The sequence below is a fragment of the Cetorhinus maximus genome, chromosome 24 (assembly GCF_964194155.1).
Source record: "Cetorhinus maximus chromosome 24, sCetMax3.hap1.1, whole genome shotgun sequence".
In the NCBI taxonomy this organism is placed as follows: Eukaryota; Metazoa; Chordata; class Chondrichthyes; order Lamniformes; family Cetorhinidae; genus Cetorhinus; species Cetorhinus maximus.
In genome coordinates, this window is record NC_135902.1 from 38,077,713 (window position 1) to 38,190,978 (window position 113,266).

The 113,266-nt window shown below is 43.4% G+C and overlaps 1 protein-coding gene across 2 annotated transcripts; it reads left to right on the forward strand.

Moving 5' to 3' along the window:
* The first annotated feature begins 40,978 nt into the window (after window positions 1-40,978).
* LOC144699793 (pseudokinase FAM20A-like) lies at window positions 40,979-106,723 on the forward strand. 2 transcript variants are annotated; one of them, XM_078571032.1, is made up of 12 exons: window positions 44,562-44,586; window positions 46,128-46,199; window positions 68,054-68,229; window positions 70,831-70,881; window positions 73,184-73,262; window positions 82,419-82,511; window positions 86,826-86,941; window positions 93,305-93,485; window positions 95,437-95,546; window positions 99,677-99,758; window positions 102,928-102,987; window positions 103,780-106,723. In XM_078571032.1, exons 2-12 carry the CDS (start codon window positions 46,150-46,152, stop codon window positions 104,045-104,047), a joined length of 1,266 nt encoding a protein of 421 aa, XP_078427158.1. In that variant the 5' UTR covers window positions 44,562-44,586; window positions 46,128-46,149; the 3' UTR covers window positions 104,048-106,723. The 2 variants fall into 2 exon arrangements, with proteins under 2 accessions (XP_078427157.1, XP_078427158.1); XM_078571031.1 differs by lacking the exons at window positions 44,562-44,586; window positions 46,128-46,199 and adding an exon at window positions 40,979-41,425.
* Window positions 106,724-113,266: the final 6,543 nt, after the last annotated feature.

Genomic DNA, 113,266 nt, shown 5'->3' on the forward strand with positions numbered 1-113,266 from the left:
GGGATAGTGCAGGGAGATGACATTAAGGTAGGAAATCAGCCATGATCTAGTTAAATGGTGGAGTAGGCTTGATGCGCCGAATGGCCTATTTCTGCTCGTGTTTTCCTAAGGAAGTATGGGAAATTTCCTCTCCATCCCCCTCAAGCAATCAAAACCAGCCCAGGCAATCACACTGATCATGTGCATGTTAACTATTAAATCACTCACCTTCCATCTGATGCAATCTCTGCCTCAACCAAGAACCATGAAGGCATGCAGAGGATTTACACATGTTGCACAAACCAAAAACACATTCCAGAGGCTCACTACACTCTGGGACAGGAAGAGCCACCTAACATAATCTAACATAAGTCCAACTTTAGAATAACCTTAATTGGACCCCAGCAGCACATGAGTGAACAATTGAGAAGAAGCAGTTCTTGTTATTCCAAATTTAACATTAACTAAGGACCTGTAACTTTTCATAGACTTGTGGGCCTCAGCAATCTGGGCTGCATGCCTTTGGGGTAGATTCTAATCGAATAGCATTCTGACATATTAGATTTAGGACCTTTCACACATTTGCTTAGAGAAAATCTCTTGCAGAAGCTGGCGCATTAAAGCTGATTGGGAGATTTTTAGGATTTATTTTGGCATGCCTTTCACATCTAACAAGTTTCTAATTAATGCGTTGTAAGTAGTTATTAATTTTAACCTGCAGTTTTGTTGTGCTCTTTATACCTTTAAATGTAGAGGTTTGTCTGTACAATTCTACTTCTATGTAAGAACTTGATCACGGAATTATGGATAACATTTCTTTCCACATATGCAGTTTAAAGCCTTCATGGCAAATTTGAAAATAAATTTCAGAATGGGCTTAATTTGTAATTCGGAGGCCTAGACTCCAGAGAAAGTGAGTTCAAATCCCACCTCCCCAGTTTGAAAACTTGAATTCATCTTCAAAAGAAAATCTAGAAATATCATTGAGTCATGAAACTGGCTCATTAATGTCCCAAAGGGGAGGAAATTTGCCATGCTTACTCAGTTGGGCCAATACATGGCTTGAGTTTCTTGATTCTTTCATGGGATGTGGGCATGACTGGCAAGGCCAGCATTTGTTGCCCATCCTGAGTTGAATGCTCAGCCATTGCAGAGGGCAATGAAGAGTCAACCACATGGGCTGTGGGTGGAATTACATTTAGACCAGACCAGGTAAGGGTGGCAGATTTCCTTCTCTAAAGGAATTAGTGAGCCAGATTTTTTTTTTAAACAGCTATTAATGATAGTTGTCAAAGTCAATATTACTGAGAAGAGCTTTATATTCCAGATTTATTAATTGAATTTAAATTCCACTATGATGGGATTTGAACCCACATCCTCGGAACATTAGCCTAGGCCTTTGAGTTATTAGTCAAGTGACATTACCTTAACGCCACCATCTTCCCTTAACAGCCCATGCCAATGTGGTTAACCTTTAACTGCTCCCTGAAGAGACATTCAGTTGTATCAAGGAGTTTTCTCAGGGCAGCTAGGGGTGGACAATCAGTCCTGCCTTTTCCAGCAATGCCCACAACCCGAGAATGAATAACTATCGAAAATTTCCAAAAGACACGGCTGCACAAATATTCCGGTACCAATACATTGCGGCAAGGAGTAAGATTACAAGGAATTACATTACCCCAATCTTAATGAAATCATTAGAGAAGGTGTCAGGCAGAGGGAGGAAATACTTTGCAGCACGGGGAAAATTGCAAATAAGGCAACAAGATGATCTTGTACAAACCTGAACAGCTTGTTAATAATATGCCATGAGGGGCTGGGCAGTAGGTCACCTACTTAGTCTGGGGGGAGTACTGTTTTGTCTGGGCAAGGATGGACCTAAGGGGAAATAAAATAACTTAACAAATGGACTTTAAATTAAAAAAACGGGGAGTACATATGACCGGTGAGCAAGTGCTGTTGTATGCTGCTGCATGATAGATATTCTGAAAATTATGCTCTTTTAATCTTCCACTTTCCTTCAGAGATTGAAGAATACCAAAGACCCAATGCTCAACATTCTAATCATGTATTTTAGGAAAGATTGTATTTTATAATTGGTTATGTCTGCTGCATTCCTTTAATATATTCACCGTCAAAATCTAATTTAATTCAAAGGAAATGTATTTTTGTTAAGAGGTCAACTTCGCTTCTGCTTCACTCACCAAATTGTCAAAGCCATTAACTTAATATAGATTTTTTCTTATTCATTTACAAGATGTGGGCGCCGCTGGCTAGGCCAGCATTTATTGCCCATCCCTAATTGCCCTTGAGAAGGTGGTGGTGAGCTGCATTCTTCAACTGCTACAGTCCATGTGGTGTAGGTACACCCACAGTGCTGTTAGGGAGGGAGTTCCAGGATTTTGACTCGGCGACAGTGAAGGAATGGCGATATATTTCCAAGTCAGGATAGTGAGTGGCTTAGAGGGGAACTTGCAGGTGATGGTGTTCCCATCTGTCTGCTGCCTTTGTCCTTCTAGATGGTAGTGGTCGTGAGTTTGGAAGGTGCTGCCTATGAACCTTTGGTGAGATTCTGCACTGCACCTTGTCGATGGTACACAATGCTGCTACTGTTTGTTGGTGGTGGAGGGAGTGAATGTTTGTGGAAGGGGTGCCGATCAAATGGGCTGCTTTGTCCTGGATGGTGTCAAGTTTCTTGAGTGTTGTTTGAGCTGCACTCATCCAGGCAAGTGGTGAGTATTCCATCACACTCCTGACTTTTGCCTTGTAGATGGTTGACAGGCTTTGGGGAATTAGAAGGTGAGTTATTTGCCACAGGATTCCTCGCCTCTGACTTGCTCTTGTAGCCACAGTATTTATATGGCTTGCCCAATTAAATTTCTGGTCAACGGTAACCCCCAGGATGTTGACAGTGGGGAATTCAGCGATGATAATGCCATTAAATGTCAAGGGGCAATGGTTAAATTCTTTGTTGTTGGAGATGGTCATTGCCTGACACTTGTGTGACGTAAATGTTACTTGCCACTTGTCATCCCAAGCCTGGATATTGTCCAAGTCTTGCTGCGTTTGGACATGGACTACTTCAATATTTGAAGAGTTGCAAATGGTTCTGAACATTGTGCAATCACCAGCGAACATCCCCACTTCTGACCTTATGATGGAAGGAAAGTCATTGATGAAACAGCTGAAGATGGTTGGGCTGAGGACACTACCCTGAGGAACTCCTGCAGTGATGTCCTGGAACTGAGATGATTGACCTCCAACAACCACAACCATCTTCTTTTGTGCTAGGTATGACTCCAACCAGCAGAGAGTTTTCCCTGTGATTCCCAATGACTCCAGTTTTGCTACGGCTCCTTTATGCTACACTTGGTCAAATGTTGCCTTGATGTCAAGGACAGTCACTCTCACCTCACCAATGGATTTCAGCTCTTTTGTCCATGTTTGAGCCAAGGCTATAATGAGGTCAGAAACTGAGTGACCCTGGTGGAACCCAAACTGAGCATCAGTGAGCAGGTTATTGCTAAGCAAGTGCCGCCTGATAGAAATGTCGATGACCCCTTTGTTCACTTTACTGATGATGGAGAGTAGACTGATGGGGCGGTAATTAGCCGGGTTGGATCTGTCCTGCTTTTTGTGTACAGCACATACCTGGGCAATTGTCCACATTGTCAGGTATATGTCTGTGTTGTAGTTGCACTGGAACAGCTTGGCTAGGGGCACAGCAAGATCTGAAGCACAAGTCTTCAGTACAATTGCTGGAATATTGTCAGGGCCCATAGTCTTTTCAGTATCGAGTGCCTTCAACCATTTCTTGATGTCACGTGGAGTGTGTGGAATTGGTTGAAGACTGGCATCTATGATTCTGGGGACCTCTGGAGGAGGCCGAGATGGGTCATCCACTTGGCACTTCTGGCTGAGGATTGTTGCAAATGCTTCAGCCTTATCTTTTGCACTGATGTGCTGGGCTCCCCCATCATTGAGGATGGGGACATTTGTGAAGCCTCCTCCTCCAGCGAGTTGTTTAATTGTCCACCACCATTCAAGACTGGATGTGACAGGACTGCAGAGCTTAGATCTGATCCGTTGGTTGTGAGATCACTTAGCTCTGTCTATCACTTGCTGTTTATGCTGTTTGGCACGCAAGTAGACCTGTGTTGTGTCTTCACCAGGATGACACCTCATTTTTAGGTATGTGTGGTACTGATCCTGGCATGCCCTCCTGCATTCTTCATTGATCCAGGGTTGATCCCCTGGCTTGGTGGTAATGGTAGGGTGAGGGATATGCCAGGCCTTGAGGTTACATTTTGTAGTTAAGTACGATTCTGCTGCTGCTGATGGCCCACAGTGTGTCATGGTTGCCCAGTCTTGAGTTGCTAAATCTGTCCCATTAAGCACGGTAGTAGTGCCGTACAACAGGATGGAGGGTGTCCTTAACGTGAAGGCAGGACTTCGTCTCCACAAGGACTGTGCGGTGATCATTCCTGCTGATACTGTCATGGACAGATGCATCTGCAGCAGGCAGGTTGGTGAGGATGAGGTCAAGTATGATTTTCTCCCTTGTTGGTTCCCTCACCACCTGCCACAAACCCAGTCTAGCAGCTATGTCCTTTAGGACTCAGCCAGCTTGGTCAGTAATGGTGCTACCGAGCTACTCTTGGGCATTGAAGTCCCCCATCCAGAGTACATTTTGTGCCCTTTCCACCTTCAGTGCTTCCTCCAAGTGATGTTCAACATTCAACTGATTCATCAGCTGAGGTGAGGGTGGGGGTGGAGTACGTGGTAATCAGCAGGAGGTTTCCTTGCTCATGTTTGGCCTGATGCCATGAGGACCAGAGTCAATTTTGAGGACTCCCAGGGCAACTGCCTACCAACTGTATACCACTGTGCTGGCACCTCTGCCCTGCCAGTGGGACAGGAATACCCAGGGATGGTGATGATGGTGGTGGTGTCTGGGACATGATGTGAGTATGGCTATGTCAGGCTGTTGCTTGACCATGCTGTGAGACAGCTCTCCAATTTTGGCCTAGATGTTTTCCCCCAGATGTTAATAAGGAGGACTTTGCAGGGTCAACAGGGCTAGTTTGCCATTGTTGATTCTGGTGCTTAGGTCGATGCCAGGTGATCCATCCAGTTTCATTCCTTTTTACTGACTTTGAAGTGGTTTGATGCAATTGAGTGTCTTGCTCAGCCATTTCAATCACATTACTGTGGATCTGGAATCACATGTAGGCCAGACCAGGTGAAGACAGTAGATTTCCATTCCTAAAGGGGCATTAGTGAACCAGATGGGGTTTTACGCCCAGACTTTTACTTCCAGGTTTTTATTGGATTCTGCCATGGTGGGATTCAAACCTAGGTCCCCAGAGTATTACCCTGGGTCTCTGGATTACAAGTGAGAATACCAGTACGCCACCACCTCACCATACAGGTCCATTAATATTCAGAGTTTTTGGTCTGTAGGAATATGATACTGTAAAGTTTCTGGCGGGTCTTTGTGATCATGTTGCCTTCATTGCCCGATCTCATACAATTTGATACAACAGAAAGAATTAAAAATTCTTCGTTTCTCAATATTTTTGACCTATTTCTAAATTCATTGTTTCGCTTCCAGTTTAATTTTCGATTTTCTCAATTTTTTTAGCTTTCCAATTTTTTTCTCTCTCTTGTTCAGCCTCTCTGCTCTGACTGATCTAATTGGCTTCCCTACTCTCAGCCTGGACTTTACATCAACGTCGTAGCCATTCAGCATCTCTGTTTTCGCTGATCGAAGTCTCCTCCCTTCCCAACCAGCCTCACAATTAAATCCCAACTGGTTCATGCAACCTTTGCATACCGCTGCATGCCAAGTTGCCTAGCCTACTTATTGTCTGCCTTCTGTAATGTGACAGACACCTCTCCTCCCTCCAAACATGGGTCACTGAGCTGGGTTTAGAAAATCTGGACAAAAAATGAAGTCAGAAAGCAAACCAGAGGTGGAGTTATAGGAAAACAGTGGAAGTCAAAGAAAGTTCAGAAACAAGCTAAAAAGAGAAATGCAAAATTCGAAAGGTAAAAAATAAAAACAGAAAACAAGTGAAAGTTAAAGAAAGTATATTATGGCCTTACAGACTATGTGATTTACATAAAGGAAAAGATACCGAGATAAATAGCCATAATTTTATCTCAAGTGGGTAGTATTGAATCGTCCATTCGTTATATACTCTGTCTGATATTCAGTTCCATTTCAATCAATTGAATTCAGTTCTGATCTGATGAAAGGTCAGAGACCTGAAGGGTTAACTCTGTTCCTTTCTCCACAGATGCTGCCAGACCAGCTGACTATTTCCAGCATTTTCTGTTTTTATTTCAGATTTCCAGCATTCACAGTATTTTGCTTTTGACATGCAAATGGATGACGTGCAGAAAAGTGAAGAGGCTGAATGAAGTATAGACGTGCGTAAAGATTATGACACTGATTGAGATACAAATGACAGCAAAACAAAGTGTCCTCAGGAGCAAGACAGAGATAGAGGAGTGAAATAGAGATTGAGATAAATGGAAAGTCACATGGCGAGAGTAAGTTATACAAATGTCACTGGAGATCAAGCAGTAACTCTTAATTTTGTAAGCTTTATGAAAGAATAACCATTCTACTGATAACACATAGATGAATGCGTGAAAGATTATTTCACAGCTTGTAGTGATGCTGGACTGGAATCAGTTCGTAGGCTAGTTTTGTACTGGCCTAATAGCAATTGTATAAAACAACTCGCTGCATGCCAAACATTGTGTTGCTAAGTGACAGAGTGTTTGCATTTACCAAACAAAATGATACTGTCATCATAGTGATAGTGTGTGGGTAGATGTCATTCAGACCAGTAGCTTTGACGTATCTTTTATAGGTGATAAAAAGAAACACTGAGTGCCTTGGTTGGATAACTCTCAGCAACACTGAATAGATATGCTTTGTGCAAGTGGCATTGTCAATCCATCATTATAGGTGATGTGGAAGTCTAGCTGTACAGTTAAGTGAATCTTTCCAATTCACAGACCAAGTGCAGATCTATAGGAAAAGCTTCTTTGAAAAGCTTTCATGCAAAAGCAAAAAATTTTTTTGAATTAAACAGGGCAAATCTGACAATGTTGCTTTGCTACTCATCAAGCTCTTGCAATCATTTTCAAGCAAGGAAGGAAATCAGCATGAAGATCAATGAAATCTTTATAAAACACTGATACTTAATATCATTGCTTAAAATTTTCATCACACCCTTTGACAATTTGAAATGCAAAGAAAAACTACCTTGAGATTCAAAGTCAAAAAACCACAAAGAAGTTTAGTGTCTTCTCAGAGTTGGAGTAACAGCCTTTTTACGATTACTAGAGGGTGCAACTTAATGATATTTTAAAATTGTTGGTGGCACTTGGAGTGATTTCTGGTGCTGTGTGGTTGTGATCCCAGAGATGCTAATGTTTTCAGACCAGTCAGTGACTGAGATGTAACTTAAGGATTCACACTGCTTTTGGGTCAGAAGAATGGATTCAATTAACGCTGATTAATGCCCTCGAATGATGGCTTGTGGCACACTTCATCTTTTATCATTTATTGTGTTATCATTTATTGTGGAGGGGAATTGATTACAAAAGTAGGGAGGTTATGCTTCAGTTGTACAGGGGGTTGGTGGGACCACACCTGGAGTACTCTGTACAGTACTAAGTCTCCTTTCTTAAAGAAAGATGTAAATGTGTTAGAAGCAGTTCAGAGAAGGTTTACTAGACTAATACCAGGAATGGGCAGGTTGTCTTATGAGGAAAGGTCAGACAGGTTAGGCTTGTATTCCCTGGAATTTAGAAGAGTAAGAGGCAACTTAATTGAAACCTTTAAGATCCTGAGGGGTGTTGACAGGGTGGATGTGGAGAGGATGTTTCTTCTTTTGGGAGAATCTAGAACTAGTGATCACAGTTTAAAAATAAAGGGTTGCCCATTTAAGACAGAGATGAGGAGAATTTTTTTCTCTCGGGGGGGTGAAGAGTCTTTGGAACTCTCTTCCTCAAAAGGTGGTGGAAGCAGTCTTTGAATATTTTTAAGGCAGAGCTAGATAGATTCTTGATTAACAAGAGGGTGAAAGTTATTGGTGTTAGGCAGGAAGGTGGGGTTGAGGTTACATTTAGATCGGCCATGATCTTATTGAATGACGCAGCAGGCTTGAGGGGCCGAGTGGCCTACTCCTGCTCCTAATTTGTATGTTCGTATGTATCTTTCCTGGTTTCTTGAATAACCAGCCGTTACTTCCACCCAGTGATCATATATGAATATTCAATTGCTTTAGTAAGGTACCGGAACTAATGGGGCATGTGGATCTGACCCCACATAGTGTGGAGGGGAGGAGGAATTTAACAAAACACTCGATTTGACCCAATACTGAAAGGCTACTGTACTCAAGCATTGTTCAACCGAGTGGAATACAATGTGAACAGTTGTTACATTCGGCAAAGAATTTATTGTTCAAGCAATCTGTGAATAAGTCAGTGTGTACACGCTCAGGATGGTAACAATGATGAGTCACTCTACTCTGGTGCAAGCTGTTAGACAAGATACGGTTTAATACCCTCACCAATCAATTTTCTTGACCGTCCGATCAAGAATTGATGAACCCATATGACTCTGACTGACGCCCGGTGAGTAATGAGCAAACATGAAACTCAGACGGTAAAAGTCTGTGATCAGGAGATAACCGCTCACCTTGTTGTGTGACGGTTTTGGACATGAGCTGCCCTATGGCTGTGACTGAATAATTAATTATATATATGTAAATGAGCACATCCACAGATTCCTGGTATTAATGCCAGAAATCCGATGGGTAATCAGCCTGCCCATGTAACATTGCTGGCTGCTGATAAGAAGTCAGATTTTAAAGGGCAGCTTTTGTTGAGTCTTCACAAAAACAGTGCTTTTGCAGTGTTCGTTTTTTGCACTAACCTATTAACTTAAGGTCACCTATTTAGGGCTATTTTACACCAAGGGTGTTGCTGCTGCCATTTTCAGTTGGTGTATTTATGTCAGCGATGTAGCTTTCTCTAAGGGAATCCCTTCATATTTGTTATTTCGAGGAAATAGAAAGGATGTCAGGCAGGTGAAGTTACGCCACAATGACAGTCTGCAATCGCCTTTACTCCCAAATCTAGGAGCACAGGTACATGGACTCTTATCTGCACTTGTATCAGGAACTTGCCTTTCATAGATTACTATTCACTGGAGAAGATGCAACAAAGCTATGCCCTTAATTATTACAGACGACTTCAACCAAACATGTAGTAATATCAGATTACTGTGAATTATGGAGGTTAACCTATAAAATTGCCAATATAACTTGTATCAATGCCATGAGTAAATGATGTTGCCACACAGTCACTTCACATTTTTCTTTGTAAAAAATCCTACTTCCTGATTTGCACATTTTATTCAATTTCAGTTTAACATCTGTTGCTAATGTGGTTTTCTGCTACCTCAAGCAGATCTAAATGTACTTCACCAGACTGCTTAGTTCCAGCTGTGAATCCGCCCCTCCCACCCACCCACCCCCCACCAAAAAAAAACATCAATCCTGGAACTCCCTCCATAACAGCGCTGTGGGTGTACCTAAACCACATGGAATGCAACAGTTGAAGAAGAGGTCTCACCACCACCTTCGCAAGGGCCATTAGGAATGGACAACAAATGCTGGCTTTGTCAGTGACACTCAGGAAAGAATAAAAAAAAATTCAGATCAATTTGAAGAGAAGATACAGCTAAAACAAATTGAAGATGTGGTGTATTTGGTGATATATTTCTGGTTCTGATTGAGATGGATACACTTTTTCTGAAACATTTGCCACATTTTAATCTGAAAATCGAAAAGGCAAGAGCTTACCACTGAAGGTCCTCACATTAGAACATTCTCCAATGGATGGGAGTGTACGGGCTTCACTATAATGTAAATGCTGCACACACTGTGTAGTATAAGGATCTGGCACATACAGGGTTAATGCGATTCTGCATACTGTATCCCCCACAAAGTAATGTAAGAAGGCACATGAGTCAGACCCAGAGCTCAGTGTGGTGTTAAGCAGAGACATGTAAAGACCTAAGAATGGAGATAGCTCTTAGCCTGTTTCCTTTACTGGACATGTGTAAATAGTTCTACTTGTTAATAAAGACTTACAGTTAACCTACTGAAGACTACGAAGACTTCTTTAAGAGACACCATTCTGTAACTAACACCCACCCAACATGGTAGCAGCTGGGGATCAGCATTGGTTTTCAACCTCACTAAAATGCTGGAACAAGATGGGATGCTGGAAAACTAAGAAAAATCTTCAATGGTAATTCTGAGCTGAGAGAAGCTCCCAACAGAAGATGATGATGCAGGGAAAATTCATCAGAAAATGCTCCAGGGAAAAGGCCTGGAAGCTGATGGCAGAGATTTTTACTGCAGCAGAAGACTCCACTGAATCTTGCTTGGAAATCCAGCTTCAGAACACAGAATCCACAAAGCCTGCAAGGGTGAGCTAAATCTTTTAAAGATCCAGGTTGCAGCTAGTCCCGAGAACCCTTTCCCTAGTTCAGTGTCAGAGATGCTGTTGAAGGAAAGCCCATCGCCAAAACCTAATTCCCCAGTCAGAGCCCAAATACATAGCCTCCGACTCCATAAGTTAAGAAAAAATAATTAATTGTTTAAATCTCTCAGGAACATCATAACTGTCCAGCTTGGAAAACAGCAAGCCATAACTTTAAATTCAAACATGTGTAAATAGTTCTACTTGTTAATAAAGACTTGCAGTTGTTACAGACAGGAAGGGGTTAATTCAAACAGCACAAATTCCTCCTCTCTCAACCCTTCCATAAAAGAAAAGGTATTTTGATTTGCTTTATGAGCAGTGGCATATTTCCCAACACCTCAGTTTTGGTGTGATCCAATTTTCTATTAATAACCCCACAGCAAACTCGAGATAGGATGAACTCAAAGGGCAGAATTTTACGGCAATGGGATTTTACGTTCCTGCTGAAGTCAATGGAGTTTATAACGGCTCGGCGCATTTTACAGCCCCATCCCTGCTGAAACGGGGCCATAAAATTCTGCCCAAAGGGTTAGTTTATTTGCACACACTCAAATATAAGAAAGAGGAAGGGTGTAACGTTGCCTCCTTTGCTTTCATACAGTAAAAGAGGGATAGAGAAAAGAAAGATTTGCAGTGCAGAGACCACAGAGAAAAGAAATGTTGTTTCACGTGGGTCCAGAATCAAAGTCCAATGAGATACTCTTTCACGGAGGTCGGTGAGCTGAAAACCAATGTTGGTTAATTCACCTTTCTGGTGGCGTTGACTTCACACGATGAGATAAGCATGCAGAGATGAATCAGTCTTGTAGGCAGTGGTACAGGCATTCCAGTAGAAGCAGCATACTGTAGATGGGGCCAGGTGTCCATTCTGGGCCAGAGCTCCTTATTGGTGATGCTATTAGTTAGATGTAAAAAAGCAGATTGAGATTTTGGAGTACAGAAAGCCAATATTACTGGTTACTCAAGCTAGAGGTCCATGTCACATGACTCCTATCTCTCCACTCTGGCTTTGACAAGGGATGTGTATCCCTCATCTGGGTCCCTGAGATTGTGGAATGCCTCAACCATTAAGAAGGTTGCAGAATATATTTTATAAAAATATACATTGTGAAGTCTTAGTCCCCTTACACTGTTAACCAACTGAAGACTACGAAGACTTCTTTAAGAGATACCACTCAGTAGCCAACAGCACGCATCACACTTTGCCAGGCTTTCAAACTACACAAACATAAAACTCAGTTTTAAATCACAAAACTCCACAATTTATTCTTGATTTTAGGCTGATTTTATAAAGACTACATTTTTTTCTCTCTCCTGATGACATCGCCAACAGCTTATAACAGAAAAGTGAAAAAGCATAAAAGATTCCTGCCTCTAGAGAAAATTGAATTTGCTTTTAACTGTGAGAAGCCAGGAGAATTGTCCCAGAAAATATCTATGTGGGTGCTAATTTGTGTCTGCTACTATCCTGCAAAGCACCTGGAGACAAATTATTTCTTAACTTAAAAGTCATTGTTAGTCATTGTTTTAAGAAAAAAAGCACTTCTTTAAAAAAAAATGCTACCATGTTGAAGCTGATGGTATAGAAATGTAGAGTTTCTGTTTTGTGCACAATCAGGAAATTGTGCCCAAAACACGTGGGTATGTTACCCTTCAAGCTTCTGCTTTAATAAACTTGCATAATTAGTACATAAAATCTTCCATAAACCTGCCCAATCGTAATATAATGTAATTGTGCTTTTTTTGTCTTTGCATTGAAAAATATTCCATGATGTATTTAAGAGTGATAAACTGATGTAGTTTCATTATAGGCGAAAATAGGCTAATCACCAAAAGTAAGCATTTTTAATAAGTGTCCCTGGAATTCCACCTGTGAGAAACCTGATTCGAAATCACCGAAAATGACTTTAAAAAAAAACTATATTGAACCATTTAATAGTTTCATTGGTCCACGAGAGTCAGTTTCCTGGTAAATGAAATAACTCATGATAAAATCTTTTAAAACATGACACCTAATGCCTGGAGGCCTTGTGGTGCAGATGGTAGCATCCCTGCCTCTGAGCCGAAGCTCTGGATTCGGGTCCCACCCCAGGACTTGACGACCAAGGAAGGTGCATTCATAACGTGGCCAAACAGTTGAGTATCAGCTTGTAAATTCTTCCAACACACGCCAATGGCAGGCAGTAAGAGCGGGAGAGATTCCTGGTCAGCCATGTGATGGAAGAAACACTGGATCCTCTACCATCATTATCCATAGTGACAGGCTCCAAACGTGCATTAAAAAGTTGCTTGTTGTGAACTGTAACACTCCACCGCTAATGCCTTTGTGCTGAAGAAAGGTAGCACAACTTGAAGAACCTTCCCTAACCAGCATAATCAGTAGAACCTTATGGGTGGGGCCTGATTTAAGCTAATTGACTCATGGGCCAGGATTTTCCGGTCGTTGGGCGGGCTCGGTGGGGGTGAGCGGGAGTGGCCGCGAAACGGACTGCTGCCCGCCATCGGGCCCCAAATGTGATTTCACGCTGGCTGGCCAATTAACAGCCAACCAGCGTGAAACACGCGCTGCAGCGCACAGCGCTGCCGGGGTCAGGGCTGGAGGGGCGCGAGCGTGGAAGTTCACACATGCGCACATGTGACTCTGTCAGATGAGCAGGGACATGTCAGAGATGAATTTGAAAAGTTTTCAATTGTTTTTTAAACACTGGTTGAGACCTCATCCCGCCCGTCGATGAGGTTTCGCCAAAAATGCAAAGGGCTTTTCGCCCGCCCGCCAACCGAACGGTTGGACGGACAGTGAAAAATTTCAATCGATTAGTTCATCAAAAGCCTTAATAGGCCACTTAATTGTTGGGCAGGCGCACTGCTGACTCCCACGCACGCCCACCGACTGAAATGTGGCGCAAGTGCGCGATGAGGTCAGGACGCTCGCCCAACATCATCGCGCATCATTTTATGCTCATTTAGATCGGGCATGCGCCTGCCCGACGAGCCAAAAACTCTGCTCATGAAGCAGCGTAAATGATCATGAAAAACGCAAGCGCAAGTGGTGTTGGGTGTAATTCAGCCATATTGTAAACTTCCTGCTCTTTTGTGCTGGTTTGGTTAATTCTGCCCACATCGTACTGGAATCTGGGCACATATCAAGCAAAAAGCTGAAACTTCCCTCCCCACCCCCATTGCAGTGTATTCATTTAGAGAGTGTCCAATTCCAGACCAGTTCAGCTCCTGGACCTGAGCTGGTTCCAGCGGGACTGCTGGTAATGGAGTTCCAAAATCAAGCAGCAGGGGTCGCCATTCAAACATGGTCGCACAATCCACATTTTAAACTCCTTTTAGTTGTGTGACTTCTACTAAGTCTCAACCAGGCCAGTAATGATGGAAGCCCTACATCCAAGGGAGAGCTGAAGCGGTTAAATCATTTAAAACTTACTTTTGTGAGGGCTAAATAATTCCCAGTGCTTGGGGGGGAAAAATTAATCTAAATTTATATGCCACTATCTAAAGTTTGGCGATAGCAAGAACCTTATAGATGATATCTTAATAAGTTCACATAGCATCCACACTCAATTTATTTTAAAGGGAAAAAGCATACATTAAGATAATGTATCTTTGAAAATTAAGTTTTCCTTAAGGGAGAATAAGCTGATGGCATGAGGCTCTACTGCACTCTAACTTCCTCACTGGCTTTTAACTGATTTGTAAAGATTTCTTTTAGGCTTGATATGAAGCTTTTTTTGCTCAAGAAAGAACTGAGAAAGGACACTGTCCAATCAGGGATAAGATATCGCAGCAACTCAAAGAGTTGTGCTGGACTGTCCGCTGTAAAAGGCTGTGGAAGAATATAGAAAGTTTGGTTGTTTAAAACTGTGGCCTGTAGCCTGAAAAGCTTAATAAAATAGTCTGTCCTAAATCTGAAATAGCATTACTGTTGAAATTTGTTATGGGGATTTCCATAGTGTTTCATCCTTTTTAGCCTGTGTACTCTGATCCTCTTGTCTAGGGTGAGGAATGTCTTTGATCTGGAGGAGTTAGGTAGTGGGTGCAGCCAACAAAGATAACTGATGTTACATTTTAATTAAATCCCTAATTTAATCTGGTGCCAGTGAGTACATACAGTGAAATACCAGACGTATACTTTGGGATATAATTACAGACTAAACCATTGCCACATTTATTTCATCTTCAATATATTTGATGTCGTGTTTGGTAGCAGAGTTTTTCACGGCACTGAAGACCTCTGATGCCTGCAGTACAAGATATGATCATCTTATGCTCTAAAGAATTTCTTTAAAGTTCATTTAAATTCACCATGTTCGCAAAACATTTGGTGGCACTTAAAGATCATCGAGGAAAAAATAGTACAGCAGGGGAACCTGAATATTTTTCATGCTATGTAAACTCAGTGAAGTAATTGAGCACATTTAAGTGACTGATGAACTGTCAGCCTTGCCTCAGCACTCTTGTCTCTGAGTCAGAAGGTTGTGGGTTCAAGACCTATTCCAAAGACTTGAGCGCCTAATGTAATGTAGACTGACACTCCAGGGCAGTACTGAGGGAGTGCTGCGTTATTGAAGATGCCGCCATCCAGATGAGGTGCATGTTAAACCGAGGTCCTGCCTGCTCTTTCAAGTCAACATAAAAGATCCCATGAGACTATTTGAAGAAGGGCGGGGCTGTAATCATGATCAATGCGAGACTTTCCGTTTCTCTTTATATAAACCTTTCTTCAATTGTTTATAAAAAAATAAGGAAGAAAAGGTTTGCTGACAATGTTCCTCAAGACAGTTCTCCTTTAAAATTATATTTCATCAACAACAACAACTTGGATTTATACAACGCCTTTAATGTTGAAAAAAATACCTCAACATGCCTCACAGAGATGTAATCCAAAATTAGATGCTGAACCAACACAGGGGATATTAGGAAGGGTGTGCAAAAAAATTGGTGGGTTTGAAGGAGGGTCTTAAAGGGAAAGAGGGAGGCAGAGGGGTTCAGAAAAAGAATTCTAGACGACCACCAATGATGGGGTGATAATTGTCCTTCTTGGTTATGAAGTTAAAATCAGCTGGGGAGTGATTTTTTTTTAATATTTCATTTTATTTTTGCTAAACATCCCCCCCTAAGATCTGAAGTTCAGATGGCCTTCTTTAGACTGTGAGCTGCAGCACAACTGTGACATCTCCAGGTGCTGGGTTTAGACAGTCAGGCTGGCTATCATTTTAATTTGTCATCAACCCCGTAACACTCTATCTTTGGTGTCATTGGGAAGTGCAGCTTTTCAGTGATACTATAATGTTCATGTGCAGGCAACAAGGTTCGAAAAGAATATGTAGAGCATCTCACTGCAGGTGTCAACTGTATTTTGCAAGTGCAGAGCTCAACATTCCCAGTAGGACCTCACATTTATGGGAGCTGTCACACATTGCATGTTTTATACACTCCAAACTCCTGGAGACCGATGGGATATTTTTGAAGATTTCAGGCTTTAAGGTCCAAGCTTGAACAATATAAGAAACGTAAATATAAGGTAATGTTCTGAATGTACTAATCCCCCTCTGTCCTTGACTCATCGTAGTTCTTCTCTGGCACAGGTTAGCAGCACCTTCACTGACCATCACTATTCCTTCTTTTATTTTCAATATAGCTGGTCCCTGTGGCATTCGAACACGTGGCTATGAATGGAAGAACCTTGAATAAGAATAAGTGCTCTATGCCATATTCCTGCTTTCAACAAACTATTAAATACCACATAACTATAAAGATTGCTACACCCACACTAATATAGATTGTGCTTCCTTTGAATTTAACAAATATTAAGTGGCAATTTACTGTGACCTTGACTATTTCAGCCTTGAGCTTTCTGGACTGTTTTTTTGTTGTGTTTGAAAGCTCATTTTTCAGGAAAAAAAATCGTGAATGGTATTTCTGAAGCAAACTATTCCTGACCCCTTCAGGTACAAATTCTGCCCAGATGACATACTTTTACTACTCTGGACTTCCATTGAGATTCTGTGTAATGGCTAAATAATTAAGCGTTTAGACAATACAAAGAGAGCTTTAATGCAGGAGAGCAGCATAATAAGAAGTTGCTGATGTAGGCACTGATGCGTTGTATGGTTGAGTGAATCCTTGACTCATCTCAGCTTCACGCACATCTTTTATTCCCATCAAATGACGTTTTGTGGCCATGATAATCAAAGGCACAAGTTTCTCCATTTTACATTTCCTTTCATGCAATATTCATGAATGTGTATTCATTTATGTTTACAGCTCTGTTGAAAGAGTTTATGAATTAATTCTAAATACACCAGTTTGAATGTTATTTTAGGAATCAATGTGCCAGATAAGAGTAATAAAAACAGCAATTTAGCCAAAACAGCACATACATGAGCAATGGCCTGTCAGATCCAAAGCTGCAGCCAAGCATTAGGAAACAACAATATTTAATCTACAGTGGACAAGGCAGAACACAGGAAGTGCTGTGGGTTTCCTGCAAGAACAAAACAACTTTTCTTCATCAATATAGCTGCTTACAAAATAAGTTGTAAACCATCTTACTTTTCAGCTGTAAGCCTAAAATTGGAATTTCTCACATCTACAGGCTATCCCACATTTGACAAAATAGTCCATGGTTCTCTTAATAATTCTTCGGTCACAGAGCATTAGGGCTCTAGATGTTTCAGTTCCTATGTTTAGCTGCACATTAATCCCTTTGCATTATAATTTAATGTTCTTGGGCAGTCCTCAGCCCTTACTAATCCATCACTCTTTTGTCAGGAATTGGTGTTAAGTTTCCACTATTTTGAGATGCTGTTGACTGGTGCTTCTACCATGTGAGGTAGTGTTGAACATCCAGTTCCAAAAGCTCAAAAGATTGTTGTGAATTTACAAAGGGTGATACAAGGCTTGTAACAAAACCTCAATCGTCATAACCTGTAAAACTATAATGTGCAGTTTTGAAACTTGAGTTTGTAGAAGGGAGGAGTAAAAGGCTGAATACTGGAAACTGAGGGACTGGTCAATAAGATGTTAGTAATTTATAAGCCATGGTCCAGGATTTTTTCTTTTTATTCATTCAAGGGATGTGGACTTCGCTGGCTAGGCCAGCATTTATTGCCCATCCCTAATTGCCCTTGAGAAGGTGGTGGTGAGCTGCCTTCTTGAACTACTACAGTCCATGTGGTGTAGGCACACCCACAGTGCTGTTAGGAAGGGAGTTCCAGGATTTTGACCCAGCGACAGTGAAGGAATGGCGACATATTTCCAAGTCAGGATGGCGAGTGGCTTGGAGGAGAACTTCCAGGTGGTGGTGTTCCCATATGTCTGCTACCTTTGTCCTTCTAGATGGTAACGGTTGTGGGTTTGGAAGGCGCTGTAAAAGGAAGCTTGGTGATTTCCTGCAGTGCACCTTATAGATGATTCACACTGTTGCTACTGTGCGTTGGTGGTGGAGGGAGAGAATGTTTATGGATGGGGTGCACAGCTCAAATTGAAACACAGTGAGATGGAGAAAGTCATGATATTTGAACTAAAAGTGACATTCTCACTAACTGAAATGATGGGAAGGGTATTAGAATTGTTAACACGCTTACTGCTATATTAGCATACTTAATGCGTGGCAACACAATAGTTAATATATTTTCGCTGGCTACGGCAACCATTTTCATTTTTGCAAGAAAGTCAGCAATATATTTGCAGCACGATTGAGCTGCAACTTGCAGCACTCCTGGAACCACCGTGTACCAGCCAAATACCTCAGAAATGACAACACCAGGACTGCCTGAAACACTTCAAACTACACCAGCCAGACAACAAGAGAACAAGGGTAGAGCAATAGAAGATCAGCTTGGGCTTATTGGAGAAGCTTTCTTCATATTCTATGCTTCATTTCAGTGCTTGCTCAGTTCTAGCGGATGCGAGGAGGCATTGGTCAGTTAAATGTTGCGCAGCTCAGCTCGGATCCCAAAGCCTTTTCTGAATGTGAAATTCAAATCTCTCCAGTGGTTAGTCTCAGCAACGCTTGACAGCCAGATGGAACACCATGTTCAGGATAAGCCTAGGGAACTATTCTGCATGCTCGAGTGCATCCACTGACGTGGAATGACATTGATGAGAACTGCCAAAATCTTCATACTCAACAATTGAAATATTTAAAAGTTCTATTGGATTGAAACTTTTCAATGTTATTTTACAGTCATAGCCCCCCAACACTTTCATAAGTGTAGAGCCAGTCCCCATCCAATGCGGGGTGGTGATGGCTTAGTGGTGCTGTTGCTGGACTAGTAAATCCAGAGAACCAGGATAATGCTCTGGGGACCTGGGTTTGAATCCTGCCATAGCAGATGGAATTTGAAGTCAATAAAAATCTGGAATTAAAAGTCTAATGATGACCATGAAACCCATTGTCGATTGTTGGAAAAACTCATCTAGTTCACTAATGCCCTTTAGGGAAGGAAGTTGCCATCCTTACCTGGTCTGGCCTACATGTGACTCCAAACCCACAGCAATGTGGTTGACTCTTAAATGCCCTCTGAACCATAGCAACTAGGGATGGGGAAGAAATGCAGGCTTTTCCAGTGATGCCCACATCGCATGAACAAATAAAAGAAAAATTACATTTGATTACCTCTGCCCCCTGTAAGAGGCATCATGGTGGCAGAGCTCCTTTAAGAGGGAAAGGAATAATGTTACAAATTTGGTATTAAAAAGCAACTGGGATTAAAATAAACCTCAAAGGAAAACTGATGGTTTTCTGGAATTTTTGTGAGGCCTGCAGTTCTATTGTATTTATTTTTTGGTGTTTTTATTAAGTTTCGAAGCGAACGCATCCAAAAAGAGAAAGATATACTTTGATAGGAGGGATAAGCGTTGAGGCAGGAAGGGGTTGCCAGTTGGGAATTTGAACGTTATGAACATTATTCACCTCGCTTTATGCCCAGACTTATCATTTTTAATCTCACAGTGAAGCTCATATCTGAATTTACATTCTGTTTAGCCTTTTTGATGTCTCATGTTGGGGGAATGGGTTTTTCCAACAGTCTTCAACAGTCGGGAAATGTGGATATTCATTAAGTCAATGCCAAGCTGCTGCTTGAATAAAATGCCACGTGGTGTCATACTGAGCCATACCATGGTTCCAAGTTTGATCCATGGTTTGTCATCTTGGCCAGTGCAGAAGAGGACCCTTCACAGGTGGTCTCAACCCTGAGATAGGAAAGGACAAACCAACTGCCGGGCACAATATCTCTGTTGAAGGTATGTGTGTCCCAGTACTGTGCAGGAGTAATCTGATTTGGCTGTTCTGGTTGCCATAATCAGATGGCTATTCAGCCAAAGTACTGAAGAGCTTCAAGCACTAATGGAATACAGGGACTGTGGAATCTTCAGATCTAATTCAATTGAATTGCTCTCTGGATTCATTTTTGTTTCTTCCAATCCCAGATGCTGTGCTACAACTTCAACTATTTCTGCTTTCTCAGCCTTTGTCTTTAGTTCTAACTCTAACTTTTCTGCACACGCAATTAACCGAGCTTTGGTCAATTGTTGCAAATCACTCAGGGATAAATCTTTCCCTCTCCAGGAAAGCCTTAGCAATTGACAAAGTCATTCTGCCTTTCATTCAGTATAGCAAAAGTTACAGTGGAAATCTTACAAATCTTAATGTCAGTAAGTTTCAGCATGCGTATCCGAGGATGTGGATCCGAGATCCCACGAGAGTCCCCAATTCATGTTATGATCCTTGCCCAGACCCTGAGACGTCAGGGGAGATCTGGTTGGGGACCAGTAACATTTTGTTTAAAGTAGATAAGGATTGAGATTCAAGACACCTGCTTTTGGAATAAAGCTACAAGATTCCTTGGGTTTTGAACAAACATAAACAAAATTTACTATACAAGGTCAGAAAGGTAAAACACTTCACAAATCTGTCTTATACTCTAACATTCAGGGTAAGTACGAAGTACATGTGAATTAACAGACGAACTGTGGTTGGACACACCACACTATAGACTAAATGACAGATGCACCCACAAAACTGATTCCATGGACTTCTCAACAAATCCTCCAGACGTTGGTCCCATTGTAAGTCAACCAATCTCACTGAAACTCTGTCTTTTTCAGAAGGTTTCAATCTACACCTTTGAAGATTTCTCTTTGGAATTCTCTCCAAACGTTGCTCCCATTTGGATGGCTTTAACAATAGCCCACCTCACAGGGCTTCAACCCCACTTCCTGCAATTCCTTCTCCCTGGATTCCCAAGTAGACTCAAACACCAGTTCACAAGAACACTTTCAGATCTATGGCAATGTCACGCAGAACATCACTACTCCAAAGGGGCAGCTTTGCCCCAACGGCCCTCTTAAAGTCTGCTCCCTGCAGGCCTTTCTCTAACTTTTTAACTCTGCTTAACTGGAACCTCTTTTGTCCCTGTCTCTGTGGCACTTGTTGGCTGGCAGACTCCCTGAAACTGAATGCCTCAAGAGGAGCTGTTCACTGACCCTTGAGCTGATCTGGTGACCTATCAAAATGCTCCCAGGCGGTCCCACCCTTGTTACTAGGCAGGAACCACTGTAATAAGCATTGGAATATCCCATACTTTAAATGTTACAATCTCCACAGAATGCCAGAACACAAGTATTACATGAAATGTTAATTTGGGTTATTTTCCTTATGCTTTGTTCAAAGTATGTTTACTGATCTCAATGATCCTGAAACTTCTGCAGTCCGAGTATAATGCTGCCATTAACTTGTGGACTTTTAATATCACTGGCTATGTGGCAGCATTTAATTTGGCCAGGTTGAGTGGGCATGGATGTGAGGTTGTGCATCAGGGTCTCCAGTGGAAGCTTGGTAATAATAACAACTTGGTGGAATTGCATGTCCTGGTTGAAAATAAACTATATCCTGTATGTTGTTTACCATCACCTCCAATGTCCTCTCTGTGTCACATACCATCCTAACACAGATAGGTGTGCCTATTCTTTTGTTACCATAGGATTAGCAGCAAGAATTTCCTTTTGTGGGAGTTCCAATACCACAAGGACTACGGAAGGTCAAGCAGAAGACCTATCACCACTTTTTCATTGCAGTCAGAGACAAACAATCATATGGCCTCTTCAGTGCCCACCCACATCCCAAAAGTGATTTTTTAATGCAATAGTAGTATGTCTGCCTTAAAGCTTAATAAAACAAGGACACGAGAATTGGTACCACCAGCTTGGTCAGCTAGTAGTATCTATGCATTTGAGAAAATGGATGAATACATTACATAAAGTGATGATAAGGCTAAGTATGGGTGCACAAGTTACCCAATTTGTCTATAATGAGGTTACCCAATTAAAATATGAGTCACACATAATGTGACCATGACTAATTATAATTGTATGCCTCCACATGCAGTCAAACTCCCACACAGTGTGCCTACATGGCTTTGAGTTTGCACACTGTGTTAGACCTTTGTATTCTGGGTATACAATCAGTTAGCACTGGTGTGGATCTTGCATGCTAAGGTTATCGAAGAAATAGTACCAGCAACCTCGTACTGCAATTTTCTCAAAAACCACCATTGCAAACTCAACAAACATGTACAGTTTGTTCTGCCTTCCTTTTGAGCTCTGATTTGGAAAGATCTGCAGTAGACGATACAAAAGATGAACTGAATCATACGTTTGTGCACCCTGGGGATATAATTGTTAAAGTTCATGATGTTTCTAACATTCTCCTTTCTCGTTCTGAAAGTGAGCTGCAAGCCCTATGATCTGAAAACCATTAATCATTCACTAATGTACTGAATTAGCATAGCCTGGGGCTAACTTTCACAATAAAATGATTTCCAGAATTGAAGATATAGTCAGATACCTATGGTACAAAAATTCACACACAGCCCAGATGAACCCTTATTCTCCCAAACTCTCTCAGGCTAACTTCTGAAATAAGTCTCTTCTAAATACTTAAACCACCCACTTGCAGAGTCCTTTGCATCCAATCATCTATTAACATTGCAACAGAACTGCTAACTACAAAATGTTCCTTGCTTTATTAACTTAATTGCCTTGAAGAGAGCAGGATTCCTTTGAAGAAGTGAACGGAATTTTAACTGCCTTAGTACCCCCCCCCCCAAAACTATATGTGGTTCCCCCCATCTATTTTTCCATTTATCACTAATACAGACACAAATATTGTCCTCTTGAAATTAAAATACCATATTGCATTTTCCTGATAATCTAGGATTGACACTTTTAAAAGTATGAACTACCATTAGTTAACCTAAAATTGGTCCCTACCCAGCATTCACAAGCCCACAGATTGCATTTAGCTCTGAAGACCACCCTTAAAGAGACTTCACTGAATTGTATCATTCTGTTTACATGATGCACATCAAGAGCATCAAAAATTTTGTCTTGATAATTGATAGCATTGGTTACCAAGACAAATGTTTTCTGTATGGAATCATTTTGATTGTGAGTGGAGGTTATTTTCGACCTGATTTGAAACGCAAGGGAATTCTCGTGTACCACACAGGTAGTAACAACAGTAAGGTAAGTTGAGGGTGATAGAACAGATCATCATTTATGAATATGGACTAAACATGATACTGATTGATAGAGGCTCTTACTGAGTGAAGCTATGAGGTCAAGGTTAACTATTAACTGATGGAAATGTGAAGATAGCTAACATGCCTGAATTAGGGTATGCTAGGATATCGGGACTATCTCGAAAAGGGCACTGGCTCCTTTAGTCAGATAGCTTGAAATAAGTTATGAAGAGGTCTTAGCCTATATAAAATAGATCTAGAGTTTGATTTTTCCCTTCTGAAATGTTAGGAGTCCAATTTCCAATGTCTGGTATTACTATTGTGTAGAATAATTACCAGCTCCAGGCTATACTAACTCAGTACAATATTGAATGATAGGTAGTTTTTAGGTTATACAATAAAAGTTAAACTGGTCATTTGACTGGCATCCTAGATTCCTGAACCATAGACCTTTGCAGCACAGGAGTCTATATGGCCACTGGGGTGGAGGGTGGCTTTAAACTAAAAGAAAAACAGGTGGGTTTGGGTCTGGCAAATCACAGCAATCTGTTTCCTACCCCAAACACACTTCCAATCTTTCTGACTCTTACTGAGCAAATGATAAATTGGATGAGCAGCCAACCCAATCCACTGAAGCAGTTTGGTACTTTAAATATGATAATGAGGATGCGAGCCTTATTGCCATTCAGTTTTTTGATGCTACCTGATGTTGGCCATGTTCCTGGAGCTTTGGGGAAGCCAACAGCTTCACTGAGGCAAGGTCTTGGTGGATCCAGGAGGGAGGTTGTAGTAAATCTGATGTGTAGTATACCTTTGAGACAAAAGTTGTAATGTAAGATCACATGATCTTGATACCCAATAGCAGAGTAGCGCAGGGTACCTCTGTAGTCAGTACTCTCGAGTTAGAGTCTAAAGAGTAAAGACAGAGTTTTGAGTTGTAAGCACACAAGTGTAGCTGCTGAGTTCCTTTTGTAAATAAACAGAATGTGTTTCTTCTAAGAATGGTCTACTGATCTTCTCTGTCTTGGTACCAACTCAGTCAACCCGAAACAAGCCTGCAACCTGGATCCTTTAGCCCCAACAAACCAGGGCTCTGGATCCAGGTGCCTGCCTGAGGAGACTCTGTAATTGAACACACTCTCCACAATCTTACCTCCTGAGTCCTCTGATCCCCCACCCCAGGCTTCCAAACCTCATGACATTTGATAATTGATAATCAGGCTGGCCTCTAAGCAGGGACCCGATCGGTGATGTCCCTGACACACTGTGGAGTGAAATGTAGCAGGAGGGGGATCATGGATTTGCTGGTTCCCCACAACTTTCTGACGACCAGGTCCCTGCGGGTCAGGTAGGTAAAAATTGCCCCATTGTGTCCGTGACAATTCTTTGCAAGAGCAATACAAACTAATCCTGCTGCCCTCTTCTCCCACCACCATTACCATGGCAACAACTCTACACCCTTCCCCCCAGAATCCTCTATCAACTTCTTCAAAATTTATCTACTCTTGCCTTAAAAGATGTAATGGTCCCAGACTCAACTATTCCCAATGGCAAAGCAGTCTACACAACTGCAAACATTGTATTCAAGCGGAAAAGGCTTTGTACAGACTTGCTCTGCTGTTGCAATAAACCATTGAACAACACCAAGGCTTTTTTGCTTTAAATATGGAAAAAAAGAAAGGATGTCCATTATATCCACAAGAAATGGCAGCTGAGGCACAAATACTGGGATCGCCATGCCTATTTTTACACTTGCTTCAGGCTGGAAAGTAACTCTTCTTGGCTCAGTGAGTTTCTACTCCTGATGTGTTTAAATTAGAGGAAAGTGAGTAGTCTCTTATTGAAATGGAGCCAAATCTGAACTGTTCCCTCCTATGTCTTAACAGCTATGTGAAAGTTTGACTCACTTCCAGCTGTCCACTTCATTTAAAAAAATAAACAGTTCACTAAGCCTAGATTAGTTTCCATTGCTGATTTACACACTGTTGCCATTCATGGTCAACAAGTGGAAAATCTAGCCTCTATTCCTTACTATGTAGAGTAAGTAAGAAATACTGAGTAGAATTATATCATCATTCACACCCGGGGTAAAATGTGCAGTGTAAGTGCTCATTATCCATCTAGCAATACAGTCAAGATTACTTTCTCCAAAATGGGCAATGTTGGATTAACAGTCGGAACAGAATCTAATGAGAAAAGTGATGGTGAAAGTGGGGCATGTTCTCAGATATTAACGCCAGGGTAATGCAATGACTTGAAGATCTTGTCCATTACTTTTCAGTAACTCCAATAAGTGTTAACTTTGGAAAAGGCGTGTTCTGTATTTCTTTTTCAGAGTAAACACCTTGCCATAGCTGTTCAGTTAATGCCCGATTTTATGGGATACACCAATAGGTAAGTAAGTATCCTATTTACCAAGCCAACTCTTGGTGCTTGAGAAAAGTTATTCTCTTACGAAGGAATACCCCACTATCCTCATTAATCAAGCATTCTGAAAGTACTTGTTTAGCATTCGTTTGAAAAGGGTGACTTGATGACAAAATTTGCATCTAAGTGCACATTTGTGTTTACATCAAGATAATATTGGCATAGGGCTCCTCTGCGCTCTCCTGAAACAAAAAAAAAACAGATTTGTCAACCCTTTTTCATGAGATTATACCACTTTAGCCAGCATCTGAACTTGGGCATCATTATTGCCCACATTAATAATGAATACTGGAAATGCTCCATTTTAATGCAGGAATTAACACATTAATTTTAAATGGGTTAATGCTTCTGATAAATTAGTGCACAAAGGAATGTCATATAAATGTGTTATGTGTTCAACTTTAATCACAATTGTTTCTAGCCTCTAGCTTATTTATTCCATTCTGTGCATAGGAGATATTTTCCTCTACAATATGACTAAGAGGTAAAAATAAAATGATTCAACCACAGTTGTTTGTTACCTAGTGGCCAACATTACACTGTGTGTTTTACATCCCTTGATTACAGTGATTCAGCCATAGAAAATAGCCTTTACCAGCAAGGCACCTTAATGGCTGGGAAGTAATGTCCCAGAAAATAGGATTCTGCATGTATAAAAAGGACAATAAATCTACCTTTGCAAGTGTACTGACTACTTTTCTTGCCAAAGAAAGGCCAAAATGGGTTCAAATTTTAATCACCTTTGACTATGAATACTGTTTAGTATTCATTCCAGTTCAAAGATGAGTGTGTAACTTACTTTTCAATATCGGAGTGTGATATAAAGGAATTACCACAGCTTTAACCAACACTATTTTGTGACATAACCCAAAAGCCGGGAATTATTTTTATTCATCCTGCAGGCAAAACACTGAAAGATATAACTGCTTCTGCTCACAAATTTTAATGCAAAAATAGACATGAATACAAATTAGTGAATAGACTTCTTGCCTGTTAACTATAGGAAACAGAAGAAAATATCCTCACATAAAGAAAAAAGGGCAGGGGAATGGAACTAACTAAGTAGCTCTTACACAAATCTGGCATGGGCACATCAGGCTGAATGGTCTCCTTCTGTGCTGTAACCATTCGATGATGCTATTTTATAAGAAAATTAGCTGGAACCACTTTCACATAAACATCTCACAGCAGCCACAGGTGGTTTGAATTATTATTTTCTCATCCACACCACTTGTGTTTTAATCTATTACAAATAAATAGGTTGAAAGGTTTATTTCTTCACAAAAGATTGAAGTTTTAATAATGTTCCCAGTGAATGCAAGTACACAGTTGTCAGTTACCATTGTGAAATATATTTAGCACTCCTACTGTCAAGATGATTTCAGGTTGAAACTGTGACCTAATGTAAGAAGACTTGCGAATTTGAAAATAAAAGATTGCAGGTACTACCATAGACAAGTGCTTGCCTATCGATCCTCCCTCTGTGTGCAGTCTGCTTGTTAAATACTTATCACATTTTGATTACACTCAGTGGAGATCACCAAGAAAGAAGTATGTATTGCTTTGATTACTGCAGGAGCCTACGACGATATAATTGGCAAATTCTGTTAGCCCACAAAAAATATTTTACACACACAGATTTCATGTGATTTGTTCGATCTCGTGGCTCCCTAAATATCCAGTTGCCGTCTGGCTTTTAACATTTGAAATCATAGAATTGTAGAATGATACAGCAGAAGGAGGCCAGCATGCCCCTGCCAACTCTTTGGTAGAGCTATCCCATTGCCCTGCTCTTTCCCACATGGCTCTGCATTTATTTTTTTCCTGTAGCATGTTCAACAATATTTTGGGTATAACAGATGTTAATCTGAATGGGCGTAAAAACCTTTTGCACCTTCACACTCGGGTTGAAAATTGCCATGAAAGACATGCAGATGGTTTTGAGTAATAACATTTTGTGTTGTTCATTTAGTCATATTTGAACACAAGCTGGGCTACCCACCCAACATCTGGAAAATAAAGGGATGAAAGTTAAAAATAAGATTTAAAAAAATAAGATAAAGAAAATATTTTTAGGAAGTAATAAGATATTCATCCTATGTGCATATGGACTGAATGAGATAGGGATTAGAGATGAAACTCAGACCACAAAAATGTTTCTATGAAGTAATTTATTTGAAGCATTTCTTATATCCAACAGATTTCATTCAACAATTCACTTAATTACCTTCTTTCACACAATTATTTTAATTAACAATTTTAATCCCACAAATATAAACAGAAATACCTAAATTCACACAAAATTATTATACTCAAAAACACAATTGAACAAAAAAGTTTCTTTACTTGATGAATTTATTTTCATTTGCTTTGCTTTACTTGACTTGACTTCAGTTTAATTAGTTAAAATGTTTACTACATGATTTCTATTAATCTTCATTGTCACTCTCAAAATCCTTGGGATGAAAATCACATCTACACCTATTCCCTCAATGTTTGTTAATAATCTGATTATTTCATCATCAGTGTCAAATGTAACATCAGTAGTATCACTCTCTACATTTTCAGTGTTTGTTGATACATTAAATATTTCACCTTAGACTACATTAAAAATTCTTCCCCTTCAAGGCAAAATAAAGGGATATATAGGTGATCCTACTCAGAAGAAGAATATTCAATTTGCGCAACATATTGAAGGTGCCTCTTTTCCCCAGTTTATTGTATCACGATAATCACATACCTGGCTGATCTACTGCCAATATCATATTCTGTGTCTGACCCATAATTAGGATCATAGATGAAGGCCTCCTTAATGAGTCAAGGGAAGGAATTGTCTCAGATTTGCAGTAAGTGCGGTAGCAGGTGTGAAAAACAACGTTTTAACCGCGGCCATAATGACGGATTTTCACGCCATATCGCTCTCTTCCCAACGTGTTCCGCCTCATTAATAATACATTCACAGGAAACATGCCGGATCTCTGGCGGGTGGGCAAGGATTTGCCCGCCACACCATGACCTCAGCGCTTCCTTGCTCTGGGTGCCATATTTAAAGTGCACCAGAGCGCAGCCTACATCATGTCTACAAACCAGGAATACTCCGGGCCACAGATGGTCCCGAAAGCAAAGGTGACAGCTTCCTTCTCTCTGGGGCGCCTGCTGGGCACAGTGGGGGTGGGGGTTGGGGGAGGTGGTGTGGGTGGGGGGGGGGGGGGGTGCCCCTGGCTGCAGGAGGTCCACCAGAGTCACCAATCCAGAAGGCGGTAGCAGCGGCAGACAGCGCCAACAGGGCACAGAGGTGGTCAGCCATCCTGTGCAGGAAGAGGATGAATGCTCTCACCTGTTCCACCAGGGTAAGTCAACCTCCTCAACAACCCCCTGAACACACACTCCCAAACCCATCACACATCTGCAGGGATCTCACACCTCAACACCACTAACTCTCACATACACCCTCACATCCCTATGAGGCTCATATCCTCTGGAGCTCACGTCCTCATCCTGTCCATGGCTCCGATCACCACACAAACATTCCACTCAGTGCCATGCATCCTGCTCACACTCTCTCCATCTGTTTTCATGCAGGTGAAGCTGGCTCACAACAGCAGGGAGAGGTCCCAGACCAGGGGTGGAATGGCCCACATTAGGCCCCTCACTCACTTTGAGGAGCGTGCTATTGTGCTGACTGGTGAGGATGTGGACCGTGCCTGTGGTGACGGTGAGGTCGGCGGCGAACACCCAAGTGAGGATCCTGCACCACATCATCCCTCTCTCAACACAACTGTGAGTGCTCACTCTCCTGCTTTTGACTCTGCTGTCATGCACTAATTATCTTTACTTTAGTTCACAGGGGGCTCTGCCTAGTGACCGACACCCTCAGCCAGCCAATCCCTCAGCTCCATCCAGGTCCTCACCTCCAGCCAAGAGGACACCTCCTCCATTGAAGAGCTTGAAATAAGCAGCCTGGAAGACCAGACACAGTGCTTACCCATACCTTGCACCAGCACAGAGACACACACCTTGGTGGGACCTAGATCTAAAGCAGGCTCAGGGTTCACAATCTGGTGGTCACAGCATGGACCTGTGCAGGAGGCGGCAGGTTCAGCTGAGGTCCCTGGCACGGAGGACTGCTGGGGTGGAGGCATCTGTGAGGTTTGTGTCAGATGACGAGCCTCTGGATTCAGCCTTCCAACTCATTGTGGAGAGTCAGCAGAAGGTGGAGGAACATCATGCAAAGCTGTTGGAAGCCCTCAACAGAGTGGCACACGAGGCGGAGAAGTGCATCCACCTGCTCCCTGATGAAGTGGTGCCCATATGTGTGCGCGTGGAGGTCTCCATGGGAAGGATGGCGGATGCAATGGAGACCTTGGTCCAGCAGAACGCGGAGATGCACACAGACCTGCATTCCATTACAGTAGCAACGCAAAGGGGAAACAGGGCACCTCAATGTTCCTCCAGGTGCCCCTTAATCTCAAGGAGTCAGGCATTTTCAATGCTGCTGCTGGGGTTCTCTTTCAGTTGTCCATCTAAGCTGACCTGCATCTCCGCCCACCCACTGATCACACTCCCATGCAGCACCTGTGCCCGTCCAACATGAGGCTCCGCTCACTTTTGATTTGAGAAACATGGTCATGGTCAAGTTTCTCGTAAGCTCCCCTATCCCTTCCCCTCCCTGAGTCACACATATCCTTTCCCCCATCACAGTCGCACCCCCTGGCATCAGCCTCCACCTCCCCACCATTACCTTACAGCCCGAACCCTTCTCCTTCACGAATGTCCAGGTGAACATGCACGTCCCCTATCTTCATGAAAATCCCACCCCCAATCCACATTGACGTCCCTGACCTCCTTCTTCCCACCCCCAGGGCCGATGTTTGCCTCCGCGTCCCCACCAACCACCCTCGCTGCCCCTTCTACCGGTGCCAACACAACCACCCGCTCCCTCCTTACCAGCTCCCTCTGCCCCTCTCACACTCACCAGTCCATCCTACCACGCCCACCCTGAGTTTGCTCCCCAGGAGACTCACATTGACTCCACAGATCCCTCCCTTGCACGTTCACCTCGACATTACAACCCCCCCTTTTCTCCTTCCTCCACTCTTACTCCTTCCTCCACCCTCTGAACTCCCTCATCCCCCCAGACACCGACACCCCTCCAAACTCTCTCCCACACACCTTCTTCCCCTCATACCCCCTCCTCCCCGTGGACACCCTCCTTTCCCCTCCCAACTAGACCTCCCCGACACCTTCTTACCCCCCCCAACCTCCCCCTCCCCCGACGCCTTCATCTTCGATACCTTCGTTATCCCCCCATACCTTCCAACCTCATCCCCCACCCTTTCGGTACATATTCCTCTCCCACCAACACCTAGACCTTCTTCTCCCCCCACCCTTCCCACCGTCGATCATCTGTACCAGCCCATGGCGAAATCTGTGAAGTTCTAAAGCAGGCCTGAGGCATCAACGGAGATCATGGAAGATGGCGCGAGCCCAAGGCGAAATCCATGAAGTCCTGAAGCCTCAGCGAAGTTGAAGCTGCTGTGTGGAGACCTCCCATCTTCCAAGAGCTGCTTTGTGGCAGAGCCATGTCCATGAGGACCCACCCAGCATGCGATGCATGTGTTCCTCCAGCGTCCGGTAGCTGTAGAGCTCCAGCATCTTCTTCTCCTTAGGTGTCCGTGATCTGAGCAAGGCCCTAAAGTTAAGTCCTGACTTCTGCACATCACACCTGTCCAGACGTGTTCTGGGCTGGCGTGTTTTCCCGCTGGCATATAATAAATCGGACATTAGGGGACAATTCTGATCGGGCCTTACTTTGCATCCCATTAGCGGGAAACAAATGAGGTTCATGCCAGCTTCCAGTGGGATTCGCGATCCGTCATGGCAGACACCATCGGATGATCCCGCTGTGATCTCATGCCAGTATGAAACCAATTTCTGCTCCTCTCACCGAATTCTTCCCCCCACACCTGCCAAGACGCCTGTCACCAAAGGGAGCGGAAATTTCCAGCCTTGGTCTCTTACTGACAGCATTGGTCTCTTTTGCATTCTGTCACTCTCTGCCAACTTCTTGCCTTTTCTCTCTAGTCTCTTCATTTTCCCTGGCTCTGCATGCCGCCTGTTGCTTTTCCTTACCAAATAATACCGCTTAGTGCCTCAAAACATTACCAGGTGAACCAAACAAAATGAGAAAAAAAAAACAAATGAAATATGAAACAAAGTCATGGATTTATGGTGTAATTTCATTGTATTCTTTCTTGGTTAAAGTTGGTTAAAGCATGACTTACCTTGGAAGACAGAGTTGGGAATGGAGCCAGTGCCTGGAAGAAAATTGCTAGAACCGGGAGAGGGAATAAATTGAGGGTCAGGAGGCCTTCACTTACTTTGACGAAAGAGTCAGGAATAGAGCCAGAGATGGGGCTACAGCTGCAGCTGTCTTGTGAATGCTGGCTTTGAAAAAAAAATCATACCGTGACATCACAGAAAAGTCGTAAGTTGATTGGCTGGTTAGTATTGCTGCTTAGGGACTGAATCTAAAAAACTGGGAGCTTAGAAGACTTTAAAAATATTAACTATTAATAACAAATAACAAGTGAGTAGCTGATGAGTCTTAACTTGGATTTTTACAGAAGGTTTATGACCTCTCATAAGATGTATTAAGTATCAATAGGGTTATCAGCATTAGTGAGATTTATGAATAGTAGTAAGGTTTATTAGTCTTGGTAAAGCTTTATTAATATTGGTAAAAATTAGTAGCAGTAACAAGATTATTAATTAATAAATTGAAGAATGGCAGGGCAGCTCCAATCTCTAGAATGCACATCCTGTGCAATGTGGGAACTACAGGATGCTTCCCGTTTCCTGGATAACCATTTGTGCAGGAAGTATCATCAGTTGCAACAGCTTGAGCTCTGGGTTACAGAACCTGAGCAGCAGCTGGCATCACTGTGTCGCATCTGTGAGGTTGGGAGCTTCGTGAATAGCACGTTTAAAGATGTGGTCACCCGACAGCTTAAGAATATGCAGGGAGAGAGGGAATGGGTGACCACCAGAGAGTCAAAAAGAAAGAAGCAGGTAATGCAGGAGTTCCCTGAGTGCATCCTTTTCTCCAACCAGTATTCAGTTCTGATTACTGATGAGAGTGATGGCTCATCTGGGGAGTGCATTCAGAGCCAAGTCTATGGTACCATGGGTGGGTCAGCTGTACAGAGGGGTACAAGGAAGATTGGAAGAGCAATAGTGATAGGCAGTTCAATATTTAGGGGAATAGGAAGGTGTTTCTGCCGCCGCAGATGTGAATCCAGAATGGTGTGTTGGCTTCCTGGTGCCAGGGTCAAGGATGTCACTGAATGGCTGAGGGGGGAGGATGCACAGCCAGTAGTTGTGGTCCACATTGGTATGAACAACATAGGCAGAAAGAGGGATGTGGTCCTGCAGTCAGAACCTAGGAAGCTAGGTAGGAAATTAGCAAGCAGGACCTCCAAAGTAGTAATCTCCGAATTACTCCCAGTACCGTGTGCAAAGTGAGTATAGAAATAGGAGAATAAAGCAGATGAATGCGTGGCTGGAAAGATGGTGCAGAAGGGAGGGCTTTAGGTTCTTGGGACATTGGGACTGGCTCTGGGAGAAATGGGATATGTAGAGACCGGATGGGTTGCACTTAAACAGAACCGGGACTGAGTTTCTTGTGGGGCATTTTGCTAGTGCTGTTAGAGAGGGTTTAAACTAATTCAGCAGGGGTGTGGGAACCAGGAGATAATATCAGAGAGGAGTACCAAGATGCACAGAGAGCTGGGCGATAACACTAGAATAGGAAATTGTAAGTTAATAGATGTGGCCAGAATAAGGGAGAAAGTAATAAAGTCTAGATCAGGTTTAACTGTGCATGTATGTGAATGTACAGAGTGTGGTTAATAAGATTCATGAGCTACAGGTGCAGGTTGACATGTGGAAATATGATGTAACAATAACAGAGACCTGGCTCAGAGAAGAGCAGGACTGGTGTTAAATATTCCAGGTTAAAGGTGTTCAAGAAATATAGGAAAGGAAGAAAAGGGGGAGGGGTGGCAGTATTGATTAAGAAGAGCTTTAGACTGCTGGAGAGAGAGGATGTCCCAGAGGGGCCAAGGACAGAATATGTTGGGCTAGAGCTAAGGAATAAAAATCGAGCAATTACATTACTCAGTGTAGTCTACAGGCCACCAACTCATGAAAAGGATGTTGAGAAACAAATTTGAAAACAAAAGGTGGAAGTATTATAGAGCAATTATAATGGGGGACTTTAATTATCTAAATATAGATTGGGATACTAGTAGTTCCTAGAGTGCGTTCAGGAAAAATTTCTACAGCAGTATGTTTCCAGTCCAACTAGAAAGGAGGTGCTACTAGACCTGGGTCTTGGGAATGAGGCGGGCCAAGTGGATCAAGTGACAGTAGGAGAGCTTTTAGAGGACAGTGATCATTGTATCATAAGGTTTAGGCTGGCTATAGAAAAGGACAAATAGCAACCAGAGTAAGAATAATTAATTGGGGGAAAGCCAAGTTCAATGGCATAAGAATGGATCTGGGTGGGTTGAATAAATTGAAATCAAATGTTGGCAGGAAAAATGGTATTTGAACAATGGGATAACTTCAAAGAAGAGATAGTTCTGGCAAAATCAAGGTATATTCCCACAAAGGGGAATGGTAGGGAAAATAAATCCAGAGTTCCCTGGATGACAAAATAGATAGAGATTAAGATGAAGAAGGAAAAGTGCACTTATGAGAGATATCAGGTGGATAATACAATGGAGAGTCAGGCTGGATAAAGAGGGTTCAGAGGGAAAGTGCAAAAGCAAATAAGAGAAGCAAAGAGAGAGTATGAAAAGAAACTGGCAGCTAAAATACAAGGGAATCCCAAAGTCTTCCATCGGCACATAAATAGTAAAATGATGGTAAAAGGAGGAGTAGGGCAAATAGGGAACAAAAAGTAATTTATACATGGAGGCAGGGGGCATAGATGAGGTATTAAATGAATACTTTACATTTGTCTTTACGTAAAACAATGCCAAATGAATTGGCAGACCTTCAGTCTTACCTGTGAACCAGCTACCATAGCCCAATTTGCTTCACGTTGTATCTTTCTGCTTGCATTATTTAACCATCTAGATATTTTTTTCTGTTATATTGAAATGAAATAATCTAATTATACTTTATATCCTGACAAGCATGTTAGTAAGAATAAAGACATTCAAAATTAGCTTTTTTAAAAAATATGCCCATTTACTTGACTTTAGCAGAGTAAACCATGTTGAGGTCGTGACCTTTCCATGCTGTGCTCCTTGATGAAGTTTCCAAAAATTACAATTGCATCACCAGGACACAATGACATTTTCACTGTCAAGAAGACACAAGCTAATCAAACAGAACAATCTATAGCTTGTTTGCACACTTATTTATTATGCTGATCAAGGATTAACCTGTGGCATATCATTGTCAGATAGAAGTAATGATATTAAACTAAGGTCACCATTAACAAAATTAAACTACAACCTGCCAGATTAAGTATTAAATACATTTGCATTCATTTTGGGTAAATCAAAGCAATTGTGCAATTGTTAATTAATTATGCATGGTTCTTAATGATTAACTGTGATTTTAAAATAGACCTTTACTTTCACACCACCAAATAATAACCCTGCTCAAAATATTATCTGAGCAATCAACAATATATAATGCTGATTTAGAGAATTCCTTGCCACAGCTAATTAATAGATTGCTCAATTTTCTCTATTTTCACAACTAAATGTCTGTAATGATTGGACTTTAACAGACAATTCTGAATACAGAGGCTGTTTAATAAAAAGGTATGTTGGACTGAAGCAATCTGAGATGCTGGCTGATATTTGCAAGCTAACAATTTACTTACAGACAGGTCAATTTATATATCCTCAGCCACATAATTGGTCCATCGTTTACTCTGCTCTCATTTTTTTTTCCACTTAGTAGAGTGCTTGTATCTCAGTAAAATATTTATTGTGGCAGGTGGGCTAATAACACTTAGTGTGTCTGAATTGTTTCAAGCTTCTTTAACACAACATACTAGTAGTGCTAGTCTCAGTGATTCATTCAGCTACTGTAAGTCCTTTTTCCATGTGAGGCCCTGCCAATTTATATTCATTGCATGAGGTGGCACTGGATGTTCAGTTTACATTCTGGTACAGCCCAAATTTTCTCACTCTGCAAACTGATAGGATCCTCAGCTATTTCACAGGTTCAGTATCCTATAATTACTGACTCCTAAATTTTAACAGTTTTTTCAAGAACAATGTCTCACTAAATGTAATACTGTATTGTTATAAAATTTGCAAAGACCTGACAGACAAGTGGTGTATATTCTTTTCACCCATGTCGTAAGATTAGACTCAAAAGTTTGTTGTGCCTGGTGTACATTGTTCACTTCCAGGTGACCCTGCATGGGTCCTTCAACCACAAAAATGGTTTCTTACATAACAGGGGTCCGGAGTTGGGTGGGGAGAGGAGGGGGTTGCTCCTTCTTGGGCATCCTGTGCCCAATAGAGGGACCTGCAGGGGCTGGGGTGGGTGGAGCACCCAGGCAAGAATTTTTCTCAGCTTCCGCCGATCAGACGATAGGGTATTTCTGTCAGGTATGCCCTGTGAGAAGAGGCACAGTTCTTTTCCTTAGGAGAAGTGGAGGCTCAACTTGGAAGTCCGGGGACTCCGCTAATAGCTACACTAACAACCTATTTAAGATAATCCGCCGAGTTCACAATATAGCTCAGTTACGCTGCTAGAAGTGACATAAATTCATATGCAGGGACTGGTTCTCTGCAAACAAAAATAATATGTTCAAATCTTGCACCTTTTTTGAATTAACTGGGAGCTTGGGGGGGGGCTTTCTCCATTGCAACACCTCAACCACTCAGAGTCAACTTGCCAACCAGTCAGCACCCTTTCCTCCTGTAGTGTAAATTGTTGCGATTGTTTGAAATTTGGCATTCTTGTGTTTGTCCTGATGTGTGCAAGACGAAAAGATTCGGCAACATGTCTTTTTCCAGCAATATTCAAATATGGAAAATTTTATATGCCTCATTATAATGTATGTACATTTAAATGCAATACTTAAAAAGAACTCTTAATTTCTGCTTGACCACACGTTGTCCTAGCAAACATGGATGGGGTTCAGCACACACAATCTCTACTTTAACTTCTCCCTCCCAGGTGTCGTAAGTTATAAGAAAAATCATCTTAGTCTGTATTTGGTGCTTCATCAAAAGCTAAGGTTACGCTTGTGTTATGGTCAACAATTGATTGCCTGTTCCTCCACTGGAGGTGTCAATAAGTATGTGCTATAATGATTACAGCATTCTAGAGTAGGCTGTGGAGGTTACTATGGACTGAGTGTGGTGTCATTGTTACTGAAGGTTGATTGAGAAGTGTTACTTCCCTGTGATTGTTTGATGATTTCTTTTCTATGCTGAGTTGGCAGGTACCTCTGTTAAACATTTCTGAGTAATGAACTACTACAGATTAGGGTCTTGCACAGCTGCGTCACATGACCTTGCTGGATGACATTCGATTGCCTAGTTAATATGTAATTTGCAATATGGCGATGGTATCCGAGTATACATGTTACTGCCTGTGCCACTATAACACTGTTGCAATATCTCTGGCTACTTCATTTCCGCTATGTTATTTTGACCACTTTGGCAATGAAAAAGGAAAAATTTGCTGATTATTTTCAAGGAAAGGTAGTTGATTATTAAATTGAAAGAAAGCACGGGCTAGTTCAACATTGATAACATTGTACCCTGTGCAAATAATAAAAAAGTCCACTCTAGTACTTTTGGCAAAGCACAAAATGACAGAATACTCCTTCCACAAGTAGATTGTCTGTGGAGTTTTTCGTAGGTTATCAGGGAGCTGCAGACAATCTTCATTCGCCTTTTGCCATAATGTAATAGAACATACAACTGTCTTAAGGTAAGGTTGGGCTGGATGTTCTCATAGGCTTTGAGACCATGACATTAGAACCAAAAGGGGGGGTCCCGAGCCTGTGCTTGTCGGCAGTGGGTGTACCTCTTGGAGCATTGGATATAAATTGGAAAGGTGTACCAGTTATGTTATTTCACCTTTTTCCATCAAAGGTCACTCTTGAACATGTGACACTTGGCAGATCAACCATTACATAGCTTGTACCAAATGGTAAATACACCACCGAGTGTGGCCAGCATGGAAATCTGGTTCATATTGAGTTATTCAGAGTAACCGACATGGTACCCACAATTTTCTAACTTTATCATTACATAAACTAAGGCTGTCCTATCTATATTCAGAGGTTATCTGCTCCATCTATCTTACCTCCTCTCAGAAGCTACATATAGTCATGTGTTGCCACTGCTGTGTATACTGCTCATACAGGCCTCTGATTGCCCATCCAGTGTTTTAAAACATAGTCCTCTTGTGCACTGGCCTCCAAAGTTCTTCTGCTAACTTCCAGTGTGGGCAGATGGACAGATGCCACAGAGGACACTGTATACCATACCATATTCCAGCAACATTGGGCTGGATCTTTGACCCAGTTCACAAAGTGTACATCTCCATGACAAACCTCCTGGAGGATGTGGGTGAGTTACCCAGAAGCATTGCTCTTTATTTAACCTGTTGGCAATTATTCATCTTATTGTCCACAGGTTAACTTTTTTTAACTATTTGTTTATGGGATGTGGACATCGCTGGCTAGGCCAGCATTAATTGCCAATTCCTCATTGCCCTTGAGAAGATGGTGGTGAGATGTCTCTTGAACCGTTGCAGTCCATGTGGTGTAGGTACACCCACAGTGCTGTTAGGGAGGGAGCTCCAGGATTTTCACCCAGCAACAGTGAAGGAACAGCGATATATTTCCAAATCAGGATGCTGAGTGGCTTGGAGGGGAACTTCCAAGTGGTGGTGTTACCATGTGTCTGCTGCCCTCGTCCTTCTAGATGGTAGTGATTGTGGGTTTGGAAGGTGCTGTCTAAGGAGCCTTGGTGAGTTCCTGCATTGCATCTTGTAGATGGTACACACTGCTGCCATTGTGTGTCGAAAGTGGAGGGACTGAATGTTTCTGTAAAGGGTGTCAATCAAGTGGGCTGCATTATCCTGGCTTTGGGGAGTCAGGAGGTGAGTTACTCACCGCAGGATTCCTAACCTGCCTCTAACCTGCCCTTGTAGCTACAGTATTTATATGGCTAGTCCAGTTCAGTTTCTGGTCAATGGTAACCCCCAGGATGTTGACAGTGGGGAATTCAGCGATGGCAATGCCATTGAATGTCAAGGGGCAATGATTAGACTCTCTCTTGTTAGGGATGGTCATTGCCTGGCACTTGTGTGGCACAAATGTTACTTGTCACTTGTGCCCAAGCCTGGATATTGTCCAAGTCTTGCTGCATTTGGACATGGACTGCTTCAGTATCTGAGGAGTCACGAATGGTGCTGAACATTGTGCAATCATCAGCGAACATCTCTACTTCTGACCTTATGATGGAAAGAAGGTCATTGATGAAGCAGCTGAAGATTGTTGGGCCTAGGATATTTTCTTGAGGAACTCCTACAGTGATGTCCTGGAACTGAAGCGATTGACCTCTAGCAACCACAACCATCTTCCTTTGTGCTAGGAATGACTTAATTTCAGAACAAAAAATGATGTTCACGGATTAATTTAGATTCTACCACGTGCTCAATAAATAAACAGAGTATTTCATTTGTGCTTTAGTTCCAGCCCGTCTTTCATCTATTCAGAACTGTCAACTTATACATGCCTGGAAACTAGGAATGATGGGGTTCTTGTGCTCGTAGATGAACATCTGTGACTGGTATGAATAGATATGAGGCATATACTAGTGATATAATGTATCAGAGAAGCTTTTTTGTGTGCGTGGATTAGAATTCACAGAATTAAACTGTTTTGTTGTGCTCTGAACGTCAGCCTCGTCTAAGTGAAAAGCAACCCTCCAGAGGTTGTCACTTTGTTTATGATATGCATGGGGCAGAAAGTGTTCAAATCTTTGTAAAACCCGGGATAGGAAAATACTGTAAATCTTTCACAGCAAAATATTTTCTGTTCTTTGCAAATATTTCATCGATTTCTGAGCTAGCTGAATTACTTAAAAGGAGAAAATTAAGCCGGGGGGGGTGAATAGTAAGTAAAAATATTAATTTCAAATGAATTTGTTTGACAACAGGTTATCCACTATGTTCACTTCAGTGAACTATATATTTTTTATTCATTCATGGGATGTGGGCTTTGCTGGCTAGACCAGCATTTATTGCCCATCCCTAATTGCCCTTGAGAAGGTGGTGGTGAGCTGCCTTCTTGAACCGCTGCAGTCCATGTGGTGTAGGTACACCCACAGCGCTGTTAGGGAGGGAGTTCCAGGATTTTGACCCGGTGACAGTGAAAAAACGGTGATATGTTTCCAAGTCAGGATAGCGAGTGACTTGGAGGGGAACTTCCAGCTGGTGGTGTTCCCATCTATCTGCTGCCCTTGTCCTTCTAGATGGTAGTGGTCATGGGTTTGGAAGGTGTTGTCTAAGGAGCCTTGGTGAATTCCTGCATTGCCTCTTGTAGATGGTACACACTGCTGCTACTGTGCGTCTATGGTAGAAGGAGTGAATGTTTTTTTGTGGATGTGGTGCCAATCAAAGTGGGCTGCTTTGTCCTGGATGGTGTCAAGCTTCTTGAGTGTTGGGAGCTGCACTCATCCAGGCAAGCCGGGAGTATGCCATCACACTCCTGACTTGTGCCTTGTAGATGGTGAGCAGGCTTTGGGGAATCAGGAGGTGAGTTACTGGTCGCAGGATTCCTAGCCTCTGACCTGCTCTTGCAGTCACAGTATTTATATGGCCAGTCCAGTTCAGTGCTGTGGAATATATCCACAGATGTGAGGCGTCACTGACATTCTAGGAGGAGGTGAAGGGTTATGGTGTCGGCATTACCTCAATTACACCCAGCACTAACTTTCACAACCAACCTTCATATGGAATATTAACAAGTAGTAGAACTCTTTCAAAATAGGCTGGGTGGAAAGACTGGCGGACGCTGCAATTGGCTTCCCTCAGTAATTAATGCTTGGAATGAAGAAATTAATTTCCGCTTAATCCTGGTTCTCAGTAACCAGGAGGTGGACGTATCAAATTGAGCAGCGTGCAATTAGCCACCAACTGTCAAATTCATTTGTATTTGCTCCTGTTAAATGGGCCACAGAATCCATTTCGCCCTGAAGAAATCAATATTCCTTGAGCAGACTATAAAATAGACCATACAAAAATGAAAAGGTGTTTTTGGAGAAGATGCACAGTAGGGAAGCCTTCAGGGTAAAGAGCATCTCCTTTTTCCTTTCTGTGCACAATCATTCTTCCAAGCTCAGTAATGACATGTCTGGGAGCAGTGTCACTTTAAGGAGGCTCTGCGGCTGAGCTGATAAGCGTGGGTCGTGTTGTGACAGACTCTCTGTCTCTCTCTCTCTCTCTGGTAGGCGAAGCTCTGAGCGCCTAGCTGACTGACTGAGCCAAGCCATGTGGAGTGCCAGAAGCAGATTTCTAATAGTCCTGTTTCTCTCGACTGCTTTCACAGTCGACCTGCTCTTCAACATCTTACCAAAGTTACAACAGCGGTCCGTCCGAAACCACTGCCCGTGTGAGGAGTCCCCCAACAGAAGCGCCGTTCTGCGGACCTTCCCTGCAAACGGCAGCGGAGCTCCGCTGGAGGCTCTGCGCTGGTCCCTCGACCCAACTCTCTCCAAACTCCGCAAACTCTTCTCGCACCCTTTATACCAAGAGCAGCCCCTACCCCGGCGACCAGGGGACCAGCTCTTAGAAAAGGAAGATGCTGTGAAATATTGCAATTACAAAGCTAAACGGGCGAATAGGTAAGTTGCCAAAAAAAAAAACTTCTACGGGGAATATTGTTGTGATTACTTGTTTGGTCTGACGATCCTAAGAAACTGTCGGTGGGAGGAAGTGAAGTTCAGGGATTCCACTACACTGTCAGCTGTAACTGGGCTTGTGTGTGCTTGCATCCTACATGTAAACACTCACCATACAAATGTCTGTTTTAATAGTGGCCCTGTAAGGAAATGTACTAGTACCTAGTGTCCCTATAATCTGATGTAGTCCAAACCATGGAAATAATTGTGCACTGCACAAAAATAGGTCCATCAATGCAATCCTATCAGTGAAGATTGAGGCTGGTGTTTGCTGACGCCCACCCACCCCCCACATCTTGTAGAGCGCCCACGGCCATAGATATGGGCTGAAAGCAACAGGCCTTTGTTACATTGCTCCCAGTTTGGTCATCGTACAGGTAATGTTCAGATGTGTCGCTGGATGGCTGCCCTGGATTTGCAGCAGTTAGGCTGAGTCATTGGGGTTCTTTTTTTGACTTCTGGAATGTTGATCCGCAACTCTCGTTCATCCCTCCAAAAGCATCCCAGCAGAGTGCTGGAGTGCCCATCCACTGAGCTCACTACTGGTGTTAACAGAGCGTCCCGCCAGCGATTTTCGCACCTTGAAATTGTCCAGGGTGGGACATTGAGTAAAACCAGAATTCCTTGAATTAGGTGGGAGATACTTTTAAAACTGCCCCGAGCTGGGTAACTAACGTTACCAACCAATGGGTCAGAGGAAGCCTGGGGTCTTACCAGAAGGCAATGAACAACCCTCTTATTTGGACCCAATTTTAACCCTGAGTGGATGGGTTTGGAATGGGTTAAAATAAGGCCCTAAGTCAATGCAGTCAGTGTTATTTGGCAAACACCTGAGTATACGCCGTTTTAACAAAAAAAAAGAACCTATTTGACTCATCAATTTTCCCCCACATTTGGTTTAACTAAAAAAATCTATAAATTCCATACATAACCCTGAAGTTTCTGGAGGTGGAAATGATTAATTCCATCTGGTAACCTCCCAAATATCACTGATTGGATGGGCACATTATAAATCCAGTTCTCCATGTAGTAAATTCAAACGCTTTCTGAACAATCTAGTCTAAGCACTCGCCAAACCAGTTTGAAGCACACAAGTAATTATACAACACAGTTGGAAGCGCTGCACGAGTGTATTCCCGCTTCTCTTCACAGTTCACTGAGAAACACAGTTTAAGACCGTTTCTCGAATTTGTATGGGGACCACCTGCCAGATTCTGTGCGCAGTGATCTCAAGAGTTCTGAGCAGCCAGTGGTGTGACAATCAACTCCACCTTCAGCAGGAGTGGAGGGAGTACATCTTCCACCCGTCAGCAACGTGTCTGCTACAGGTTTTGGCACAATTGTGCCGGAGAATTATGTTGGGATTAATTTCAACGGCCCCACACCCCCACTTGCAAGTGGTATCATTTCCTACGAGACTTTAACATTGTGGGAGCAGTTTAATTTACAAGTGCAGCTTCAGCCAAATGGGGTCACGTGGAATTTCATGGTGCTCATGCTTCATTTGCATAGTGTGTTTGCCCTGTTCTTAGAGACGAGCCATCATCTCCCTTTTCAGCAGGTATTTTTTTTTTTAAAAAAAGATGTTTGAATTCAGATCGTTACATCCAGAATTGCCCAAATGGCTCCAGCATTCTGCGATTTATCTACCCCTGGATTTAGTCAAGTGGACACCGCGGAAAATTGGGCGTACTCCATATTGGAGTGAACAGAGATTTACCGGTGTATACGTCCAATGAGTTGGTTTGGAGACTCTTAAGCACGGGATGGGTTTCAGCATGTGCCTGGCTTCCCGCATGATCCAAAAACAAACTCAAATACTTTTCTCCATTCACCTCCCATTCTGTATCCTCCATATTCAACACTCATGAAGTTGTCCATGACTCACTCATAACTAGGGCACTCTGGTCAGCCCCAATTCTGCAGATTTTTATCAGATGAGAGATGACTTGTGTTTAGACAGCATCTTAAGACAGCTCCGCCCCAACAACATTTTACACTTCATCTCAAAAAGCAATGGATTTAGTTACTGTTGGTAAATGGGTGAATGTGACAATCAACTTACATCGCAAACAGCAAATGGAATGATTTTTGGTTGAGTCTGAAATGTTAGTCAAGACACCGGAAGAGTTCTTTACACTGAATAAACCCATAAGATCTTTTCTGTTCACTTGAAGCAATGGAACAAACAGATGGGCTTCATCTTAACAACCCATCTGAAGGACGGTAGCTCTCAATGCAGCATTTTCCTCAGGAGTGTGCTAAAGGCTGAACTTCATTTTGACTGGAATGATTAACTCTCAGTCGCAATAGAACAACCCACATTTTATTTTTGAAATTCTGCAAATAATTTCCTTTTCCCAAGAAATAAGTCATATTTATTGCATTTGGGAAGAGTGTGAATCATTGTTTCAGTTTTATTGGCAGATCTCCCATGCTATTGCTCATAGTGACTCAAAAATGAGCTGGTTTCTACCAATCATAAAAACAAAAAATGCTGGAAAAACTCAGCAGGTCTGACAGCATCTGTGGAGAGAGAAATCAAGTTAACGTTTTGAGTCTGTATGACTCTTCTTCAGAAACGTTAACTCTGTTTCTCTCTCCACAGATGCTGTCAGACCTGCTGAGTTTTTCCAGCATTTTTTTTGTTTTTATTTCAGATTTCCAGCATCCACAGTATTTTGCTTTTACTCTTTTTCTTTTTACCAATATGTTTATTAGCAACAAAGTGGACAGGAGTGTTACAGGAAGTAAATGTGATACAGGAAGTGTGCATGATTTTTAATATATTGTATATAGAAACTGCAGCATGAGATTGGTAGCTATAAATTTCTATAGCGAGATCAATAAGATTTTTGTTACCAGTAAAACTCGAAAATGACTGGCGCAGGTCCGAACTGGTCTTGTATACCTTAAAATAGAACTCCAGTTTGGACCAGTACCAGTCTTTTCCAAGTTTTCCTGTTTTTGTTTTCCTTCCAGGAGCACATGGATTAAACACATTTAAGGTACAGAGCACACATGGTCTAATTGAATGGCGGAACAGGGTCAAGGGGCTGAATGGCCTACTCTTGTTCTTGTTCCTATGTATAAAATTTCAGCAGGTAACATCCAAATTATTTTGTAGGCTTCTAATCACACACAGGGAGAAGGTTTTGCGGATGCCTGCTCATACACATGCACAGAACACGGCATCCAAACCTGAAGATTTCCAAAGGTTTGAGAACCTGCGGAAGAATGTTATCTTTACGCATTTAACAAAAAATGCTCCGCTTTAATATGTAAAATGCTCAGAATTCCAAGAGTCAAGTGGACATCTTACTCCATGCAGTGTCAAGTCAAAATGGTGAGAGGTTTGTGCATTGATGCACATGAGGGGTCAGACTGGGAGCAGAGACTGTCACTTTAGAGCAATATTAAAGTGGCAACTTGACAGCATTCTTGGTGAGAGAGACATAAATTATGCGTGTGATATTAAAGGAGATGGTGTTGTAAGTTGTTTTGAGGATGCAAAGTAATTGCAACTTTTATACCCTGGCGATAGGGTGGAAAATAGCAACATCTTTAGCATTTTTCCTATAAAGTCCTGCAGGAGAAGTTCTTGCATCCTTCCGTTCATTGAATGTGACAATTAGTATAAATAAATATATTGAGAGAGAGAGGATACTTTTAAACAGGAGTCTTATTTATGTATTGACTTTGGCATGAGCAGCATTGGGTTCAAGAGAAATCTGATGTCTTCCCCAAACCAAGTTCTTGTGTTAATAATAGTAATAGTTAATGCTTACTCAGGAAAAATAACTGAGCTATAATCCTCCTTCATCATTAAGAAAAGTCAATTTGTTCTCCATAAAAATCCCTAACCTGTGTAACAATTCATATCTAATTTCTCTTTCTAAATTCTTAACATGAAATGAAAGCCAATTTAGTCTTGCCTACCCTTTTCAACTCAACACGCTGTTATCTTCTGTTCAAATTCTCCAATTAAAAGCCATTGTTTATGACTGCAAATTTGGCTGACAGCAGTAATATTGACCTGAGGTTTACTGAGGCCACCAACACTATGTTTTAAAGCTGAGGGTATTATTGCATATATATTTTGTAACCAATTATGGTTGGAAACAAACTGCAGCCAAAACTTGTTTTATTATACCCTTGCGTTAGTTTATTTTAAAACAGGAAACATTTTTACCTTTTGCGCACAAGCCTGTACTTTGTCTCATGCAACCAGAGTCTCTGTTCGAGCATCTGAGTTCATTCACAGGAAGCTGTTAGCCACTAATGTCTATCAACTGACTTGCTGCAGCTCTTTTTTCACATGCGGTGGTTCTTCAACCAACTGTATTTTAGCCCTTCAGACCAATGTTATAAGTGGCAAGGTAATTGTCAGAAGGAATTAAAAGCCAACAGTGCAGCCAAGAAGTGATATCATAAATTCAAATTGCAGCTTAGTTTGTTTATATTTAAAGACTTGCACTTGTATAGCTCCTTTCACAATCTCAGGATGTCCCAAAGTGTTTTACAATCAATGAAGTACTTTTGACCATGGTCACTGTTGTAATGTAGGAAAGATAGCAGCAATTTGAGGTCAACAAGTTTTCGCAAATATCAATGAGACAAATAAGCAAATTTTCTTCTTTAATAGGGCTGGGTATAGAGCAGCAACTATGATCTTACATCAAGGTGGTCAAGCCAGGATATTATGTCAGGAGTGGCAGTGTGTATCGCTGTAATACCGCCTTCATGTTTATGATTTGGGCAATGAGTTGTCATGTGTTCCATGGTCTGCTCTGGGCAACCGCAGTCACACACAGGAGAGTTTTGAACTTTCCTTTTGTGCATCAGGTATCCATACCTGCCATGGTTTGTACGGCTGGGATTTAGGGATGCCCATGAGCTTCAGGGACCTTCTGTGTTTGTGACTTCCTGTGAGTCAATGCGATTTCAACCCTGAAGAAGCTTGGGAAGATGAATAACCAAATAATGTGTTTTAGGTGTTGGTTGATTGGTTGAAAGATAAATACTGGCTGAGAGGACTCCTCTGTGCTTCTTTGAATAGTGTTAGTGATCTGAACCCTGAAATACCTTTCTAAACCTTCAAAATCAATTTTGTTTTGTTTCTTAAGTGGATCTGTGAAAGAGAATTGGTCATTATACATGTTGCTCTGAATGTTACCATTACCTCTGGTGTCCTCTTAGGATTTATTCCTGACCTCCTCCTATTTCTCATATACATGCTGCCCCTCAGCAACATCATGCTAAAGCACAGTGTTAGTTTTCAGGGGTATGCTCTGCCTCACCACCACCTCTATTGACTCCTCTACTGTTGCTGAATTATCTGACATCCTAAGTTAGATGGGCAGAAATTTCTCCGCATTTAAATATTGGGAAGACTGAAGCCAATGTCTTTGATTCCCACTCCAAACTCCATTCCCTAGCTACCGACTCCATCCCTCTCCCTGGCAACAGTCTGGGCCTTGCAACCCTGATGTCATATTTGACTCTGAGATGAGCTTCTGACCACATATCTGCACCATCACTAAGACCGCCTGTTTTTGCCCGACTTTGTCCTTGCTGAGGCAGCTGATACCGTCATTCAGGCCTACCTTACCTCCAGATTCACTACTCCAAAGCACCCCTGCCTGGTCTCCCACATTCTACCCTCAGTAAACGTAAGCCCATCCAAAACTCTGCTGCTGTTGTCCTTACTTTCACCAAGTCGTGTTTACCTAGCACCCCTATGTTCACTGGCCTACATTGGCTCCCATCAAGCAAAGTCTTGATTTTAAAATTCTCGTCCTTGTTTTCAAATCCCTCCATGGCCTCCCACCGCCCTATCTCCATAATCTCCTCCAGCCCCGCAACCCTCCGAGATATCCACACTCCTCTAATCTTGGCTTCTTGTGCGCATTCATAATTATAATTACTCAACCATTGGTGGTTGTACTTTCAGTTGCCTGGGTTCCAAGCTCTGGAATTCCTTCCCTACACCTCTGTTCCTCATATTCTTCCTTTAAACTACTCCATAAAACTCCACCCTTTGTCCAAGCTTTTAGACACCTGACCTAATATCTTCCCATGGGCTTGGTGTCATATTTTGTTTTATAATGCTCCTATGAAGCACTTTGGGTTGTTTTATTACGTAAAAGCACTATAGAAATACCAGTTGCTGTTGTTCTCGGCATAGGCTAGCTGTTAATAACACAATGCCATAAAAACAGCAATCAGAAGTACAATAGTGCTTGCAAGGGCAGGGATGGTCTATTGTTAAGACCTGATTTGATGTTTAGTATCTCAGTTTTCAGTTTGAGGCGGTGTGCTTATACGTTTCCAGAGATTCACCATATGAAAAATTCAAGCCATTATGTAAAGACTGGAGTCTCTCAGCTGTCACTTCATGATGTGCAAATGGGGAGTCAGACAGAGAGAGAAGTTTGCTTTCAATGCTAAATAAATGTCAGATGGATTGACAATTTATGCAACTAATTATAAACTGGCTGCGAAGGGTTTTACTGCTTGTTTTTAACAGATTGACTTACCAAGAATTTTGTTTTAAGACAGGCAGACGGATGAGCTCTTCATTTTGCTTTTATTGAGTAATCGGTGACAGGCTTGTGTTTTTCTACATTAACTGGTTGCAAGAAAAAACAACAACATAAAAATATAAAGAGAGGTAAAGGGAACCTCAAAGTAAGGGAAAAATTGCCCGAAAGTATAGATTTTCATTTCATTTTTAATGGCATGGGAGAGAAGCAATATAGTTTTATGGATTACATTCAGAATAGAATTGAATTTATGCAAGGGATTATTGTGGTCATCTTGTCTTATTTATTTTGCAGTAATAATAAAACATCTTGCTGCAATTGTACAGGAATTTGGTGAGACCATATCTGGAATACTATGTGCGGTTTTGGTCTCCACATTTAAGAAAAGATGTACTTGCACTGGAGGTGGTACGGTGAAGATTGGTACCTGGGATGAGGGAGTTGTCCTATGATGCAAGGCTAAGTAAATTGGGCCTATATTCTCTGGAGTTTGAAACAATGAGAAGTGATTTCATTGAAAGCCACAAAATTCTGAAGGGGCTTGATAGGGTAGATGCTGAAAGATTGTTTCCATTAGTCGGGGAATCTAAAACATGGGGGCACAGTCTCAGGATAAGGGGCCGATCACTTAGGATTGAGATGAGGAGAAATTACTTCACTCAAAGGGTTGCGAATCTTTGCAATTCTCTACCGAGAGGTTTGTGGATGCTCCATCGTTGAATACATTTAAGACTGTGATAGATAGATCTTTGGACTCCCAGGGAATCAAGGGATGTGGGGAGGGGGCAGGAGAATGGAGTTGAAGCCCAAGATCAGCCATGATTGTATTGAATGACTGAGCAGGCTCAACAGCATCAGGTCTACTGCTGCTCCTATGTCTTGTGTTCTTGTGATTTTGTCTCAAGGGACGGAATTTTGCAGAGGAGGCGGTAAGATTGAGCCGGGCAACTTCTTGACTTGGTAGTCCCACCTCCTTTAAAACAGCCCCTGCTCGCCATATTTTCGTCCTTGGGAGGTAGGGGCAGAATGTAGTCGGGACCACTGCCTCCAGAAATAGGCATGAAGTGGCAATGGAGGTGGGCAGGTGGTGAAGCCAGAAGGCTAGAATGCCTGCCCCCATTCACGACGACATCGGCCCAGTTGTAATGTTGAATGTTGAAACCCTCACCCCCCCATACACCCTCATACCTCCTCATGTTCCCCATGCTCCCTTCAATCCCCTCAAACCTTACATGCTGCCTCCTAATAACCCCCTATTCTCACTTCGTGCCTCCCAAATATCCTTCATAGACGTTCATTCTGCCAGGGTTTAAAGGTGGCGATGCAGCTCCCTCAATATGTCTGAGGTGCAGTGCCGAAGGAGGCTCCGCCTCTCCAGGGATACTGTGACCTCCGTTTGTCATATGATTGGGCCTGAGATCACGTCCAACTGTGTGGGTGGACACCCCATGCCAGTGGCTCTGAAGGTCACAGCGGTCCTCAATATCTATGCCTCTGGCTCTTTCCAGGGGTCAGTGGGGGATCTTTGTGGAGTCTCCCAATCAGCTGTCCACAGTTGTGTCAAGCTGGTGACTGATGCTCTGTTCAGGTGGGTAATGACATTTATTCATTTCCGTATGGACAAGGCCAGCCAGGCTGAGCAAGCCTGAGGCTTTGCAGCGATTGCTGGGTTTCCCTGCATCCAGGGTGCCCCATCGACTGCACACATGTGGCCATCAAGTCAACAGCGGGTGAACCGGGTTCCTTTGTCAACAGGAAGGGACTCCACTCGATGAACGTCCAGATAGTGTGTGACCACAGGACGCAGATTCTGCAAGTCTGTGCAAGGTACCCAGGCAGCTCCCATGACGCTTATGTCCTCAGATACTCCCAGGTACCGAGGCTATTCAGTGCTCCAGCCCGACTGGATGGATGGCTGCTGGGTGATAAGGGCTATCCATTGAAAAGGTGGATTATGACGCCTCTCCGCCACTCAAGAGGCAGAACAAGTGTATAACAAGAGTCATGCCTCCACAAGGGTGGTGATAGAGAGGACCATAGGTCTTCTGAAGATGCGCTTCCGATGCCTGGATCGTTCAGGGGGTGCACTACAATACCCCCCAGATTGGGTGTCACTGATAGTGGTTGCATGCTGTGCTCTCCACAATCTGGCACTGGCAAGGGGGACCCATTGGAGGAAGAGGATCTTGGCACAGCTCCACAGACTACAGAGGATGAATCCAGTAGTGAGTCAGAAGAGGAGCACGGTGAGGAGAATGCTGAGGGTGTGGAGGCAGACCTCTGTAACCTCCAGGGAGGCAGGGACACCAGGGATGCCTTGATCCAATGCTCCTTCAGCTAGGCTGCCAAAGATCTGCTACCAGCTCATGCCAGGGCTGCTGCCTCCATCCTGGATGTCTGAAATGACCCTTTCCTTTCATCCCAAAGTCCACTCAGTGGTCCAGCAGCCTTCAAGGAGCTGCCTGTGCAATAAAGCTGAGAGCCACTCATGTCCAGCATTACGTACAGGCGTACCCTGCACCAAAAATAAAAAGGTGAAGCCTACTCAGGCCATTAGGACAAAACCAAAATTTATCTCATTTTGATAATCTAAAATAATTAACATCATCTTCTCTGGCCTTCAAGGCCAGTTAAAATAAACAAAACATTGCACAACAGAAGGTCACCCGTGAACAGTCCCTCTTGTGCTCATGGTGCCTTAAACTTACATTTGTGAGCGCTACGTCTCGGTGCCCCACCCCCTCACTGGCAGCGGCATTGGGGGCAGCTTTCTGCCTCTGCTGTCTTGTTGATCTTGATGATGATCTTCGGTCGTCCTTGGCCAGTGGAGGCTGTACTGGCCTTGCCTGGGAGGGAGTGGCCAGTGCCATGGCTGGCATCTCCCCAGTTGCCACAGCCTCATCAGATGCCACAGTTATTGGCAGAGGGGCAGAGTAGCTGCTGCCCTTATCCAGAGTGCCCTGAGAGGAGCCTGCAGATATGACGAGCAGCTCGTGCGCCAACGTGAGGTCGCTCTGGACCTCTCTGCTCGCCATTGACAGATGGGCACCTAGCTGGGATACTGGGTGCCTCATCCATCTCCCACACAGACACCTGAGGTCATTGCTTGTGTGAGGGCTTACAGGTCCGAGCGCAACCCCAGGAACCCCTGATTCTGTCCCTGGAGCTGCCTCTCTATGAGAGTCACCACTCTCTCAATGGAGGAGGCAGTGCGCTCGGCCATGAAGGTCAACGCAGTGCTGATGCTCCACATGGACTCCTCCGTAACGGAGACCATGGCACGCAGACCCTCATGGGTCTCCGCCAGATCCTCCTGCACATCCCGCTGGACACCCAGCATCTGCCACCTAATTGTTGGCTCCAGAGGCTCATCATCTGCCTTTGACTCAGCATCGTCCTGGTCTCCGGCTGTCCCCCGACTGCTGATGCCCTGAGCACTCTTTACCTCCGCCTGCTCCTCAAGCGAGTGAAGTGCCCTCACCGCTATGCTCCAACATTCTAGCCGAGGATCTAGTGCCCACGGAGGTGCTGGTATCTGCACTGGTGCCTGGTTCAGAGAGCGGGTGTGACGCAGGTGCATGTGGAGCCTGGTGGTCCTCTGGTGTCAGGGGTGGGTCTTCAGGGTCCTGCGATTGGGTGCATGGTGGCAAATCTAAGGGAGAACAAGGACATGTCATTAGTTAAAATCATCGCACTGTCACTGTGCATGCCAGGCACCCTGGTGAGACAATGGAGATCTACATCTTGGTGCCACCGTCTTTCAATGATCGATAGGGCATCCAGTTTTGAGGCTCCCATTAATGATGTGACCACACAAGAATGTTTGCATATTCCGAAACTCTCACCTCTGTGCACTGCACTCTTACCTTCGTCTGACATCCCAGCCACTCCGCGGCCGGTTGACCGAGATGCGTGGCTCCTCTCCAGCTACAAACTGCCCTGCTCATATCTGGTTAGGATTAGGACGTTTTGGGGGGCCTCCCCCTGTCTGCAACCTTTCAATGTTGTTATGGGCCGTCTTCTCCTGAAAGGACAGAGGAGCATTGATTAGTCCACTCTCTACCTGCAGCACCATTGCAGCCTGGCCAACCCCACCTGAGGAACACTCGCAGGGCACATCCGAGTCGTGGCCCTCGAGCTGCTAGGCACTCAGTCCATGCAGCCAGGGCTCACCCCCTTGGCCAGCTCCGGTGTCATTGACAATTGATACTCAAACTAACACCCCTGAGCTCCATGGGGGAACAGACAGACCTTAACATTTTGACACACCGATCCACGCCAACACGGTACTCACCCTCCCTGAGCGCAGCAGGCCGTTAAACCTTTTGCGGCACTGCACCCACGTGTGCTGCACATGTCGTGGGTGCTGACCTGCGTTGTCACCTCCTTCCATCTCTGGGGACAAAGGTGTCCCTCCTGGCAGCCATCTCCTCCGGGAGGGCCGCAAGGTACTCATCCGAAAACCAGGGCCAGGGGGAGGAAGCCGACTGCCCATCTGACCTACCCTCCAGCCTGGCACCTCCAGCCTCACTCGATGCCATAACTTCAGCGTTTGGAACGTTCTTCCCTGGCAGCCTAGAAGAAGCTGCCTGTGCCGTTTTTAAACTGGCTGCCAGGTTACCATTGGACCCAGCGGCCGACAGGCCCCCGCCTCTGCCCAGACCTTCCCAACCATTGGGAGGATGCGCTTCACACTGGGCGGGCCTTAATTAGCCAGTCAGCGTGAAATTGCAGGCGATGGCCCATTTCCTGACCAGTTGCGGGCCTGCCGATCGCACCCGCCCGCCAATGGTAAAATTCAGGCCCTTGTATACTTACTGAGGGGGCCAGACTCCACAAAAATTGCGGTTGAGTGGGGGGCGGGGCATGGCGGGTAGTGCAGGTTTGTACTGTCCATCCCAGCAATAGAGTCAACAAGGGTAAGAGTGCTGTGTGTGGATGGACTCCCATATCCTTATCCCACACCAGCGGAAATAGCCGGCAAAGGGAATAGGGTGGGAATCCTAGAATTGGCCTGACTTGGCAAAAATCTGGGGATAAAATTGTGTGGCCAGCAATCTACAGCTATGGCGAAAGAGTGGACTTTAAGACCATAAGACATAGGAGCAGAAATTAGGCCATTCAGCCCATCGAGTCTGCTCCGCCATTCAATCATGGCTGATAAGTTTCTCAACCCCATTCTCCCGCCTTCTCCCCATAACCTTTGATCCCCTTACCAGTCAAGAACCTATCTATCTTGGTCTTAAATACACTCAATGACCTGGCCTCCACAGCCTTCTGTGCGAGAATCACTTGTTTTATTATACATACCACATCAGGTAGGAAGACATCAAACCTGTTAAGTTTGGACACGTAATTAGATCTTCATCTGCCACAGATTGAAGAAGGGACAAAATTCAGGAGAGGAAATTGTGACAAAGCGAAGGAAATTAAGGGGAAAGCAGCAAAAGATTGGAAGCAAAAAATACCAAAAATGCAGTAACCCATCGATATCTCGCTTTCTCCATCTTACTTCTCCACAGGTCCCCCTTTTAAAGCAACTTGCATGAATATAGCATTTTCAGCATAATAATACAACCCCGAGGCACTTCACAAGAGAGTTATGAAACAAAATTTGACACTGAGCCACATAAGAGGTGTTAGGATAGGTGACCAAAAGCTTAAGGTAAGTTTTAAGGAGCATTTTAGAACTGAAATACAAGGTTGAGAGCCAGAGAGGTTTAGGGAGGGAATTCCAGAGCTTAGGACTGAAGCAACTGAAAACATCACTACCAATGGTGGAGTGATTAAAATTGGAAATGCAAAGAGGGCAGAAATAGAAGCAGAGACCTTGGAGGGTTATTAGGCTGGAGGAGATTACAGGTATAGGGAGGGCTAAGTTCATGCAGGTTCGAGTTATGTTAGAATAACTTTGATAGGTTTTACACATACGGGCCTGAATTTCATGCTTGGCGTGCACACCAAGTCGGCGGGCCCAGAAGTGGACGCAAGATGCGCTTCCGCCCGTAATCTGCCCCTGAACTCAATTTCAGGCTGACTGACCATTTAATGGCCGGCCAGCATGAAACGTGCGCTGACAAAGACCTGAAGGCAGACAGCTGCTGCTGAGCTGCAGGCGTGGACGGATTAAATGGCAAGAACAAACTGTGCCTATGGCAGCACATTCAAGCACCTGACAGCGGAACTCAAAAGAACAGCCCTCCCCCAGATATCATTTTTTTTTTACTATATTTCGCCCCAGACATTTCACCCCGCCCTTGGATGAGGTTTCGTTAAAAACGGGCTGCCCGCCTGCCTGTTTTGCCCATGCGGCGAGCGTGGAATTGCACGGGTAATATAAAATCTGGACAATAGGGTTTTCAATGGCCTTAACTGGTCCTTTAATTGCCCGTGAGCGTGGCTCCGACTCCTGCACGCGCCCCTCGACCTCAATATTGCTCGCATGCGCAATGACATTGGAACACGTGCCCAACGTCATTTCGTGCAATTTCACGTGCGTTCGGGTCAGGCGCGCCCGCCCGATCAAGGTAAGATTCTGGCCATGATTTGTTTGCTCTTTGAATAGGCTGTACATTTTATTCATGGTACAAAAAGGCAAATGTACTTGTTTGAAATACGTTTGTCTTGCTGGCCAATGCTGCAGATTAATTTAGATCACTTTACACTTGTGTTTATTGCTGATGTGTACCTATGGATTGGCCATTGAGGTAAATTGTTTCCAAATACTTTGGTTGATAGGAATGTCACTTTCGAGGACAGGTTGATGTGGAACCTGGGCTGAATGTGTTCCAGGTGATGAGTGCAAATCAATTTCCTTCTTGATGTCTATAAGGGTCCTAATGAAATAGATTCATGTAAACTCACCCCAATTCCACGGGATGCTGTACAAAACCACTCAATTCAAAAAAATTGGCCATTTCAAGCAGAGAGGCCACAATGATGGAAGGTGGAGCAGCGAAACAGAGATGGGGCATTCAGCAGTCCCGAGACTACCCTGTCATTCAGTTGGATTATGGCTGGACTGTACCTCACTCCAGTTTACCTGTGTATTACTTAATACTGTTGCCCAAAAAAACTGGTGTATTGCATCAGCATAATATGAAGTTGAGATCTCAACAAGTTACGCAGTAGCAGTATTCTCACCTGAATCATACGGTTATGAGTTCAAGCTCAGGATCAAATCCCGCTGCAGAGACTTGAGTACATAATCCAATCGCTATGACACAGCAGTTGGTAAAGCTGAGTTATTTAAAAATCCCAGAGGGAAACTTTAAACAACTGTCATAACCTATATCCTCACTTGGTATGTTTGAGATACAACTCTGAATTCAGGCATAACACCACCAGTTCTGGAGAGGTTTTTATATCAAATTACATGAGACATTTATTAATTTACACAAGTTAAACATATACGTTTGGCTACAAATTACTACTATCATAACTGTTAACAAATTCCCAAAATAATCTCCACTAAGGCAACAACAACCTATAGACTTTAAGCAGACACCAGGCAAAGCATTTTCACCTTACACATTCAAAATGAGATTCCTTTCACTTTGGTTCCTTTGCAGCCAGTTGTAGGCTTACAGCTGCTTTAATGTTACATGCCTCTGCTCTGCACACACAAAATTGCTGTCTGTTATACCCAGCACATCTATTTGAATGTAGATTCTCATTGTATCACCAGTCCCTTTGAACTCCACGGGCAGAATTTTGCCCTCGGTTGGCGGGCGGGCCCCACCGGCTCAACGGCAGGCGGGCAGCCGAACTCCGCCGCTGAAACGGGGCCCATCGCCATTTTGAGTGGGCGGGCCAATTAAGGCCCACCCAGTGGCCTGCCCGACAGGAAGCGCTATGCAGCGGGGGGAGGGATTCCCCATCTGTCAAAGTGCGCTCTTTCGCACATGCGCGCAAAAGAGCACACTACTCCCTGAGACTAAGTGCTGTCTCAGGGAGATTAGTGACAAATCATGAAAAATAGAAAAATAAAAAAATTATTAACATGTCCCCCTCATGTGGCAATGTCACACAAGATGGGACATGTTAATAAATCTCACATAAACTTTTTAAAGTTTTTAAAAACGAACATGAAACTTCATCCCGCCAATGGATGAGGTTTCATGTTTTCTCAGAAGCCCGCTGGGGCTCCTGGCCTGCCCACCAGCCTTCAGGTTGGACGGGCAGGGTATTTAATTATCTTAATGACGCTGTCAATGGCCTCAATTGGCCATTGACAGGTCGGCGGGCAGACAGCTGATTTTGCTGTCCGCCCGCCTTCCTAAAAATTTAAAGGGACCTGGATGACGTCGGGGATTCCTCCCGACGTCATTCCGCATTATTTTCCCGTCAACGAGCGGGCCCCACCCCCAAATCACCGATGGGAAAATTCTGGCCCACCTCTTCTAACAATAAAACCCCTTTCATAGTACCAATTTTATTAGTAATATAAACATTGCTTGTTCTCTGCCAGCTAACACTTCAGTGCAGTGCTGAGGGAGTGCAGCACTGTTGGGGGTGTTCCTTTTGAATGAGATGTTCGTGCAATGTCTGCCCACTCAGGTAGGCATAAAATATCCCGCATGGAACTATTCAAAGATGTGCAGGGGAATTCTACCCTGTGTCCAGGCCAATATTTATCCCTCAGCCAACACCACCCAAATAGATAATCTGATCATTATCTGATTAATGTTTGTGGGAATTTGTGCACAACATTTCATGCTCTCAAACAATGATTACACTTCAAAAAAATGTACTTCATTGGCTGCAAAGTGCCCGGAGGTGATTAAAAGGTGCTATTTAAATGCAAATTGTTTCTTCAAGTCTTCCTCTTTCTTTAAAATGAATAAAGGGAGCTTAATAACTTGTTTTACCCTTCACCTCAGGAAACCAAAGCCAAGATATTTGTGCTGATATCACCTGTTGGGTTCACCTCTCTGCTGGGGAACCAGCAAAAATCCATAAAATTCACGTGAATCCTTTTCCCTATTTAAAAATCAAAACTTTCCCAACTGGTGTCATTAGAGATCAGTTTGATGACTAATTATTCACATGCACAAATTCCACAACTGCTTGTCACTCAAAGCTTTTAGCCACAGTTATGTGGGGGACTGGAAATGGAATAAAATTAATTACAATGAAAAATGGACAGCAGGGCAGACAAGCTATAGTGGACGAGTGAGGATGGCTCAAGGTAAACAAGCATGACATACCACTACAGCAGATCTCCTATTACGAGTAACTACAAGCAGCAGCAGTTAATAGAGACTAACCGGTTACTTTATGTTGATTAAAAGGAAGATCTGACTTGCAGGGAAGGTGAGCCTTCAATATATTTGTCACTAATGGGCTTAGAATGTCAAGGTCCAATTTCTTTCTTTCACTTACCCTTTTTAACAAAGAAAGGGAATGTGGAATTCCGAAACAAACTGTTGCTAGAGTAATAACATTGTAGATGAAGACTGTCTTGCTGTGTCATTACTGTTAACCTTGCCCCAATTTTTAGTTTCTGGGTCTGCGTGGGAAGTGAAGTTCATGAAGTGCATGCATGCTTATACCAAAGCATTGGTATTTGGCTCATCCTGTGTGCGACAGTGTTATTTCATAGTTACTGTTGATTATCATTGGCAAGAATGCAAACCCTCCACACTAATGATGGCTGCTCCTAATTTTCCAAGTAGCGTTCAATCCGGTTCAGCAGGGAACAGGCATTGATTAAAACATCAAATTAAATCATGAGTAAGGCTAGGTTGCAATGATTTGAATGAAACAGATTTAAATCTTCGCACTTTTCCAGTACCCATCATTTGGCATTAAAACAAATCAGAAGCAAGGTCACTAGTTATAATAGTCTTACCCTCATGCTCATAGATATGCTGTGCATTTTGTATATACATAAATCTGCTATGAATCATGAAACTATTGGGCTTCATTGGTTCTTACTGTGAAGCGACACTTGTTGAATTTTAAGTGCTTTAATCAACAGGTTAGTCTTACAGCGTGTCCTAATATTTAATTTAAAAGCACACAAAAATTATTCAGAATTTCACTTCCCATGCAATCCAGTGCTTTATAAGAATCAAGTCAGCTTCTACAAATATCAGTTATGGAAATCAGGACCCAAAGGATATAATAGGATGTGATAGCACAATATGTTCCAGAACATTTCAGACATTGAAAGTGCCAAACATGAGGAAATGTATGAAAGGCAAGGGAGCATGAGAGAGAAGGGGGGAGGGAGCAGCGAGAGAGAGAAGGGGGAAGAAGGAGGAGAGAGGGAGAAGGGGAGGGAGAGAGAAAGGGAGGGGGAGAAAGAATGGAAAGTGTGGGGGAGGGAGAGAGAAAAGGGGAGAGGGAGAGAGTGAGAGAGAAGGGAAGGGAGATGGTAGAGGGGAGGGGGAGTGGGGGAGGGTGGAGTGGAGAGGGGGAGAGGGACAGGAAGGGGAAAGGGGGAGTAGGGGAGGAGGAGAGGGGGAGAGAGGAGGGGAGGGGTAGCTGGAGTGGGAGAGAAGAAGAAGACAAGTTGAGAGGCCGAGAGGGGGCAGAAAAGGGGAGGGAAAGAGAAGGGGAGAGGATGAGGGGAGACGAAAGGGAGGGGCAAGGGAGAGGAGGGGAGGGACAGAGGGAGGAGGTAGAGAAGGGGAGAGGGGGAGGATGGAGTGAAGGGGAGTAGGGGGGAGAAGGGAGGGCAGAGGGAGAGAAGGGGAGAGGGAGAGAGCAGGGGAGGGAGAGAAAATAAAGAGATTTAGTGTTTGAGGAACAGCTAGTGACATGAAGGGTTTTCTATCAAACGTGCTACAATTCCTTTCCATCTCAAACATTTTTTGCCAGCCCACATACTCAGAACAAATCTGGGGAAAGTATGGCATTCCCCATGGAGACACCTTGTTATGCCAGCCTTATGGAGGAGCAGGAGGAATAGCAGCATATGGAAGTGAGGCAAATAAAGCAGTGTGGCAGAAGACAATGGTAATGAATGCCAAAGCTGCCTCAATCCAGGCCGCAGGTTGACACTCCTGCATGACTTGCTATCTGACACATCCAGGAGTCTTTCATCACCTCCAGGAGGGTTCATGGGTTTTCATGTGAAAACTCCACAGCCCTTTGGTGAAATGTTGCCCTGTCATTGGTGCCTTGAAGACATAGCTTGTTACGACTGGTCTGCGGGTGAGGTCCCCAATTTGTTATGATCTCAGATGATATACCCAAAATTGTTAACTTTCTGAACTGGACCCCCAATTTTGCTATGTTCCTGGCGAGGAGGAATGAGCTGCCCCTTTATTCAACCCCCTCAGTTGGTCACAACAGGGTTAATTTAAAAGGGATCCCATCCCTTGTGGGTACCTTTTCGCTGTCCAAATGTATGTTTTAGAAGGAGCCAAATTAACAAGGCTTTCTTGAGTCAAAGAAAGAGTAAGTTTATCAGTTACTAAAAACCTGAGAAAAAACATTTTAAAATGCAATACACATATACATAGATTAGAAATGAGAAATTGAGTCCAAAAATAAAAGTTTTAAAAGATATACGAATCAGTCTTTGGCTTGTCCGTGAGGAGTAGATGGTGAAACATTGCAGCTATTAAGTTGGGTGATTCCGGTAGAGCTGACTTTGGCAGTTGAGCAGTTGGTTTGGAGACACTTGGTTCTGTAAGTTAGCTGAAGAAGTGTCCTGTTTCCTTTTTGACTATGGCTTTGCTGACTTGTGATTTTCCACCAGCAACAGAGGGAGACTTTTTTTACCTGCAAGCTTCAGGAATGCCTCATTGATGTTCTTTAGTACCACAGAACTAGCACACACAGATCAGGTTTGCAGCTGGCTTTGTAACCCCTTTTCTTGTGTATTCATGGAAGGGAAAAACAAACATGTCTTTCACCCAGAATCTTCTTTCTTTCAACTCAGATTATGCTTACATTCTGAGATATAACTCAACCGGAGAAGGTTTCTGCTGAGATAGTAATCAGTCTCCATTATCTCTGCAACCACAGGAGATTAGAGTTCAGCCTTTTGCATTGCATCTCTCCCTTTCAAGTGTCTCTGTCAGAAGTAGGCCATGACATCTTTTTATGTGCAACATTCCGTTCTCTCTGCACTAGTCGGTCAAGTGTAACCCACATAGGAATTTTCCAGCAAGTGGTTACTCTACATTCTCAGCCAGTTTTTGCTTACATATCTTTTTTAAAAAAAAACAGGTCTTCCTTAAAGTTCAATATGCCCACAAGTAATTCGGGACTGTGATCTGCTGTCATGACAAGCTGGCCTGTGACTGATCATGATTCTGCCAGCAAAAGGCATTCTGTATGAGGATAGGAGATGGACCAAGTGGATCCAGTGCAAAAAGGTTTGAGGAAGAATTCCTGTAACCTCACCTTGCTGTCCCCACCTACTCTAATGACAGCCACGGTCTTGAAGTTCTCTGTGCTTTTCTTGCCCAATTACAGGTATGCCAGGACTCACACCACTTCATATGCTAATTAACATGCCAGGAAATTTAAATTCAACTCCCTCTGCTGGTGAATGGTTTAGTGTTGCAACACAGACATTGAGGACATTATACCTGGCAAGCCTTCAGTGAAACAAATGTAAATAAACCATTTTTGTACGTAGAAGAGAAAAACAGGAGCAGATTCATCACCACAAAATTAAAGGATGAACAGAAGGTAATTAATGGGAATCGAGAAACATTGGAAGGAAATAAAGTCAGTTTTAGAGTTAGGTGGTCTTTCAGAAAATGGCTCTCAAGGCTGTTCCTCCAGTGACACCGGACTGGGCAAGAGGAACTTTGATTTGATCCATCCCTGAGATGCAGGCAACAGAGCAACTCTTTACAGGCCATTGTAGTCAACAGGTTGGCTATTGAATGAACTTGCTTCACTAACTGTCTCCAAACTTGTGCAGCAATGCAAATTAACAATGTAATTCTGCGTTTGTTGCAGAGCAAAAAAACACCTGCTTAAGCGTCCTGAGATATTTGGACACTCTATCTCTGATATGAGTGGGCGAATTAGACTAAGTTCAATCTTCTGGTGAACAGGCTGATTTTGAATTCCTTTCCAGCAGCTCAATTTTCAAATATCCTCCTCTTTGTCTTGTGAAGATACCTTGACCAGGAGGAATCTACAGTGTGATCCTTTGGGCTCAGCTGTGATCTGAAAACACTGACAATATCTTGGCTCACCTCAGGATCTGCTCCCACCTATCCTTTCATCATTCTAGCCCATCTTTCTAAAAAAAAAGCAATACATTCTTCACCACATAGTTATCCTCTGCTTGGAATGCACATGATCATCAGTACAATAGTAGAAATTACAGAGGGTCTCATTTGATCATTGTCACGTTGCTGTTTGTGGTTTACTGCATGTAAACTGCCTGCCACATTTTCTACATTACAGCAGTAACTATGCTTCAAAAGTACTTCATTGACTAACTGAAATACTTCCCAACTCCTTGTGACTGTGACTCTCCATGACTATGAAAGGTGCTATATAAATGCAAGTTTTTTTTCTGCCATATGCTACCTAATTTGACATTGCTATTAATTCCACAATAACTCATGTTGTGTGTTTATATATTGAGTTATGTGACACTATGCACATTGTTTCATTGAAATGACTAAAGCAGGAACCTGTGGATTTTGTCTCCCCATGCCTCAGAACTGGGATATTAATGGCTCCCCAAAAATTTGGTGACATTTGGCTTTTTTTTTGGGAAAGAGGCAGAATTTCGCCCATTGTCATTTAGTTTAGCCGCCCTGTGTTATGGCACAATTTACATGGTCTTGACTCAAGTGTGTTGATAGTCTGATAATTTGGGCAGCTTTGTTGGAGATCTTATATTGTCCTATCTTTTGATCACTTACCAAACCTTCTAATTTTGTGTTCTTGAAGCATGTCTTTCTGGTGAGTTTAGTTTTATTCTTAATTTAGTGGATTTTTATTAACAGTACTAAAAAAAGACAGATTCATGACCCAACACCACTAGTTTATTTACATTTGGTACAATTCTACTTACTTATTTCCTTATTTTCTACTATTTGGGTTAACTCATTCTGTGTTTCAAATTAATTTGCCTAATCTGGAGCAGTAGCACCTATTGGCACTGCAGGCATGATAATCCATCCTACAGGAAAGACCAGATTTTTATTTAGATGCTTGAAAACACAAGGATTAACCTGGTTACATCGTGACAATGTTTGATTATGCCACACAAAACATTTTGGAGCCTGTTCTCAAATAGTTACAGGCTGATTGGGAACAAATTTTGGACCACCAACCAAATAGATTATGGAATTTTGGAAGGACAGTGTTTCTATGCATTGCATTGTGGAGAATGCACCAGCAACTGACAACTGACAGTTAACTGCCAAGCTTTGTTTAAATTCGAACCAACCAGGTCGACTCTGATTGGTCCAGACCTTGCCTTGGGGAATGGACCAGTGAATGGCTGTCCCGTAAGCTTTTGTTTAGTTGCAAAGGCTGCAATGTGTTTACATGCTCCTTTTGACTGCAAAGGATAGGGCCCCAGTGTGTGGATTTATGTAGCTTCTGGCACATCTACGTCAGTCACAGAAGTGCAAGATGAAGAGCTTCGACAGCATGTCTCTTCAGCAATACTCAAGTTCTGTACTACCAGACAAAACTATTAAATTTAACAAAAATAAGAGCAAAAATTGAGAAAAAGACAGTGATAAACAAATGTGCTTGAAAGCTTTTACCTTTGTGCAAAGTATTTACATTTTCTATTGTATGGGGCAGAATTTTTAGGTCGGGCGTGCACCTGACCTGATCGGACGCAAAATTGTGCTTGATGACGTCGGGTGAGCGTCTCAACGTCTTCCCGCACTCGCGCGATATTTCGGTCGGCGAGCTCACGCAAGCGTCGGAAACGTGCCTGCCGACAATTAAAGTTGTTAAGGTTCCAATTGTCCCCGATTTTTTTTGGGGTGTTTTTTTTTTGTGTCCGCCCAACCTTACGGTTAGGAGACGGGCAAATCTGCCAGGCGGACTCTCCATTTTTGGTGAAACCTCTTCCAAGGGCGGGGATGAGATTTCCGTTATTAAATTTTAAAAAACGTATGGGCAGAATTTTCATCATGTACCTGTTCGGGTGACTGATTCTGATGTGCGGACGTTTTTTTCTGGATTTTAAAACCTTTATTTAATTGTTTTGAAGTCTGCAGCTCCCTGAGGCAGCTCTCTGCTTTCAGGGAGCTTTCATTCTGCGCTCGCCCCCCCCGCCCGCACTTACATCAGCGCCCGCCCTCCTCCCGCCCCCCCCTACCCTGGCAGCGCTGAGCCTTTCAGCGCACGCTTCAGCGTGAAATCACAGTCGGGGGCTGATCAGGGTTGGCGGTCCGTTCCCCGCCGCTCCCAAGGCCGCTGATTGCTCCCGTGCACCAACCTTAAAAGCCCTGCCCATGGTATTTATATTACTGTTGTACAGGCTCCAGATGGTCGAGTGAGCTTGTTGCTGGAAATTGCTGTAGTTCAGCTGTAGCTCAGTTGGTAGCACTCTGCCTGAATCAGCTGGTGTAGTGGTGGGGGAGAGGTTCACAGTCTCACTCCAGGGACTTGAGCAAAAAAATCTAGGTTGATACTTCAATACAGCACCGAGGGAGCACTGTGCCATCAGTGGTGCTGTCTTTTGTGTCAGAAGTTAAACCAATGCCATGCTTGCCCACGTGGGGGGATATAAAAGATCCCAGTGCATTATTTCAAAGGAGAACAGAATACTTTTTCCCAGTGCCCTGACCTGATACTATGCCTCAACCGACACCTAAAGAAAACAGATGGCCAGGCCATTATCGCATCACTGTTTGTGGGATCTTTACATGTGCAGAATGGCTGCTGTTTTCCCTAAATCTCAATAGTGGCTTACACTTCAAACATATTTCATTGACTGTGAAATGTTTCAGAATATCTTGAGGTCGTTAAAAGGTGCCATATAAATGTAAGCTTTTGTTATAATAGTTGTGTCTTCAGGATTATGATGCATTAGCTGAAAACTTAAAACATATAGACAGCCTGAATTTACCAGGAATTGCTGGCAACTAACAAGCTAACTTATCACTGATGATAAAGTACCATGTGAGATTGTTAATGGCACTTTCCTTACAAATCAATACGAACCCATATTAGGTCCAAGAATGGTAAGTACAATGAAAACTTTTCCTTTTATATGCCATGAGAAATCTGTTGTTGCAAAACATTTTTGGCTGTCCAATCATCATGCTTATTTTATGATATAGAAATATTGTTCCAATGTACTGCAATATTTTATGTTAAGGTGTTTATAATGAAACATATTAAAGCGTTCCATAAATGATGTTGTTCATTTATGGGTGTGCAATAACTTGTTCTCACATGCATTTAAGTACAGTACTTACTTGGCAGTAAGGTAATTGAGCTTGTCGTAGCTTGACAGTAATGCTCACATGTGCATTTATTAGTAATTGGGACCTTTGCTTCGAAATTACAGTTTGCGTCAAGCCAATTTTGCTAAACAAAGCAGCAGTAAAATCAAGAATGCACATTATGCAATTGCTCTACACTTCCACCCATGGCCATACAATGCGAGCTCTGTACACTTAAATGCACAAACAGCAGTGAGGACTGTTAAAATCAGCACAATTGCTAATGAACATTGGGAGCAAACCATATCTTTGACTTCCGCATCAAACCTGCCATTTGACCTTTGCATTCATCTAATTTGACTGTAAAGCCTAAGGCAGTATCTCTTGCAGCAGAGTTTCACCATGAAACAGCTCATTTTCCCAATCATGTCATTCTGAGTACACAGCACAATAGGGACCATTCAGCGCTCACCTGGTAGTCAATCTGTCTGAGAGCATGAGCGAGAGCAAGGCTGCCAGGGACGTAGAGTGGCCCAAAGGTTATACTATCTGTACCTGCTGCTGTGCTACCCAGCAATTCCTTCACATCTGGGGCTTCTAAAGTCAGGCCATTTAAGTCTGTGCCGACCTTTCCATCCAATTAATGTACAGATGGTCAGTGATCGGTCATGCTACCTTCCTGCAATCACCTGAAGGAGAAAGCATACAGCAATGACAACTTTTTGGAGCTTCATCACAATCTGCAGCCCTATGCATGTCCTTGGCAGCAGTTTGTCTTTGGTGCGTAGTTAGTAATCTTGCATTCCTTGTTCCTATTGACAATAACAAGGCTGTTTTCTGAGTGTCAGTGATAGGCTGTTGGAATGAAGTGCCATGTATCCTCTGAGTTGAACCATGAGACAGGCGTAAGGCTGATACAGTGCCATTTTCTGGCATATCTTCTGTCATTTGCGGGGTCATGGGGGCTGGATACACTTAACGTGCCAACCCCCAGATGCAGCAAACTTATCGGTGTCCAGTGCAACTATGCTCCTGCCGCTAGGCATTCTCTCAGCATGTCCATTGATCTGGGACCAGACCTCTGATCTGTTACCTGGGCACTGATGTCCTGCATCACCAACACATTGGAAACAATCTCTTTGCCTGGTTTCATCGGATCCAAGCCCTTATAACAGTAGGCCAAGCATCAATGGAAGGTACTTTGTCTAGGCTTAGGTTCTCTGTCAGTGGTAGCTCTGTAGTGGAGATGGCACGCACTAGGAGAGAGAGTGCGAGAGGAGCAGCGGCGCCCTCAGAGGGCTGTAGAGGCTGGGTCGTTAAGTAAATTCAAGGCTGAGAGACGTTTTTAATCAGTGAGGGAATCAAGGGTTATAGGGAAAAGGCAGGAAGGTGGAGTTGAGGATTATCAGATCAGCCATGATCTCATTGAATGACAGAGCAGACTCGATGGGCCAAATGACCTACTTCTGCCTCTTACATCTTATGGTCTTAGGGTCTAACTCATGGACTACAGTTCTGTTAAGCATTCATGTGCAATTGCACAGGTGCCTGTAGTGGACTTCTCACACTTGCACTCACATCCTACGGGCTGCTTGGCCAGTCCACTACTGACAACAAAACATGGTGCCCAGATAGCAGACCTTCTTAAGAATTGAAGGCTGCTGAGGTTGAAACTTCCTGTACTCTGCAGCTGAAAAAAGCCATTAAGAGCTGCAGCTGTACATTATTCTCTCCTCCACACTGACAATGGACCCCTGCTGAAAAGCCCAATTCAGGAGCACTTTGTACATATTCAGCAAGGCCAACATTGACTGATCCTAGTGGAATGGCTGCATGCTCCAACCTTTGTACATTCCAGATTCAATACCATTTCAATACCAAAAACTGAAAAAAATTAAACCTCATATTTTCCGCTATTTGATGATCCTAGCAAACAAGAGGGCTATGTAAATGTTGCTTCAAAGTCTATAGTAAGCACAAAGAGATTATTCCTCTTGTTTTAGCTATAGTTTAAGGATTTGTATTCCTTGAAAAATGGATGACTGAATGTTAGCATAAATTTCTGTTAAGTTCTTGCTCAAGGTAATTACTTTTAACAACTTTTTCAGTATTACACAGGTGCAAAATGGCTATTTCACTCCAGGTAAGACCTGCATTAGTGAGTTTAAAGAGTGAGAAGGTTTGAAAGTGTCATCGTAGTGTTACGACCCACCCCCAGGTGAGTTTCCCCAAAGCTGTTGATCCAGGTGAGACCCTTCAATTTGTCACCATCTGGCTGGGACACCCCCCCAAATTGTTATGCCCTGGGTGAAGAAGGATGAACTGGCTTCCTGTCTTTATTCAGCCCCATTCTACCCCCCCACCCCACATCTGTTGGTCACAACAAGATTTAAACCAAAAAGGACCCCTCTCGCGGATACCTTTTTCCCAGACCCAATCGTCCTGGTTTTGATCAGACTTTCTTGGCTTAAAGGTAGGAGTAAGCTTATTAACTACTAAAGGCAAGAAAGGATAAAACACACGCATATACTGTTGTACAGGTTAAAAGTGAGAATTTAGAATATGTATATTAAAAGAAGGGTATACGGAACAGTCCTTGACTAGTGAGGAGTAGGTGATTGGGTGTTGCGGCCATTGCAATTCGAGATTCCGGTAGAATTGACTCCGGTAGACGAATAGTCAGTTTCGAGGTTCCAGTAGAGCTGACATCAGTAGATGAATAGTCAGTTTCGAGGTTCCAGTAGTGTTGAATTCGGTAGAGAGGGAGAGAGATAGGGAAACCTACAAAATGACGATTTGCAGGGGTACTGAGTGGGGCTGTTACCTCTGAGTCAAACTTGCAGCACTTGGTCTCTCTCAGAACACCCACCAATAGACAGACATCGGCTTTCAGCTCACTTTTAACCTCCTCTTTGCATGTTCTAAGCTGGAAGCAAATTCACAAATCCGTCTGGGCATCACAGGATCTCTTGATGAGGTAACAGTTAACTCCCATTATGTCCCAATGTCTGGACCAGAGGGAGCAATTAGTTTCTGGATGTTTTTAGAAGTACCTTGTCTGGCAGCAGGGTGGGGTTCAATTTCCTTGTAGGGAGTTACCCTGCAGCATCCCAACCAGCGGCTTGTGTGCATTTTCAAAAAAAAACTCAGGTCTTATTTTTAAAGTCCAATATTTCCGGATGCAATCCAGTGTTTCTGCCTTCATTATTATGACAATACCACTGACAGAAGTGAACAGTGCAAGATTGTACAAACCTCAGGAGCAAATGCTGTTTATGTTGTTGCCCCTGCACTTGTGGGAAACATTAAATCTTTTATTTACTCCTCTTTCATTTCATTTTATTTTCCCTGCTGCTTTTCAGTCAGAACTTCACATTAAAGAAAATGCCTTTCTACTGATACTAATACTTTTCAGCTAGAAATTTGCCAACACTTTGGGGTTTTTGGTCCTCTGAATTACATTTTGATCCCCTTGTTCTCCAACTCATAATTGCTGATCTTTGATGCGATTTTGTTTACATGGCAAAGTGAAACCAGTGCTTAAAATAAAGAAATAAAAAAAAAACGTTAGACAAGTCCTTGCTTTTAGTTTTACTGCAACTATTAAACCCTTGTCCTAAGAGGTGTGTCACCAAGCGGTTCACTAACTTTAACATTTTCTTTTTATTGTTTTCTACAAGGAGAAGAGCACGGACAGGGGACTTAACAGGTACACACTACAGCTCCCGGGTTTACCTGGCTTCTAACTGGCTGAAGTTTCACTTAGCAATTGATCGCTATGCACTGTACCCTCGATCGGATCCCTTTCTTGATCACCTGCTTGAAGACTTGGCTGTTCTTGGCATCAGTGAAGCTGGTAAGGAATCTTACAAATAGACAAACTGGCTGCAATTACCATTGCATTGGTCTCACGTGATGGCCTCCTGGGACTTGCACCCCAGGGCATTGGGTGCACAGTACATCCTCAGGCCTTTCTCAGGCTGGTCTGCACCATCCATGTTCCACATGAGCCTCCTCCACTCCACACTAGGTTCCTAAGTTATATTACCAGTGTGAAAATGGCACTGTAAACTTCAGCTTTGTGAAATACAGAGCAAATCTTTTCATTGTTGCAGTTTTGATTTCAGCCCATGAGAGGTTTTGGTGTCCCGCATGGTGTACCCCCATGCCATCCCCATTGGATGGCTGCTCCAACATTCCATCTGGCACTCAGCGTGGGCAGCAGTCCTGCAGCACGGGTCAGCGCGGAAAAAATCCCACAAGAATGTGAAAACCCAGGTCTGCTCAATCACCACCCCCTCCCATGATATTAACAGTCCGGATCTCCCTGCCAGACAAGCTCTAAACCACCTTCTATCCTGAACATCGCTTCATAATATTATTCATTCACTGGGTGTGTGCTTGAACTGCAAGTGGAAAATTCCAATTTCACCAGGTGTTTGTGAGTCACTGTTTCAGTGCCTGTTTTGAGGCAAATTGGACTGAAGGAAGGTGTGTTATCAGGAATATTGTGAGACTAGCTTACCACAAGGGACTTTTGTGAAGTTGGTGGGAATTTTATAATATGTAAGGTGTGTGCGCCCTGACTTTGAGCTGGGAGCAGTGAAGGTTACTAATAACAAGGTTTTCTTTGAACAATTTCCTCATCTATAACATTTAATAGGCCTTGCTTCTACAGTTAAAGCAAATCGCCAACCAAGGGGATATTAAATCATGTTATCAATAGCAATAAAAGTGCTGAAAACATCAAAGGCATGGCCTTTTTGTGAATTAATCCCAGCTCATTCAGACATCAGCAGCCCTCGGTGCTAATATAAAGTTGTGTGATGGTAGTCTCAGAGAGTCAGTGGAAATGGATAGTGACTCCATGATTATAATAGTAACAGATATGATGTTTGGAATGCTTATGCCACAGGTCAAAAATAATTACTGTTGTTGGAGTACATAAAATGATCAATTGTTTGATGCATGCAGACCTAAAAGAAAGGTTTGAGCTGAGTTCAGCCAAAACAAAGAAATAAACTGCTAACAGGCTAAAGGGAGGTCTTGTGGCACAATGGATAACATCCCTACCTCTGGGCCAAAAGCTCTGGGTTCAAGACCCACTTCAGCACTTGATGGCCATGTAAAGTGCATTCATAACATGGCCAAACAGGTTGATTACCAGCCTGTAAATCCTTTCAATATGCCTGATGCAGGCAGTAAGTGTGGGCGAGTTTCCTGGTTAGCTATACTGCAGAAGTTAACAGCAAGCCACTGCAGTACTTTGCTAAGCATAATCACAGACCAGTCCAGTGGAAGCCCATGATCACCAAAGCCATCTTAGAGTATAGTACATGGAGGAGGAGGAGGAATGAACTAAAGACCACATCAATCCCAGTGTTTCTAATGTATGTGGTTTGATATAGAAAAGTTCTGAATAGCTTTCAAAGTGTATCAATGCATTTGCACAGTACCTTGTTTAATAATTGATCAGTGCATTAATTATTTTAAGTACTGTTCATTCACATTTTTAATTGATTATTCCACTACCTATAAAAGCAACAGATCTACAGAGGGTGAATGAAAAAGACATTTTACGTAGAACAGAGGAGCTGGGTTGCACAAAGGTTTGAACAGTGTCCTGTAAGTTCTGGGATTGGACATTAGAAGACTGGTGAATTGAATCTTTCCTCTGTAGGGGTTCTACATGACATATGAAAGAATTGAAGGGTTAATGAATTATACTAGGTTATTAAAGGTTATTGCCAGTAACACAGAGGCCAACAGTCAGATGTGAAGGCTGGTAGTGGCAGCTGTACAAACCCAGATTTTTTTTTCTTTTTCGAGCTACTTATTTACTGGGAACAGAAGCCGCTTTCACTGAACATTTTACCGAGCTACCGCAGATTAGATTTGTTTTATTCAAAATCCTTATTGTATCTGAAAAATAAAACTTTTTTTTTTAACTATTGAGAGTGCTTTTATACATTCTTAGGTTGTCCATTTGAAACAAAGACCAAAGGCTGCAATTACACTCCCAGCAGGCAGCGCCCTAATCATATTGCTTGTTGGTGAACCTAACCTGTGTGGCCAGGAGAAAGTTCTGCTCAAGTGGATTGCAGATGAGTGTGCCTGCTTAACTTCAAGCGTTTAAATAAATAATGCTTAAGTTTAGGAAGTGCCCAGGAGGTCAAGCTGACTCACTGGACACTTTTGAAACTTGGTTTTTTGCACAGCACAGGAGCGACACGCTGAGCTTGGTCCAAGGTGGCCTCCCCAAGGATTTTGACATTGTTGTGCTATGGAAACAGGTTTGAGTTGTACTCTGAAGTTGCACTGTCATTTTTGTGATCACTCCAAAGTGTAAACTACTTCATAGAGACCCAAAATGGCACTCCAACTGCTTCTTAGGTTATTAATCTTTACTCTCTGCAATTATTTTATAAATAAAGTGTTTTTTTCACATATTTCATAGATTACACGGATGATGAAAAGGCTTTGAATGGGAGATGCAACTGTAAAGAAGGTATGAGAGACGTTTAACCTTCTCTATCCTGAACAGTTTTTCTTGATTCCCAGTCAAGGATTCTCGGTGCCGCCTCGCATTCTTGCTTGTGATCAGGATTAGCAGAAGACCCAGAAGCAGCAAATTTTAATCTTGATTAAAATGTACTCCACACATTGATGAACAAAATGAAGCAAATGGTTTCAAACCTTAAAACCGGGCGACATTAACGGATGCTTTTTAGAGTTTGGATAATCTTGGCCATTTTAAGTCACTTCTATTTGTGCAGTGCCTGCACTACTTGAGCTGGTTTAAAGTAAACTTTGTATCTGCTCTTGCTGCAGGAAGGGGATGTATGAGTCAACAGAAGTGGGAAAAAAAGCAACTTGTTTTTTCTCTCTCAGCAATCTTTTTCACACTCAGTTGTGGTTAGAAACAAGGAAATCTGTTGACAGTCTGTTCAACGAGCTCCTTGTTTTCAAGGGATATTTGTTTTAAACATTTAACCCCACCACCCTTGTTCACCGATTGCATTAAAATCAGTTGAACTTTAGACGATTGTACAAATGATAAGTATAAATATGTACTACCTCCTACATGTACAAGAGCATGATTTCTTCTCTTGGCAGCAAGACACAAACACTGTTTGAAGCTGATAAAGTGGTGTTTGTTTCTAAGGTAAGTAGAGAAGTGGACCTTGTGCCCAAATGTGTGCATATCAGATATTTGGTTCAACATTAGGCAGAAGGATAAAGGCTGGAGCCAAAACTGCCTGTGTGGATCCTGTGTATTACTAAGAATTGGGGGAGTTAAATATACTAAATGGGCTGTTGTCTTTCCTACTACCTGATATCTAATCAGTAGGAAGTTAGCATCACGTCTCTATCTTATAGAGCAACTTAGCTTACAATATTGCGGGTTATTGTTCTAATAAGTCCTAGTATGTTATTTTCCTCTTGCCTCAAACTGCCCAAAGTTTGCTTCCCAAATGGGAAATAGTTTAAAGTCAAACTAAATGTTAATCCCACTGAGACATGAAGTTTAGGAAAATTGTTGAGGCAATTTGTTAAAGTGCTGTTTAGAAGATGTCTCCATTTCATAGGATCTTAGAATGGTTACAGCGCAGAGGGAGGCCATTTGGCCCATCGTGTTTGTGCTAGCTCTTCGCAAGAGCAATTCACCTAGTGCTAGCCCCCCTGCCTTTTCCCCATAGCCCTTGGAAAAAAGGAGATATCTGAAACACTCTGCCGCCTGTCCTCCTGGACTTAAAGGTCAGAATGGCAAAGGTCAAAGTAGCAGAGCTGCTGTGCCATATGCTAATTTGTAAATCAGAAAGCAGCTCATCTGCCAATTTAGTAGGATTACTTTTTCCTTCAAGATTGCACTTGTGCCAGTACAAAGTAAAATCAGGGCAGTGTGTTTAATAATTTCCCACCATGTTCAGTGTTGTAAAGAACTGATAATACGATCCAGGATCTGCGCCCCAGAATCGCAGCTCCAAGGGGCATCACACATCTGTCCCAAAGTGAGCATTCTTACCCCATTAAGCAAGATTGGCTCATTTTAATATTTATATTTGTTTCCCAGGATGCTACTGGCATCTCAGGTGCAGTGAAGGCCTTAGACTTCTGCACTTGATTACATGATGTATTCACTATTATGTGATTGACACCATTGTGTACAATAATGGTGGGAAGTTAATTTTCGAACTGAACTCCCCACATTGGCATTCTTGCTACCTCAATCTGGTACTGGTGTGCAGATAGGGCAAGGTAGTTTTAGGGCAGTCAGTGGCATGTCTATAAGGTTCTATATTTGGTGAATAAGACATATGAGCTTAGCCAGCATTAATGTCGTACCCTGAAATAAAAGGTCATGACGCAAGTTGTTACATCTATCTGTAAACCGGTTTGCATGGCGCCAATGGCAGTATTTGTTCATCCCGAAATTCACAAGCAAAGCTGCACTTAGTTTAATTGTTTGGTACTTTGCGCATCATTCTGCGGAAGGCAGCACTTTTCCCTAAATCACGAGAATTACAGTTTATAACTAAATGATGAGAGATGTGGGCAGAAGATGTAGATTCCCCACTTAAAGCTACAAGTATGTGTTCAGTCTGCCCTCATTATAAAACCCAAAGTGGTTTCTCTGTTCTGAAGCCACTGCACCTTGGGTCTGAAGTTTTTCATACTGTGTTTGTCTTGGATAGTGAGTAGTATCTGAGGGCAGTGTTCCAATGAAGGAAATATATATTATATAGAACACTATTTTATCTGTTGTAACCTTCAATTTTCTTGTTTTTTTTCCTCTCTCCCTCTGCAAGTTGTGAAGCCAAGTGGAGTCCATCAGAAGCTGCTACTAAAATTTCAGAACTTTGGAAAGGCTGTTTTCAAGCCTATGAAGTAAGTTAATTCACCAGCACCCACTTTTAACCTCATTGCAAATTAAACGCCCTGTATTTCTTTCACATTGGAGTGAATAATCATATTCTGTAGTTGTTCACTACAGTTGCAAACATTCAAATGAGAAAGGACAAGAGAGGTATTGAGCCTTTCCTGTAATGTCAACATGTTTAAATCAAACTCCAGAGATGCTGCTGAGAGACAAAGTGTTAAATTCATACCTTGGGATGAATCATCCTACTTTTATTTCTTGGGATTTTGTGCTCTGATTATTATATAGATATTTTCAATAAAACAATCAGATTTTTTTTAACTCACCAATTTTGTCTCCTTGCCACTGTCCTACAGTTTTCTACTGTGAATGAAGTGCTGGGCTTCCCTGGCACATCACTCATTTGGATATCATTCCATGTGTAAGTCTTCACATTGAGTCTTGTCACACTATTTGACCGCTAGGGTCATCACAACTGACCTTGGTCTTGGCCTCACCCAACAACTACAGACCCGCACACACTCCAGCCACTGTCACTGGATATCTATCAGGAATTGGAAGCCTGGCTCATATCCCCTCCCTAAACCAGCTTCGCTGAGGCCGACTGAACCCTCTAGCTGACCTCAACTGAGGTGGCCATACAATGTGACACCAGTTGGATACTGAACGTGGGACTATCCTAGCTGGCATAGCTCAGCTTTTCACTGAATGAACCCACCGTGTCGTCAGGATACACTATCAGCATCTAATGTCCTTTACAGAAGGAGACCTGCCGTTCAATCAGGCTGGCCCATAATGTAATGCCAGACCCATAGCAATGTGGTTGACTCTTAATGGCCTCGCAAGCCTCTCGGTTGTTTTCAAGAAGGAGGCTCACCACCACCTTCAAGAGTAAATAGGGATGTGCGATAGATGCTGGCCTTCCAGCAACACCCACATCCCGTAAGTCAATAAAAAAAGGAGTTAAATACACTGGGAGGAGTTCACTCATTTTGCTGTTTGTTGCAAAACCATAACTGTGAATATAAAGAAAATGATTATAATTTTGCTACAAATAGCGAATGGGGAGAAACTTTTACTCATTACTTCAAAGGCAGACAGTTTGATTCAGTTGAAAATATACTCGCTAACCTGTCAACCCTTTCATGGTGATATAGATTTCTTCATTACTGTCTGAACTAAACAGTTTTAAAAACTTACAAAGAGCCAGAAAAAAAGTTTCAAAGTCAAACAACAAAAGGAAATGTGGTTCACTGGTAGCAATGAACTTTGTCTCTCTGTAGCAGAGATTAGAGGGAACCGGGAATCTGAAAGTATGTGACTTACAGCCTTGTACTGCAGCTTGACCTGTCAACCTCTCAAAGAAAGAAATCCACGATTCCACTTCATGCCACGTGTTGAGAGCGGGTGGCTTCACCCACAAATCTAGCTGAAGTAATCAGTGGTAAGATTCATGCCTTACTTCCCTTTTAATAGAAAACTGTCACTTATTCTACTATAAGTGGTCAAATTTCCAAGCCTCAGATCCTGGTGCAGCATTGACAGATACCCCTAAGAAATGGCATAAATAATTGTTAACGCTATTTCTCTGGAATTCCTACTGAAATTAAAGCAGAGATCATCAGAATGCCCTGTGGAAATTCTACACTTAGGCTCCCTGCCCCCTGCCCCCTCCATTCACACAGCCAGTAACGTTCAGGTGTCTCTTGATTTCAATGTCACTTGATGCAATAAACTTTCAATCTTGCATCAGAACTGAGATATGTTTTCAGCCTGACTCCATAGCTGATGCAGATTTTGCAATACTACAACCACTGCCAAGTTTATTTAAAAAAAAAGGAGCCCATAACCCCTACAAAATGCAGCAGTTAGCAATTGTGGTGGAGTGAGTTCCATGCACTGCAACACTGGCTTAGGGTTCAGAAGATGTTCACAAACCACAAGGTAATTCATATCAATTGAACATCTCGAGTATACAACGCACTCGAGTCCAATTGCTACTCCAGATAAGGTTCTCAGTTATTATACTTCAAAACTCTGAGCATTAAAAATTAATGGGTCAGCTGTGGCTCAATTGGTAGAATACTTGCCTCTGAGGCACAAGGTTGTGGATTCAAGTCCCACAACAAAGACTTGAGCACACAATTCTGGGCTGCCACTCTGGTTCAATACTGAAGGAGTGCTGCACTGTTGGATGCCATCTTTTGGATGAGATGTTAAACCGAGGTCCCCCATTCGCCCTCCCTGATAGATGTAAAAGTTCATATGAAGGCATTCTGAAGAAGGACAGGGGAGTTATCCCCGGTGCTTTGAGCAATATTTATCACTCAAACATCACAAAATCAGTTTATCTGGTCACTATCACGTTGTTGTTTGCAGGACCTTAGTGTCTGCAGATTAGCTGCCACATTTCCTACGTTACAACAGTGATTGCATTTCAAAAAATACTCCATTGACTGTGAACCATGTTGAAGACGTCTTGAGGTCATGAAAGGCACTATAGAAATAGATTGTTATGTGATACCAGAAACTTACCCATTGGATAAATTGGCTGAATTCCATTTGACTTGACTGCTGATCACAATCCTTTTCGAAATCTCAGTCCCAGTTCAGTTTGGGATTTCATAGCCGGGCAATCCAACTTAGCAACAGCTTCCTGTCTGACCGGGTGGAGCAGCGAGATCACTTTCATGAACCAGCCACAGGCAAAATTCAAAATTCAGGCTGATCCAGTTTAAACGTTGCAAAGGCTGTGGAGCTCAGACTAGGGAAACATTGTAAAAGATATTTCATTTTTAAGAATTAAATGCCTGCTTGAGCTAAATATTGCACAGAAATGCTCAGCTCACACCATGTCGATATATAAATTGGCCAGATTGTAAGTGAGACCCTGGGGCCTGCTTGCTTTGAATAGATTTGATATTAAGAGAGCCAAATAAGCATTTTACTTCCAATTTGAGAAGTCCAATTTTTAAGTGGGTACAAGTTCAGGTCTTCAGGGAATACGGTATAATTATAATCCAGTACCTCTCTTCTACTCTGTCTCTTTCCTATGGTTTTAATTCTCCATAAGTATGAAATATTGGCACAACTGCTTCTTAAAATGAAAAATAAAAGCAAAATGATGTGGATTCTGGAAACCCAAAATAAAAATAGAAAATGCTGGAAATACTCAGCAGTTCAGGCAGCATCTGTGGAGAGAAACAGAGTTAACATTTCAGCTCTACAATCTCACATCAGAACAGGAAAAAAGTTCAAGGTCTTATAGGTTTAAAAGCAAGCCCAAAGGCAGGGAAAGAGGGGAGGAGGAAAGAACAAAAGGGAAGGTAAGTCAATAGTGTGTAATGTTTTTATAATGATATAAAGGCACCAATCACTCATAAGGGATCAGGTAAACACGTTGTGGGTTCATTTATTAAGACTAGGCACATGGGAACATTTATTTAAAGGTAGAAAGCTTGAAGACATCAAAGCTGTGCTGTGTTCTGCTCACAGACTAAAAGCGAATCTAAGACACACTCACATTTCCCTCTAGTGATGTCATGCAGCTATTCCTTAAAGGCATGTTACAACATCCCCCTTTCTTTTTAAATATATTTTCTCCCCCTTCCAAAGAAGTATAACTATTTACACTACATGTTCATATTTAGTTATCATGATACAAGTGCATAGAACTGATGAATCTATTAGTCTCTAAAGTGTAAAGTTAACCTGCTAGTACACCCAGATCTTGTGATGGCTACAGGGGAGGCTGTGGCATAGTGGTATTTTCACTGGACTGGTATTCCAGAGACCCAGGGTAATGCTCTGGAGACCTGGGTTTGAATCTCATCATGGCAAGTGGTGAAATTTGAATTCAATAAAAATCTGGAATTGAAAGTCATGATAATCATGAAACCATTACCGTACCAATTGTCATAAAAAGACCCATCTGGTTCACTAACATCCTTTAGGGAAGGAAATCAGCTGTCCTTATGGCCTACATGTGATTCCAGACCCACAGCAATGTGGTTGGGTAATAAATGCTGGTCTAGCCAGTGATGCCCACATGAACGAGTTTAAAAAAAAAAACATTTCTGGAGGTTTCATTAATTGCTCAGTGATCTGTGGGATTGTCATTCTTGGATGTTGACCCTGGTTTCATTCGGGATCTTGTCCTAGATGGTGAGGAGCTGGAATGGATCTGATTTCTCCTCGGTTACACATCACCATTATGCCTTTGCGTTCAATGACTTCATAGGACCTTAGATCAGATCAAATCCTTTTACCTCGGCTGGTTGCCTCGTATGCTCTGTGGGATCCTGGATTTGAATTTATTGCCCCAAATGTAAGCCTGGCAATTCTGTACCTGCATTTTTATAATGCATGTTGGTCATCTTCTCTTGTAGTTTTAAAAGTTGCTCTCTTGTTTCTGAGGGAGTATAATTGGTAGGAGTAGGTAAATTGGTATGCACCAGTCTCCCACACATGAGCTTTGCCGTTGATGGAATAGTTACACTTAAAGCTGTCGCTCTCAGATGTAACATTGTAATATGTAGGTCTTACTTGGTCTGTCCACATTTGAGAATTAAGGGTTTCATTGTGCAAATCACTCATTCAGCTAAGCCGTTAGATCTGGGATAATGGGGAGAAGAAGTAGTGTGATCAATACTCCACTTCTCACACATATCCTGAACTGGCTTACCAATAAATTGTGGACCGTTATCTGTAATGATCTCTCTAGGCACACCAAATAAACTGAAAATAGCACTTATAGTGTGCACAGCACTTGTGCAATTATCAAATAATGAAATACTTGGTAAAGTAGTTAATGATGACGATGAAGTCAGTGCCATGGACATGAAAGAGGTCGCATGAAATTTTGGGCTAAGAATAGGTAGGAACCTCATGTGGAATCAATGGTTCTTTGTGCTGACTTGGCATATGCTCTTGACATGACACATCCTACTTGATGATGACTTCATTGTCATTGTTCATAACTGGTGACTGGACTGTCTCTCTTGTGAGTCTTCTTGTCCGATCTATGTCCATGTGTGAGTGATGAAGTTGTTGAATATTAGGTCACAAAGGTTCTGATATGATGACCAGTCTGCCTTCAAAAATGAATCCTCGTGAGATGCCTAGCTGATACCAGTAAGGCCAAAATGATGTCTCGTGTTAGTGGACATGCTGAATCAAATCAAGCCATCTTTGAATGATGGTTTTCCATAATTTTTATAGTGTGGAACTGTTCGCATTTCTTCTTGTAGCTGCTGGCATTTGCATTGCGCAAAATGTACCAGACCAATTTGGAAAATATCTTCAAGTTCTTTGCAGTCGTATCTTTGAATCTTTATCAAGGGACACTCCAATCTGGGCAGTGCACTGGTCAATGGTTTTCGCCAAATCATCTCCAGTCATTTGTGGTCAGTCTCTATCACAAATCTTTTGCCAAATAAATAGATACAAAAACGTGTAATTCCAAACACTAAAGGTATTGGTTCCCACTCTTATGTTGGAGTAATTGGATTGCTTTACAGACAGAGATTTTGAAACAAATGCAATTGGTTTGCTCTTTTTGTAATATGCATGCTCCCAGACCTCTCTGTAAGGCATCTATGCCCAGAGTAGTTGTCTCCATGGGATTGTAAAATTGCTGTGTCGATGCTTCTGATAATGGCTGTTTCAGTGCTTCGAAGAGGTATTGGTGATCTTTGTACCACAGGAAAGGCACATCTTTTCTCAACAATTCCCTTAGTGAAGATTTTAGAGAAAAATTAGGAATGTATGGAGACAAGAAATGAAAGAGATCTAGATATATTTAAAGATTGTTCTTATCTTGGAGTTGGCATGGCTTTAATATCCTCTATTTTACTTGGGTTGGGACGTATGCCAGCAGCGAAATAAATATAACCGAAGAAATTGACCTGCTGCATATTGATGGCACATTTCAGATTGTTGAACACCAATCCTTCATTATGTGCCACTTGCATCAATAAGTGCAGATTATGGTCATGTTCTTGCTTTGTTCTTCCCACAACGGCAATGTCATTGGTGATACAGATGCATCCTGGCACAATGCATATAATGTGGTCCATTTGAGCTTGAAAGAGATCCTGGCTAACAGTCCAAAAGGCAGTCACTGAAAACAATATCCTCTGAATGGGGTACAAAGTACAATAAACACTTGGGGCTTCTCTCTGAGATGTACTAATCAGTAGCCATGCTTGGCAGCAAGCTTTGAGAAGAATTTTGCACTTGCAAATCTCAGATTTAACCCTACTAATGTGGGTATTTTGTAGCAACAATGCTTCAATGCTGTGTTTAAATGTCATGGACCGAGGCATACCCTCAATGACACACATAATTGAGCTGCACCAATATGTGCGTTCATGTATTCTTCTAATGATTCCATCTTTCTCAATTTTGTCTAGTTTGACCTTCACCTTTGTAAGTGGAAGCTGCACTTGCTTAGTGGATCATTCTCCTGCAAGTGTAATATTGCTGCGACCTTAACTGCCAATTTTGTCAAAACATTCCACATATTTCGATGTTAGGTTGTGAACTGAAGTGATAGGAATAGTTTCTGAGGTTGATCTGCCTTGTGATGTCTAACTGATTCCATGGATTGTTACTAGTGTGACATCACTGCATGTTGGTAGACCTGCAATCACTGGGCCTTTAGTCTCCACAATGTGGCACCCAGGAGGACTGATTGTACTTGAACTCCAGGACTATGGATCCTGCACGTGGAATTGATGAACCGTTGTATGGTGAAAGTTTCACAGCATCGGGCTTTGCCATGGCCTTCCATGTCTGTGGATCCATGTCGTTTAGAATTTGCAGAGGTAGTATGTTAGCACTTACCCTTGTGTCAATCTTGGCCAATAATGAGTAGTTACCAACTCTCTTAGGGCAGATCATTCTAATCTTGGCAAACACTTTGGACAGTGAGATGTTTTCCATGAAATTGCTGGTGTGAAATGTGTGTTCGCCGCTCATTGTCTTGTCATGCACACTTATTGCTTGAAGGTATCCGCTGTGTGCAATCTGTTTGGATCAGTGCACAGCTCTTTGTAGCTGCGTCAGCCTTTGCTCTAGTGCACTGCCACTGCCAATGGCCCTTTCTGCCATATGCCTTGCAGAATTGATAGAAAGCTGGGAATTTCTTTGGTGCATGCAGAAGACCACACCTTCCACACATCTTGTTGGGTTTAGGTGTTTTAGTAAGCGTACCAACAATTGGGGTTGTGCTTAGGACCCGTAAGCTTCATTGACCTGTGAAGATCACTTCGTACTTGCGTCCATTCTTGAGTAGCTCTTCAATGCTATATGTTTTGGGCTTGTCTAGTGGATCTTTCTGGAATTCTTCCGCAGGAGTCGATGCACTCACCAACTCAACCTTTCTGTCTGCTAGCTCTGCGTTTGAAAAATCACAGTACGTGCCCTTTGCTCTGCATCTGCTGATGAAGTGGTCTATGGATCCTGTAGGCTGTTGTCAAAATGACATGAACTCTAGTCAATGAATATGGAAGTTTAACCTGATTCTGAACTGGTCTTCCAATGTAGTCCATATCTTTTGGGGATCCTTTAGCTCTTCTGCTGTTATCCTGATGTGTTCAGCCTGTGGCAGACCTTCATTCTCAATTGCTCGATGAACTTTTATGGCTTGCTTGCCTGGTTCAGACACACCTGAACCAAGAAACCATAGCTCTGTACGCTGCTTAAACATTTTGAATTTTGGATAGTAGGTCAACTGCATCCCAATACAAACTGGGGAATTTTGTGGATGTTTTGGCAATATCCCTCTGACCATCCTTCTCCTATAGTACCTGGGATGAGTGTTGTTGTAGCTGCTTTCGCGTGCTTCTCCAAAGCTCCGCACACTAGAATCACAATTTTTATGTCTTGATTTTTGAGGTTTAAAATTTTTTTTTTTGTTTGACTCTTCCTTGCTTGCGATCGATCTGGCCCACACTCTGGTTGCTCACGTTTCCCGACTGAGCTAACCCCATGCTGGTCCTCTTGATGCGCTGTCCCACTCTTTGAACTGACAGGCTATGCGCTGCAGTCTCACCATGAGGGTCCCTCTGCTTACCAGCTCTTTATTTAAGCACTGTGTCTTCAAAGCTTTTCTGTGCATTCTGCACGCTACAATCTCAAAGCTCTCCGTGCTTTGACTTCAGTGTGGTCTGACCAAAACGTCAAGAGTCATCTTATGCCATGTAGCACGATCTAAGGCAGTTCACCATGTTGTACCTTTACTTAATCTTGCTGCCACATTGTTTGACCAGTACTGAACACATTATCATGTTATAATGATGAAAAGGCACCAATCATCCATCAGGGATTGAGTAAACATGTGGGTTCGTTTATTAAGACTGGGTACATGGGAACATTTATACATAAGTAGAAAGCTTGCAGACATCAGAGCTGTGCTATGTTCTGCTAAAAAGCAAAAGTGAAACTAAAACTGGATCGCATGACACACTTCCCTTCTAGTAATGTCATGCAGCTAGCCCTTAAAGACATATTATAACAGGGTGGAAGGCAGGAGAGATTAAATTACAGAAGTGATGGTGGTGCAAGGCAAAAGGGCATAGTAATGTATGAGCCCTTAAAACTTAGGGGTGATTTTCACAGCCTCCTTTAATTCTGGGTGCATCCCTCTTTTTCTCTTGCAATCACACTCTCACTCTATACCAAGCAACATTGTAAGGAGATTAAATATCTGTAGCATTTTCTTCTGTTCTACAATATCAATGCGGTATGTTGAGGCCACCCAGCTAGAAAGACAAAGAACACATGCATTCTTCCAGATGGGAACTATCACTATCTAATATCACTTCTCAGTGGGGGGGAGGTGTTTATGGATGTACATTTCTCTATATTCATTGTACATTGGCTTCAGATCTGTTACTGAATTAACTGGGCAGTTGAGAGAAAGTATTCTTAACACACAGAGATAGACATCTTCTGGCAGCTGGCTACACAGCAGCCTGCAGGAAGTAAGGGGGTAACTGAGTTGAAAGAGTCCTCAAGAGGAGAACTGAAGAAAGATTTCAAGGGGGCACTGTGCGTGTTATGTATGTATGTATGCAACTGATTGTAGAGATTTCCCCCTTTAATTTGTTGTACAATGAATGTCCTGCACTACAAAATAAAATGTCCATTCACTTTTTCAGGCAAAAACGAGAGGAGGAGACTTCAGCAGACATTTTTTATTTTGTTGACTTTCAAAGGCATAATGCTGAAATAGCTGCTTTTCACCTAGACAGGTATGGCCCTGATTTCATCTGGCATTAGGAATCCTATGTCATTGGATGAATGTATAAAGAATTTTTAATAACAGTGGCCAGAGTTTTCCGGCCCCACTTCGGCAGGTTCCCCCGCGAGGTGGATGCAGCAAGCCATTCAAACCTCCGTTGACTTTGGCAGGATCGGAAGATCCCGCTGGTGGGAGAGGTGGGAAAATTCCGGCCACGGGACGAATCATGTGCTGAATTTCTATGACCCTACAAACGTCACTGGTAACAGCTCCCTGAGATTGGCTACCTAGCTTAATGAGGTTGTATGATAGCCCACTTATTTGTGTAATCATGTATTCATCTTTAACTCTTGTCAGCCTTCGCAATGCTCTAAAGCGTATGACTTTTTGATGGAAGATTGCTCAAAAAATGTACGTTCAAACAATGTGGTTGATCCCGGCAAGGCCACGTTTATTATCCATCCATAGTTGCTCTGATTTTACAATTGAGCCACTTCAGAGAGCAGTAAGAGTCGGCCTCATAATATCGTACAGGGGCCCCTGTGTAGGGCAGACCAGGGAGGCATGTCAGGACTTTAGTGAACCACTGGGTTTTTACAAGCCAGTTGCATTCTTGGTCCTTTTTCCTGGTGATGGTCTACAAATGACCAGATTTATACAAGGATCAGACGCATGAGGTTTTCGAGCTATATCATCTTGGGGAGTAACATTTCTGCTATTCCTAATTTTTGTGGAAAAAGCCAGTGTGCATACAAAACCAGATTTTCTGCTTTCCACAGAAACTGTGGGCTGGATTTAACACTCCCTAGCTGGCAGGGTTGAAGATTTGGGGTGGTGGGGGTGGGGGGCACATAAAATCCTGCTGCCCAGCTTGCCCTCATTTTACTAGCAATAGTAAATAGTGGGGGAATGAGGTGGTTCACTTGTGGGCCAATTGAGGAACTTAAGTGCCCAGTTAATGCCCACTTAAGCGCCTCATCCCGCTGCTGGGACTTAATCAGTGGTGGCATAGTCCCACTCCACTCCAAGCACCCAGCCCAGCAGCTTTCCTTGCACCGACTGGTGGCAGCGAGGGGGTGATCCCTCTTTAACTGGTCCCCTGGGCCCATCAGAGGGCCTGCCTCTCCCCAACCAAAGTCCAACCCTCAGGTTCCCTCCCCCAGCCTATCCACCATGACCTCCCAATTCTCCTCACCAGGGCCTGCCAACCTGGCCGCAGTGAGACCCCGAGACGTACATCCAGTCTGGCTCCAGCGCAGTTCACCCTCTTGACCTCGCTGCACTACCAGCAGTGGCCATCGCTCCCAGTGGCGCTGCCGAACTGGAGAGCTGCCGGCCTCTGATTGGCCAGCAGCTGAGGCAGGACTTCCTGTCTGAGGGGCGGAAGTCCCACCTCATTAAATGTTTGCAGGGCAGCTGTCCACAGCTGTTCCACACCCCAGCCCCACCCCCACTCAATTTTTTTTTTAGCCTGGGGACAGGGACTACGGCAATGTTAAATCCAGCTCCTGAAATTTTACCTATTGTGAGTATTATCCCTTAAAAAAATTCACAGCCTCATGATTACTGTGGATAAGAAGAGATACCCAGGCATCACTTCTGCATCAGCTGAGGGTTAGTGCAAGGGAACTATCTGAACACAAATTGATTTGTTAACACTTTATGTTTGAGCCATCATGTGATTTGATTACATTTTGTAATTTATAATTCTTCCAGAACTAAATGCACAGGGAAAGAATGCTGTTTTAATCAGCTGTAAATGCACATCTGGGAGGACAGAATGACTGTGGCCCCCCCACAGCCCCCCAACACCATCTGTTCATGTCAATGATGTTATTCATTTTACAGACAGGAGATCAGAGTCCATTTCTCTGTAGAACAAAAGGGAATTTATAGATTCTAAAATATAAATAAACTTTCCAACTCTGACAAAGGGGTAGTGCGATAAGTCTGTGCTGTTTCTGAGCACCTAGTTCAAGCTTTGTGTGAAAGTTTCTTTGTGAAGGCTGTACTCCATGAAATTCTTTATAAATATTGTTATTGTAAAGATAACAGATGGTTCATATTCCACCTAAAGTTTAAGCCAAAATGCTATAGTTATGTCAACCACAAACCACTGGGAGCTGGTATAATCATATACTTCTCGGTAGAGTGACACATCTAACTATGAAAACAATTGGGTGGAGAAGAGATTTTATTTATAATTCGCTTTTCATTCCTGAAGCTTAACTGTGGAAAGGGAAATGTTTCAAATGAATGAGCTCACTAGAACTCTGTTCCTCCTTCCAAGCTCTCTCTTCACAGGGGCAGCTCATCGCCATCCAGTTTACATTCCCCCCCTAGCCCCCACTGAGTTGGAAAGATGTTGGTAATTCAGCCTGAGTTCTCCTCTGATGGAAGGTTTGGAGGGGGAAAGCCAGCCTTTCGTTTCCATCCCTCAAGGTGGGAAATTCATCGGAGGAGCTGCTCCATCTAGCAGCCTCGCTGAGAGCTGATCCAACAAAGCCCCTCGACCCCAGGACCTGGGATTGTATTCATCCCAGGGACGTATGAGGTAAAACACAACTGCGATGGAAAGAAAGGTCATGCTGTGTGTAAAACAAGTGGCTGATTTGCTGCTGCCTGCTATGTGTCCATGCTGAAGTTACATTTTATCCATTCCAAGGCATCAGCATGCCTTCAGATATGATGCAAGTGGTCATTGATTTAACATTCACCCTTAGGTTATCCACAAGCACAGACTCTGAGAAATGGTGCAGTGAAGTGACAGGGACTGAGGCATTTTTTTGAAGTTTAAGACAATAATCTGGATAATAATGGGGAGAGGGAGAGAGAGGGGATTTCCACAGCCAATCACTGTCATTAACTGATCTAAATGCTTCAGTGGCGTTGTTGAAAATGACAGGGCAGACGGACAGTAGGGATAGCGGGCTAATTGTCTGGATGTAACCAGTGGTTTCCCCACAAGGATCTGCGTTGGGACCACAACCGTTCACCATATTTATTAATGACTTAGGTGATGGGACAGAAAGCCACATATCCAAGTTTTCCAATGACACAAAGATAGGCGGCATTGTAGATGGAAGAATAAACTTGCAAAGGGATACTTATAGATTAAACAAAATGTGCAAAACTCTGACAAATTAATTTTAACGTAGGCAAATGTAAGATCATCCACTTTGACTTAAAAAGATAGAACAGGGTTCTTTCTAAATGTTGAAAAGCTAGAAATAGTGGAGGTCCAAAGAGACTTGGGAGTCCACGTACACAGATTATTGTAAGGTCATTGTCAAGTACAGAAAATAATCAAAAAATACAAATGGAATACAGGCCATTATTTCTAGAAGAGTAGAATACAAGGGAATAGAAGTCATGCTCCAGCTATACAAAGCCCTGGTTAGACCAGACCTGGGATACTGAGAGCACCATACCTTAGGAGTTACGATTCGGTAACGTTTAAAGAGAAATCCAAACACCTTGTAATTAACTGATAGAATTATGCCACAAGATTTTACGTTTTTAAACAAAAACAAATTTCATTGTGTATAAGAATTAAACAAAGTAAGCAGTATTAACACTTGGGTTAATAGGTTTTGAGGAGTGAAGTTAGGAGCCATGCAAAGGGTGGTAGAAGTTTGGAACTCTCTGAGGTGGATTGATTTTTGTTAACCTAAGGTATTAAGGGGAAAAAGGTAAATGGAGTTAAGTTACAGATCAGCCATGACCTCATTGAATGGTGGAACTGGCTTAAGGGGCTAAATGGCCTCCTCGTGTTCCTATTGTTGTGTGATATTATGTGTGCCTGCATGCCATTATAATGTAAAGGTGCTTGGCAGAGCAAGGGTTAATGTGGGACTGGAGAATCACATTGTCCATGATATGATGTATAGAGTCATATGGTAATAGAGAGAACAGTCTAGAAAGAACACTCTGGAACCAGCCTGCATGGAGGTAACAACACCATTCATGACAGTAGCCTGGGATCTGTAAATAGCTAAAGGTTAATAATAAAGGGTTCATGTTTATATATGCAACACTCAAGATCTCATCTTTGAGACACCTTAAGAACCCACGTTACAACACTTATATATAAAGAAATTCAGTAAGACACAAAGTCAATAGTTCCTTTCAGTCCTTTGTGAAAATAACACTGAGACTGTTAGGAACTTGCGTTTTTTTTTAAACAGATTAAGTACAAAAATAGCAGTTGGTCAAGAGTTTAAACCCGTCCCCAGACACATGCACACACACTTGTATCTGAAAATATTTTCATCAAATATATTATTCATTGTATAAACTGATGAATTTATACTTTTTATTCAAGAATTCTTGATTTCCGGCGTGTTCCACCAGTGGCCGGACGAAAGTTTAACCTAAGTAAAGAAATCCGAGACCTGACTAGAAATGAAGATTTGAAAGGCACTTTTTTCATCTCACCAGGTAATGAAGAAAGAAGCTGAACTCTAGAGAAGCCTGCGTAGCTCAGAGCAGAATATTTGTGTACTACAAGGCAGCTCAGAAGCAGCTTACTTTTACTTCAATAGAAGTTGGAAACATTTTAGCCATCTTACCTTTGATTATAGGACTCCATTTTGAGGGCAGATCTTTAGAATAAGTGGAAGCCTGGGTTTGAGTACAATCACTATTCAGCATTGCAAACTCAATGAATAACTCCTTCGGAAAATGAATAGGAAGGCTCGGTCTGAGATGTTCAGAACAGTGGGCATAGATGTAGCTTTGCACCGCCCTGTACTTAATGTAATGCAAGATATTGAGCCCTCTGTTCTGACATTGTCCAAATTCAGTAACAATTCTTGCTGTGTAAAAACGGAAGCCTAGTTTACCATGAAAAATGTTTGTGCTTTATTATTGTTTACTTTGCCGTTCACATTCCATCATCTTTCTATTATGCTGAGAGGACTTACACTTAGCAAAAGTGGATAGCCAGGCAGCCATCTACCATTTTAAACTTGGCTGTTCAACTATTTAGGTAATCTAAGCTAGTGTAATTTTTGATCCCTGGTTCCATTGAAGGTTATAAAAACATACAGAAGCACAGAACAAGAATTTAAATTGACCCATTAAAAGCTGCTTCTTTCACATGCCTGGTACAGTCTTTCCTATTACTTAACCTCCTGAGGAGAACTTCAACATAAATATTTTCTGATCCTCAAAGATACCCAGAAGGTAAAAACTGAGAAATAAGAATACTGGTCCTAACTGATCTTGTATACCTTAAAATGGAACACCAGTAAAAACTGGGAAATAAGAGTACTGGTCTGAACTGTTTTTCCCTTCTGGGTAACCAAACAAAACTCTAAACTGCCTATTCTATGCTATTCACAGCTGGCCAATGATAATGGAAAGAATCCGTCATTGTTCATCCAGTGTCAGATTACTTTGCTAGTGTTTTATTCAGATCAAAACAAGAGATCTTGTGAAAGTGTGTCAGATGAACTTTCCTGGGACATGCCATATGCGTGTCCATGGAAGTGGAGGAAGATTGAGAACCCATCCAGAAGGAAGTTCTTTTCTCTCCTAGTGCCGAAAGCTGAACCCAGGATGATCGGGCAGGACTGGAAATTGCCGCCTGAAGCCAACGGACCTTTGGCTGGTCCATCAACTTTCTGTCCCGCCTGCCATGGATTCTCACCATGGGCAGGACCGGAAAATCCCATGGAAGTTGGTGAAGTAACAAAGACTGGAACGTTCCGGCTCTGCCATGGTGGGCTCCCTCACGGTGGGTTCCCCTGCGGCAGATGCATGAGACATTCAAACATGCATTGACTTCGGCCGGACCAGAAGATCTCTCCTTCGGGAGGGGCTGGAAAATTCGGGCCAAAGTGTCCACCTCCCTTGTGCATGCTTTGCAGGTCTACCAACCCACCAGGATTGTGCTGAAACCACCAGAAATTACAGATTAATCTTCTGGATACAGTTGTCAGCGAGGCACAAATCTCATAGGAGCATTTAAAAAAAGATTATACGCTCTCATTTTGTTTGAACACTTTTGTTCATTCATTGTGAAAATATTAGAGATGGGCAAAAAAAAAGGGCTGGGCAGAATTTTCCGTGCCCGTTGGCGGCGTGAGTGGACAGTATGATGAGAAGGCCAAAAATTGTTTCATGAAGTTGTGAAATCAGTTTGCGATCGTCCACTCAGCCCATCGATAGCAGGCCACGTTTCCCACCATCAGACGTCAGGAACTTCATTGTAATATGGCAGCATATCATTATAAGGGTAGCCCACTGGATTGTTCGCCCATGTCGGTATGATTGCACACCAACATGTTTCACAGCAGCATTAAAAAGTGTGCAGTTGACGGGCTGCACTTTTAGGAGAACTCAGAGGTGAGTGCACAGTAACGTTGTGGAGTGCTCAGGAGAACACCTGTTGGACTTCATGACTGAGGCATATTGGGGTTGGGCAAAGGCTGCACATGCAGGGTGCGGGGTGGGGTGGGGGGAGGTGAGCGAGGGAAGTGGCCATGCATTAGGTTCGCCTTGTATAAATTGACTATTCTTCTGCAGCTGAGACAGTTCAGGCGCAGCCACATTGACATGATTGGAGTCGGGTCTCCAGCTTATCTGACACTCAAGCAACACAGAGGCCTGAAAGTGCCACCAAGTGCTCCAGAGCTTTTCACTCCTTGGGCACAGACTGCAAATTAATGAGCATTTTAGTGAACTGCAGAACAGTTGGACGACTGGGCACGTTGTACAATCTCCTTGCTAAAGCTGACCATGGAGCAGTCACTGGTGGAGGTGCTCACAGCCCCTTGCAATGTCATCATCCCAGTTTGGACCAGTCACCCCCATGTTTCAAGCTAACAGTGCAGCCTTGCAACGTGGGTTAGGAGAATGCCTGTGCCTGAGCTGAGAGCACAGCATGCAGTCCAGTGGGCAAAGCTGCCACCAATTGGTCAGCTGGAGTGGGGCAGAGGAAGGTGAGGTTTCGGGCAGCCATGCAGTGCACTTTTATCTAGCCAGTCAAGTGGTGGCCAACACTCTCTGGGATGCGTTAAGGGACCTTCAGATTTAACCAAGAGAGGGCCGTAGTACACCCAAGCTAACCCATGTGTCTCTCTGTCTCATCCTGCAGGAGGTGTACATCAAGACCACGGAGCCTGGTGACCTAGCTGTAAGCCTCGTGGTGTGAGAGTGAAGACAACGGAGAAAGAGCGACTGAGGTGTCTGGCTGAGCGGAGGGAGGAGCAGCACCCTCTGGAAGAAGGGGTGGCTGGGGCTCCTGCACACACTACTGAAGAGCCACAGTGAGCTGTTGCAGGTCAGCGCTTAGCTAGACCCAGAGTCTATGGAATCCACCTTTCCTTTCTGCAGATGACTGACAACAAGTGTCAGCGAAGACTGCGCATGTCTGGGGAACTGGTTGGTCACATCTACCAGCTACTGCAGGATTTGGCGCCATGTGGACATGAAAGACATCCCCTGCCAGTGGCCACGAAAGTGACAGTGGCATTCAATTTCTACGGCAGTGGCTCCTTTCAGGGCTCCACGGGTGTCCTCTGTGGGATATCACAAGCTTCCATCCACAAATGCATCAATGAGGTCACGGATGCCACCTTCGCAAGGGCACACCACTTTGTGCATTTTGCCCGCAACCAAGAGAGCCAAGATGCAAGAGCGATTGGATTTGCCCTGATCTCGGGTTTCCCACCAGGATGGTGCAGGGGGCCATCAACTGCATTCACATGGCACTCAGATCTCCGTTGCAACACACAGTCAACTATGTCAACCACATGAGTTTCCATTTGCCGAAGGTGCAACTGATGTGCGACCACCACAAATGCATCCTGCAGGTCTGCGCACGGTTTCCAGGGAGTGTGCACGACTCCTACATTCTCAGTAGGTCATAGATCCCTGACGTCTTCCAGGGTCCACAGAGGTTGCAGGGATGGCTCCTCGGGGACAAGGGCTGCCCGCACAGGCCGTGGCTGATGACTCCCATGCGGTGGCCTCAGACTGCAGCAGAGTAACGGTATAATGAGGCTCATGCAGCAACTCGCAACTTGGTGGAGCAAACCATTGGGATGCTGAAAATGAGGTTCCGGTGCCTGGACCGGTCTGGTGGAGCCCTGCAATACAGCCCACAGAGGGTGTCACGCATCATCGTCGCCTGCTGCACCCTTTACAACCTGGCACTGCAACAGGAAGAGGAATTGGCTGAGGAGCAGATGCTGGAGGTCTCCTCCAATGAGGAGGATGTCAACATTGATGAGGGTGAGAAGGGCCTCGAAGGCGGCAATGAGGACCTCGCACTGGTCAGGCAAGGCAGGCACATTTGGGAAGCCCTCATAGCTGCTAGATTTGTGACGGATGATGACAACACACAGTGAGGAGAAATCATAAGATCTTCACATTGCATCTATGAACGTTTGACTCCAATGTGGCATATGGCAGCTCACATACCCTTTGTGAGAATGCTCCAGTCATGGAGACACATTGGAGGCCCTAATAGTCGCCCAATTGGAGGAGGATGATGATGACATGCAGTTAGGACACTCCATAGATCTTCACGTAGCCTCTGAGAATGTCCGACTCCTGTCTGGCTGAGGATCTGTGGTCTGGCTCTACGATCAGGGTCATATCATAACGATGCAGCCATGAAACCTTAAATGCATCTGATCTTTTGCCAGCCTTCAGCACCTTACCCCTTTCAGGAGCACAGTGTCACTGGTCACAGATGCTGAAGAGATGGAGGCCAGCCCCACCTTAAAGGTGCTGAGAGCACACAGAGAGAATGATGGAACTCTGGGACGCTTGTCCACGGCACTCTGGCAGCATTGACAAGCGCCGTCGAGGTGCAGGTATCAGTAATGTGTCCAGGGAGCGTGAGGCCAGACCATCACTTTGGTCTGAAGGCTGCACAAAGCACAGGGAAGAGGCCGTGGACTGAGACACCTGCGTTTATCTTGTGCAGAAAGGTTTCACATCTGAGTGACACCAACACTGGGCTCATCAGAACAAGGAGCCACAGTCAGGGAGACATTGTGGAGAGCTTATGACAGGCCCCAGGGGGGTGCACCTGATGATCCTCCTCCCTATGGGTGCCCAAGGGCCCCTCTCGCGTACAAACTGTTGGAGGCCAACAATGGCATCAGTGATGGAGTTGAGCCCACGCAGCATTGCAGGAGCAACATCCTCGACCGAGGTCTCCATGGAGGCCGCCATCCTACCAGTGTTGACCTCGGTGCGTTGGCAATGCCAGCGCTATCACCTCAGCCTGAAGCTGGACGGATTCCTTCATCACGCCTTGCAATCTGAGGAGTGCAGCGGGCATCCCTTCCTGATGTTCCCGAGCTTGCCTTTGCAGCCCCAGCAACTGTGACATGACTGAGTCCAGAGGCTCATCATCTGACTCGGACTCAGCAAATTTCTGGCCTCCAGCAGTCCTCCGAATGCCAGACACCTGGGAAGGCCCTGCTACCACCTGCTGTGGATCCGAAAGTGCGATGTGCTCACCAGATTGTGATCCTGAGGCTACTCTAAAGCTAGGCCCCACCGAGGTGTGTGTCTCTGCACTGGTGGAGGGTGTGCGTGAGCGCTGAGATGGGACTTCAGTGAGCATTGCAGTGGATTCCTCTTCTGAGCTCCTCTGATTGGAGGCCCTGGGTCGTGAACTCAGTTGGCTGTTTGGCAGATCTGCCTGCGAAAGCAAGGAGAGATAACTAGTGCATGGCAGAGCACGAAGCAGGACACATCAGTCATGGCATGGTTGTCTGATGGATGTTGCACTGCTAGATCCTCACTTGGTTGAGCACCACTGACCTCCCCTTCAGCACAGGAATAGTCCAGCTTCTCACCAGCCTGCTGGATGGCTCTGTCTTCAAAGTCCGTGAGGACCTTGATTTCCGGCATTCCTCCACGGGTCTGCGATCACTCCCTCTTGTGTGCCAGCTTGTCCCGAATGAATAGAGATAGAAAGAGTGTAAACAGGATGCCTGCCAGGCCAGATGATAAGTATCCCTGGCATGTGTGGGTGTTGAGTGGTCCCATGGACAGGATGAGGACAATGAAGGGGTGTGTGAGAGAGTGAATGGTGATGTCCCTTAAACTGGCAGTGACAGAGACCCCTGTGGATGTGTGCTGGGTTTGTGAGTGTGTGAGTTGAGAGTGATGAGAAGAGTGACTTACCCTGGTGGAACGGAGGAGATCATTCATCCTGTTGTGGCACTGGGTGGCTGTCCTCTTTTGCGGGGCGTTGGCGCTGACCATCGCTGCCACCACCTCCCAAGCCGGACTAGTGATGTTGCTGCCCATCCTGCAGCCAGAGTAGGGGTAGAAGACATCATGGCCTCCACTGCGTCCAAAAGGTGCTCGAGGGACGCGCCATTGAACCTGGGGGCTGCAGTATTTTTGCCTTTCAGGGCCATGTCCTCTTTGCAGCTGTCGTGGGTGTGCGTGCAGCTGCAGTTTAAATATGGCGCCTGGCGTGCTGAAGCGGTGAGGTGATGGCGTGGCGGGTGAATGACAGCCCGCCCGCCATGGAAACGGCGTGTTTCTTGGGAATGCATAATTAATGCGACGGGTTTGGCACAATACTGCGTGAAAAGCCGCCATTGTGGCTGGCAGGTAAAACGCCGCCCTACTACCGCACTTATTGGGCGGAATCATCCCAGATTTGCACTGAGCCCGTGAGGCGATTGGAGGAAGGTCATGTGATGAAGCCTCCAGAATGTCTGACCAGAGTTGGTAACCCTAATTATTTGTCACTATTAAACCTAAGGTCTGTGCATGGTCATGACATTATGAGGATTTAGTCATGTCTCTATTCTTTTTCAGAGAACAATGTATGTTTCTTTTCAAAATGCACATACTCATGTAAGACAGAGTACGCAGTCTGTGGGAAACCTCACCTGCTGGAAGGATCAGTGTCTGCCTTTCTGCCTGACCTTTACATTGCACAGCGAGAACTCATCAAGAACCCCTGGAGCAGGTCCTACACATTTACTGGTAAAGAAGAGTAAGTGTTGGGGTTTATCTTTGGGTGGTTTAAAGATTGTAAATGGGGAATGTGTGCCCAACGCACTGCACATGACTGGTGCCAGTTTTACAGCACTGAGTCTAGGGGCGTGTGAATATGGAATGCTTTAAATCAAATCGGGCTCCCAAACTGCAATGGGAGTCCAATTTAAATTGAACAGGTGCCCAGGACTCGGGAAACACAGTCAAAAGGAGGTCGGACTGCCTGCACCCCAATGTAAGTACCTTTTTACAGAACTCCTTGTGCAACAGAAGGAACAGGAATGTTTTCGCTTGCCCCTTAAGGAAACTTTCAGCGCCCCTCCCTCTCTGCTGATCGCTCTCTCTCTCCCCTCCTATGACTGCAGGCCTCCACCCTGCACCCCCACCCCCAACACCCACTCATTCATTCAGCTTCAATCTTTGGTTCTCACCCTCCTGTGATGGGCTTTGTTTCCTCACTTCCCCCCACCAAGCCCTGATCTCTCTCTCTATCTGTTTCCCCCCCTCCCCTAAAGCCCCAGTTTGCTCCTCTCTCTCCCCCAATGAGATCTTTCATTCCCTCCCAAGAAGGCCCCTCTTTTTCTCCATTTCCCCTAATCTCTTGCTCTTTCCTCCCGTTTGGTAGGGACATTCCTGTACTGCTCTTGGCTTTCCCATTCGAAAGTAGGTTAGGGACAGAGGATAGCACAGTTGGAATCTTGCTAGGCTAGTATGTAAGAGGCCTTGACTGATGTACCAGAGGCATGAGTTCAAATCCCACCATGGTAGCTGGGGGGATTTAAATTCAATAGTAATTCTGGAATAAAATGATACTCTCATTAATAACAATCATGAAGCTACCAGGTTGTCTAAAAAAAACCCATTTGATTCACTAATATCCTTCAGGAGAGGAAATCTGCTGTCCTTACCCAGTCTGGCCTACCTGTGGCTCCAGACTGGGTAACGAGTCATTTAGTTGTATCAAACTGTTACAGCAAAGTCAAGTTACCTGGACCACTACCTTCTGAAGAATAATTAGGGATGGACGGTAAATACTGGCCTTGCCTGCGATGCTCACATCCCAAGAACAAATAATAAAAAAAAACATGGTTGATTTGGACACACTGCCAGGCAGAAAATAGAAGAAAAAAAAATTACTGAACTCCTGACATAAAGTTCAGTGAGATCTCCACACATCCTATGCTACTGTGCTCCCCTGGTGCCCTCCCAATCAATAGCAGGGCCACAGCGTCTGAGTTCTGAAGGAAGTAGGTTGGTTTGCCTGGCACTGATGGGACACGGCCATGATTTTCACGTGTGATCTCCTGATTTCAGATGGCAGCTGAGAGGGGTTTATGGTGAAGATAGCTGACACTTCCTCACAAGGATGAGAGGGCAGTCACAGAGCAGATAAATCCAGAATGTTCACACACAACCTAACATCTGGAAGCAACTTGGCAGGAGATTCTTGGTTGTGGTCTCAGTTTTGGAAAGGCACATACCAGGGAGAAGCCCTAAAGGAAGCAAAACCAACTAATAATGGCAGAACCACAGAATTATTACAGTACAGGAGACCATTTGGCCCATCGTGTTTGAACCGGCTCATGAATGAGCATTATGACTTAGTGCCATTCTCCTGCCTTTTCCCCGTGACCCTGCACATTATAGGGAAGAGTAATGGAAGCAACAGACTTGGTCAGTCCATATAAACAATGCAATTGGTCTTGTTGAGGAAGGAGGGAAACTATATTAGCAATTAGAAAATTCAGGACCAATTTATCTGCCCATCAGATCCCACATAGTCAAAATGGTAAATATTAGATAAAGCTGAACTGCCTTGAAGCAACATTTAGTTGGGTGAACAATGCTTAATGCACCACAGATATGTTGACGTTATGACATGCTCTTAATGTTATCATGATTGGGGGATTCACCACATTTCTAACCTCTTCTGCTTTGTCTTCCTGCAGGTGGGAAACCAACCCAAACTATTGTGAAAAGATCAAACGTACCCCTCCTTACAATACAGGTAGCAGATTACTGAACATTATCGATATGGCCATATTTGACTTTTTAACAGGTAAAACTTTAAAGGAAAATACATTTTCTCATTGACTTCCAATTTCTTCAACAGCAATAGCACCCTTAAACATAGTGTAATGTCCTTAGGTGTTTCACAGGAGCATCATCAAACAACATTTGTCACCAAGCCACATGAGGAGGTAAGAGGGCAGATGGCCAAAAACTTAGATTTTCAGTAAAGCCTTAAAGGAGGGAGGAGAGAGAAGAGAGGCAGAAAGGTTTCCACTAATACAACACTGTTTGACTTTAATTCCCTGTGGAGGATCGGCTAAGCGATCCTTGGTGCCTCAACTCGACAAGGACAATGTTGAGAACTGTCTGTATATAGATGTGTAGGATTAAACATCACCACACCCCCCCCCCCCACCCCACCCACAAAAAAATGTCACTCCATCATGCCTCAGAAATCACAGCTAGAAACAGAGCCAGGAAGGCCCTTTGTGTGTTATCCAATCTGTAGTGAGTTAGCTCAGCAATTGCTACAATTGACCACAGCACCCATGGATTAAGAAGGTGAAAGTTGGCTTGAAGTCCACTTTTTGTTAGTATTCAGTCACCTTCGTTGGCTTACACATTATGAGGGTATTGGGTAAAGGCAGGATCAGCTCAGCTGTGATGCTGTTACATTCGATTAGCCTGACAATACTCTTAACATTTTAGGTTGGCCAAGTTCGGCCAGAGGGCACCTGGCATTTGTAGGATAATGTCTCCCAGCACGATTCGGGGCAGGATAAGAGAAAGGTAAAGGAAAAACAAAGCTCTGTCTCCTTGTAACAAACAGAAACTACATTTCAATACGAGCAAAAGTTGCTTTAAAATGAGCAAAAAAAAAATTCATATGCAACACAACAGGCAGTCATCACATTTTAATGCAGCGAATAATGATTGCATGAACACAAGAAGATTTCCAAAGCCAACCACGTAGAACAGCAGACTCCAGGGGAGGGAGCACGGCGCAGGGAAGTCTGTCAGGTTGATCCTTTATTTGATTAAATTGTATGTCTGTGGTACTCTAATCAGTTACAGACATCGGCAGGAAGGCAGGCGGTCGGTGGGTGGGGGAGGGGATTTTCTGGCCCTGCCCACCACCGGGATGGTCCGGTCCTGCCGAAAGTCAATGGGCTTCTGGCTGGGCTGCCGAATCTCAGGCGGCAGGTCTCGTCGTGACGGCTCTGAAATGGAACCAGATTTCTTGTTTTCTCCATTTTCGTTGGAGCGATTGGAAGTAAATTGAATGAAGTCTTGGTGCTGCACACATCGATTCCCCGCACCAAGTCCCCGACCCCTGGTATAGATTTTGTCGGGAAGAGAAAATTATTTGAGAGAGATCAGAGTAGGCCTGCTGAGTGGCTCCAGCAACCAGAGATTATATTTTACTGATGCAGCCAATTCAGCAGCTTCAATAAAGCCAAGATAAATTTCACCTGGAACCAAAATGAATTCTGTGCCTTGAGGTTACTCCTTTCAGTCCTAGCCTGAATAAACTATGCACAGCAACAGTAACACCTTGATAGATTTTCTAATTGGAAGCAACAAAAACAATCGAAGGAATGAATATAAATAGAAAAATGTACAGAATCAAGAAATGTTATTTTAATTTGTAATTACATTACAATAGAAAAGCATGAATTTGTTTTTACACTGCTGCAGAAGTACTAGCTGTTTTACCTTTCTGTATTCAAATTGTGTCAGAAAATGAAATGTTTGCTGCCATTATATGCAGCCCCACCATCCCATTCAAACCTGCCTTCGTCACTCCTCCCCCACTGCCCCATTCTTAGCCCTAACCTCTTGAACTCCCCTCTCTAGATTATGGTTTGACGTCTGTTTTTCTAGTGTAAAGCATTTTGAGACACTGGCCTGAATTTTCACACGGATGGAGAGGCCCTCCATCTTAACGAAAATGGCTGCAGAGGCCCTGATTCAGAAGCCCTGCCCCCAAACTCAGCCCCCACCATTTTCAGTGGGGGTGGGGGTGGGGGAGGGGGCAGGTTCCACTTTACATACCTGTGGTTCACAGAAGGCAGCTGCACAATTTCAGTGCAGCTGCCTTCAGGCTGACCTGATTTTGGCTAGTGGGATGTCCAAAATGCAACATGCACTTTAGACCTGATTGGAGAAAGTCTAAAGCTAGTGAAGTTATTAGGAGAGATAGGGTATCCTTTTGGAAATGGTCCTGGGATATTGTCAAATGGAACCCTCAAAAGAAACTGTCAAGGGATTTAAATCTCCTTCCCTTAAAATATTTGAAAAAAACTGCAGCCTATTTTCATTCTGTCTGTTGGCATAAGCCTGAGGATTAGCGTTATAAGATTAGTGCTGCATGACTGATTTCACAACCTATCATTATCATAGTGGGGTGTCTGTCAGTTCACAGTTTGATTGACATCTCCAAGAGCTTATAAAGTCTATGAAGTGAGACTATGAATACAATTTTGTTTTAGTTCTTTTACAGATTTGGGCCTCACTGGCTAGGCTATCATTTATTGCCCATCCCTAATTGCCCTTGAGAAGGTGGTGGTATTCTTAGGAAGGGAGTTCCAAAGGATGTTATTGGGGATTAAGTATTTGAAGAAAGTTAAATGTAGTGAATGCATTTTTATCAATTAGAGTTTTTTTTTTAAATAGTGAATTCATCAATAGCACTTAAGAACTTGATTTAATTTCAGCATGGGTCCTGAGGTGTGCCCGTGGTGGATACTGGATGAGATGGCATGGAGGCTGTAAGGGCAAAAGGTGGTGGATGGAGAGCATGAGTTAGCTCTAAGTTGGCACAGGGGTTATGAAGGCCCAAGGGGGTGGGTGGAGGGGCATAGGTTGGCATGAAGGGTATGAGGGGCCATGAGATGTGGGCAAGGGGAGTGTGTGGAGGGTAAGGGAGTGTGAGGGGGGAGTGCTGGAGGGCTCTTTTTTTTTGTTTCATTCTTTTTTTTCCCACCCGCGACAAAGCCCCACAGCATCAAGGTGGGCCTTTCTGCCCAGCCAACCTCTGCACCCGGCAGCCCTTCTGCTGCCTCCGCACTGTATCAGGGGTCACAAGCCATGACATCCCCCCCCCTCCACTCCCCAACACCCCCTGGAATGAAAATCGGAAGTTCCAGGGCACCTTTTACCCAGGTTGGGTTTATGGAGCCAGGAATTTGTACTGACCCTGTGCTCCTGACCCAGGGGTGAAAATTCAGGCCAGTTTCTTTTTGGTGACTGAAAGTGAAGCAAGCTACTGAAGGATTTAACAGCATTTTATGATATCACTAGACAGACATCACAAGGAAACTTGTTGGATCCAGCAAAAATTCAATGATTAATAGTTATAATTAATTACATTTTACTTGGATCATGAATTGTCAAGCTTATTAAGGACTATAGCAGCCAGCTGGACTCGACTAAAAGAGAAGTTCAAAAAAGAGAATCTTTCAATGTGAAGCCAGTCCTGGGGGAGAATTTTCTCCCTGTCGGCGGGAGCAGGCGGGCACACAGCTGATCGCTGCCATTTTACGCGCTCCCTGTGCGGGCGGGGGAGAGGAGGCTGAGTCGGGGCCAGCGCTCTTTCACGCACGTGCACGAAAGAGCGCCGGAACCTTCCTGAGGCTCAGTGCTGCCTCAGGAAGATTAGTTTGATTTTTAAAAATTTAAATAAAGAGAAAAAAAACTATTTTAAGACATTTCCCCTCATGTGACAGTGTCACATGAACTGGGACATGTCTATGAATTTTATTAAACATTCTTATTAAAGTTTAAAAGCCTTCAGGAAACCTCATCCCGCCCGTGGATGAGGTTTCAAGAAAAATGTGAAGGCCACCTGGGCTCTTCGCCTGCCCCCCCGACGACCTTAAGGTTGGACGGGCAGCTCTATTAATTATTTTAATTGATATTTAAATGGCCTTAACAGGCCTTTGACAGTTCGGCGGGGGCACAGCCGACTCCGGTGCACACCCACCGAACTGAAGATCTGAATGACGCACGGTGGTGTCTGGACGCACGCCTGACGTCACCGCACGTCATTTTACGTGTCGACGAGCGGGGCCCACCCCTCCCCGGGGCCCACCCCACCCCGCACGCCAACCCGGAGATTCTGGCCCTGGTGAAATTTTTTGCTGCTAATTCCAGTGTTTCCAAATTTATTTACAGGAAATATGGATCGCCATCACTTTGAGGTTTTCACTAAGTTCAGAAAGGACGGTTATATCATCCACTTCGACAATGCCAGAGGGTAACAGCTTTGTACAGTTTATGTATACAGTGCTATTAACATTATGAATGCAGGACCTAAAGGAACAAGTATTACAACTTTAAAAAAGTCCACTTTAAGAATTCGACTTCTTACATAGTATAAACCCACACAGAACAGCTGGATGAGAGTGTGAGACTACAACAAGGCTTAGTGTGTCACCCCTTCATCATTCATTGCGATTCATTCCTCTCAGTTGAATAGATGTTCCCGTTTATCAACCGCTCACACAACTGTTGCATGTAAGAGAATTCTTAACCCATGATATTATCTGCATTTGTACCCGCTGAGCTCAGTCAGCTTCCTGTAACTCGTGATCATATGTCAAACCCTGACAATCCAAATCCAGAATCAAAACCGGCAAAGTGTGCGTCCAAGAAGCCAAGAGCAAAATCCTGTGCCTGCTGGAAATCTGAAAGTAAAACAGAAGGTCAGGCAGCATCTGTGGAGGGAGAAAAAGAGTTAATGTTTCAGGCCAAAGACCTATCACCAAAACTGGGAAAATTTGAAACGCTACATGTTTTAGGCAAGTGAAAAGGCTGCGAAGGAGGTTGGGGGATGGGAGTACGAAAGGGGACGTCTGTGACAAGGTGGAAGGCAGGAGAGATTAAATGACAAAAAGGATGATGGTAATGGAACAAGTAAAGAAATAAAAGACAGGTCTACTGTTTCTGCCAGAGTTACAGCAGAAGATTGGGTAATTCTTTGGAAATTCTCCCCCATTCTGTTTTACATTTGCAGTCATTATTTCCTATATACCCCCATTCAACTGAAATATGAACTGTTTTTTTATAATTATTAGTTACACATTTCAAATTCTGTGGGATCTCCATCTTAATAATGGCGCATTCAGACCAAGAGGAGAAATGTTCTGATTAGTGTGTATGACAACTAACCACGGTATAGAAGGGCCATTCTTTCTGCTCTTTTATTTTTGGATTCAGATTCTAAAGGGAATGATTTCATTCGTTTGATTTCTTACCGTGTGCAGCAAAGTGCAGGAGGGTAGGAACATCTGGTCCAGCTGTGAGCTGCAGATTAGCAAAGGGAATTTAAGAAAATATTAAAGACCATCCAAGCGCTGAGTGAGCACAAAGCTGGAGCCCTGTCCATTGAGAACACAACTCCAGCTATGCTGAAGGAGGCATTTTAAAAATGTGTTCAAGGCGGCTTCCTTGTTTTGACCCTTATTGTGGCACCAGATCTTTCCCTCACATGGGAAATAGGTTTTCGCTGCTGATTTCTGACAGCTTGCCTCAGGTGTAGGGGAGGATTGGAACCTGGCAGACTTGGCAAGGAGCAGGTAACCACAGTCGTTTTGATGCTGCACTTTAGAAATAATTTTCTCAAAAATATTAAAGGAAAGTTGTCAGAATGTAAAGACTATTGACGACCGGGATTGCAAACATCAGTCAGACAATGAATGTAGAGGATTCTCAGTCCAGGTAACTGCAGCCTGATCTGAAAACACCCCTGCAATTTTAGTGGTTTAAAGTCGGTCTACATAATATTAGGATGATATAAAAATCAGCAGTCCACTGTTACCACTTCCAAAAGGTGTGTATGAAATGAGAAGGCAACCAGTCTGAATTTATTGTAACTAGTCTAGGCTAGCTTTGTAATTTACCTAGAAGTGATTCCTGTGGTGAGAATCCAACTTAAATATTTCTTTAATGAGCAGAAGAGACAAAAAGTATTTCAGACTCTTGTGGAAAAACCTGCTACTTGGAGAAGCTAAGCTGGCTGATCCTCACAGATTTCTGTCACCTTGAGTGACCTGGCTCTTATGTTATGACCTCAGAACGGCCAATTTAGCAAGAGCAACAGGCATTTTTTAAAAAGTTTAGAAAATGGCCGAAGTTATTTCTGATTGGAAAAATATGTCACACTCAATTTTTCTGACCCTATCCAAAGCACAAGGTTTGCTGATCATTGTTTTAGACACTAGTCAAATCTGCAGTTGAAATGTGGCATTATCCCAGCATTGGGTTTTCAGTCATTGGTTTTATCATCCTTGTGATTTCTTGGTTTTGTTCATTAACAGATAATTTGTTAAGTCACAGTAAACCCAAAACAAATCACGTCAGTCATTTATAGTGAAATTTATAGATTTTTTTTGCGAATTGTGTCCTGGTGCAAAGAGTTGTTACTGTTGTTGCTCCTTTGCTGTCGCTAGCCTATTTTTTCATTATTTCTACAATGACATCTTGACGTTGATATAGCATTTTAGCACAGTGAATCACTCTGTGCTGCTTCATGGAACCATTATCAAACAAAGTTCAGCACCGAGCCACTTCAGAAGATATTGAGATGGCCAAAGGCTTGGTCAAAACTCTTTCATGGAGAATCTTAAAGGAGGAGAGAGGTTGAGATACAGAGAGGTTTAGGGAGAGAATTATAGAAGTAGAGGCTGAAGCAACTGAAGGCACAGCCGCTGATGATGGAGCGATTAAAATTGGGATGTACAAGAGGCCAGAATTGGAGGAGCGCAGATTGTGGGGTGGGGGGGGCGCTCGAGGAAGTTATAGAGATAGAAAGGGCAGGGCCACAGAGGGATTTGAAATAGTGATGGCAATTTTAAAATAGAGGCGTAGCTGGACCAGGACATGGCTGAGCAAGCACAAATGGTGATGAATGAATGGGACTTGGTGTGAGTTAGGACATGGGCACCAGAGTTTGGGGATGAGCTCAAGTTCATGTAGGGCAGAAGGTGAGAGGCCGATCAGGAGATCATTGGAATAGTCAGGTCTAGAGCTAACAAAGGTGTGAATGATGGCTTCAGCAGCAGATGAGCTGAGACAGGGGCCAAGATTTGCCAGTCCCACCACCCATGCAAAGTCAATGGAAATTTGGCTGCCTCTCCAAATTTTCAGGCCCACCCAGGATGGCTCCTGCCATGAGCGGGATTGGAAAATCCCAGTCTGGGCACAGTCATTTCATTAATTAACCATATTACACACTTTTCATGAACAGAAAAATTAATAAGTGTGATTATTCTGCAAAATAACAAATAGTTGAAGGATGCATTGCAGGCTTGTATGGGAATCCAACCTTATTTAGATTCCTGTTTGTCATTCAGATGTACATATCATATGCTCTCTTACCAACTTTAACAAACCAGTTTTTAACCTATTTCTTTCTTTTTTTTTAGGTTTGGGAAACACTCACATGATGAACTCTCCATCCTTGCCCCTCTGACTCAGTGCTGCAGGTAATCTCACACAGTCAGCATGGCATCATCTAGATGAGGACAAATTGTTATGCCTGTGTCTCAATCATAAAATGCGTATGAAACATACCAATTTAGCAGTGAGACCGTCTGTGCTCAATCTGTGCAAGCATCGGCCCTACTGCTAATATTTTGCCCTGAGTATGCTGATGAAGTCCGAGGACTAATTTAATTTTTTTCAAATCTCCAGCAATAATTAAAATCTGAAGGAATGAGACTCCACTCTTGTAAAATTTAAATTTTCAGTGCCAGAGAGGCTGATTGGCAGTAATTAAGACGTATCACCCTGTTAAAAATTCACTTACACTTGAAGGGACTAGCCCTAACTTTTTCTGAGACACTTAGTGAGTGGGCAGGCATAGCAGCTCCAGGGCCTCTTTGTGTTTGAATACCAAATCTCTCAGTCAGGCCATCCATGTTGTGAAGTCTGTGGAGGAGCTGGAAAACTCGGACAGCAACTTCCAGATTTCCACATTTGACTCTTTGGAGTCAACCAAGTAAACTAAATGATCAAAATTAGGGATAAAGTAAAAAAAAAACAGCCCCTTAAAGGGAAACTGCAAAAACAAAGACAAAGTTTAAAGGAAACTTACAAACATTAAACCAAAATGTGATTATTTCCATATTTAATGTGCATACACAGTCACCAGAAGTTGCTATCTGATTTACTCCTTAACGGTGACTGTTGATACCCTCACCATTTTTCTTAATGCAAAACCCAGTCCAATATGTTTCCAGCTGAAGAGCCTAATGATTGTACTGTCTACTTTGTAGGATAAAGAGGTCAACACTCTTGCGTCTGGAGCTATTGTCGCAGCCGGATTATCGATTGAGTGACATCATGCGGGAGTCCTTGCTTCACGACGCTCTCAGTCCAGTTTTGACCGAGCCTCATTTGCTTGCACTGGATAGGCGGCTGCTAGCAATCCTAAAGGCTGTTCAAAAATGTTTGCAACAACATGGAGGTGCTGATGTAATTAAGGATGATGTGGGAGATGAGTTTGACTTCATAGATTTTAACAGCAGTGTGCTGGCCAGGTAATTGGCCACTCACTTTATGTTATAATCGCAAGGAAAGGAGAACCAGAAAAAGGCAAGGACGGACACTCCGATGAGACCAGAATTCTCCCCGCATTTAAAAAGCAAACTCTCTGTTGATGTGTTAGTTATTGTTTTTGTTTCTTGTGCCACTCTCTGCTATTTCTGAAAGTGCACTACTGTTGACTGACTCATAGTAATGTTTAAAACAGCACAATTTTACCCAGCTCAGTAGCATAGCTCCCTAACCTGATGGTTCAGAATATGAGATGTGGAGCTTCCTTGAAACTACTTGATTTTGCTGCTCAAATTTGACGGGTTCATTTCTTGCCTGAGCCAGTAGATGGAGCACCAGCTCATCGGTTGAATACTGCACGAGGAAGGTGAAGAAATCACATTGTCCATCTCATCCTGCTATGAGAGCTTCTCCTGTTTTAAGGTGGGCACTAGCACTTCAACAGGGAAGTCCATGCCTGGGTGACAGTCCTGCCTGGTGCAATACTATACATAGCGCTGTCACACTTTTTGTTAAGTGCAAACCTATAAATGGGGGAAATGGGATCATGGATCGAGTTCTGTGGCTTGCCTAGCGGTGCTGAAAATTTATTGGAAACTTGGTCGCCTTAAACCGTAGTGGGGCGAATTTAACTCTTAGGCAGCGCCAGGTGCCAGATCCTTCCAGCAGGAGACCCAGTCCATTTTGACGGCAGGTCCTCAGTTACACGCTGCCAGTGAGTTCAATGCTCTGTCCCAGAGATCACCACAACAGTGAGCGCTATTGACCACCAGGTTTACTGGATGAAGTGTCCCGTGATGCACACTCCACCCAGTAAAACCTCAACATTACACTGGGGCCTGACGTACATCATCGGACCCTAATTTGCATTGATTAATGAGGTTCCCACCCTGGGGCAGTCCAAGTTAAAATGGACCTGGAAGGGGTGGTTAGTTTACCCTTTTCCATCTTAACTCTGCAACCGTCCCTCTGCCATTAGACAGAGTTAAACTTGCCCCTAATGCCTCCACATCAGGACACACCGAAACACTTGGGAAAACAGAATGGCTGCTTTATAAGTCAGACTTCCAAAGTCCAGTTTGCATTCTAGAAACTTCTGAATGCCTCACGCAGGGCGACAATGCCCTGTCCCGTCCACAGCCAACCGGCTGCCAACAGTAATTTTATTCACTTTTATCTATATTTATCTGTAGAAGGTTTTGTGGCTGCCACTTATTAGGCTCTGCACAAATGTCAAAAAGTAGTCATCCCCACTTAATTAATATAGACAACTCAAATTTTCTGCCTGTAAATTCTCACTTTGCTGTGTCATTTCTCGAGGCTTCATTCAAATTATCGAACAATTCAAATTTTGTTTAGCGCATCAATGATTTTGAATTGTAAAGGAGTAGATAATGGCGAGGAATTTCCCAAAAGCTGCCAGTGTGACTTAGCTAAGAAGTGAGGTTGTGGAGTTGAAGCAGTTCTAAGAAAATTCCTAGCTAACATTTTATTAAAGGGGGAAAGGGAAGCGATTCCGTTATGATTTTTGTGAACCTGGTAACTTGCCCTATTCTCCTGGGCCCTGAATTTACAAATAGGTGCCAAACCACAGGAATGTCCTTCTGCAAATAATAAGCCTCAATATATGTCTAATCTAATCTAATAAGGAACTTCAGAGCAGCAACTATAAATGGACAGGCCATGTTTAGAAGGAGCTCCGTCTTAGCTCCATTCCTGCCCTGGGATTAATCGGGGCAGACACAGGAAGGCAATGGGGTCCCCACCCCTCATCCTCCCACCTGATTAAAACCACCCCCACCACCAAACTTGCCAAGGAAGAGGGCATTAAAGACGAATGAGAATGGAAGTTCCACTGGTAATATAATAAAAGCCTTGTGTACTAGCCATGTGTCCATGGCACTATAAAAATCTGTCATCCTTTTCTGATTACATCGCAAAGAAACAATAACACTTTCTTCACCACCTCTCAGCAAATCTTCCTCAAATTTTGCCTTGGACCTAGCAACGATGCTATTTCACACTGGCTTCACTTACTTAACCCCTTCGAATACAAATCACAAATATCTCGAAAGTTCAACTTTGCCCAAAACAAAGCACAAAACTCAGCAGGATCACCCATCCAGCATGTCTGGAATATAAATTAACTCACGTTCACAAGCCTTCACTCTCTCAGTGGCCTTGGGATTGTTTTGCCTTCTGTTCTCAAAATTTTGCAAAGGCCTTCAGTCCTGGTGTTTTGTCAGATATCACATATGCCCCTCTTCCGCCCAGCTTCTACATGCTGCATGTGTGCACAGGATTGCAGCAGGAGGCATTCGTGAAAATGTGGTCATGTGATGTTATGACCAGATGACATCTGATGACGTGATGTTCTGAACAGATGACATCTACCACTGTTGTTGCATTTACTTGCGAAGGATTGGATCCCTGGAGAGGGAGCACACTGTGAGACCTTCCACTGGTGGGCAGAGAGCATCACCTCCCCACCCCCCTTTCCAGGGAAGGTTATTTTAATTTGATTTGTTAAAGTGTTGATGTTTCTTATTGTTCCAGTTTATTTGAGGTGCCTTGTTAGGAAGGGGGTACTAATAACCTCTTTTTAAATATTTGAGTTGAAACCTGTCATCAAATGTTAACAATAAAGGAGCTAGAACATTTGGATCCCCTATAGCCCTGGAAAGATCTTTAATTCCACCAATAACTATGGGTAATGCATTAAAATCGCAATAACTAATAGTAATACAGGTAACATTCGGATTCCACTCATAACTCATTCACGTAACTGGTAATAGTAGGTTTAACTCTCTTGTAACTAATAGTAATCCTAAACCCATTGAGGTTTCTCCTGTAACTACAGCCAGAAATCCCCAAGGCGGGGTCAGTTGTAATGCTCGGCCCATCTTTCTCCCTATTTCTTTGGATTCCGGCTCACGGTGAACTCATGAGTTCACACATCCAAACTGACCAATACAGACCAACCCGAACCAAACCGAGAGATAGCACGAGTGACAGGCTGTGTTTGGGGCATTTCACAGGGAGCACATCATCCTGAACTCAGCCCAGCACCAACATTTCTAAACTTCTTCCTGGCATGACCTCAATAAAAGGAAACTTTTCATAGAATGACAGAAATAAGAGAACAGGAGGAGGCCATTTGGCCCCAGTCTCTGTACTGGCTGCTCCTGTCTGATCCTATCCCCCCAGATCCTTTTATATTCCTCCTGTGCAAATATTTCTCTCATTCTGTTTCAATTTAAGTTTTCATCTCTACCTCACTAGTCATACAATGAAGGGCTCCACAGTCTATCAGGCTTCATTTCAAGAATCTTCTTCCTTCCTTCCCTTCAGTGAGAATCCTCATTTTCTGTCCTTTTGTTCCCTATTCACCCACCAGTGGAATTGAAACAAATCTTTCACTATTTGCCTACGGTAAATTCCCTTTCCCGTGTCTCACTGCCGCCCTAGCACAGTGCCACCTGTGGTCTCAGTGCTGCCCTTGTCTCAGTGCCACCCCTGTCTCAGTACCACCCCATCTCAGTGCCACCCCAATCTCACCATGTTGTTCCTGTCTCAGTGCCGTGCCTATCTCAGTGCCACCGCTGTCTTACCATATTGCTCCTGTATTATTGCCAACCCTGTCTCAGTGCCACCCCTATCTCAGTGCCGCCCCCTTCTCACCATGTTGCCCCTGCAGCTCCCAGCGCTTCAGGAAATGCTTGTCCCCAACCTCCTCCTCCACCTGCTTAAGCCTCAGACACCCCCAGTCCCTTTCTCCCCCTGACCTCATCCCAATGCCTCATCATTGTCTCCCTGTTTTTCCTGATCCCCCATTCCAATGTCCACCTTTCCGTGACCTCATAGTCACGAACTTCCTCCATGAGCCTATTCCCCAGACTCTGTCCCTTTGTCCAACAGCCCCTGACCCTCCACCCCTGCCAATTGCCAAGGCGAGCTTCTTGAAGCACCTGTAGGGAGAACCAAATCCCAGTCCATGCTCCTCAGATCCACAGTATCCCTGTTGTAATTGCCTCTGGCATGCAGCATGGATATCTGGAAGTGCAGAAGGCAGCGATGAGCTTGGAGGGGGTGCAGGGTACGGGCTAACAGTGGATTTGCTGTGAAGACAACGTGCAGGTGCAAATTGGCATTAGCACAAACTTTTCCACCCAGTTGCAACAGCATGAGCTCTGGAAACGAATCACTGCTATTGATAGACCCCAACGAAATCAGATGGGTGGGCGAAGACTTATGCAATAACGCTTTGCTCTGCACATCATTTTCACACCTTCTCCATTTCACTCTGGCTCAAGTTTAATGTCTCAAAACTCTATGCACCAAACTTGCACACTTGTCAGGACACTCAGTGATCTGGTGTAGGCAGTCAGAGGGCAAAGCAGTAAGTTTCTGTTTCACCATCAATACCCTCTCTTGGTCTCCTTGCGGCTAAGCATTCCCATATTCCCATATCCCTTTGACTCACCAGGGCAGCTGCACTTGTACATAGTTTGTAATAGTAATAATCTGTCATTATCTGTATCCAGTTTTACTGTTTATTTTTAGAAAGAAGTCAATGTTATTTTTGTTTATATGAAGGTAACAGTCTCTTGAGAAGAAATTTAAAACATCTTTTATTCAACACTTTTGGTCCTTAAAGTCTTTGGAAACTATTGTACAGATTCAGATTCCATTCAATGTTGAATCAGAGATTTGAAAGCTCTCTAATGAATGGAGATATCACCTTAATTGTACCTGCTTTCAATTAAATTACAGTGGTTCATGTTTTGCACCTAATTCATGCACCAGATGAAGATGATATTATGAAGGCTTCATGTTGGTGAATGTGGTCAAATTGATTGCATCATAGAGAAATCTGATGAAAATCTCTCTCACAACCCCACTTAACATATTTACAACAGAGCTTGGAACAAATGTGGACCTTAGTATCACGATCACCTGATACAGCCCTGTAAAAACCCTGACAATGGCATGCACGCTAAGGGGAAATTCATGTTATTTACAAAGCAGCTGGAGAATATTTACTGAGGTGAAATACTAATCAAGTGACTGAATGTACATGATCCCACACTGTGCTAATGACTGGAAGGCTCTGGGGTTTGATTTATAGAATGAAAACAGTAGATTGCAAACACCTAGTTGCCAGATTTAGGATTCTTGGATGGGCACCACACCAATGGTATTGTTTTGCAGCGCTGAGTGTTAACTGACAGCCTGAATTGGAACAGCACTTTCCCCAACACTCTCGCTGCGATTCACAATAAAAAGACAGTTTCTACATGGAGGCCCCACCTCTCCTGTGGTCAGAAACTTACAGCCTCCTGTGTTCCATGTATAGCAGGGATTCTCAACCTTTTTGCTTCTAAAGCACATGTTCCCCATTTTACAAAAATTCCACAGCCCCCCGCCCCCGTAACACAATGCAAGTCATTTTTTTCTGTATAAAAGAAGCTACACAATTAAACGTATATATTTATTATTATTGTTTTACTTATTTAATGTGAAACTTTTTACTGCTGCTAAGCAACAATTGTGAGAACATGTGGAGGTATCTTCGACAAAGCAGGTGTGTGTATCATAGTTAGTGTTCACCCTGGCTTGGCCTTTTGTTTTCATTGATGCCATTCCTGAAACTCTGGCTTGGCATATTTGTACTAAGTGGGACCGACTCTTTTCAATGGTGCAGAAGAATGAGTCCTGTAATTATTGAAGCATTCACTCCCGGAACCCTCACTGTCCCCAATAGAATGGGATCATAGAACAGGGACAGGAGGAAGCCATTCGAGTCTGTTCTGCCATTCAATGAGAACATGGCTGATCTGCAACCTAACTCTAGATGCCTGCCTTTGCCCCCTATTCCTTAATACTTAATAATAGTTGGACAAAGGGACAGAGTCTGGGGAATAGGCTCATGGAGGAAGTTCGTGACTATGGCGTCAGGGAAAGGTGGACATTGGAATGGGGGATCAGGGAAAACAGGGAGACAATGATGAGGCATTGGGATGAGGTCAGGGGGAGAAAGGGACTGGGGGTGTCTGAGGCTTAAGCAGGTGGAGGAGGAGGTTGGGGACAAGCATTTCCTGAAGTGCTGGGAGCTGCAGGGACAACATGGTGAGAAGGGGGCGGCACTGAGATAGGGGTGGCACTGAGACAGGGTTGGCAATAATACAGGAGCAATTTGGTAAGACAGCGGTGGCACTGAGATAGGAATGGCATTGAGCCAAGGGTAGCACTGAGATACTGGTGGCACTGAGATAGGCACGGCACTGAGGCTTTGAATTTAAAAAAAGCCTATCAATCTCAGATTTAAAATTTACAACCGAGTAAGCAATATTTGCAATATACAGCGCAGAAGGGGGGCCATTGATCCATCAGGTCTGTGCTGGCTCTTTCGAAGGGCAACCCAGGAAGTTCTGCTCCTGGCCTTTCTCTGTAGCCCTGCAATTTTATTTTCTCCTTCGCGTGTTTATCCAATTCTCTTTTGAAAGCGATTAACCTGGTCACCATGCAGGGATCAGGAGGGAAAATCATAATCAAACCAGAGGATGCTGTTAATGGTCTTTAAGGACCCAGCAACAACTTTGTCTTTCTATAAGCACTTTGAACATAATAAAATATCCCAAAGGACTCCACGGAAGCATTATACGATTTGATATGGAGACACTATAGAAATATTAGAATAGGGTTTTTAGGAGCGTTTTAAATGTGGAAAGGGAGATGGAGAGACTGAGAGGTTTAGGGAAGGAATTCAGAGCTTATGGCCTAGCCAGCTGACGGCATGGATGCAATCACGGCACAATTAAAATCAGGGATGCTCACTGGGACAGACTTGGAGGAGCAGAAATTTCGGAGGTTTGTGGGGCTGGAGGAGATTAGGGAGCGGGTTTAGTCAGTCAATGGAGGGATTTGAAAACAAGGGTGAGAATTTTGAAATTGAGACATTGCTTAAGCACGAAGGTAATGGGTGAACGGGACTTTGCGAGAGTTAGAACACAAGCTGCAGCGTTTTGGATGACCTCAAATTTACAGACATTAGAAGGTGAGAGGCCAGCCAGGAGCGGGCTGGAATAGTTTAAGCAGCAGACGAGCTGAGGCAGGGTGGAGTCAGGCAATGTTTCAGAGCTGGAAATAGGCCGTCTTTTCGTCCATTTAAGACAGAGATGAGGAGGAATTTCTTCTCTCAGAGGGTAGTGAATCCGTGGAATTCTTTACCACAGAGGGCTGTAGGGGCTGAGTTGTTAAGTATATTCAAGGCTGAGATAGATTTTTAATCAGTAAGGGAGTCAAGGGTTATGGGGAAAAGGCAGGAAAATGGAGTTGAGAATGATCAGATCAGCCATGATCTCACTGAACGACAGAGCAGACTCAATGAGCCAAATGGCCTATTTCTGCTCTTATGTCTTATGGTCTTAGCAGTGCTGGGGATATGTGATCAGAAGCCCATCTGGGGGTCAATATAACATCAAGGTTTTGAACTGTCTGTTTCAACCTCCGACAGTTCCCACAGAATGGAATGGAATCAGGGGATAAGGCAAAGAGTTTGGAATGGGGACCAAAAACAATGGCTTTGGTCTTCCCAATTTTACTTGGAGAAAATTTCTGCTAATCCAGTCCTGAACGCTGGATAAGCAGCCTGCCAATTTAGAGACATTTTTAAGACAGGTGATGGTGAAGTAGAGCTGGGCATTGCCAGCATGCATGTGCAAACTGACACCGCATTAACAGATGGAAAAAGCTAAATACTGCGGATGCTGGAAATCTGACATAAAAACAGAAAAGTTCTGTTGAAGGGTCATGAGGACTCGAAACGTCAACTCTTTTCTTCTCCGCCGATGCTGCCAGACCTGCTGAGTTTTTCCAGGTAATTCTGTTTTTGTTATAAAAACAGAAAATGCTGGAAAAGCCCAGTAGGTCAGACAGCATTTATGGAGAAAGAAATAAAGTTAACGTTTTAAGTCTGTATGACTTCTTCAGGGCTAAAGGGAAGTAGAAATGAGATGGAATTTATATTGTTTAAGGTGGGGGGTGGGTGGTGGGTGGAGCAGGTAAAGTAAAATAGAAGGTCAGCATTAGGTGGGGGCTAAGGAGAGATTGACAAAGATGTCATGGGCACAAGACAAAGGGAGTGTTAATGGTAGTGGCGAAGACTAAAGAAGGTGCTGAGAGTAGTAAGGAGATGAGAAAACAGAATGTGTTAATGGCAGAACAAGGGTCAGCACTCTGTGAAAGAACAGATTGAACAAGTGACTGATGGCCCTGTTTGGGGGGAGTTGGGGTTGGGGGGGGAAGGAGCAAAAGGATTAAAAAAGGGATATACAATAGGGATAAAACATATAAAAATAGGTAGATAAAATATAAAAATAAATTTAAAAATAAATAAATAAATAAAGGGATTAAAAAAGGGGGGAGGTGAAGGTGGAGGAGAGTGTTCATGATCTGAAGTTGTTGAACTCAATGTTAAGTCCGGAAGGCTGTAAAGTGCCTAGTCGGAAGATGAGGTGCTGTTCCTCCAGTTTGTGTTGGGCTTCACTGGAACAATGCAGTAGGCCAAGGACAGACATGTGGGCATGAGAGCAGGGTGGGGTGTTGAAATGGCAAACGACAGGAAGGTCTGGGTCATGCTTGCGGTCCGCAGAGAGTTTACTTTTGTCATAGTCACATAAAATGTCTTTTGTGACTTTCATAAGAGCCATTACGATACTGTGGTGGAAACCTGACTGGAGGGATTCAAACATGCGGTTCCAGGAAAGACAGGCAATGACTAGGGCGGGGACAAGTTCTTGATTTTGGAGAGGAAAGGGAAGTTGGCTATGGGGTCAACTGAAAAAAGTCATTGAGAGAAGAGAAATGATGTGATAAGAAATGAGATGATGCACAAAACAAATCAATACAATCACTTCCCCAGTTTCCCTGTTTCCCTGCCCACCTCTCCCGCATCAACCACTGTTTGTCCTTAGGAGCTAATGCGTGTGAGAAATGATCGATTTTACCAAGAGTGGAAACAATTTTCCATTGATCTTCAAAACATTTCCTGGGGGAAATAATAATTTCAAATCATCTCAAATGATCCCATTCTTCACGATTTGAAAAGTTGTGCCCGAGCTACCCAAATAATTCAGACTTTAGAGCCACTGTAAGATTAAATATCTTTGGGAATTACCGGATTAGTTTGTCAGTGAAGCTTATGAA

What these genes read in the sequence shown, in the direction of transcription:
- LOC144699793 (XM_078571031.1), top strand. Translation starts at nt 41,073, where the DNA reads ATGTGGAGTGCCAGAAGCAGATTTCTAATAGTCCTGTTTCTCTCGACT. An exon ending in CACTTTTTTCATCTCACCAG is followed by an intron (nt 86,942 to 93,304) that starts GTAATGAAGAAA and finishes ATTCTTTTTCAG; the next exon opens with AGAACAATGTATGTTTCTTT. An exon ending in ACATTTACTGGTAAAGAAGA is followed by an intron (nt 93,486 to 95,436) that starts GTAAGTGTTGGG and finishes GTCTTCCTGCAG; the next exon opens with GTGGGAAACCAACCCAAACT.